The sequence below is a fragment of the Molothrus ater genome, chromosome Z, assembly GCF_012460135.2.
Source record: "Molothrus ater isolate BHLD 08-10-18 breed brown headed cowbird chromosome Z, BPBGC_Mater_1.1, whole genome shotgun sequence".
In the NCBI taxonomy this organism is placed as follows: domain Eukaryota; kingdom Metazoa; phylum Chordata; class Aves; order Passeriformes; family Icteridae; genus Molothrus; species Molothrus ater.
Window position 1 is genome coordinate 1,795,306 of NC_050511.2, and position 128,385 is coordinate 1,923,690.

Here is a 128,385-nt window from a genome sequence, read left to right on the forward strand (position 1 = left end):
TGCTGTGGATCCATCTTTGGCAGTCCTGAACTACACAGACATTTCTCTCAGCGATGCCTGCTTGGGGCTGGGGGTGATCCAGGAGGCTTCTTGAGGGCTCTTTCAGTACTTGGATGTTGCAGACCTTTTGTCTTCCTTGGGGCAGTGTAAGGCATCCCATGCCTAACTCAGCATAGACTGAGGAAACTTTACTCTGGTTTCTTACTCCTCATCTTTTACTGAAGTGGAGAAACAGCAACTGCCTCCATTGCATGAAATGTCTCAAAACATCCAGCATTCCATGTGATTCCATACGGATTTTGTGCTAAGTTTTCCTTATCTTACTTGTGCTGCTGCCCTCAGCCGTGTCCATCTCCTGCCCCTTCTGCCATCAGTTGTTGCTCCAGGTATGCCCTCCCAGTCTGAGGGAGTCTGATTCAAAATTCTTCTTCAAAATTTCTGCTTCAAAAATTCCCCTTGTCAAGGGATCAGCTCAAGGCAGCTAAAAGTACCCAGATTACAACTAAAAGTACTCTAACGGTGCTGCATTGGGGATTAGAAGGCTGTTTGTCTTCACTGGTCAAGAATGGCTCGTTGACAACCTTCTTCCAGAGATTTTAGGGAGAGTAAAGGTGTGAGGATGGAGCTTGGTGTGTTTTTGAGGAGCTCCTCCATGCACTACCTGTCATACTTTTCTTGCTCAGCCCTCTTGGTCCTGGATGTGAAAGGTACAAAGATGGAGGGAGTCAGGGATGGCTCAGAAAGCAGGTGAAGAAGACTAATAATTCAGCTTTTCTGTAAGTGCATAAATTAGCTATTATGGTGGGAACATAAATAATGAGGAGAAAAACTTTGATTTTTAAATTTGAGCTGTGCATGCAGAAGGACAGGATGGTTTCTTCTGAGTCTATTTATTGTGAAACTTAATTCTTACAAGGACCATTGTCAGGGTTTGGTTGGTTTTTTTTTTTTTTTGCATTTGTTTTATATTGACTGGTGCTACATTTAATCTGCCACCACTCTGCTCAGACCCTTTGCCTGCTGCTTCGCTTTCTTGAGTCCTGCTGGAGTGTCTGATGGGTTTTTGTGGCCTCGAAGCCTTATTCCACTCCATGCTAAGACAGCAGCTCTAGGAATGAAAAACGAGTTCAAAAATGCTATTAAAGAAAAGCTGTTGGTGTAACATGATTTTTGCTCAGTCCCATATGGCTTGGGGGTCCTAGCCTCATTAAAAAAACCCACTTAAAGTGTGCTCTGCCTCACAAATGTCCCACAAATATCCCCTTGATGTTAGCATGTCCCACAGCTACACCTGGGTGCTTTCCATGAAGTCCCAGGTCTGCACTTGGGTGGAAAGCTAAAAATCTAAGGAAAACTGTCATGACAAAATCCAGGCTTGTTTAGCCCATTTGGTTGTGGAAAGAAAAGTTGCAAACTGGACCTCTGAGCAATCCCAAAGGAAAAGAAAAACAATATGTTAGAAGGAGGAAAAAAAAAACAAAAAGAGCTGTAAGTGTTGAGGGCAGTCTCATGGACTTGGGATGGCGTGAGCACTCAGCTCTGGCCACGGCTGGCAGTAAAGCTGAAGCTGTGGTCGAGGAGAGAACTCGCCCTTGGGCTCTTCCTTGGAGTCAAGGAAGGTGGATTGTTTTCCAGCGATGAAATTTCCTATTGAAAAATTGAATGTTTCCTTCTCTCCCTTGTGAATGGGATGCCTGGGAAGCGAAGCACGCTGGTTCCATTTACCAGCACAGCCAGCCCAGGTGCTGCAGTCAGTCAGGAATTTATACCTTTTCATACGTTCTAGAAAAGATAAAAACTTTTTTTATGATTATTAATTTTTTTATTCTTTTTACTTTTCAATGTATGTAATGAATTCAGAGCGGGAGCACAGCCAGACTGCTTTTGATTTGCTCCCATGTTAATGTTTTATGTCTGAATATGTGCCTGGTCACTCAAATTAGTCAAACATGCTACTGCAGTTGAGCCCAAAAATATGATCCCAATCAGTGCAGGCTCATTGAGAGGGCTGGAGCAGCTCTCCTGTGCAGACAGTCTGGGAGAGGTGGGATTGTTCAGCCTGGAGAAGAGAAGGCTCCAAGGTCTCTCCAGAGGACTGATTGTGGCCTTTCAATACCTAAAGGAGGCATACAAGAAAAAAAAAAAAAAAGAGTTTTTAGTAGGTAGGAACAAAGGGTGATGGTTTTAAACTGAAGAAGGGGATGACTAGAATCTAGGAATTCAGACTAGATGTCAGGAAGAAACTTTTTGCTGTGAGGATGGTGAGGCCCTGGCACAGGCTGCCCAGAGAAGTGGTGGATGCCCCAACCCTGGAAGTGTCCAGGGTGAGTCTGGACAGGGCTTGGAGCAACCTGGGATAGTGCAAGGTGTCCAAAATCCCTTCTCCCCAGGCCTTTCCCTGCCTGCCTGGGCAGGGTGGATGGCCTGATTTACAGGCAGTGCTGGCTGGAGCTGGTGTGAGCTGTGACTGCAGATGGGCCCGCAGGCTCCAGCTTTGCATGATGCCTTCTGCAGATACCTGGCAGAGCACAAAGGCCTCGTTAAGGCAGCCAGTTTGACTGCAAGTGCACACCCCTTCCAGAGCACAATTGGCTATGTGGTGCTCCAGGACCAGGCTGCTGCACCCCCACGTTCCAGTTGATATTTAAAACAAGAGCATACATCTCTGGCATTGTTTCCATCCAGGATTGCCTGCAGCTCTTCAGGCAGGATCCCTACTTTCCTACAGGGTTACACAAAGTCTCCACAGTGGCAAAACTTGCCCTGCAGTCTGAGACAAGGGGCAGCAGGCAGATCATGGAATCAGAATCCTTTACAATGGGAAAAAGATCTTCGAGTCCTGCCATTCCCCCAGCTCTGCCAAGGCCATCCCTAACCAGTGTCTCGACACAGCTTTTAAATCCCTCCAGGGATGGGGACTCCACCAGTGCCATGAGCAGCCTGTGTCAGGGCTGGACAACGCTTTTCACCAAGAAATTTCCCCCAGTATCCCATCTAAATCTGCCCTGGTGCAATTGGAGGCCTTTCCCTCTCATCCTGACCCTTGTTCTCTGGGAGCAGAGCCCATTCCCAGCCTGGCTGCACCCTCCTGCCAGGGAGCTGTGGGGGAAGAGAAGATCTGTTCCCTCTCAGACTTCTTTTCTCCAGGAGTAACTGGCTGGAGGAGAATGAAAGAATACACAAAGCAGCTTACAATGTATGGAAATGTTGCATATAGATGTGTGTGATTGCAGGAGATTCCCGTTGTACGGTTGTGTTACTGGGAGTACACGGTCATTAGGAGTGAGCTGGAGTGGGAACACCTGCAGGGCCAGAGTTAAGGGTGATTATGCAGCCCAGCCCTGGCTTTTCTTCACTTTGGAGAGCTGCAAAGCATAATTTCATCATGGATTTATATACAGCTAATTGGCATATAGTTTGATATGCAAATAAAACCATATAAATATCAAGAGAAGGACTTAAAGCTGTGCTTTCCACTGTCATGCTACAATCCTTGCTTTTCTGGTCAGTCTAATCTACTCGATTGCTCCTTTCATCATCTTGTGTTTTGAAGGCATGATATCTCTTTCAAAGAACATCTGTCAGACGTATATTAATTAGTTAATTTTTCTGCATGGAATGTAAACACGAGGGTGGAGAACCCAAAGCCCTGAGGATCCAATGAGGTGTGTGGCCAAGTAATTATTTTGGGGTAATGCAGAGATGTGGTCTGTGCTCAAGCTGTAAAGGCTAGAAACAGGTTTCCTACCAGATATATCAGTTTATGCTAAAGACTGAAGTGAAATTTTCTTGATGTGGGCACTGGAGCCTGTGCCATAGACACACCGTAGAGATGGCATTTCCAAACTGAGCTTTCTAAGCCAAAGATGCTACTGGCAGTGGTGCTGAAGTATGTTTAAATTCAGTTTTTAATTAAGAATATTAAGTTTCAGTAGTTCAAGAATGGAAGACAGCATGGGGAAAGCCAATATTTTTATGTTGAAGGAAAATTTAAGGTGTAAATTTGTTAGCTGGTAGCACCAAGTTTCACTCCTGACTTGGGGCTGCCTGGATGTTTCTCACGTGGCTCACACTGAGAGCCAGATTTACTGGGATTTTTGTGTTTTGATCTTGGGTGAATGTCTTTTGCTGTGAGTCTTCAATCAGATACATCTTGTGTGATAACAAGAAATAGGTTTTTGTGTGAGGGGACTGTGACGTGGTGTACAAGCACAGCAGTTGGGCTGTAGAGGAGCTTGGTGTGCAGTTCTGGGGCCAAATCCAGTGCTGGCAGTAGGGCAGAGGGGTGAATTGAGGCAGGGCCATGCACAGGTAGGTGCAGTGCAGGAATTCCCAGAGGATTCCCCAATCCCAGAGCACATCACTGGCACTGCAGCATGTCTTGCCATTGGGGACATTCAGAAATCCTGCTAAGGCAGGGTCCTGTCTGTCAAATCCCTCCTTGGCCCCTCTGGCTCTCTTGGCAGAGGTGTTCCCAGGCTCACTGGTGGTCACTGAGCTGGGTTCCCATTTCTGACCCTGTGTGGGGCAGCTGCCCCTCTATTCTTGACAGCAAGGCTCTTCCCTTTGGCACGAAACAGAATGCAGTGTCCTTTCAGCAGAATGAATTTTGGATTTCTCCAGGTTGCAGCAAAACAGTGTTTAACTTCTACCATCTGTCTTTACCACTTCTGCCTTTCCTTGTGTGTCTTTTTAAATTTTTTTTCTTTTTTTATTTGCTTCCTGGCTTCCAGTCCTCTTGGTAATGTGTTCAGTGTGGACTATTAATATATCCCAACAGGAGCAACCCTACTTATGTTTTCCTTTTGGAGTAAGGATTAGGGAATATCCCTTAGCCCTCCTTTTTTTTTTCCCCATACTTTTTTTATTGTTTTCTTTTTTCCATCCTTCTCCTTCAGAGCTGAACTCCAGAGGAGGCCACGGAGCTGCTGCCAGGGCTGGAGCCCCTCTGCTCTGGAGCCAGCCTGGCACAGCTGGGGCTGTTGAGCTGCACAAGAGAAGCTCCAGGGACACCTCAGAGCCCCTGCCAGGGCCTCCAGGGGCTCCAGCAGAGCTGCCCAGGGACTGGGGACAAGGCCTGCAGGGACAGCACCCAGGCAATGGCTCCCACTGCCAGAGGGCAGGCACAGATTTTGGGCTCTTGGCAATTAGGAATTGCTGGCTGGGAGGGTGGGCAGGCCCTGGCCCAGGGTGCCCAGAGCAGCTGTGGCTGCCCCTGGATCCCTGGCAGTGTCCCAGGCCAGGCTGGATGGGGCTTGGAGCAGCCTGGGACAGTGGAAGGGGTCCCTGCCTGTGGCCCTTCCATTCTGTGTTTCTGTGAGCTGTGTAATTATGCAGTAGAGTGCAGATCGGTGCTAAGGGCTATTTTTTTTTTTTTAAATAAGCATTGTTTTGTCATACCTGTCCAGCCAGATAATCACAAAAATGCCTCAAGGAGAAAGAGAGGTGGCATTCACCATCAGCTGGGGATCTAAAATGCCGTGTATCACGAGATTGTCGTGAAGCCACGACACTGGCAAAGCTAGGCAGAGGATTTTTTCTGGGTCTCATGGTTTCCTTGCCTTGCTGGATAAAATAAAACCTGCCAAAGCAGCGGCAGTGAGCTCCCATCTATCTGTTCTCATACTCCCAGCCGCTTCTGCCTGAATTATTCATGCTCCGTAAGTGATCTGCAAACAGCTCCTGTGATCTCCCTGTGATCTGTGGGTATGCCAGACTCACCCCTGCTTAGGTCAGGGCATTTTCTTGTTTCCTTCCCCGCGGCAGGGAGTCTGTGGGAATCTCCAGATTCCTCACCGCCTCTTTCTGATTAGCCCCGACGTGTATTTTATTATTTACGTGGCAGGATTTGTTCAGCTGTCCCAGGCACACGGTATTATCAGCAGATAAGCAGGAAGACTCACTGCAAACATCTGTAGTTGTTGCTTGACAAATCCTGTTTGTATAAATAATATTAAGGAGCTGCAGAGGCTGTTGTGGAGTAAATACCCTCGTGACTGAAGGCAGCACTGCCAGCTTTTCACCTGCGTGTGCATCTCAATAGAGATTTACTGGGCTGTTTTACACACACATACATATACATAAAAAAATACTTCAGTTTATTTTTTTTTAGTGTAAAGGCCCCTTCCAACCCAAATTATTCTGCTGTTCCAATATATATGTGTATATGTTTTATGTATTTACCTTTTTTTCACAAACTCTTTCCCTGTATTTATTTCATCTTTTAGGGTTTTTTTCTAGTGATTTGATCATGGAAATAGGTTGGCAAAGCCAGGGAGAAGGGCAGTTTATGGGCAGGTTATTGGCAGGTATTTCGTGTGCTCTGCTATCCATATCATTAATGAAATGGGCTGTAGGCCCACCTCTTCCACCACCAGGTACCACTTGGATCTGCCTCTCCAGTGTCATCTACTTCAGCCACTCTTTATTTTGGGATGAGGACTGGGATGCTTCAGGAACCCTTTGCCAGTGCAGCTGCAGCTAATGCTCTGAGCAAGGCACGAGGGGCCCCCTGGTCCCCTTGTCCAGCTGAGGGAGTAATTTGGGGTGAAAAAAACTCCATTTAGGCTACCTGCTTTTTTATGCTAACCCATAGGAGGACCTGTGCCTCGTTCAGGATATCACTCACCTACGACATAACCGGGATACAGTGAGTTTGTTAAAATGTCCTGTCTCTCTGCGTTCTGGAAAGAGGATTTTCTATTAAACCTTAGGGAAATTACTGGCCTTGTTAACTAGCGTGGAAGTAATGAACCACAGCAGGGTGACTCGGGAGATTTGGGCCCTCGCTTCGTAAGACTGCATTGTTTCTTCAAATGAGAGAAATAATTTAAGCAAACAAACGAACAAAGAATTTCTGGAAATTAAAGTACGGTACAAATGGGATGATTTGCTCATCCTCTGTCTAATAGGAGCGGTGCAGTGAACAATTGTGTGGTCGACCTCAGAAATCTATCCATGGTAACTAGTCACAGGAGAGAAAAATAGACAGCCTGCCACCAACTTGGTATTAAAGTTCTATTTTCCCTTTTTTCCACGGTTGCGGGCCAGTCAGGGACTTTCCATGAGCAATCAGCACAGCAGAAATCCCCTTCTGCTCCCTAGCAGCCACCTCTGCTCAGCAATCAAAGGTGCTTTTTGTACTGGTTTTGGCTTAAGTGGGGTTTGGTCCCGGTTTTCAGTGGGATCAGGCTGGGGCAGACCCTTCCTGCCAAATGCATCCTGCTGAAACAGGGCTGTCATAGAGCCACAGAATGGTTTGGGCTGAAAGGCACCTCTCAACCATCCAATTCCACCTCCTGCCATGGGCCAGGGGCACCTTCCACCTGACTGGGTTGTTCCAACCTGGCCTTGCCCCTTCTACCCCATGGCTGAGGTGTGTCTGCTCTGAAGGAACCTTTGCTTTTGTCACCTCTACCAGGTGCTGGGTGTTGAATTCCTGATGGGATTTGAGGTCTGTGCAAGCCCTGCATGACCCCAGAGGCTTTGGGCAGGTCCTGCAAAGAGCTCAGAGGAAGGGCAGAAAGACACAGCGAGGCTGAAGTTCAAAAATAAATACAGCAGAAATACTGGGCCTTCAGGCTCGATGGTCTGTTCCTCAAAAGACAATTTTGGAAGGCATCGCTGTGCTTTTGTTCTTCCATTAGGCAGCTGAGGAGAGAGCATTGTTTTCCTCCCCTCATCTGTTCCCCTTGTAGGGGAAGAAGGAGGACTTGGCCACCCTGAGCTGAGCATCCCAAGGGAGCTCCCAAAACAAAGGGCTGCGTGGAGGAGGATTCCGTCATCCTGTCCCCGCCGTCCCCATCCCTCCCTTCACCCTGCCCTTGGCACGGCCGGGGAGCACGGGGAGGGGAATGTTCCTCATCCTCCTCCCTGGAAACACAGCTAACTTCTCTTACCTCCAGGTTTGCTGCTGCCTGTAGGCTTGGCGAGGCAGCCCTGGGTTTGTCTCCTGCCAGGAAGGTGTGTGAGCCCTGGGATGGCGTGGCAATGTGACGTGTCCAGGTGTGCTTGGGTAGCGCAGCACTCCTGAGGAATGTGGTGTGGGTGCTCCTGGATGTGGGTTGAGGCTCTGTGGACACATCCCGCTGTAATTTCTCTCCTGTGTGCTGCGGGCATCCATCCTGATCTGCAGAGAAGGCCTGTGGGTTGGGGAGGATCTCCTCAGCCATGCTCTGTGTGACCCTTGAGTTAATTCCCCGTGCAGGAAAATGTGGCTGGCTTGTGGAGCTGGAATGGTTTGGGGTTGGGTTTTTTTTTTTAGGTTGTGTAGATTTATTTACAAGTAGCTGGACTAACACCAACCTATCTTGTTTTGCCCAGGCTCCAAGACTGACCCTGCTGAGAGCCCCTGAGATACTGAACTCTATGAGTGGAGACCACTTGACTGCACTCAGCACCTTTCAGGATCAGGCTCTAGGTAATTGTTCTGATTCTTTGCCTGGATGATGGGGGAAATTTGCTGTTCTGGGCTACACAGACCATGTGAAATGACATTTCTAGTTGTTTGTCCCATGAACCTGTGGATTTTTTTTTCCCTGCTGAAGGTTGTCACTCTAGATCAGTGGCTGGGCACTACAATAAAACCTCTGATCCCTCAAACATCAAGCAAAATACCAGCCTTGCTTCCAGAGGGGAAATCATAGAATGATTTGTGTTGAAGGAGCCCTAAAGACCATCTAATCCAAGCCACTTGTATTGGGACATATTCATCTAGACCAGGTTCCTCAGAGTCACATCCATCTTGAATATTTCCAAGGGAGAGGCATCCTGGAATTGCTGGATCACCATTCTGGTAATGGTCACCAGCTGTGGTGCTTGGGAAGTTCTCCTGAAGTTAACTTGCAGAGAACTGTAAAAGCAAGGAATCAATACCAAAAAAAGGTGTTTGCTACCATCAAAAGCAGTCAAAGGCTTAAAATACCAATATTTTTTGGCAAGGATGCTTGTTCAGATCAGGCTTTTAAGAATTGCTCAAAACCTACAGCTGGAGGAGCCTTCTTTTTAAAATAAACTCAGCATCTTATTTGTCTGGGTTTACAGTAGCTTCATTCTCCTCCAGACCTGACCTCACTGTTGTGCCTCTGAGGATCTTTAAATCCTTCCTCCAAGGTGGATAGATGGAAATGGAAGAGCCTGGGGCCTGGCATTGTCCTGCTCTGCATCTTCATGGAGATGAAGATGGTGCTTTGCCTGTGGGGGGTATGGGCAGGATTAGACCCAAGATTTGTGCTTTTATCCCAGCAAGGCCAGCTCAAACACAGAGCACCAGCTGGAGAGGTGAGGATCTCAGGGGTGTGTTTTAACGGGAGCAAGAAGGAAGCAGGATGCTGTGGATGTTACTCCAAAGCACTAAGGATGAAAGATTTCCTGTAGGATTGACTTCCTGAGTGAGATGACATTCCATACAAAATTCTCCACGCTGATAGAAGTAGCAGTCAATAGAGGGTTATAATTTTTAACCTGATTTGCTGAGTTTTTCCCCGAGTCAATAAGAACCAGCTCCACACTGATTTCAGCAGAGGCTCAAGCCCAGCTCTCAGATCAGAGGGGCATGAGGGTCTTGCTGCCCCCTGTCCCAGGGCATCCTCTGTCCATGCAGGAGCAGAGGGCTTTTCTCCATCCCTTGCAGCTCTGTGTGGTGACACTTTCAGGTCTCAGGCAGGAGGACATTGACTGGGTTGTTTCCTGTTTTGACAGTCTCCATTTCAAATCCTCTGTGCAGGGAATTAGAACACCACATCCCATGTCCTCCTCCCTTGAATATTGCATTGGGGAGCTAAGCTCATGTTTCCAGTGGGGAGGGAGAATACACAGGTCATGAAACAGGCTCAGAAAGTGAAAGAGAGGAAAATGAAGAATGAGAAAGAAGGAATACATTCAGCATCAGGGCTGCAGTGGGATATTTTACCGTATCCACACAGAATTTGTGGGAATGGGGTGCTCCCTTGGTGCCAAAAGTCACGTACTTTGTGTTTAAACTGCTGCTGTCAAAGCTTGGAGAATAACTAAAAGAAAATCATCACAGGTCAAGTGGATGTTTTCCAATTAACCAGAACTCAGTATAAATCCTGGGGAAGGAAATAACCCCACAAACATCCACCAGCCCTGTGCCTGTGTCCCCTGCTCAGGTGCTGGCTGCTGGTGGCAGCAGGTCCTACTGGGACATGCCACAGGCAGGCAGCTGCCTCAGCATCCTGAAACAGTCCTCAGGCAGCATCCCCTGCCCAGTAAATTTTTGTGCAAGAATTGGTTTCAGATTTGATCTAGGTCAGCAATCAGGAGGGTCAAGAGGTTGCTTCAGGTGAGCGTGGAAGGTGAAACAACACCAGTCTGTGGGCTGGAGGCTCATCCTAAGCCCCTGCAACACATCTTCAGCTGAGGGCTGGTGTTTGCTGCTCTAAATTCAGCAGTTTTGGATAGGCAATACTTCAGGGGAGCATCAAGGCAAATGTGTCTCTGCCACCGCTGCGCATCACCCCTTGCAAAGTCCCCCCCCTGAGGTTTTGGTGTGGCCAATTGCTCTTCCCTGAGTTGTAGCCTGAAAATAGGGATAGATGAAGGCAAAGTGTTCTGGGAGCCATGCCAAGCCAAGGCACCGAGTTGTTAAGAGATCTGTATCTCAATAACAGATTTTTTTTGGTCTTTATCAGCTTTTAAGAGAAAACACAGTGTTTGCAGGAGCAGATTGGGATCATCCTAAGGAATGGAGCTCTCCTTTTAAAATTGTATTGCTTTTATTACTATTATTTTAATATAATAATAATAATAATAATAATAATAATAATAATAATAATAATAATAATAATAATAATAATAATAATAGTATTTCTGCGGTGAAGCCATATATGAGAATGTTATTTGTGTAGGAGCTGGAAATGAACCTGAAATGATCAGCGTTTTTTTTTAAAGGCACTTTACAAGTCATTTGGCATTGGAAAAGGTACAACTATCCATCAAAGCAGGGCTTGGGGATAAAATAATTAGAAATCACACAACCATAGCAAAGGAAGATTAGTGCTAAAATTAGAAGCCAGAGAGTTGTTTTTAGATTAGGCTGGAATCTGGGCAGGCTGCTTTATTGTAGACTGTTACTTTAAAAATGTAAGGTGAGAGGTGTGAATTGTCTGCATTTGGTCGTGTCCCAGTGGAAATGCTGTTGTGAGTGCTGGGTGGGATGATCTATGAGGTGAATTTCAGGGAAATCCTGAGGGGATGGAAGTGCAGTCCCATGTGAAAGCTGACCAGCTGCTAAAGGAGCTGGGTTCAGTGCTGAGCTCTTCTCCACCAGCGTGTCTCCGTAAGTTTGGTTTGCTCCTAGTTTTGTTTCTGGGTTGTAGTGGCCAAACACCCACACTGCATCCAGAAAAGGTGGTGGGGTGGCTGGAATTTGGAATTTAGGTTGGAATTTCCACCCACAAGTGGGGGTGGGTGTGAGTTGGAGCTGCTCTGGTCCCCAGACGTGAGCTGTGCCCTTGGGTCCAGACAGTGACATCAGGTGGGCACAGCCCATGGAGCTTCATCACTTTGTTTTTCTGCTGGACCTCCTCAGGCATGAATAGGAACGAATCCTCTATCAGAAACAAATCCAAAATTCATCAGAGGACAGACCAGGAGAGCTTGGGGTGTTCATCCTGCACAAGAGAAGGCTCCAGGGACACCTCAGAGCCCCTGCCAGGGCCTCCAGGGGCTCCAGGAGAGCTGCAAAGGGACCGGGGACAAGGCATGGAGGGACAGGACAAAAGGGAATAGTTTTACAGCAGAAGGAGAGATCCAGACTAGATAGAAGGAAGACATTTTTTGTGATAAAGGGGGTGAGGCCCTGGCACAGATTTCCCAGAGAGGTGGATGCTCTATATATAAATTCCTTCAGGAGAAAGGGCCTTGGTACTAAAGCCCTTCTGGTATAGCTGGAAGGGTGTAACACGAGCAAGAGATTGGAGGACGAGGTCAGGCACATCCAGGTGTTTTCACTGAGGAAGATGTCTCTATCTCAAGTAGAGATCCCTTCATCCAGAGAAACATGACTTCTTCAGGGCTGATGCCTTTAGATTTGGAGTGGGGGATTTCTGGGATAGAAACCCGAACTTTGTGGGATGTGCTGCCTAAATATGGACACAATTAGGTCTACCTCTTCCCCTGGTCCCAGCAGAGGTACCAAATGGAAAGGGTCTCAGGTTCCCTGCTGTGTGGGAAGCACCAGCCCTGTTGTGACCACCCACAGCATCTTCCCTGCACGTGCATTTCCCGGTGCCTGCAGGGGAAAAGTGGAGTTGAGCAGACTGCCTGCTCCCCCCAGCACACTCCCCGCTGTGCCTCCAGCTCAGTGAAAGCAGGACAACTCCTCATCGACTCTTTGTAGCCCGAGAACAGAGCCTTGGAAAAGTCCAGCAGCGGGAACTTTACTAATTCCAGCTAATGACTCCGAAATACTGACTGAGGGGAACAATTGCGCATCATCAAAAGTCGCAGACAAAAGAAATGCAGTGCATTGTGATAGCAAACGAAGCTGAATCTGATCTGATGGAGCACCTTTCATATTCCAAGCATTTCAAAGCCCTTGGCCAAGTAATGAGCTGCATGCTGACAGCAGGGCCACTGGACTGGGCTTTATGTGGCCAACAATAGCTAGCACAGTTGTTGGCAGAGGACTGCTCATAGTGGGAGAGGGGATGGATGGTGGCTGGCATGTTGGGGCTGTCCTGTGCTTTCCAGGGTTTTTAGTGCTGTTGGATCTCTGGCTAGTGTTTGGATGAGTGCTGCAGGTGACCAGGCAAGATATTTCTTAAAGGGGGCATAGAAGAAAGATGTAGACAGAGTTTTTAGTAGGGTCTGTAGTGAGAGGGCAAGTGTTGATGGTTTTAAATTAAAAGCAGGGAGATTCAGACTTTGTGTGATAGAGAAAGTATGATGATGGTGGTGAGCCCCTGGCACAGGGAGCCCAGAGCAGCTGTGGCTGCCCCTGGGTCCCTGGAAGTGTCCAGAGCCAGTTTGGACAGGGCTTGGAGCAACCCGGGATAGTGCAAAGTCTCCCTGGCCCTGGCAAGGGGTTGGAACTGGATATTAAGGTCCCCTCAATGCAAACCATTTCAGGATTCTTATTTAAGAGGGGTGGAGAGACACATTCTGACACACATGAGGATCCCTTGGTGCAGCTGAGAATAGCCCTCGGCCTCCCAGGTCACCATCTGGCCCTCTAATCTTGTGGTCCCCATGACAGTTTCATGAAGGCCCACGTACAACTCCAGCTCTTTAATTTTAGCTAAGCCAGAATAGCATTGGTGCAGCTGTGGGAACAGATATCTTAGTCCTCAAACTATTCCTGTGGCAGGGAAGTTTCTTGCCAGTTGCGAGGAGAGGAAAAGGTTAATTGCATATTTTTTTTTCCTTTTTTCTTTCCTTTTTTTTTTTCCAAAGAGGAAATAAATGTACCTACCCCACCCTAAGGAGACAGCACAAATCTGTCAGCCCTTGTTGGGTGGGGGCAGTCAGCTGGGCTGTGTTAAGGAAGTCACCCTGGGGAGGGAAGGGGTTTGGGGCATGGGTGGGGGGCCTTGGCTGCCTGCCCCGAGCTGCAGGCAGAGAGGGGGCTGTGGTCCTGGGCTGCATTAGACAAGGCTCTAATGCTGTCTGCAGAGCCCTAGAATCACAGAATGGTTTGTGTTGAAGGGCCCTTAAAGCTCATCCAGTCCCACCCTCTCCATGGGCAGGGACACCTTCCACTGTCCCAGGCTGCTCCAAGCCCCATCCAGCCTGGCCTGGGACACTGCCAGGGATCCAGGGGCAGCCACAGCTGCTCTGGGCACCCTGGGCCGGGGCCTGCCCACCCTCCCAGCCAGCAATTCCTAATTGCCAAGAGCCCAAAATCTGTGCCTGCCCTCTGGCAGTGGGAGCCATTGCCTGGGTGCTGTCCCTGCAGGCCTTGTCCCCAGTCCCTGTGCAGCTCTGCTGGAGCCCCTGGAGGCCCTGGCAGGGGCTCTGAGGTGTCCCTGGAGCCATGGGACTTCTAACAAGTTAATCTCACCCAGGGTTGCAATAGAAAATCTGTAGATAAGCCTGGTTTGGAGTTAGGAAATATGCTGAGGGGTGAACGAGATCTCAGACCTTGTCCCGTGTGACCCAGGTCCTTCAGTAACTCCTTCCTTCAGCTCCCTGCTAGCCAAGACCACCAGATTCCAGCAGCTTCACAGCTTTCCTGGAGGAGCACATGGGTTGGTGTTTGCTGCATCACCCCCATCCCAGCAGTCAAGGGAGGGTGGGAAGCTGAGCTGCTTTGGAAGCCTGGATCCTCCTCACTCCATCTGTGTTTCTGTGCACTCCAACTGGGTCGGGCTGATGCCATGGCAAGGCTTCCTCATGCAGACAGCAGTCTTGCAGGCTGTCATCCTGCAGCAGGGGCTTGATGGTGTGCAGATGGATTTGCTTTCCTGTTTCCCTTCCTGTTAGCCTCGTGCTGAGGCTGGCCAGCCCTGCTTCCCAGGCAGGAATATCTCAAGAGGCCAGCTCACCATCTCCATCATGACCCAGCCTCGTGTAGGTGTTCTGTTTCCACCTCTGAATCAATGCCCAAAGGAATATAAAAGGAACCAACATTTTTAGTTTCTCAGGGAGCTGATTGCAATTAAAAAAAAAAAAATACACAGCGCCCATCCAAATATTTCTTTTTGTGGTTTTATATCAGCAGGGCTGGTGTAAGCAACCTGTGCTCATCATCTTCTGAGTGTAATCAGAGGCAGATCAGCTCTGGGGGCTCAGGAGAGACTGTGCTCAGAGAAGGAGCAGGGGAAGGTGGAGTTGATGCTGGTCTTGGTGGTGCGTTTGAGGTGGATTTACATCCTTACACTTCTCCAGAGGGATGCTTTGCCCATGGTTCTCATTTCAGCTGAATGTTGTGGTAAGGACAGGAGGGAAGATGTTAGGAAGGGGAATGTTGGATTTTTAATTCCAAGCTGTCACTGTTTGGTCCAGGAGAGATCAGTGGAGCCTGGGTGCTGTTTCCCAGAGGAGGGGTGGATCTAGTGAGCCTGTGCCTCCCTATGGGGCTGTGGGACAGTGCTGTGCCCAAAGCTGAGCCACAGCCCTGGGGCAGAGGGGGCTCTCACTGCCCCCTCTGGCACAGCTCCAGGGCAAGGGGCTCATATGGATTCTGCCAGATAGATTTCCTTGCCTCCTGTCTGGGATTCACCATGTGTCTGAGCTTTTAATATCACTTCACTCTGCCTCCCTACCTCCCATGCCCCCGTCCCAGATGTATTTGTTTAAGTGGCTTTAATTAACTTACATTTTCCTGTGCGTGACAGCTCCTTGAGGCTTTGGTAGCTGTTTTCTGTCCTTCCACAGTTGTCACTGACATGTAGCACTTTCCCTGCAGACCAGCTTTCAAGCCTACCGTGTTCTTCCCTTCCTCTGCAGAATTATTTTAACATACTGAAAGGAATTGTTTCCGTGTGAGCATAGTTGCACACTCTCAATTGATTATTAGGTGTGATTTTCCTGATCCCTGCTGGTATCTACGAGGATTTTGAGCAAGGAAGCCAGAGTGGCGTGGGATGATGGCTCAGGTCAGATAGATTTATCTTCACCAGTGACAAGACTGATAACTCTGGAGTGGCATGGCTACAGGTGTTATCATTTGGGTGTCTCCTCAAGAATGAAGGTTAATGTCTTGCCACTACGGATCCATCACAGTGTTGTCTGCAGGATTTACAGGTCTTCTCAAGTCTTTCCAGCAGCAGCAGGTCCAGTTTCCTGGAGCTCTGAGCTGGGTACCTGCTCCGTGCTTGCAGCAGCCATAGGGATCACGTTGGCAAGCCCTTGCTCTCATGGATTTGTTTGGAATCAAAGCCAGAGGAAATTCCTGCTTGTCACTGCATAGTTTTGTGGATGGACTGGGGCAAGCCCAGGGGTTCAGTGCTCTGCCAAGGGAAGGCATCACAGGACGGGGTGGGTTGGAAGGGACCTCAGAGCTGATCTCTTCCACCCCCTGCCATGGGCAGAGAAACCTTCCACCATCCCAGGCTGCTCCAAGGCATCAGGCAGGTGAGGCAAGACAAGCCTTGATCCTGCCTTCCTGAGGATCACCCAAGAAATCTGACCAGGAGGATGGAAAAGAGCAAGGAGGGACTCAGATCTGAAGTAAAATCTCCCAGGGAAAAGAAAAAAAAAAAAAGAAAAGAGCAATAAATCCAGCAAATTAAAATGAAAAGGCAGCTAACATGAGTGACAATTGTACAGCATCAGATAACGCTGCATCCTGAATTCCAGCGGGATAGGAAATATGAAGCAAAAATCACTCAGGTGCTTCTAGATAGCGATAAGGAAAGCAATTCCCATTTACTGGTAGAAATAAAATAAGAGGTCGTGATAAACCCTCCATGACTAGACTGGATTAGGGCTCTGGCTGTGAAAATTCATTACAGGCATGCAAAAGAATGCGTATTGTGCCAGCTAAACTGACTACAAACACCATTTATTTGGAGAAGAGACGATTCAGTCAGAATAAATAGATTTCTTTCAAAGGGAAGGGAGGGCGATCTGACACAAATCTATATTCCTGCCTTGTCATTTATTATGCAAATAAGTCTCACACCTCTCTAAGACATGAAGGATGAGTTTATGTTGGAGTTTTATGTTGGAAGAATAATCTTAAACTGCTCCAAGGATTCCAGGGCCAGGCTGGGGTTTCTTGCACACGGTGGCAGGAGATGCTGATTTCAGGAGGGGTTTTGGTGGCAATGAGGGTCATGCAGCTTGGTCAGATGTTTTTTCAGATTTCCCATAAACAAACCCATCCCTTCACATTTCTTCTTACTGTTTGTGGTGTTTTGCTTAGGATTTTTTAATATTTTGCATTTTTTAATATTTTATTTTATTTTTAAAATTTTTAATATTTTATTTTATTATTTTATTATTTTATTTTTGCTTTGTTCTATTCTATACTAGAGACATAGAATCACAGAATGGTTTGGGATGGGAAAGACCTTAAAGATCTTCTACTTCCACCCCCCTGCCATGGGCAGGACACCTACTATCCCAGGTTGCTCCAAACCCCACCCAGCCTGGCCTTGGACATTTCCAGGGATGGGGCAGTCAAAGCTTATGTGGGAAATACCTTTTCTTGTATTTTCTAGTATTTAATTTTACTTTATTTGCTCATTCTCTGTAGCAATGACTATATATGGGGGTCATGTGCAGATGGGAGCCTGTGGTGTGTTATCTATCCTTGTCTTCAGTTCTCTTTTTTTTTTGGCATCAGCACTCATTAAAGCTGCATCACTCTGCTGGGCTCAGTGGAGCAGGACACGTTTGAGGTTCAGACTCTGAGGTGGTTGTAGGTGGCAGCAGAAGCACTTAGCCTGATGTGCAGGGACCGAAAAGTGACCTAACACCTCCTGTTCTGGCAATTACATCTCTCAGGATGCTAATTTTAGAAAGAGAATTGAGCTGACAGGGGCCACAAACAGTGGATGAAATCCTGATATTCCGTTCGGCGGAGAGAAGGCTGAGCCAGTGTTAAAAGAACAAAAAACAACAACAAAAATGAAACAGAAAAGTATCTCTAGAAGGTTTTTTTTCCTGACAAGAACATTGTAATTTTTGTAGCCGTGTTTTGGAAAAACTCCTGATGAATTGTGTGGTCCTGAATTATGTATGTGTGAACAAAGCTCCGGGGGGGGAATCCTGACTCACAAATCCACCAAGCTCCCATCTCTGAGATGGACTCTGAGCGTGACTCGGGACATGTGGGTCTTCTCTGTAATGGAGCATGGAAGCCAGGGGGATGCTTGGGGAGTAGAGGGATCCAGGTGAGACACTGTGCAGTTGTAGGACACCCAGACAACCTGGTTGTAGCAAACACACACTCGAGGGACTTCCCTAAATGCTTGATCCCAGATCCTTCTCCATCACGGCCAGTCAAGGTATTTGCGTGGATTTCTGTTTCTGGCGAAATTAGGAGAAGATAGATGGGCAATAGATGGCTTGTGATGGGAGTGAAGGACAGGGGGACAGGTCTTGGATGAGCAGGAAGCACCCAGCTTCTGCTGCAGCCAAGGAGGAGGACAGTGCACCACACTGATGTCTTACTTCTCCAGGGGTATTTTACACTTGTGTTGTGCCCTCAGCATTTCTCTGCTGCTGGGCTGGCCAGGCTCTTGCAGCGCTCTGGAGAGATTCTGCTAATGGGATCTGACCTGATGGCTTTGCATGTTTTAAGTAAATTAAACACAGCTGCTAGGAAAATCCAGTAACCTTAACAGCACCACGGCTCCGTTGTCTGCATTGTAATTACAGCGGCAACCGCTGGGAAGTTCTACTTTCTGGTTTATTTTAAAATAACTTCTGAGCCACCCTTTGATCAACTACTTCATCCCCAAGTCCTGCCTGTCCTCTCCCAAGGTTTAACCCTTGCTGTATCTTTAAGCATCTGTCTGATCACACTTTGTCAGTCAAAGGCAAGCAGCTGATTGCAAAAATTACTTTTCCCCCCAAATATATCCCGTAATTTTTGAGCTGAGGGAGAATTTTAAGCCAGAGCTTACAGGGTACATGCAAACTGCAGACACTGAGCAGGGTTTTATGGCTCCTGGGGAAGGGCAACTTGAAATATGCATCTTTTTCTTATGCTTCATCCAAAATCCTTTGTGCCCTGCAGAGAAATGGGTTTTCTGTCACAGTGACAACAGCAAAAGGACTTAGATTTATGTAGGAAGCAAAATTAGGAACCTAATTAGTTTTTCCCTTGTCAACCCTTGAGTGCAACCCATGCTGCAGAAGCAAGTGGTCATCTCATGGCATGGCATAGCTGTGTGCTCCTTCCCTGCGTTAAAAACTCACACCAGCTTCTCTGTAGGAGCTGCATGAGCTTGAATTTCTGAAGGGCACCCAGGATTAGGGAAATGGCTCAGGGTATTCCGTCAGACCCTGCAAAAGGGCATGAAACAGCTATGTTTTGAGCATGTCCCAGTGTAAGAGGGTTGGCTCAGCATTGTGGGGTGATGGTAGCACCTCGACAGCAGCGGGTTCAGGGCGCCACAGCTGCTGCACCTGAGGACATGTTGTATTTGGTTATATAATCATAGTTTGGTTTGGGTTGGAAGGGACCTATGTGGTTCTATCCCTCTGCCATGGGCAGGGACACCTTCCACTGTCCCAGGCTGCTCCAAGCCCCATCCAGCCTGGCCTGGGACATTCCAGGGATCCAGGGGCAGCCACAGCTGCTCTGGGCACCCTGGGCCAGGGCCTCAGCACCTTCATCATAAATCGTGGTTATGGCTACCCTTCATCCTGCTGGATGTGGGATGAGCTGTCTCACAGAGATCTGAGGGTATGTTTTCCATCTTGTTTTCCAACCTGATTCCTTCTCTTTGCATCCAGGCTACTCAAGACAGGCAGATCCCAGCTGTGGTGCCCTGCTCTGCTCTCCCATCTGCTGTCAGCAGCACGTTGATGTGTGTCTGCCTTGGAGAGCAAGGCGGGGGCCTGTGCGTGTGATTTGGGTGAAAACACTGGCTGAGTGTGATTGAGGTTGTAAAGTTTATGAGATTCTGCATTTTATGGTAAATTTTAAATTGACACTGCAATCAGGAGCATTAGGGTCTGTAAAGGAAAGTCGGTGTGATGTGTTGCAGAGCACGAGGTGGTAATTTCCTCTCTTATATTGATCCTATCAACAGCAAAGAATGAAGCAGCTGCTTCTTGGAGGATTGGTTTTTTAATGTGTTAATTTTATGTAATTTGTAGAGTATTATTTATTACGTGGGGTTTTTCCCCCCTCTGCTGCCTTTCCCTCTCCCCCCATTTCTAGAAGGGTGCAGCGCTGTCTTACCTACACTTCTCACCTGTGGATTTCAAAAGCCCTTTCCAGCCACAGCTGATGCTGCTGTTTCCATTTTCACAGAGGAAGGGGAAAACTGAGCATTGGAGATTGGAAAGGATGTCAGCCCAAAGATGCAGCCAGGTCACTCCTTATGAGCACAATCCACACACTCAGTTCTTTCCGAGCTGGGAGCAATGATCTGTTTCAGGGCAGGTTTTTTTTTTTTTTTTTTTTGCTGGAAGAAACAGTCCTTGGCAATAAAAAAACCCCAGCAGTAATCATCTCAAACACTCTCCCAGGCAATGAAATGTCCATGTGTGCCAGGGCATGGTAGAAATGCCTTTTCAGAGTATGTTTTCCATGTGGGATTTTCTGCAGGGGTGTGGGTGACTTGGCTCCTGTGATTCTAGAGGGCATCTCCAGGGCACTGCCCTGTTTGAGGCAACAAAGGCTTTCAGTGAAGCTCAGGAAGAGTTTGAGGAAGTCAAAAACTCTTTAGAGCATATGAAGGGAATGACATCTTTGGGAGGAATTAGGGATCACCTGGGTATGAAAGATGTGAGATGAGCTCTTCCCCAGGCTTAGACCCATTGCAGATGAATCATAGCAAAGGGGTTTTTTTTATGATGTTTGGTTTTCAGATATGCCAAGAAGATTTAAAAAGAACTGATTGCAAAAGTCATGGGCATTTTAAAGTAACATTTGATGGGGATTTCTTGAAGATGCTGTAATACAGCCTACTGTAGAAGCAACTGCTTCCCAAATTAACAGAGGGTTTGCAAACAGCACTTGGGAAGCACCCTCTAAGACTATTTCAAAAGTGCAGAACAGATTTGGTGAATGATTTATGACATGGATTTGCATATCAGTTGCTCTTTCTCCTTTCTTTGTCAAATTTACTTGTTTCAGACCTATTATGCACAAGCACTGGAACCATCCTGGAAGTGTGGATGTGCCAGGATTGGTGCTGCTCATCACAGCAGGGGCCTGAGGGTGCAGAGCATCCACATCACATGCAGATGGGTTTTATTTAGGAGCTGTTGAAACTTAGACCAGGAGCTGGAGGTAGGCTGCAGTGGCAGATAAAAATACTAACTTGGTGCTCAATCTGGAGTCTGGAGGGTGTTTCACACCCCAAGAGAGATACTGAAGTTTGGGCAACCAAATGGCTCCCCAAACACCCAAAATGGTGCCAACTGCATCCCCATGGGCTGCAGTAAGAGCTGGGGCAGCCACCACATGTGTAGCCACAATCTGCTGGCAGTAGTGTCCATTTTTACCCTAGGACACATTGCTTAGTCTCCATCTGTCAGTCAGGAGGGATGCAGGCCCAGAGTTTTGCCCAACAAAGCCAGGCATGGGGTCTGGGTTTGCTCAGGGAGTCCAGTGTAGCAATGAGAACCTGCATTAAGGCAACTAAAGCCAGGATCTGTGTGGGCACCCCCTGAGATGCCTTAGTTGGAGCTGAGCCCTACCTGGTGTGCCAGGGACTGGTGTGGGTTTATCAGGCTGTCCCTGGGAGTCACCTCCTGTCCTGGACACTGGGGAGGGCATGCCCATGGTCTGTGCTGGCTGTCAGTCCAGGGCAGTCCTGTGCTCCAGGTGACCTAAATTCCAGCTGCTGGCTGCTCAGGGCTAGAGCATGGATGGCAGCCTTGGAAGGCCACTGGAAATACGTGAGTGCTTGTTCTGTTGAGGACAGGGCTGTTCCCTGGAGAAACCTCTGGTGTCCTCAGCATGGACATGGACCTCTTGGAATGTCCAGAGGTGCTCCAGGGGCCAGAGCCCCTCTGCTCTGGAGCCAGCCTGGCACAGCTGGGGCTGTTGAGCTGCACAAGAGAAGGCTTCAGGGACACCTCAGAGCCCCTGCCAGGGCCTAAAGAAGACTCAGAACAAAGATGGAGACAAACTTAACAGGGTGTGTTACAATAGGACAAGGGGTGATGGTTTTAAACTGAAGGGGAATCAATTTAGATCAGCTGTCAGGAAGAAGGTTTTTACAGTGAGTGTGGTAAAACTGGCACAGGCTGCCCAGATGCCCCAGTCCTGGAAACATTCAAGGTCAGGCTGGACAGGGTTCTGAGTCACCTGGTCTAGCTGAAGATGTCCTTGTTCATGGTAAGAGGCTTGAACCAGATGGCTGTGAAGGTCCCTTCCAACCCAAACTGCCCTGTGATTCTGTGATAGAGGCTGTTTCTTCACGTTTCTTCCTGGCTTTTTCTGTTTCTTCCTGGCTCGAGGCCAGGACAAGCATTCCACATCACTACTTTATTTGGGAATGATCTCTCCCAGCCCAGCAGCTCAGCCCAGCCAGGTGATGGGGAGGGAGGTCAGTGTGCTGAAGGGGGGCAGAAGCTCCACTGCTGGGGACACGTGGTGAGAGGAGCAGCCCCGCGAGTGAGCTGATGTGGCACGTCAGTGATGTACCCAGGGAGGGTAATTAGAAATCTGAATGTCATCTGCAGGAGGGCGTGTTCAAGTCTTTCTGCAAACCACCCCAAGAAGCTAAAAGGGGCCTTGTGGCTGAGGGGGAAGCCACAGGCAAGCCTGGCTGATTTGTAGCCTCTCATTGCACGTGTGTTTTGGGAACGGGAGAATGAAGCCTGGGCTGCCCTCAGCAATGCCCGTCCTATTTTGGAAACTGCTACAAGAGCATCAGGGCATCTTCTGGTGCGGAGGGTGGATCATGGGTGTGTTTATTCTCAGCCACTCTTCTTGGGTTGATGAAACTGAAACCCTCTTGGAGGATTGATGAAAATGTGATTCAGGTGCAGCCTTTTCTTAGCCCAGGAACTCACATTTATTGACCCATGAGAATTCTTCTGTGCCTCAAACAGGGCTTTGAACTGTTTTAGGTGGAAACATAGAGTCCCAGAACCATTTAGGTTGGAAAAGTCCTCCAAGACCATCGAGTCCAGCCACATCCCCAGCTCTGCCAAGGCCACCACCAACCCCTATCCCCAGGTGCCACGTGCACGTGGGTTTTAAATCCCTCTAGGGATGAGGACACCACCGCTGTCCTGGGCAGCCTGTGCTATGGCTGGACAGCCCGTTCTTTGAAGGAATCTCTCCTCATATCCAGTCTCAACCTGCCCTGGCTCACCTTGAGGCTGTTCCCTCTTGTCCTGTTGCTTGTGAGAAGGCACCTACCCCACCTGCCCACAACAGGGTGTTGAATTGGAAGCTGAGCTCCTCTTGCTCTGGGGAATGAGGCAGTGAAGGACCTGCGGGGAGAAGGAGGCTTTGGGCAGAAGTTAGAGCTGAAGCCCAACACTTCTCAAGGGAAACGTGGTGCCAGCCCCTGCCCTGGTGCCAGGGGGAGGTTTTGTGCTGACCCAAGCAGAGCTCATGAGCTCTGCCATGAAGCCAGGGTCCACTGCAGGGTTTTTGCAGCCTCCCCTGTGGTTTTTGCCCCAAACAAAGATAATGGTGCTGGCCCAATGTGGGTGTGTTGACAGTGGCCTGCATTAAGCTCTTTGCCTGTTGTCGATCGCTTTTGGCTGTTGAGTGGCAAACAAGCCATTAGTCCAGGACAGTGGTGGCTCCTTGTGAGTTAATGAACTGAAGTAAGGAAGGAGGCTAATGAACTGGCTTAGGAAGGAGGTCCTGCTGGAGGGTCACAGCAGCTGGATGCTCTTGAGAGCATGTGGACTCACTGGCTGCAGGGAAGTCCCATTCTTGAGGCTGATCGTGGCCCTGGGGCTGGTCTGCAGCCACTCCATGCTGTACCACTCACATGTGCTCCATGAATATCCTCAGACTGCCTAAATGTCCTCAGGCCAGTGCGAAGGAGAATTAGGGGCCATCACAAGGGTTATCCTTCATGGTTTTGCTGTGTTCCTTGAGTGTATGTGCAGAGCAGTAATTTAACACTGTCATAGATTGGGTAGGGTGATCAGAGCCTGTTGGTTTCTCCATCTTGGCATCCAGGTGTCAGCCTGGCTTGGAAAATGTTGTTGACACTTCCCCATGAAAATAATGAGAATCTCATAAAGGCTAAACCAAGATCGTTGGCTCATTCTAAAAGCTGGGAGAGGAATCCCATTTGCTTCCTTCTGTCATGAGTAATGGGAAATAGTGCTGGTGGATCCTGCACTAGTAAACCCATCAGGGGCTGCCTGGAGAAGAAAAAGAGATGCTTGGGTGATTGATTCAGTCAGGAACCTCTTGGGGAACTGGGGAAGAGAAGGCAGTGTCTCCACCTCCAGCTGCCCCATGATAACAAATGTCTCCTTGTCCATGGATGTGGCACTCGGTGCCATGGTTTAGTTGAGCTGTCAGGGAACTGGCTGGACTTGATGATCTTGAAGGTCTCTTCCAACTTTGTGTGATTCTGTGATTCTGTAATAGAGAGACTGCACACAATGAGTGGCTCTTCCTTGCTTTGCACACCACTAAGCCTTGGCAGAGAGATTCTGTTTCATTTGCAGCTTCCTTGAGTAGGAGGGAGCCTCTTCACCCTGTCCAGGACTCAGGTACAAACCCAGGTCCAAGGACAGATGTGAGCTGGTGGTGCCATTTTAGGGAAAATAGCCCAGATTATGGCTTCTTTGGCATGCAGACAGTGCTTTTCTATCTGACTGCTGAGCCACAGGAGCATTTTCCAGCTGAGCACTACTGCATCATATGTTCCCAGTGTTGTGATAGCCACAATGGTCTTCCTCCCTGTCCTCACCCAGGAGAAGGCCTGGGCCAGCCCCCCAAATTGTCCTAGGGGATCCTGTTGATATGTTGGCTACCTGCTGGTGGGGTTCTCACACCTTGAGGCTGTTCTGAAGTGGAGTAAAGCACCCCAAAACATCCTTCTGCCAATCTCCTTCATCAGCCCTGAGTCCAGCCAAGCTGCTGGGCCTCCCACATGGAGCTGTCAGCTTCTGGAAATGCAAGCCCCCATCTCCATCATTTGAAGTGCCAGTGGTGGCCAGGAGCTTCTGTAGAGCTCCATTTCTCCGAAAGGTTTTCCCAAGCTAAGAGGGGCAGGGAACTTTTATGGGCAGAGCTGGGAGGATGCTGGTCATACACGTGTTGGTCATACATCTCTGCACCCCTGCAGTGCAGAATGTGGATTTGTTGTGGATTTGCACTGCAGGTACACCTGAGCTGCCACTGGTGACTGAACTGTGGATGTGGGAATAAGCTGACAATCCTGAGGGGCCAAAGTGTAATGTTGATCTGGGGGAGGGATGGGTGAAGCAGCCCAGAGCTTCCCTGGTGTGATCCGTTCCTGGGGCCTTCATCTCCCAGCTGTCACTGGAGATGTGATACAGGGGGAGGATGGGTGGGCTTGCCCTCCATGGCACAGTGTTGCTAGGTGATTTTGAGGTACAGGGAAGGAGGGAAGGGTGATGAGCAGAGGAACTGACCCTGGGAACATGTGTGGTGGGAGAGCAGGAACGGGCCTGGCTCTGTTTTCTCATCATCCCAGCAGAGGCTTCTCCAGAGCTGGCCCTTCTTAACCACATAATCAGTCCTGGATCTGATGAGGGGTTTTGTTTTGTTTTTTTTTCCTCTCTGTTTTTCCCTAGGAAATGGTCAGAGGAGCGAAAGGAGCATTACCATTTTGAAACAAAACCAAGGGTACTGGTGAGTACACACTGGGGTGAGCCTTGTGGGGAGAGCTGGCAAGCAGGATGCAGACTGGGGAGAGCTGTGTGGTTGTCCTGATACCTTTCTGGGGTCTTGGGGTTCTGATCTCCCCTTCAGTTATTGAGATTTCCTGTGGGAGAGGAGGTAGTTTGCTGTGTTAATGGATCAGCACAAATCATCTTTACCACCACCACCACGATTCTCTGCTGTCGTCAACGACCAAACCTCTAATTGCTCTTCCTGTAAATCCGTGGAAGATGCTCTCATCAATATCTGTGTTCTGAGTGCTGAGTGCTGGAAGGAGCAGGCAGCAGATATGCTGGCAGCTGCACAGGAGTGCACCAAGCAACAATATTTGTTAATGCTTGGAGTGCTTTTGGCTGTTGTTGTGCTTGGCCCCGTCCAGACCCAGTCACGGGGCTGCGATCTGGGTGGCATTTCAAGGTTCTCTCCAGACCTGTTTTCTGCAGCTGTCACACAGGAGGCTGGGACTTGGATGTTTGCCTAGAGGTCTTGAACAGGAAGAAAGGAGAATCCTTTTTTTATCATCTGAGCTAGCTCAGATATGCCAGAGCCAGACCCTGAGCTGATGTTTTTGAACTGAGATATTTTGCATTGTGTCAGGTGGGAGGCTGGGGTTTTTTTCACCATCTTCTCCTGAGAACTTCCTGGTTTACACTGGCCAAACCCTCAGCAGAGCCATGCTGTGAGCCCCCGCAGGTTCCCATCCCTCAGGGACCAAATTCCCACGTCTTTCCTCTGTGCATGTGTGATGTATGCTGAGGAGCATCTTGGTGCTGGGCTATCACAGAATTGTAGGACCGTGGTTTGGGTCGGAAGGGGTTTTAAAGCTCATTTCATTCCAACTTCTGCCATGGGCAGGGACACCTTCCACTGTCCCAGGTTGCTCCAAGCCCTGTTCAGCCTAGCTTTGGGCACTTCCACAGATGCAAGGGCAGCCACAGCTGCTCTGGGCAACCTGTGCCAGGACCTCACCATCCCCATCATAAAAAATTTGTTTCTTACACCTACTCTTGTATCTCTGCTGTCCCCTGGACTACTGGAGCGATGCCAGTGGAGGTTGGATCATGGAGAAATGCAGATTTTTAAGACACCCCTCAGCTGCTGTAGTACAGTTTGAGTGCAGATGAAAGGAGAAACTTACACAATGTGTTTTCAGGAAGCAATCTTCAGACATTTAAAAATGTAGGGCCCCTTTATAGTTAGTGGAGGTGTTTTTATCCCATGTTCCATCTGATCTAGTTTGGGCAGCATGCGAGGATGAGCAGAAGTCTGTCCCTCTTCTCTGGCTGCAACAGCAGCCCAGGTGAGGGGATGGTGTGTCTGCAGGGTCACCTCCTGGCAAGGCAGAGAGGATGCTGAGACCCCATTTTCCCCCAACATTTCTTCCAGCAGAAGAGCTTGAGAAGGGGTGCTTTGTTCACATCCCTGACTCCAAAACAAGTTCTAATCAGTGCCTGGAGCACAGACTAAACTCCTTTCTGTCTCCCACACCTCCTACAGCTTCCCTGCTGCCTCTCTGGAATCAACTAGAAGAAAAACCCAGACTGTTCCTGAGAACAGCAAGCCCTTCTGTAAACAGGGCAGCCAGCAAGGCTGCTGCAGAGCTGAGTGCTGTCAGCCTGGGGTGGTGAATGTGCACCCATCTGCTCCCAAATTCCAGCTGTTTCCCCTCCATGCCCCCCAGTCTCCTGGCAGAGGTGGTGATGACTGGCAGGGCCAGTGTGTATCTGAAGCATTGGGTATTTCATTGTGCTGGCTTTCCAGAATTACACCAGTGGGGATTTGGCCCCTTGAGCTCCAGCAATCCTGAAGTGATGCAGCTTATTAAGCATCCATTTGCGCTGTCTTTAGCATTAAATAATTGGTTCCTCAGCATATTTGAGTTGGAGGGTATCTGATAATCCTCTGAACTATCCATCAGGCTCCATTATCATCTCTGCACTCCCGTGCCAGCTGCCTTGTGTCAACTCTGCCTGGGGTTTACAAATAGATTTTGTTTCTCCTGCAGTTTTGCCTCTTTTCTTCAGTCTCCCTCTCTCAAAGGAGCTGTTTCAGGCTCCTTAAAAATTTGTGCAGACACCCTTGTCAGCATCTTTCTGCTGCTGGTGAGTGATGGGTCCCATCCTTGTGCTGCCTTCTGCTCCTGATGGGGTCCCCAAGCAAAAACTCTTCGTTTACCTCAAAAGGAATAGAATTGTTGTCTCGACTGAAAGGATTGATAAATCTTCACATTGTTTGAGTTTTCTTACTGGCTCAGAGGATTTGTAGCATGCACAGTGATGACTTGTCAGCTGTCCTCTGGCAGACCAGCACTGTACATGCATGTGGGGCACAAACCATGTATGTCCTCATGGTATTTTAGTAAGGATGCTTCAGAGGGCTCCTAAAAAGCCCCTAGCCAGGTGGGTAATGTGAGAGTAGAATAATTAGGATAGAATGAATAGAATAGAATAGAATAGAATAGAATAGAATAGAATAGAATAGAATAGAATAGAATAGAATAGTTTGGGTCAGAGGAGACCTTTAAAAGACATCTTGTCCAACTCCCCTGCAATAAGCAACATATACCATATTTAACTATACGAGGTAGCTCAAAGCTCTGTCCAGTCTTTATCATATTATTTTTGTTACCTGTTGCTGCTACTGCCATGCCAGCTGTGAGAGGGATGCTCAGCATCCTTCAAAAATCAGGCTTGTGCTCTCCAGTTCTGCAGCATCCTGGAGGAGGTGGATGGGTTGGGAGATTATATCCTTGTGGATCTGATTTGCTTTTAGAGCTAATCCTAAAATCACACACACCAGGGCCAGGGCCTGCAGATGCATATATTCCCATTTTACAGGAGGTGCTGCTGGATGTTTTGCCAGTATCAGGAAAGACATAGCTGGGTTTTACTCATGCAAGATGAACTTCTTCCTTTTTATATGGTTTAAGAAATGTTTTTCCCAGTGAAATGTTTGGGGTTATCAAGGCTGGTCTCAGGCTGACAGGGTGGGATTGCAGATCATACCAGGGTGTAGCACTGGGGCAGGCAAGAGGAGTCAGAAAAACAGGGCCTGTCTCTTTTACAGACATCTTCCCATGTAGTCTGAACCCTTGATTTCTGACTTGTTCTAGAGGCATCTTTTGCTCCTAGGGTATAAAACATGCAAGGCAAATTTCAGCATCTTCAGCCCATTTAGGAACTCTCCAGCTTGTACATTGAATTTTACCCCTGCATTTCCATATTGCCTTTAAAAATTTTTTTCTTAGTTCTAATCTGTCAAGAGGAGATTGATAAGAGGAGATTAATATCCTAAAATAGCCACTTGGTACTTCTGTAAAAACACATTGGTGCGACTGTCTAAAGGACAAAACCATGGCATTTTGTACCAAAATGTATTTGCTTTTGCAATAGTAAGTTTAACTTTGCATCCCCGCCCTGGGTGCAGTGTATTGTTGGACAGGAGCCATCTCTTAAGTGAGCTTGCAGTATGAAGAAGGAAAAACAGGGTGAACAAAACCTATAAGCAGGGTAAATTATTGTGGAACAAGAGGTATTAATTCTGCTTAACACATGGAGCAGAATGATGCTGGATGGATGTAAAGTGACCCAGCAGAGTCCACATGCCTTCAGCAGAGGCAGAGACCTGCTTTTCTAAGGCATTTGCAGCGTTTCAAAGCCTGCAAATTCTGCTTGTCCTGAAGACGTGACAGCGCCCCGGTGTCACTGTGAGACAAAAACCTCCCCGATTCCTGCGCCTGTGCCCTAATGCCATTACTCCCCTTCTCTTGCAGATCCGCATAATGACATTCATGGTCACACATGCACACAAAAATACTTTATATAAAGAAAATGAATCTGGCTTCAGCCGGCTCTCGCCTTCTGCCGCGCTTACCTCCAGACCCCGGCTCGCCCAGGGTGAAATGAGAAGGGGAGTTAATGTGGCGGGGTCATTTCTCACTGCTGAATTGGTCAGCCGTCTACCGAGCCAATTTCTGCAGCTTTTCAGTGGTGTGGCAGACCCCTGGGTAATATTTGCCTGAATAGAGCCCTAAGTGTTTAAGCTGTATTGCTAGGAATGGCTGTTTTATCCTATGCATCTGAGATTTCAACTCATCAGACATGAAGCAGGTCAAGACTCTCATGCCATTGTGTGCATTATAGCGAACAGAACAGAATATGCTTGATAAAAGGGAGGACTTAAAAGAAATGCTTCTTTAGACCTGAAACTTTCAAGTCCCACAATGCATCAAAGACCCCTCGTATAGACTTTGAAAGGGGTGAAAGGCATTGCCTAATATTTGGAGGAAATGAATAATAAAGCATCCCAAGTGCCTGGAAACTAATTTAGGAGTGCACGCTGCACTGTATTGCCTCTGCTGGATTTGCTCCCCAGAAGAGTTGCTAACAAAGGGTTTAAAAAATAAAATAAAATGACGTTTGGCGACCAACTTTTCTGCCTTGAAATGCCCCCTTTTTTGTAATGTTTCCTGGTAAGACTTACTTATGAAAAGATGAAATACAGCCTGTGCTGCAAACACCAGGTCTCAAATGAATCTCGGGAGCCTGCAAGGTTTCTCACCATTCTCCTCCCCACCACAGCCTTTTGTTCCTTCATGTTGAAAGCACTGCTTGCAGGATGCTTGCAGGATGCCCAGGCACTACCTGCTCCTGGAGTTTAGTCATATCTCAGGAAAAAGAGGAAAAAAAAAATCAACCTATTTCTGTGGCCTTTGCTTTTGTTCCAGCACAACCACCTTTGTCTAAAGCCGGGGCTGCTCTGTTGGTGACCTGTGGCTCCTTGCAGCTGGAACTGGGAGCTGGGTACCCTGCTGAAGGCACCAGTTGTGTTTCTGGCATCCCCACGGATGCTGGAGGTGCTGTTTGGAGCCTGAGATATTTATTGTAGAGTCACAAAATGGTTTAGGTTGGAAAGGACCTTAAAGCTTGTCTAGTTCCAAACCCTCTGCCATGGGCAGAGACGGCTTCCACCAGAGCAGATTGCTCCAAGTCTCCATCCAGCCTGGCCCTTCCAGAGGTTTCTTTCCATTGCTGGTTCTGAGATGCACTGACTCCTAACACAGTGTTCTCCAAGGCTCCCATGGGATTTGGGAGCTGCAGATCTTGTGTGGGCTCCAACCTCTGCCTTGTGTCATGAGATGGGAGTGTCTGGTGGGACATCCACCCCCTTGGGATTGGTGGGAGAGGCCTGATGGCTCTGGGATTCAGCAGAGGGGAGGTGGTGCTGGCAAAGATAACCTCCTTCAGTGCAGAGAACCAAACCTTGTGCCATACAAACTTTCCTCAAATCTCATGAGGTGTTGGGAGATGAGGACAGCTGGGCAAGGATGTTTGGGCCTGAGGGGCTCTGCTGTCCTGCTTGCCCTGCCCTTGCCCATCCCCTCTGCCCGTGCTTGTCTCACTGAGCTCTGCTTTCACCATCTGTGGAGATCAGTTAAATCTGAGTGCTTTCTTACCTTCTTCTCCCCCAGGCCATGGTTAATTGAGGGCAGGAGGGCAGGCAGGAGTGCTCAGGCAATATTTACAAGAAGAAGGGGATGTTAATGGGCCAGCAGGGCTGGAGCAGTGGGGTATGGAGATGATGGGCGGTGGTTGTGGGGCAGTGAGTTTCCCACTTTTTTTTTCCCAGTTAGAAGAGGTGATTAAAACCTCAGCTTTGTGTCCAAAGGAGTTAAATCTGGACTTCTATCCCCATAAAATTTCCAGTGCTGGGGCTGCTGTTTCAGTGGGACCTTCTGTAGTGGGAAAACAATGGGATATTGGGATGGGGGAGGATGCCTGTGAGTTACCAGTCATTGCAAGATTGGGGGAAGGAGAACTTTTAGCAAAATAGTGGGTTTTTCTAATCAGAGTTCAACCCAGCAGCCTTGTTAGGCTGGGGCCAGTTATTCTAGTTACCAGTTATCAGAGGGGCACTGGATGCCCCATCTGTGGCCATGTTGGACAGGACCTGGAGCACTCTGTTCTAGTGGAAGGTGACCCTGCCCGTGGGCAGGGGGCTGGACTAGATGGCCTTTAAAAGTTTCTTTTCAGCCCAAAGCATTCCATGGTTCTGTGGATCTGTTTAGTGTATCTCCATGGCATCCTTCCTGACCAGGGTGTGTGCAGCTGCTGGTTCAAGGCACTGATGGTCTCAGCCACAAATCCCAGTGGGGTGGGTGAGGCACAAGAAGTGGTGTACAGGGTGACAAACAAGTCCCAAGCTTTTCCACCACCTTTTTTCCTTAACACTGGAGAGCCAGCTGACAAAGCCTGACCCATCTTTGACAAAACAATAATCAGAAACCAGGATAATTTCTCACAGAAAGGAAACCTCACGGTGCTGCGAGGGGAGTTTCATGCCCTGTCTTAATAATACATCAGTGTCCGGGGACTTTTTAGTCTTGTGCTTGCGTTTTATGATCCATATTACGTCTCCTTTAATTTTTATTGCTTGGCTTTAGTTTCTGATACAGTGCTGGAAGCACCTTGGTGGGCAGGGATGGCTCCCTAAGCACTGGCTGTCACCTTGTGGCTTGACCCACATTTCAGGGAGGAGCAGAAGGCCCGGATGTGGGCTCGACAGCCCTTTATGTGGTGACACCCCTGCCTGTGTCAGCCCCTGCCTGCCAGCACTGTGAGCTGAGAGGGTGGCCTTGCTGATCACCCCCCCAGGCTCTGCTGCTTTCTCCTGGGCTTCAAGCAGAGCGTGGCAGGAGACAATCTTCTCCCCTGCACAGCATCTCCTTCGGGGGGTCTGTGACCCATGATCATTTTCCTAGGACGTGTCTGAGCCAGGAAAACCAGGTAAGGAATTGGTGCTGGCTGGTCCTGGTTTCTTCCTCCAAGCAGATCAGGTGAGGTTTGCCTCTCTTTTGTGTGGGCCATCCTTGCTGTAGTTTTGCTTCTGGTTTGCTACCCACTGCAAAGAGAAATAAAATCTTCTCTAAGATCATTCTGATAGGTAAAGGTAGTGAAATGTGGAAAACTCTGAGGTTCATCTGGGAAACTTTAACACTTCAGGAGCACAGGGGATCAGCCGTGCTCTCCTGAGCTGGACCCTCAAACACAATTCTGCCAGGTCTGCTGGTGTCTCAGAATAGCTCTGGATAAGATGTGCTGTCAGAGGAAGCAAAAAGGGATTTATTTAGCCTGACTGGGAAGCTGGCATTGCCCAAGCTTTGTGGTGATGGGGTGACTTGTGTAAAGGAGATATTTGGGCTGCACTCAGGTGGGCACCTGAGTGTGAAGGGACACCTGCCCTGGCTGGGGCTTCCTCTGTGCCAGCTGATAACCCATGCCATTTAGGAGAGCTTTCACTCCTTGCTGCTTGGCATTTCTGCTCGCTGCTCCAGGACAGATCCAAACCCCACTGGCACCAGGGAAGATTTCCTCTGACTTCAGCTGGTTCCGTCCTCCCGGAGAGAAGACGTGACACAACTTGTGCATCGCGGTTTATTCCTGGTGACAAGTGCACCTTCCCCAGTGCCCTTTCACACCCCTGAATGCAGGGGTTGGGATGCTGGTCCCCTCCCAGGCAGCCCAAGAGCAGGGCTGTCAGAGCCAGGGAGCTTGCATGCTGTTGAGAGAAACCCTCCCCTCAGTACCCAAGGGACCTGAGTGCTGGTTCAAAAGGTTGCCAAGCACTGTCAGCTCCTGTTTGGGGCTGCTGTGCTGAAGGGAGATCCTGCCAAGGAGGTCACAGGCTGAATTTGAAGTGATTGTGGTTTGAAATTATCTTCCAGGTTTGTCAGCCCCATCAGAATTCAGCTCATGTAAGAGTGGCCAGAGGTTTGGGGTGCATGGGGCTGGGAACCACCCCAAGGAGGGGTGTCCTTGCAGGTGGCACAGCTGGGCCCTGGGCCTTCCCCAGCAAGGCAGTGCCCCAGTTCACCTGCAGCAGGTGATAAAATGCAGGTGGCCACAGGAAAGGAAGGAGTAATGATATCAACCTCAGCATCAAGTCTGCCATGGTGCTGAAGTCCTTCTGATGGCAGCAGTATGGTCAGGATCCATCCCTCCATCCATCCATCCATCCATCCATCCATCCATCCATCCATCCATCCATCCATCCATCATCCATCCCTCCATCCATCCATCCATCCATCCATCCATCCATCCATCCATCCATCCATCCATCATCCATCCCTCCATCCATCCATCCCTCCATCCATCCATCATCCATCATCCATCCATCCATCCATCCATCCATCCATCCATCCATCCATCCATCATCCATTCATCCATCCATCCATCATCCATCCATCCATCCATCCATCCATCCATCCATCATCCATCCATCCATCATCCATCCATCCCTCCATCCATCCATCCCTCCATCCATCATCCATCCATCCATCCATCCATCCATCCATCCATCCATCCATCCATCCATCCATCATCCATCCATCCATCCATCCATCCATCCATCCATCCATCCATCCATCCATCCATCCCTCCATCCCTCCATCCCTCCATCCATCCATCCATCCATCCATCCATCCATCCATCCATCCATCCATCCATCCATCCATCCATCCATCCCTCCATCCCTCCATCCATCCATCCATCCATCCCTCCATCCATCCATCCATCCATCCATCCATCCATCCATCCATCCATCCATCCATCCATCCATCCATCCCTCCATCATCCATCCACATAGTTCCCAGACTATGGGTATCCTTCCCCATGCATGTGGCTACATCTCTTTCCCTCTTCCCCCAATCAGATGTGACATTTGCTCATGCCCACAGTGGAAACTCCACTGATTTATGCAGCTCAGGGTGAAGCTTTCTGTGCATGTCTTCCACCAGCATTTCATTTGAAATCCAGCCTGCTCATGAATCCTCTTGCTCCACGTTTCTTTATTGAAACACTTCGTAAATAAAATTAGAATACCAAAGCAGTAGAGCCTGGCAAAATGTAAGGAGGAATGTTTCTTGGCATGGAAAAATATCCTCAACCAAGAAAAAGCCTAATTTATTCTGGTGAAGCAGAGAGAATCCAGCAACCTCCCTTTTATTGTGCAGTTCACATGTATTGCTGTACTCACACCTGAAATCTTCTGCTGAAAGTTTGGCATCATTTCTTCCCCTTTTGCTCAGAGAACTGCTAGATTCGAAGTGGCTTCATCCTTTCTGGCTCTGTAAGAGCTGATTCCCACCGAACCCACAGCTGCCACAGAGGAAAGGACTCGTTGGGCTGGGAGCTGCAGCCTGCATTTCATCACCTACCAGGAGTCCCATCTGTCAGTGGGAGCTGCACAGTTCTCCCCTGCTAACAAAATTATTTATTTTTGTCCCATCATTAAGGATATTCATGCAGCAGAAATGGGAATGATCTCTGCTTTGTGAGTTTTAGAAGCCCATTTTGTATTTGTCTTGGTGGTAGAGGAGCAGTAAAGAGCTCTGTGATCTCGCCTGTTAGGATAAGTGAGTTTTGGAAGAGGTTTTCTGTCTGATACTCTGTCTAAAAGCGTGGGGAAATGCCATTCTAAAGGCTGTTAAAACACAATTGCTCACTGATTTACACCATCAAGGAGTGCCTCTTTACTGGGAGATGTACACTGAATAAAAGCAGTTCAAGTGGTGCTTTTAATAAATAGATAATGGAACAGCATTTTATCTTCTGCTTTAATCCGTTATGTTAGCATAGGGTACTGTATCCCTCTGATAGATTTTGAGATAGCAGAAACTGCCAGTCAAACCACTTTCCTTCTGAGTCTATGAAGAGGAATTGCACAATGGTGAAAGGTACTGGGCTCTCAGTGGACTGGGATCTTTCTCCCCTGGATGGGTTCAGTTGGGTCCCAGTGCGTTGGGGTTCAGGGCACTGATCTTAGAATCATGAATATCATAGAATAACTTGTGTGTCCAGGGCAGGGAACGGAGCTGGGGAAGGGGCTGGAGCATCAGGAGCAGCTGAGGGAGCTGGGCAGGGGCTGAGCCTGGAGAAAAGGAGGCTCAGGGGGGACCTTGTGGCTCTGCACAGCTCCTGACAGGAGGGGACAGACTGAGGGGGTTTAGATTGCATTAGGGAAAATTCCTTCATGGAAAGGGTTGTCCAGCTCTGGCACAGCTGCCCAGGGCAGTGGTGGAGGGGTTTAAAAGCCATGTGGATGTGGCACTTGGGGACATGGGTCAGTGGTGGTCTTGGCAGTGCTGGGGGAATGGTTGGACTCGATGGTCTTAAAGGGCTTTTCCAATATGAACAATTCTGTGATTCTAAATTGGAAGGAACCCATAAGGACCATTAAATTCAACTTCCCCACCACTTGCAGGACTGTCTAAACATAAGAGCATCACCCAAATGTTCCTTGAATTCTGTCAGGCTTGGGGCCATGACCTGGGGAGCCTGTTTTGGTGCCTGACCACCCTCTGGGTGAAGAGCCTTTCCTGATTTCAGCCTGAAACTTCTGTGATGTAGCTTCATTCCATGATGCCTTGGCTTTTGCCATGGGGCTGTTGCCTTGCTTGGTGGCATCACCCGTGCTTCCCATCCCAAATGCCATGTGGAGTCCTCTGTAGCCCCCAGCTCCCATGGTTTTGAGTGGAAAGGGTGTGGAGCCACAGGGGAGGAGGTTCCTCTGTGGAAAGCTCCTCTCTAAGCCCTTGGACTTCTCTAGAGGCACCAGGTTGCTGGGGCTGAGTGCCTTGAAGCTAAATGAGCTGTTGGCTGCTCAGTTAGGAAAGAAACAGGACACTTTGGGAGGCAGGAAAAAGGTCATTTATCCTGTTGCTGCTCATCCTTGTTAATTCATTGTTTCCGTTGAAAACCCTGCACTTAGCTGCTTCATGAATGAGCCCAGTGTCTGTGCCTCCAAAAACAACTTGGCTTGGTGAAAAATAAGACCTCCTTTCACCTCCTTTCTGCTCTGCCGTGTTTTTTCCCCCCTTGTTTTCTTCCACTCACATCCATCCTGCCAGGGTGGCAGTCCCAGTTTGTCCCTGTGGAGCGGGGCTGGAGCCCAGGGCTGGGTTTACAGAATGGTTTGGTTTGGAAGGGACCTTAAAGATCATCTCATTCCACCCCCTGCCATGGGCATGGACACCTTCCACTGTCCCAGGTGGCTCCAAGCCCCATCCAGCCTGGCCTTGGGCACTGCCAGGGATCCAGTGGCAGCCACAGCTGCTCTGGGCACCCTGTGCTGGTGTTTTGTTACCCTCAGCATGAAGGATTTCATCCCAGGGGCTGCTCCCCTGTGTGGGAGAGGTTTGCTGTGACCCTGCAGGGGTGCTCCCAAGCCAAAGGGGATGGGAAAGCTGGAAGGAAAGGTCTGGAGAAGGGGAAGTGACTCAGATGCATGGCAGGAGGAACTGTCAAGGAGGAAGGGTGGGTAGGGAGATGGAGATATAGAATGGGGAGTCTTAGGGTGGAGAGCAGAGGGGTTGGAGGGTGATCTGGGTGCTGGAATGGGGCTGAGACATGGCCCAGCTGTGGTGAGCAAAGCCTTTTGCAGCAACTGCCTGGGTGTGGAAGGGCATATGGAGCAGAGGAGAGGTGTCTGTGCAGTGGTGGCTGGTCTCCTAATGCCCTTCAGCAGCTGGAGTGGAGCAGAGCTGGCACCACATCAGCACTGAGCTCTCTGAGGACCATCTGTGAGCCAAGGGCAATGAGAACAATTACCAGCCAGAGGAAAAAAATCACCAAGAGAGAGGCTGGAAAAAGCTGTGGGGGAGGCTTAGAGCCAAGCAGAGGCAGAGAAAAGGGGATCTCTAAGCTAATGAGTGGCCAGAGAAAGTACACTGTCTGGTCTCCCTATCTCATAACTCAGGGGCAGTTTAAGGAAACAGCTGTGTCCATGAGAAAATGCCTTTCCCCTTGGGCTGAGCCTGTGAAAGTGACTGGCAGGGGATGCCTCCAAAGCTGGGAATTCAACACTCAGATAAGGCTTGGATGTTGTTTGGGAATGGTAACGAAAACAAGAGCTATAAATGAAACCTAGAAGAGTGATTACTCTTTAGTCAGGGGTTCAAAACAATCTTGAACTTGTTGGAGTTGAGAGAGCACCTTCTTGGAAGCACAGCTGGGGTTGGCTGGGGTAGTTTGCAGGTGTATCAGCCTGTGGGTGCTGGGCTATTTAGGGCAATTGATAAAGCCTGGATGGCACCTAAAGCCATAATTCCAAGCTGCTTGGACACAGGGACTTGGGGAGGTCAGCCTGGAGAAGGCTCCAGAGAGACTTTCTACCCCCTGCCAGGCCTCCAGGGGCTCCAGCAGAGCTGCACAGGGACTGGGGACAAGGCCTGCAGGGACAGCACCCAGGCAATGGCTCCCAGGGCCAGAGGGCAGGGTTAGTGTTGAAACTGGGAAGAAATCCTTCCCTGTGAGAGTGGTGGGGCCCTGGCCCAGGGTGCCCAGAGCAGCTGTGGCTGCCCCTGGATCCCTGGCAGTGTCCCAGGGCCAGGCTGGATGGGGCTTGGAGCAGCCTGGGACAGTGGAAGGTGTCCCTGCACATGGCAGGGGGTGGAACTGGATGAGCTTTAAGGTCTGTTCCAACCCAAACCATTCTGTGACTCTGAGATTGCTGGCCTTGTCCACAGAGCTTTTCTTTGAGGAATACTGCCAGCAGGGAGAGCAGCTTTGAAGCTTTTCCCAGGGCAGGGAAGGAACCAAGAAAAGAGTAGATATTTCCTAAGAGTAATCTGGCTGGTCCATCTGGTGCTCCCAAAAAGGCCGGTGAGATGGCACAGCATGGGGGAAGGCTGTGAAAGATTGGAGGCATCAAAGTAGAAGGTGATTAGAACCCAAGCAGAATAGCAGCAAGGATAGTCCCCAGGGAGGGAGGAAGCCTGGCAGGGTTCCATCAGGGAGGGTTAGCAAAGGGAGGCAGGAAATTAAAGCAGGGCAGTAATGAAGGTCAAGCTGCTATCTCCAAGGCTTTGGCAAGTAGGAGTTTCACTGACTCTGAGCTGCAGAGCCTGCTGCTCCTGGGAAGGGGGATGGGAGGGACACATTAATTTGTTAAATGGGTAGAAATAAATTAGTGTATAAACCTGTAACGTTTGTTTCCCCAGTCTGAAGGGGAGAGCTGTGCTGATCCTGGCTAGGCTGATGCTTTAACCAGGTTTGCTGAGGTTTTGCAGGTTTTTAAGCCAAACCTCCCTTTTGGATAGTCTTGATTATAAAATCTTCTCCTTCCTGTCTCCCAGCGTGGATGGAGATGCTGCTTTTCTGACCTCTCTCTTAAGTGTTTGCTGGCTCTTTTCTCCCACAGCCCTAGAGTGCTGGGGAGGGAGCCTGCAAGGGGGTGGACCAGTTGGGTCACCTTGTCCTGGATGTCACCCCAGCCTTAACCTGGCTCAGGCTGCAAGCCCCTCCAGAGCCTGTCACCTTTCCAGGGCTCTTTTCTGGCCTGAAAGGATCAGGATTCTGCATCCCCCACACACATCCCACCCAGCTGCAGAGCTAAGTCCTCCCTGTTAATGAGACTCGTTAGGCTCACACGGGGGAGTGGATGTGTGGGGCCCAGACCATCTCTCATTCTCTCCTCCCGAGTGTGCATCTCTCATTCCCTCCTCCTGACTGTTTCAGCCATCTCTGCTCCATCCTTCAGCTGGGACAGGTCCTGCTCTGGCGCTTGGACTGAGGGGGTGCCACTGTCCCCACCATGAGCAGGAGCCCATGGTGATGGGGTTCAGAGGAGGGCAAGGGAAGATGCTGCCACAGCCTTTGGTCCTATTTTGCAGAGTTTTGCAGAGAGGTTTTCACAGCCACCCACTGCACCTTCTAGCTCTAGGAACCTCCAGGAGTAGGTGGCTTGGTGTTGGGATGGGTCAGAAGTTGTGTTGAGGTAGCCTGAAGTGCCCTCATCCCCAGCTGTATTATGGCTGATGGAGGGCAGTTCTGGCCCACACGGGTTTGCTACAGGATCAGAGCCTCACTGCCCTTCCCCAGGGACCCACCACAGACAGGCAGGACCACCCCCTTGGCCTGGAGCAGCTGGAATTTGAGTGCAAATTACCCCAACTAACCTGGCCTGGCCACCCCACCACCAGCATGGGGGTGCAAGGTCTGGGCTGCCACCACTGCCACCACAAGCTGAGCATGACCCAAATGGAGAAGCCTTCAGCAAGACCAAGCTCTGCAAAACAGCTTTCTCTCAAAATAGCACATCTCTCATGATTGTCCTCCCTGAAGTGACTTCTCATTTACAGGATCATGACCTAAAGACCTGTCCCAGCAGGAGGAGAGCAGGGGGAAATCACAGGGCTCCCTGCTTCTCTGAAGATCCTGATTGCCTTTTTGTTTCTTTGCCGACTTTCTCTGTTCCCATTATCTAAGTTTTTTAAGTGAGTGTCTTTGGGAACAGCAAGGCCATGGAGATAAGAGCTGAGACAACTCCTGTGCTCAGAGATTCATTACCTGCTCCCATGTAAGCCAGGAGGGAAGCAAGCCTGCTTTCCTTTTTCTTTTTGTTAATAAAAATATTGCAGTGGAAATTTTAAAAAATCAAATTAAAGCACAGGAGGACCTGAGAAAGTGTAGGGGCTACAAACTACTGCTGGAGCAAAAGGGCTCATTAGAATACGAATTATTTAGGAGGACAAACTGGAATGCCATTATACAAAGTGTCACTGACTGAGTCCAGCCTAGTGTTTGGCTGCACTTGATAAATGAGTCCATTCTACTCCTCCTCCTCTCTCTCTTTTATATAGGGGAGAAAAATATGCAATTACAAGTTCAACCTGTTGAAAAAGTCACGTCCTGCTGGAGCAGTCAGACCCAAACCCTTTGGGTCATACACACCTCCCTAAACGTGAAATCTTGGGTTTTACCCAGCTGCTAAAATCTGGGTGAGCACTGGGGGTCCCTGCTGCTGAATTTTGGGGGGGGGGGGGGGGGGGGTGGTGCTGCAATGGGGTTCCCAGAGCAACCCCAGCACAGCCCCTGCCCACACAGCATCACCTGAGCACAGTGCCAACCTGCCCAATGTGCTGGCTGAGTGAGGGCTTTGAGACAAGAAGCCTTTGTCTTCTGTGGTTATTTAATTTTACTTTTTTCCCCCCTTCTCTTCTAAGTAATTTACTCTGGCTGCACCCTCCCTCGGGCTTGAGTGGAGCAGGGGTGGGATGTTCTGCCTCGTCAAGCACTGCCTGTGGTGGAGGAAAAACACTCTGTCCCAGGGACCTGAGCTGGAGGCAAGGTGGGAGTGAAGGCAACCCCTTTTTTGGAGAGTTTGGAGCACTTGTGGTTGTGCTCTGCTCCTCAGCCTGGCTGCTCTTGGGCGCAGAGTTGGCGAGGAAGAGAAGGTGGGAGGCAGGCAGGGCAGTGGGGCCTTCCCTGGCAGGGCTCTCACCTGCTGAGGGCTTTGTGCCAGGCACAGGTACTTAAAGGCATGCCCAGGAGTGAGGCTGTGGTGATCCTATCTCCCCCTTAGTGCACAGAAACACAGGATCCCAGAATGGCTTGGGTTGGAAAGGGTCTTAAAGCTCATCTCATTCCAACACCTTGCACTGGAACAGGTTGCTTGAGGCCAAATCAAACCTGACCTTGAGTGTTTCTGGAGATGAGGCAGATACATTCAGGTGAGATAGAAGAGGCCATCAAAATCAGTGACTCTTTGGGGAGATGAAGTTTCTTGTGAGCTCCTGACGGTTTGGGGAGTGGAGGCCACAATGGGGGAAGATGATCCTGTGTCTAAGGTCTTTGATCAGTTACTGCTGCATCTTCCTAGTGGCATTTACAGTGAGACCCCAGGTGATTTTTTTGGGTTTTTTTGGATGGGCACCTGTTTTTTACCTTGCATCTGGACAGCCCAACAAGGTGGCTGCAGTTTTCTTTTTACCTTTGGTTTGGATCACCTCACCAAAACTCTGTTGGTTGGCATTTAGTGATTTTAAGACAAACTGGCTTTTTTTTTTTTTTTTCCCTTTTGGCAAAGGTTGAAATATTTTGTAATGTCTTGCATTGTAAGACTTGTGATTTAATGCCTCATCCCTTCAATTCACCTTCAGCAATAACAATGTATTCTAATCCACTGCTCAGGTGTTGATGGATGAGGCCTGTTTGGGTTAAACAGTTGGGATTTGAATAGTTGACCTCATTCTGTCCCTGGAGCAGGAGCAGTCAGAGGAGCCCTTGAGGAACATTGTGTGCAGCAGGCTCTCCATCACCAGTTAGTGGCAGAGTCAGATGGAAATGTGAGGCCAGCCTGGCCCTCAGCCACATTTCATCTCCAGCTCCCATGGGAAACTGCATGTGTAGAACAGGTGCCATATTAAGAAGCCTTCTGCAAATCCTGAAAAAAATAGGTTGGAAGCTAAATTTTTCCTTGAGTTGGATTCAGGAGGATGGAAAGACATAAGATCAAAAAAATTCATTTTTTTTTCTGTGAGGTTGTTACACCATTGCCCACCTTTGCTCTGTTGGTGCATGTGGCAGTGAGCAGTCTTTGAGCTTGGTTCAGGCTGGGATCAGGGAACAAACATCCCACATCACTCTCCAGGAGAAATGGCACAGTGCCAGTCCAGTTTGAGATCTTGGACCTTGCTGCTCTGGGACCTCCATGAGGTCCAGTGAGGGTGCCTAACCCTGACCCTTGGTGTGGTCATGACACTGGTCGGGGCTTTCTTGGCTCTTGAGATGAAGAGATTTCCTCTCACCTTTGGCATGACCGAGCCAGTCTGGTCCTTTCCAAGGAAACTGCAGAAGCAGCAGGAGGAAGGGGAAGTACAGACTGTCCATCCAGACCCAGAGGAAGACACAAAGGAAGGCTGGGCAAGAAACTGCTCCTGTGACCTGGCTTGGTGAGTCCAAATCACCCCCTTGCTCCTGTGATGCTCTGAAGTCCAAAGACATGAACCTGAAAGTGAGGAGCACACGTGAGCTGGTGGGCATGCACCCTTCTCTCTCCCACAGGGCCCTCTTCTGCTCTGAACCCAGGGAAATGCACTCTCACTTGAATTTTCTGAGCCTCACATCTCTCCAAAACCCACCCAAGCAAGGGATAGATGTTGGCTGGCCACGGCCAGGATGAGTGAACAGCTTTTCCTAAACTCGATGTGCCCCGTGTGAATATGAGTAACCTTTGGTTTTTGAAGATCAAAGCATAGAAGTAAACCAAAATAAAATTGAATTGAATTGATGATGCTTTAGGAAAAAAAAAAAAAGAGATGTTGCTGAAGGGAGTGGTAAGGGTAGTTTAACTGATTCTGATGCAGAAAAGCTGCTTCACATAGGGTTGTTTGAGCATTTAGACTTGCTAAAGGCTTTTCAGAACCTTTTATTTCTTGTCTGGAGCAGCAGACAAGGCTGTCCATGTGTTCAGGCTGCCCACAGGGATGTCAATCCATGCCTGGTACCCCTGCACTTCCCTTCGGGGTGTCACTGAGGTGTCCACCCATGTGTTGAGTGTTTTCCCAAGGAATGGATAAAGTTCAGGGATGGGAAAGGCCAAATGGGATATTCCTGTTAGATGAAGCTGGCTCAAGCTTTAGTTGATGTCCTCAGGGTCACTAGGGTCAGTGTCAGAATAGTGTGGAAAGGGCTGGTGGTCTGGGTCATGCATCCTTTCCCAGGCAATATCCAGCCCCAGATGCAAAGTCCTGCAGCAGACCTCTCTCATCCCAGGCTCTGATTTACTTCCTAAAACCCACTCCAGGAAGTTTTCCCTGGGGATGTGTGACATCCAACCTTCTGCCCTCCTGCTAGCCTGGGGTCTGCATCTCCCCACCACCACCTGCTACAGCATCACTGCCCTGGTTCTGAGCATCCTCTCTCTGCTTTTCCTTGACTGTCCCCTTCTCTTACCTTCTGAGGTGCAGTGATGACCCCAGCCAGATGCTGAGCTGTCCTTATCTCAGCTCTGCTCAAATGGCCTGGCCTCTCCTGTTTGTCTAGTACATAGCTGATTAATCACCAAGGATGTTGTATTTGCTTCCAGATAAGAAAATGCTGAATCTTAGAGCTGGGATTGAGCCTCATGAAATTCCCCTAGAAGCAGCCTGATTCCCCTCTGACAGCTGTTTGTTGGGATCCCCTCTGAATCCCCTGCAGATGTGCTTTATTCTTGTAATGCAGTGCTCATTTTATAATCAACCTGCCGTGCCCTGGTAAATCGAATGCTGTACAAAAGCATATGTATATTACCTGTAAGCAATTAACTTTATTAACCACACTTGTAATCTAGTCAGAGGACGAAATCAGCTTTGTTTGACATGGTGTGTTGACTGCAGAACCTCTCTGACAAACATGAGCTGTATTTCCATCCTTTAATTCCTCCTCTGGGTGACTCTTGGGAGGATTCCCATTATTTTACCCATGACTGATGGCAGGCAAGCCAACCTGTTCCTCAGGCCATCCTGCTTGCCCCTTTAGCAGATCAGTGCAGTATTTTCATGCTTCCATCCATCTGGATCTTCCCTGGTACTCCAAGATTTATTAAAAATTAACATCAGCAGGCCAGAGAGCTTCTCAGCCAGCTGTTGGAGGGCCCTTGGGAGCAAGTTATCCAGGCCTGCTGATTCAAAATTGTTTATCACTGGTAGATGGTGTTTAACAACCTCCTTGGTTACTAATGGACTGGAAAGTACTTCATCCTCCTCGTATGATACAAGCACCTCATCCTGCCTTTTTCCAGATGTGGAGCAGAGATATTGATTGAGCACTTCTTGCCTTTTCTGCATCATTGCTCTTCTCCCCATCTGAGGCTGCGCTGCTGATTTATGCAAAGGCATTACAATATGGCCTGGATTGTTGGCTATCCCTTCCATATGCAGCTGAACACGTTGGGTGCTTTGCTCTGTGACTCTGCACAGAGCAGAAATCTCTGTTTTGACCCCATTTCTGGGAGGGCCATTCCTTGGTTTGACACTGTGTAGGACTCTGTCCTGAGGACCAGAAAATTCCTCTCTCTGCCCCCCATCGCTTTTCACTCATTAAGGAGGAGTTATGAATTTTCAGAGCCACCTCCAAGAGTTCCTAAACCATCAGCCCTGCCAGAATGGATGAGATTTGCCCCCAAAATTTTTTAAATTCTGTTAAGTGGTGACCATTCTACATGTCAACCCATCAATCCCCATCTCCATGCTGCCATGCTAATTTTGGATTAATAAACCCTGGATGTACAAGCCCTCATCTCTCCTAGCAACTTGTGTCAGCTTTCTCTCTCCCCTGACCTAAGACAGAACTGCTGTTGTTTTCTCCCATCTTACCTTTGCCATTTTCCTTTCCTCCTGTTTCCCCAGTGTGGGTTGTTGCAATAATCAATCCCACATCTTGTGGCGGGGGGACAGAGATCTTCCAGGGTCTTCTTCTACTTCCCTCTGGTAGTAGGGAGAGGGAGTAGTTAACCTGGAGTCCTGAATCCAGCTCTGGGACCTCTGACATGAGGAGGATGTGGAATGAACCTGGAGGAGGCCATGAAGCATCCAAGGGCTGGAGCCCCTCTGCTCTGGAGCCAGCCTGGCACAGCTGGGGCTGTTGAGCTGCACAAGAGAAGGCTCCAGGGACACCTCAGAGCCCCTGCCAGGGCCTCCAGGGGCTCCAGCAGAGCTGCCCAGGGACTGGGGACAAGGCCTGCAGGGACAGCACCCAGGCAATGGCTCCCACTGCCAGAGGGCAGGCACAGATTTTGGGCTCTTGGCAATTAGGAATTGCTGGCTGGGAGGGTGGGCAGGCCCTGGCCCAGGGTGCCCAGAGCAGCTGTGGCTGCCCCTGGATCCCTGGCAGTGTCCCAGGCCAGGCTGGATGGGGCTTGGAGCAGCCTGGGACAGTGGGAGGTGTCCCTGCCCATGGCAGGAGGATGTAATGGGATGAGCTTTAAGGTCCCTTCCAATCCAAACCATTCTGGGATTGTCTTGTGAGATACTGTGGGAGATGCTCACAGCTCTCATACTTACTCACAGGATTGTAGCATTCAACTCTCCACTTTGGGAAGAGATTCAAAATGTTTTAGCAGAAAAATGGTGTGATGAGATGTTCAGAAACAAGAGCTAAACGTGGGAAACAAAATAAGTGCAATTTTTTTTTTTTAATAATGAGACTAATAAACTTCTAGAAACAGTTTTCAAAGGATCAGGGCAAGTCCCCTTGATTTGAAATCTTCCAGCCAAGATTGCCTCTGCTTCTAAATACTGGAGGGCAGGCAGGAATGAGAGCCTTGCTGCAGAAATTGCTGGGTGAAGTATTTTATTTTGTATTAAGCTGGAGGGCAAAATGCATGATCATAATGGTCCCTGTTGCTTGAAAATACTGATATGAAATAAACCTTCGTTTTGTAGCCTGAACTTCCTATGAAGTGTGGTCTGAAATCCAGGAGTAGGTTTAACATGGATGTCAAAAGCTTGAGTAATGGAGTTAAAATCTTGAATAATGGAAAAAAAACCCCACAAGTTCTGCTGTAAAGTTTGGGATGATGAGGGATGAGGATGCTTGGGAAGCAAAGATAGGAGCTGTGCAGGAATATCCTCCTGCACCCACTGAGGGGGGATTGAGCAGCCGTGTTCAATATTGTGTGCAGCTCAGGTCCTCCCTCCCGAGTATGGAGTGAAAGCAGTGGAAATAAAAGCTTGGCTTTTGCTAAGGAAAAGAATGACCCACAATGTCAATTTTTTTTTTTTTTTTTTTTAATGTGGGAAGAAGGGCTGAATTCAGTGTTTTCCTTTCTCGCTCCATCCTGCTGCAGCGCTTCGCTGTGCGGCCGGGCAGGCTGGCGAGCAGATAATGAATCTGCCGAAATGTGGTTATTGATACAGCTGAGATCATTATACCTGAGGGTCTTGTGAGCTTTCCCATCTAAAGGGGCATTTTTCAGAAGGTTGTGGTCATGACATAAACAGTCTCATTCCGTCTGAAATCTCAGCTGGCAAAGCCCTGGGCCCGGGAACGTTTTTTTTAAATACATTATCAGGAAGGTAAATCAGGTCAGCCGCATTTTTATTTTTTTCTTTTGGCTGGGAGAAGTAAAATGGTTCATTTGCCTCTCACTATTAATGTGATGCTCTGCAAGGAGCTGTGGCCTGATCCACAGCTTTTGAAAGCAAAAGAGATTTGTTTCCACCTACACCAGGGACCTTCTGTGGAATTTCCTATTCCCGGGTATGGATAACTTTCCAATTTGGGAAGGAAAGCAAGAGATCTGTGCAGAGGGTTACCAGCACTTGGAGGCTGAAATGCTGGCTATAATGGGCCATTGTCTTGGTTGTCCTTAGCCCATCCAGGTGTGGGATGGTGTGAGTGAACCTAGTAAGGAGCTGTGGTTCATTTTGTGTGAGAGCAAAGGAAAAATAACCCGCCGAGAAATTACGAGGCAGAGAAAGCATTTCAAAATTGCAGCTGGGACTGTGAATTGCACAGGGAAGTTTAAAGTGATTGCAGTGGAGGTCAGGCTGGTCTCTGCAGCCTCAGTAGCATCTGATGCTCTCTCCCTTCCATCCTGCAGCAGACTATATTTGGGGTTTTGCCACCTGTCTCAAATTTGGCCTGAGGTGCTGGGGAAGTTTTTTGGCGTTGGGGATGGTGACAGATGTAAAGTGAATGTTCAGAAGCTCTTTGTGATCTGAACCTCTTTGGGGGCTTTCATCTCACCCAGCTTCAGCTGCCCTGGGTCATGAGAGGTATCCTTGATAAAATTATGCATCAGGCCATCAAACCCTGAAGAGAGGGTCTTTGATCCATGCCATGCCTTTTATTGTTAACATCCATTTGTGTTTAAATTTCATTTATTGCCATTTATTCTTAGTTGTCCTCACCCAGTCCCAGTCCTGCACCAACACAAACTGAAGCAAACTCAAAAGTCTTTCTCAGTGAAGAGAAAGGCAAGACTGAAACATTAAAAGGAAGTAAAGTGACCTATTCTAGTGGAAGGTGTCCCTCCCAATGACAGGGGGGTTGGAAAGACATGGTCTTGCAAGTCCCTCCCAAACCAAGCCATTCTGAGATTTTTTTGACCAGGATGTTGCCTTCAGGCATGTGCTGTCTAGACAAATACAGGTTTAATGGAAAGTTTGTGCAGAAGTTTTGCCGTGTTCTTGCTAACATGAGATGTTCCTCATACCCTGAAGCTGCACGGGCCCAAGAAAGGCTGGGAACTGTGGATCACAAAAGATTTGGGAGCTCTGGGGGAGCAGAGTTGGCTGCATTTCCAGGTCAGGGATGTTCAGGGGGACAGCTCTTTCAAGAGTTTCTCAATGAAGCCATATGATGCAGGGAAATCCTTCCGTGTAGTTGCACATATATTGTGTGTGTGTGTGTGTGTATACACATATATATATATACACACACACATATATATATATATATATATGTATGTATGTATGTATTCATACACCTGTTCAATATCACCTTGGCTCCTTCCAGCTCCTTCCAACTGTGCTTCCATTCTTGGAGAAAACTGGGTAGAATAATTGACTGTCCTTCTGCTGGAGACATTGGAGCCTTGTTGACTCCTGCTTTCCATAACAGAACACTGGGGATCCCTCAGGATCAATCTGTATTGCATCCACTGAGGTTTCAAATATGAAATCACTGAGGCTGTTTAGGGAAAGCACTTCATCAGCATTGGTTTTCACTGATTTCCTGTAGAGCTTTTGGGGTTTTTTTTGGATAAGGGTATTGTGGCAGCAGTAGCTTTGTGTATGGACACATCCTGGACCAGTGAATCTGCCCGGTCTGTGGCATGGAGTAACTGGTAATTCAGCCTCTTGCTGGAAACTGCTCCTCATCTGCAGGGTGTGGGACTACTAGATAGGAAATCTCTACCCATTCATGCTTCCCTGAGGTCCACAGGTCTCTTTAGAGTTGGAAAACCAGCAGCTTATCTCTGCACCAGGGGGACAGAGACCTCAAACAAGTTGTGTGGTGTCCCCATCCTCCTCCCTTCTGCCCTGCACCAGTGATGGTGCCCCAGTGAGGAAGGTGTTTGTCAGGATTGTGGGCACACATCTCTTCCTTCCCCATACACTTTAAAATAAGGCCAGCATTTGGAAGCATTTAGGCCAGGTTTAACTTTATTGCCACGTTGGAGTTAATGGGGACATGCACCTCTGCAAATGGAAACCGAGTGTGTGAGTGTGTGGGATGGACACCTTGGAGGAAACCTCCCCAGGCTTTTCCAAATTTCCCATTCCAACCATCTTCAGTGAGATTTGTGGCGGGGGAAATATTTTTATGGGTTCCATTTCTTAGCAAAATCAACCTGTAAAAAAAAAAAAAAAGGTGTTTTTTTTACCACCACAGATTGGCAATGAAATAGGGATGTTTGAGGAGGAAAATTATTTTCCTTTGAAAAATGTGACTGATGCAGCAAATCTTGTTGCAAAAAATATCTTCCTCTAGCTCTGAGAGAGCTGTATTCACTGAAGCTGATTATTGGGCTCCAACTAGAAAGTTTAAAATCAGCCTGGAAAACTGAAGTACAAAAGGAGAATATTGTATAAATTCACAAACCAAAAAGAAACCCCAAAACTCTGTGAAAATTTATTTTGCCCATGAAAATCTTTACGTTTGATGATTGCTTATTTTTTTTTCTGATTAGACAAGCTTCCTTAAAGTACTCTTCTGTAAAGTTTTCAATATACTTGAAATTAGAGTTTTCCTTATCTATGGTAAGCAATCATTGTAACCTTTTCTATTATATTTTTAGGTGTTTCCTTTTGTCCTTGTAAATCAAGGTGGGGTCTGGCACAACCTTTTCTTCTTTTTCTCCTGCTGTTCTTATTTCACACCTTCTTAGAAGTACTTTATTTTCTCCTCATTTATAGTGTAGGAGACCTGTTCAACCTTCCATTAATGCTGATCAAAAAAAAAAAAAAAAAAGTGTGCTAATTTCATATGGAAAAGGGCAAATAATTTCCAGGGTTCAGTGGGGAGTTAATTGGTCTGCAGTGGTTTTCGAGTCAAAGTTGTCACTGAGATGTTTCAATTGTCACAGTCCATATCCAGGTATTTTTCTATATTAAAGTACTGGTTTGGCTTGCAAGAATTTGGAGTTGGAATAGTTCAGGCTAAAAAAAAGCCCTCAAGTCCAACCATTCCCTCAGCACTGCACTGTCCCATGTCCCTATGTGCCACATCCCCACAACTTTGAAACCCCTCCAGGGATGGGGACTCCACCACTGCCCTGAGCAGCCTGTGCCAGCTTCGGACAATGCTTCCAATGAAGAAATTTTCCCCAGTATCCAATTTAAACCTCTCCTGGTACAACGGGAAGACGTTTCCTCTCCTCCTGTCCCTGTTCCCTGAGAGCACAGCCCGACCCCCCCGGCTGTCCCCTCCTGTCAGGGAGCTGTGCAGAGCCACAAGGGCCCCCCTGAGCCTCCTTTGCTCCAGGCTTGGCCCCTTCCCAGCTCCCTCAGCCTCTCCTGGGGCTCCAGCCCCTTCCCAGCTCCGTTCCCTGCCCTGGACATGCTCTGACACCTCTGTGGTGCTGAGGACATTTTTGTACACCCTGATTATAAACCATCTTGAGAAGCAGCACCATGAGCAATGTGCTTTGCTAGCATGGCAGAGATGCAATTTTTTCTTCAACACCTTGGCTTTGGCGAAATGATGAAGGCAAATCCTTTCGATGGGGGAGGGAAAAAGGAGTTGTGTTTTGTGGGAAGTGAAGAGTTGCATGGTTTTGTGCTTGAGGAGCTTGGGTGGGTGGTTGCAACGGGTGCTCCCATCCCACAGGGGATGCCAGCTACAGGAATACCAGGAAAAGCAGTGGGTGGCAATTGGTGTTCCTCTTCATGCCGACTTTGACAGTCACTGGATGCTGCCCAAGTTTTGCTCTGCCCTTATCTGGGGCCAGACACATTGTTCACTCCGACTTCATGTACTGATTTACCCAGACACTCCTTAGAAACCCAGTAGTCAGAGGAGCTGCAGATAGTGCTTTGGGTGTGGGGATGGAAACAGCATTAATGTTTTTTTCCCTACAGACTGAGAAAGCGTGTAATAAAAGTTTCAAAAGTAACCATGCGCTGAGCACGGAGCTCTTCCAAGCCCTGTCTGGGAGTGCCAGGTTGCCCCAGGCTATCTTACACTTGATTTTGCCTTGTGCTTCAGAAAGATTTCCCTTGTATAAACAATTTTGGTTGTGATTTGGGTTTTTTTTTTTAGTGTGCCCCTTTAGAGGAAAACCATCAGAAAAGCCTGTAAAATGGAATTCGGTGTCCAGCTGCTCTCATTGACTTTATTGTATTAACAAAAAACATCTATTTCCTTGTTGTTACTATACCTGTGCCAGAAAGTAACTAGCATTTTATGAAATGCAGTGTTTTATTCAGTGTGACTGCTTAATTTGGGGCAGAACCTCAAGAACAAGCTGCTCCCTGGGGCACCCAGCAAGGAGAAGAGGAGGGAGCCCAGTTCTTTATCACTCAACACGATGGCCAACCCTTTGGGGTTGTGTGCACACCAGCGAGCTGGGCTTAGCCAGGTGAGGCTGCTCAGGCTGCTGGGATGGGCTCCCGAGGGGTGAATCCTCCTCTGGGAACATCCCCGTGGCCAGGGGTTGAATCCTCCTCTGGGAACATCCCTGTGCAGGATGAGGTTGTTGGCCGTCTGGTGCAGCTGAGGTGGCCAGGAGTTGGCTTCCAAACCTCAGTGTGCTGCGGGTGGGGCTTGGAAGCCTCACACTGGGCACTTGGGAAGGTTTTTCAGTCACTTATTCCTTGGATTGGACACTTGGGTTGGGGCCTTGTCACCAGGACAGCTCAGTGGCTCGGGTAACCAGCCTCCCTGTCTGAAGATATTTTGCCTCCATCTTCTTGCTTGTTTGGGTCATTCATGTGCAAACGCGATTTTTTAACTGAATTACAGCCAGTTATTTTTTCAAAGGAGGTGGTTTTTCACCCCCCTCCCCACATTTACCTGACTCAGATGGGTGCAGTTTGCAGGGGAAGTGGAGCAGATCATAGCAGAGTCAACCACAGAGTGACCTCTGTGGGGGCAAACCGGGGGTCACCAGTTAGACCAGGGAGGGGATTGTCTCACTGAGCAGAGAACAAAAAGAACAAGATAAATCTGCTTTAAGAAAAATGAGACACAAAAAAAAAATCTTACAAAAAATAAAAAAAAAAAAAAATCAAAACCACAGCACCCCCCCTCAAGTTTTTCTTTCTGAAGAACTCTTTGTGCTGGTTTAAAAAAGGAAACTTGAACAGATCCGGTAAATATCAGCCCGCGTCCCGCGTGTTGTTTAGACCTTAATAGTACAGGTGGACGAGGAGGGCTTGGTGCCAAATACTTTTGGTTTAGAGGGAGTGGTGGGAGTGAATTCTCCCAACCGCTCCTAGAAAGGCTTAACTTTCTGCACACAAATCAATGACAACCTCCGCTTGGCTGCAGACACCCGGGGAGCGACGCTGCCGGATTCCCCGCGCAGCCACGGCAGCCGAGGGTCGGCACCTGGAGAGGGAAGGTGGGTCAGATGCTGTCTTTTTGCCTTCTGAAAAACGTGATTTTTTTTTGTTTTTAAATCCTCCTCCCTCTCCCCCCAAAGCTTTTAGAGGTTTTTCAGGATATTGACGGGAGGGAAAGGCACTTGAATTTATTGCTTGGAGGCTAATCGTGCTCGTGTTGGAAATCTTTGGCGCGTCGTAGCGATCCTCTGTACTAATCTATCTCCATTTACTTGCGTTCTTAATTGCTGTTTGAACTCAAACCCGTGAATCTCTGTCTGATTTCCTTCCTTGTATCTTGAATCTTTTACCAAGCTTGGAGATTTTGGCTGTACATCAACACCTGTATGATACTACCTCTCAATTCGCGGGGCTTGGGCTCTTTTTTTCTTTTTGAAGTCTAGCTTAGTTATATGTTTATTTGCTTTAGATAGGAAATACCAGTGCAAAAACAGATCTGCCAGTATGTCCAGCTGTGTAGGCAAAAGAGATCTCAGGAGGCAGTGGATTAATATTTAAAATTAGAATAGAATAGAATAGAATAGAATAGAATAGAATAGAATAGAATAATAGAATAGAATAGAGTAGAACAGGAATATATATTAATATAAATGTTTCAGTACTTGGAAACATGTAACAGATGAAATATACATCTATAATTATACAAGATAATATTCCGCTATATATTTTTAATACTTGTTTGTTAGTATTTGTGTTGAAGGAGTTTCTGTTTCAGTTGTTCTTTGCGAAAAACTTGCGAGAAAAAAAAATCCCATTCATGTCTTGAATAGTTAAAATGTCTTGGAAGATTTAATGCTGGCAGAAAAATTGTGATTAAAGACATGCTGGGAAGCATGGTCGGGAGGAGGCTGATGCTTGGTGCAGGGTTAAGCCCAGCTCAAGCTGACCTGCTCCACACTGCCCATGCTGCAAGCGGGGCTGGCATGGGGAAGCCACAGCTCCTTTATCTGGAGACCCCATATCTGGAGCTTGGGTGTAAATCTCAGCTTTTTGCTTCTTCACTGGCAAACGGGATGCAGTAGGGCAGCCTGATACACCTAGCTAAGCGCTTACATTTTTAATAGCTCCTTCTGGAGATGAAACTCAGTTTCAGCAGCACAAATCCCCTCTCCAGCTCCGCTGACCCCATGCAGGCAATTCCCAGATCCGCACCGCGGATAAAAACAACAGCGGTGGTTTTGTTTAAGGTTGGGCTGAATGAAAGCAGGAGGGGAGGAATGTGCCCAGCAGAGGAGGAACCGGCGCTCGGCCATCCCGGCGCTGCTGGGTGGACGGGAACGCTCAGCGCGGCCGAGCCGGGACCCGCAGCCTCTTCTGCCCCCAGAAAGGGGATGTGATGTGAACCCCCCTCCAGTTCACTCAGGTGCAATATTTGGGGGAATGAAGCTAGGCAGGACTTTTTCCTTCCCTCTGCTTGGTGGGAGTGGAATCAGAGAGGGGTTTCTCCTCCTGGAAGGATTTTGACGTTGCTGGGTCTGTCCAAGAGCTGTTTGCAGGGAGTGGTACCATGGGCATGGCCAAGCCTTTGTGCCTTCAGCATGTCTAGCACCCCACATCAACCTTTCATAGGCTTCTCAGCACATATCCTGATGTATCCACACCTGGACAGCCCAGCAAGACTCCTGGGCAGGTAAAGGAGATGCTCTGTATTCTCTCCCTGGTCCTTCAGTTCTTTCCATCACTCTCACCACTGCAGCAAGGACTTTCCAAACCCCTGATCCAGAACAGGCAGCGTTTAACGCTCACTTTTTGCCTGTGCTTGACACTGTTTACTTCAGGTGCCAGGCAGTGAGGAGTCAGACCCAGCGTGTTTGAGCACTGAGCAAGCATTAGCTGGAGAAACCTGGGATTTTCCAGCAAGCCCGGGGCTGTCCAGCACCTAACTCCCATAGCCTCCTTTGAAATTCCTCCTCTAATTAATAAATAAGTAGCAAGTTTCACTGACATAATTTCAGAGCTATTGCTCTTAATTAAATAACAAGTTATTAAAATAGTTTCAAAACTGCAGTCTTCCCTGCCCAGTTCATAGTCCTGGTCTTTTTCCCATTAAGTGTCCTTGGCGGAATGCTTTTGTACGCTTGGAAGAAATTAGAAAAGGTGAAGGATCTCAGACCGCAGAGAAATATGATATTATTTAGTGTGTGGACAATAAATTGAGTGTGTGGATGATCTTGGAAAAGCAGGCAGTGATGAGAAGACTCATCCCTGCTCCTGCCACTGTCCCTGCCTTCCTGGCAGGATGGAGATGGGAATACGGAATCCCGATGGGTCTCATCTGCGTGTCATTATTACCCTTAATATTTGAATTATTTTATATATATATATATAAATATTTTCTATAAACACAATATATAATATATTTATAAATATATACACCTGTATAATGTATCTTTTTGTGTATAATACCTATTATGAATTTACACACAATGTAAAAATTAACATAACGTGCATGTATGGTGTTACATTGTCGTTTAATGTTGGAGAAGGGGCAGCCAGCACCCAGCTGCACCCTGCTGCAGGTCAGGTCAGTGAGGTAGCTGCACGGTTTATTTTCCTTTGCCTGAGAAAGCTTTAGTGATGAATAGAGGGAGGGGATCTGAGGCTGGGATGCTTCTGCCAAGAATGATTTGGAGGCCTCTTTCTATTAGTCAGAGCTTTTTTATTCCTTACTGGAAGCCTGAGAGGAGCTGCGTGCCTGATGGCAACTTTGCTCACAAGTCTGCATAAGTCTCAAGTATTGCTCGTGTGAGCAGCTTGCCTTAATTATAGATTTATTTCTCGCTGCTCTTGGATTGCCTTCTTCCCTGTTCCTCAAAAAGATGCCTTTGCACCTGAGGAATGGGTGTGTGGTGGTCCTGAGTGGGTTTTTTTGAGGTGGGTGAAGGCCACCATATCCCAGCTGTTGGTTTTTGCAAGGGACTTGATGTTCTTGGCAGCTGCAGAAGAGGAGGAGGAGGGAATGTCCACACCATGAAATCTCTGCGCTGTCTCCATGTGGGTTCAGGCAGATGTTGGGACCATCAAATGACTTCCACCTCCCGGGCAGAGGCAGCAGCCCAGCACTGCTGTCCCCCACCCTGCCCTGCCTAGCAGGAAACCAGTTTGGGAAGTGCCTCTGTGTTGCCTGAGGATGAGCCAGCCCAGGAGGAGGAAGGAGACCACTTTGGATTGAGGTCCTGGCACTGCTGGGAGGAGGCAGGGTGGAGGGATGGAGACCAGCCAGCTTCCTAACTATGCAAACAACCCACACCCATGTTCAGTGTTTATCCCTGCCGAGCCCGTCACCATGGTATCTGGGCACCTTTTGCCAAGGTGAGTTGAAGCTGATGGAGCAGATCCTCAGCCAAACCCCAGGCTCTCTAGGCATGTGCCTGGGAGGTCTCCTAGATCAGCTGGATCTTCCACAGCTACTGCTGCAGGGATAACCCCAATCATTTTGCTGTTCCTTTGGACCCCCTGCTGCTGCCTGCCCAGGCCCTGGCTGACTCCCGTTGCCATGAGCTCCTCCAAGCAGGTGCATCCTCACCTCTGCCATGGAATTTCTTTATGTGTCACACCAGAGTGTGGAGAGGTAGATCCACAGGACCCTGTGCTGGCACTGCTGGCTTCATGCAAAATTTGGGCCCTTTCTCCACCATGTGGCTCTGGGAGGGAAGAGGGAGAGGGAGAGGGAGAGGGAGAGGGAGAGGGAGAGGGAGAGGGAGAGGGAGAGGGAGAGGAGAGGAGAGGAGAGGAGAGGAGAGGAGAGGAGAGGAGAGGAGAGGAGAGGAGAGGAGAGGAGAGGAGAGGAGAGGAGAGGAGAGGAGAGGAGAGGAGAGGAGAGGAGAGGAGAGGAGAGGAGAGGAGAGGAGAGGAGAGGAGAGGAGAGGAGAGGAGAGGAGAGGAGAGGAGAGGAGAGGAGAGGAGAGGAGAGGAGAGGAAAGAAAAAAGAAAAGAAAAGAAAAAAGAAAAGAAAAGAAAAGAAAAGAAAAGAAAAGAAAAGAAAAGAAAAGAAAAGAAAAGAAAAGAAAAGAAAAGAAAAGAAAAGAAAAGAAAAGAAAAGAAAAGAAAAGAAAAGAAAAGAAAAGAGAAAAGGAGAGAAAAAGAAACAGCAAAGAGGGAGGAAAAGCAAGAGCAAATGTTTTTCTGCAAGTCTGTTTAGCTTTAAAAAACCCAAGAGATTTTTGTTAGGGATGTTGGGCAATTTCAAAATGGGAGATGTCCCCTCCTGCCTTAGCAGCAAGTCACTGTCCTGGCCCCTCACTGAGGGGTGTCAGAGGGGATGAGCCACATCAGCTCATCCCAGGCTCCAGTGTCCCTCCAGATCTTCCCCCAGCCTTGCAGGGATGCAGACTCCTGGTGCAGCTGCTTTCCTCCACAGAAATAATCATTCAGGGGATGAGACTCAAGGCAGCTGTGGGTGGATTTGGTGGCTTCTCATTTCCAAGTGGCTGCCCAGCAATTACATGATGGGCTGCTGTTGCAGTCTGTGCTGAGGGACAGAGTGCCAGCTGGGAGGGGACTCTGGATGCCCACCTCAGCTGGGATTAGTACCTCTGTGCACAGCTGGATGCTGAAGAGGAATGGACTGTGAGAGAAATGGATCAGAATTGCTTTCCTTTGTTGCAGTATGATTTGGGTGGGAAGTGGCTTTAAAGATCATCTATTCCACACACCTGAAGTGGGCAGGGACACCTTCCACTACCCCAGGTTGCTCCAAGCCCTGTCCAGTGTGGCCTTGGACACTTCCAGGGATGGGACATCATCACTTCCAACTCTCACTGCTGTCTGTCTTTAGGGAGATCTTTTGCTTCATGTTGAATTCATGGATGAGGCAACCTCTTCCAGGGACAGGAGGCAGATCCCAGCCTCTTCAAGGTGCTGGGTGGCTTTGGGAGCTGCAAGGGAACATGAGAACCTCTGAGTGTTGCAGGGCTGTGATTTACTTCCTGGACAGGGCCTGGTTTACTTTGGGCAATTTATACCCTCTTAGTCACGTCTGAAGAGAAATTAAAGAGATTAACTCCTCTGAGCCTTGATTTCCGTGGATGTAAAGTGAGCCAGTAGTTGCATTCCATGAGTCTTGGTCTGGCTTTGAGAGGTCTTGGAGATCCTCTGGTGGTAAAGTGAACTTTCTCGAAGTTTTGTGTGGAAAGAGGATGACAGATTTTATGCTTGTGGCTGCAACAGAGGAGTCAGGTTGCAATATTCCAGCCTTTCCACTGTGCACATGCACTTTCCAAACAGTTTTGTTGCAATTAATTACAGTGCAATTAAAGCAGAACGACAGTGCTAACTAAGGGCAAAATCTTGTGAAACAAATGGTGTTTGGGCTGATTTTGTAATTGCTCCAGGTTCCCCAGATACAAATTACAGTGTCAGGGCTCCTGATTTATGGCAGAGCAGTACACACGCAGATAACTCAGGGCAAGAGCTGCCTGTGTGGGCTGCAGAGGCAGAGGTCCACGTCCCATCAGTTGTCCTTGTTGCTGACCCGTGAAGGGTGGGTTCTCTTTGAACTGTCCCTTGGCCAGCAGGACACAGGTGGCACCAGCTGTCCCTCTCTGCCTCATCCCCAGGGCCTCTCGCGAGGTGTGGGTGCAGCTCCATTCTGGGCAGAGGGGTACAGCCACGAATGGGGGTCTGGTGGGCAGAGGGATCCCCTTCATCCGTGGTCCAGCTATGGGGAACATGGCTGATGATGCAGGACCATGTCCTAGGAAGGGCAGTGGGGATCAGGAGCACAAGTCTGATGAGGAGCAGCTGAGGGAGCTGGGAAGGGGCTGGAGCCCCAGGAGAGGCTGAGGGAGCTGGGAAGGGGCTGAGCCTGGAGCAAAGGAGGCTCAGGGGGGCCTTGTGGCTCTGCACAGCTCCTGACAGGAGGGGACAGCCGGGGGGGTCGGGCTGTGCTCCAGGGAACAGGGACAGGAGCAGAGGGAACGGCCTCAGGCTGGGCCAGGGCAGCCTCAGGTTGGATATTGGGAAATTTTCTTCCCAGAATGGGTGGTCAGGGATTGGCACAGCTGCCCAGGGCAGTGGTGGCACCCCCGTCCCTGGAGAGGATTGAAAAGCTGTGTGGCTGTGGCACCTGAGGACATGGGTCAGTGTTGGGCTGGGCAGTGCTGGGGGAATGAATGGTTGGACTCAGCAGGGTTTTCCAGCCTGAATGATTCTGTGATTCTACTGAGTGGTTTAGCCCTTGGGTCCCTACCTTTAGGTGCTTGCAGAAGGCCCCTGTGAGGGTGAGCAGGTGAGGCTTGGCACTGCTGAATCACAGACCAGCCCTGCTGCTCAATCCCTGTCCGTCTGTCTGCTGGGGCGGTAGTAAACCCCGGTGGGTCACAGTGGCTCAGCTGGGGAAGGTCACCAGCAGAGGGATACAAAGAGGTTGTTCCCTCATCTGCTTGTCCAAGGGGTACCAGGCATTTTGTTCCGTGGGTTGGTTCCCTCTCCTCCTGTTTCCAGCCCTGCTGGGAATATCATGCTTTGTTTTCATGTGGGAAGTCCCTCTCCAGATTAAAGAGCTGGAGTGGGTGTTTTCTCACCTGCAGTTAAAAGGAGCAAGCCTGTGACTTTTTAGCGAAGAAATCCTGTGTTGTGAGTGTTTGGAGATTGTTAGAATTAAAGAATTTCAAGAAATCCAAACAAAAACCCCCAGATAATTCAGATATCACTATCTGGAATTTAAAAATAAGTGATACAAATTTCTGAAAACATCACGAGATCAAGCAAAAAATGAGATGAGCTTAAAGCAATTTCTTGTAATTAAGCCCTTCTGTGTTCATTTTCTACTCATGGACAATAGGGTTTGGGCTGTGAGTTGATGTTCCAGTGCTGCCATGAACCTATTTGGACACACTAAGGAGCTCCCCACAGGGCCATAAAATGAAATCATACACACACAGAAGAGTTGTTTGGAAAGGACTTTAAAAATTACCTAGTTCCAACCTCCCCTAGGACAGGGGCACAGACACCTTCCACTGTCCCAGGCTGCTCCAAGCCCCATCCAGCCTGGCCTGGGACACTGCCAGGGATCCAGGGGCAGCCACAGCTGCTCTGGGCACCCTGGGCCAGGGCCTGCCCATCCTCCCAGCCAGCAATTCCTAATTGCCAAGAGCCCAAAATCTGTGCCTGCCCTCTGGCAGTGGGAGCCATTGCCTGGGTGCTGTCCCTGCAGGCCTTGTCCCCAGTCCCTGGGCAGCTCTGCTGGAGCCCCTGGAGGCCCTGGCAGGGGCTCTGAGGTGTCCCTGGAGCCTCCTCTTGTCCAGGCTGAACATTCCCAGTTCTGCCAGCCTATCCTCTTAGAAGAATTTTCAGCCAGGACTGCTAATCTGTCCTGTGGTGCTCACGAACATCCTTTGCTGTGGGTCTCAGGTGTCCCTGGAAAACCAAGGTGGGTTCTCAGCACCACCCCAGCTGCAGACTGGAGTTGAGCATCTTCCCCGAGCAGGCTCTGGTGTTGGCTACCAATGCTCCCTGCTCACATCCCACCATCAGCTGGGCTCCTGCTCTGAATACTAAATCCTGAGACAGAGAGAAGAAGCCTGAACACTGATTAATTTGAGCCTGCGCTGCTCTTATCCCGGTTTCAAAGTAATTGTCTCTCTTGTCCACAATTTTCTCTCCTTACATTTCACTGCATATTTATTAGGTTTTTGTGAGGCTATCTGCAGCCACATTAAACCAATTTACTTCTTGAAATGTCTGACCTTTGATCTTCCAGCCACTGCCTTTCGGAGCCAGAAAAAGAGCCTTTAATAACGTGTCACATGAAAGGCTGGCTGCAGAGCCTGTCACTTGCACACCCCAACTTCAGTTAATAAACTATCGGATGAATCAATTATTGCCTCATAATTGTTACCTATATTTTTGTGCTAAACAGGAAGAATATTTCCCCCCTCTTCTCCCAGCCGCTTTGTAAGGCCAATGCGTGCAAACAGCTACAGCTAATATTTCTCAAAAAGCATCCTCAATCTTTTCAGCCTGTTCTGGTCTTGGCAGACGTGTGTTGAGGGCAGGGGGGGTTTGCAGAGACATTATACTATCTGTGTGCACCTTATTTTAGAAGTGCCTGCAGCATCCCTCTGTGCTGTGTCTCCTGAGCCCCTCCAGCTGCCCTCTGCAGCAGGCACAGGAGAGGAGAGGGGAGTTAGTGGGTGGCAGAGTGCTTTGCTGGAGGTATTGTGGCTTCTTCCAGGCAGCAGCAGTGAGGCAGGGGTGTGCCTGGGCTTCTCCATCACAGCAAGGTTGGCAGCTGCCACCCCAATGACTGCACTCCTCAGCATCACCTGCCAGCACCTCCTGGTGTCCTTGTGCCTCAGGGCTGGATGCTTCTGTGTCATTGCTGAGGGACAGGCATCCTGCTCCAGGGGTGGAGCCTCACCTCCCAACCCATGGAAAGGACAGGCTGGGGACAGGGCCCCTTTCAGTGGGCTGCTGGCACTATTGGGACAGCCAGCTCTCCGTGTTATGAGCCAGGGCACCTCACATCATGGTCTTGGCTGCATCCAGCCACACCACGGACCTTTTATTTTGCATTCCAGTTATGGCGTGTCAAATATGTTATCTCTTACTCCTACAGAGCCGTAGACCTCTTGCTGTGAAAAATAGAAGCAGATGTGGCCAAGCTGCTGTTGAAGTAAGGACTTGGGGATGGGGCTGGTGGGATGCAGCGTAGCTCCCTTGGGGTCTCTGCTGCCTCTGCATGCAAGACACTGCTGCCCTGAACCCCAAGAACACACTGGGTCTAAGATCCCTTTTTTTTTCAGGCTGCTAGCTCTCTGCACCTGGTTTGGGCTGCTGTTGGGGAGGATGGAGAATGCTGCTCGGGTCCTCATGGAAACCAGAACATCCACGAGGCCCCAGGGGTACAAGGAGCCCTCTGCTCAGGCTTTGGGGAGAGGGATCCCTACCAGCTGCCCCTGGTAGGGGCACATCCTTCCCTCTTCCTCTGAAATCAGCAGCAAAGCTGGGTTTCACAGGGGTGGAACGGGCCAGTGAAGTTTAAGCACAGCAATTACTGTTTCTGTCACCCGCAAGGTTTTCTGACGCATCACTCTGGAACAGTGTCTTGCCCAGGAGCTCCATTTCACTCCCAGTGACATCTCTCCAGGGCAGGAGCAGGCAGCTGTCCAGAGGGTACAGATCCATCCTGGAGGTGGCCTTGGCAACACACTTCAACATCTATGTATTATTTATTTCCCCTGACTCTTCACTTCTCTTACTTAGTTGCTTAACAGCACCAGCCTTTCACAAAGGGATGGAGAAGGGCTGAAAAATGCAGAGGGCAACCCAGGTCTTCTCTCTCTGCTTTAATCTTCCCAGGGTGACTTCTAGCTTGCCAAATGGGGAAGGCTCCTGACATCCCCAGTCTGCAGAGCACCACAGCACTGAGCAGAAGCAGTCCTGAGTTTCAGGGGAAGGAAAAAGCCACTGTATTGCTCTCTGGCACATCTGTGCTGATTTGGCTCTGTGTTGACATGATTTCAAGCTTGTAGGATTCAGCCTCTTCAGAAAGGCTGGGATTAATTGCTGAAATGAGAAATGCTAAAAAGCTGGGTGAAGACGAGGTGGAGGGAAAGGGAAGCATGGAAATACTCTGAGTTGATAATTCCTTGTGTCAGTCTTGAGTTTATTGGCATTCATGGTTAAGATAGTTCTGTAGGATATCATCTGCTGGGCTTTGCCTGCTGTGGAAGCTGGGGGAGGCAGAAGTGAGCCTCACTGGGGAATCATAGAAACATGGAGTTGTTCAAGTTGGAAAAGCCCTCCAAGACCATCAAGTCCAACCATTCCCCCAGCACTGCCAAGGCCACCACTGACCCACGTCCCCAAGTGCCACATCCACAGGGCTTTTCAATCCCTGCAGGGATGGAGACTCCATCACTGCCCTGGGCAGTCCATGTAATGACTGGACAGTACTTTCCATGAAGAAATTCTCCCTAATTTCCAACCTAAACCACCCCCTGGCCCAGCCTGAGGCCGTTCCCCTCCTCCTGTCCCTGTTCCCTGGAGCACAGCCCGACCCCCCCGGCTGTCCCCTCCTGTCAGGAGCTGTGCAGAGCCACAAGGGCCCCCCTGAGCCTCCTTTGCTCCAGGCTCAGCCCCTTCCCAGCTCCCTCAGCTGCTCCTCATCACTTGCTCCAGACCTCCACTATAAGTTTTAAAGTAAATCTCAAATTTGAGATAAGATTCAGGTGGCTCTGAAGACCTTAATAAACTTCAATGAAAAAAATAAATGTGCCAAACCTTACTCTATTCATTATTGATTGCATTTTGGATAGACACACTTAATCTACTTTCCAGCTTTCATCCTGACTCACACCTTGCTTCCTGCTTTCTGGGCAGGGAAAATGTCATGATTGGGCACGCATTTGATTCAGGACTGTTTCCAAGTTGAGCTTCATAGAGGAAGTTAGCCTGGAGTAATAAGACAGGGAGAAATACCTGTGTTAGTTTTCGCCGTGGAAAGCCACGTGATCACATTGACATGGAAGTCCAGGAACCCCCTGCAGAGACTTCCACCTTGTCCTTGGGTGTCCCAGAAATCAGCACTTTGCTTCCAGGTATTCCAGCAAAGAGAGTCCTGGCACTGTGGGTTGATTCTCCTTTAAATGATGCTATCACTTCTGCCTCTTTTACATTTAACATCCTGAGGTACCCTGGCAGGGCCATCCCAGCTGAGGTGCTGGGCATTATTTTCCAGCCCTAAATCCATGAATGTTCTGCCTGTGGCCCCCACCATACCCCATCCAGGTGGGCAAGGAGAAATTCAAGCCTTTTTGACCTTCAGCTTTCCTCCATGGGCGATGAAATTAATACTCCCTGCCATACCTTGGAGGGATGCTGCTGGGATTAATTAGTTAATAGAACAAATCTCACTCACCTGCCTCTGTGAGGGCAACCGTCATGTGCCTGAGTCTAACCTTTCCAATGACCACAGGGGACCTTGGGTCTCTGTGGCTGGGATTTTGCCACGACTTGGGCGGGAGCATCCTGTGGATCCTGCCAGGACCCACCCCTTGGGTGGCAAAGGGCTGAGGCTGTTGCAGAGATGCCGCGGGTGCCTCCCTGCAGCCCCACACCGCATAATTCCAGGCTCGCAGTGCTGCCTCTGCAAAGGTAGATTTGGTTTCTATTAATAAGGGGATAATAGCACGGGAAACCTGGCTGCAGGATGGCCCATGCCCAATTACTGTGGTCGCTGGGCTACAGCAGCAGCTTCCCTGCAATTATCCCACCGCACGCCAGCACAGCGCAGCCCTCTGTGTTTTATTCTTAGCAACAGAGCCCCAGGCAAGGTCAGGGGGGTCCCTGCAGCGAAAGTCTCTGGCTGGGGGGTGCTGGAGTTGAGATGGGGGATGGCAGAGCCACCTCAGTGTCACCTGCTGGAGATGGGGCCGGCGGGGATGACAGTGCTGCACCCCGTGCCCTGGAATTTGCAGTCATGAGGCTGGCAGCAAAGCAGTGCCCTGCTTTGTCCTTGTGCCCAGCCAGGCAGTCCTGGTAACTCCCAAGAGGCATATGGGCTACTGTGGGGTCATAGCAATCAGCCTCATTTTTGGGGAGGCACAGAAATCCCAATCCAGGCAAAATGCAGGGGTAGCCTTGGCCACGCTGGGTTAGCACTTAGACTTGATGATCTCAAAGGGCTTTTCCAACCTAAACGATTCTGCAATTCTGTGATTTAAGGCTGGATGTGATGCTTGGTCTTGGTCCCAGTGTAAAATGGGTTGTATGGAAGCTCTGCTGGTTTGCACCCACTTAGCAAGCCCATGGTGGAATTAGGGGTAGGAGTGGCAGGGGATAGTCTGGAGATTGAGATTTGGGAAACCCAAGGTGAATTTCTTTTCCAGCACGTTCCCTGTGCATCTCTGGGAAGTCACTTTCCTTCTTCATCCATCAGGTGGGTATCCATAAACATGGTTAATGGCCTGGCAAGAGGGATACAGGGAGAGGAGGTGCAGTCTGGACAGGGAGAAAGCCAAGCCACCCAAATCACTCTGAAAATGCAGAAAGCCCTTCTTAAGCTTGTGCTGGCTATGGGAAAAAGATGAATGAAAAATATGTGCCAAGGATACAAAGTGATGCTTAAAGGGCAGGAGTAAAGCCTTTCTGTGAGAAAAGTCCAGCTTGAGCCTGTGCTGTTTCAAATTAAGTTTTTGGTTTCCTAGAGGCAGCAGACAATGGTTCACTCAATTCTCTCCCCACTGTCATTAAAACTCGAGTGTGTTGTCTGGATATAGTATTTTGCCCTACCTTAAGAGCTCTAATCTTTTTAGGACCATTTCTTGCCACTATCTGCAGACACTCGAAAGCCTTCTCAACCGCGGAGTGAAATACAATCCCTGTCTTGGGGAGCTTTCCCTCCCCTTTGTCTTCTGCACAGACAGAGGGAAAATTACCACTTAACAAATCTGCCAGGTCTGAAATTTTCTCCCCCCCCTCCTTCACCCCTTTTGCAGCTATCATTTGTCGGGGGTTGCTTTCTCCCAGTACCATCTGCCTTTTGCAGGGAGATGGCGAGGAGCGTTTTATTGTTTGCCGAACAATTCCCTGCAATTTGCTGTTCACTATTTCTTCTGGGCTCCTTTAATCCCTTTTTTCACTTTCTGCTGCTTATTTTTAGCTTGCACACCATTTGTGTTTGTTCCCCAAAACTGTTTATATTTTTTAAAGCCTCACTTTGTTGGTAATTCTTTTTTGAGTATCCCTGCTTGCATGCAAAAGCCTCCCTGTCCTGCCCTTTCCCCAGCACCCTGCCAGGCTGGGTGGTAGATGGGACAAGCTGTCATTCCCAGCTTCTCTGATTATCTCTGTTTTTCCCTGGAATCTCACTCTTCTTTCATACCCACACCATTTTGGTTTTACTCAGTGAAAATCCCAGCTGAACTGTGGAGGTGCTGAGTGATGCCACCAGCACAAACCTTGCCAATCCCGGCTCCCTTTGGGTGATTTACTCTGTCCTGGTGCACTTGAACATCCTCTGGCTTTGCCAGGTGCCAAAACACTGCCAGTGATGGGCTGAGCCACCTGCCTGCTGGGCTGGTGCCACCAAGCATGGGGTGTGGGCTTGAGGTCCAGCACATGGCAACCACCTGGCACATGGGATTCATTCAATGGCTTGGGTTGGGAGGCCCTGCCATGGGCAGGGACACCTTTCACTATCCCAAGTTGCTCCAAGTCCCATCCAGTCTGGCCTTGGACACTTCCAGGGATCCAGGGATAGCCACAGCTGCTCTGGGAAATCTGTGCCAGGGTGTCACCATCCTTGTTATGAAAAACTCTCTCATACCTAATCCAAATCTCCTCTTCTTTAGTTAATCCCTTGTCCTATCACGGCGCCCCTGCTAAGAAAACTTTGTCCCCATCAAAACCCATGGGATCACCCTGACCTGAAGCCCTCTGAGCTTTAGGCTGCCTCTATCCTTGAATAAAGCTGAGCCTTAGATGAGAGCTAGTTCAGGCTGATAGTCTAGACAGAGGTCTGAGTTGGGATTTGTAAAAGCTAACATCAAATTTTGGCTCTGCCAAGGGCTTCATCCATGGCCTTTGCAAATCATCAAGTCTTTCTGTTCCTCTTCTGCACAAAATAGGCAATCTCTTTTTTTCTCCCACTGTTTCTTTAGACCACAAGCATTTAGGAATGTATTAATTCCTTCCTTGGTCTCACTCACACAGTGCCTTTCAGGGAATGAGCATCCAGCCTGTAGCTATAAGACAATGGTGCAGTTTAAATGGTCACTGCAATTAATAGCAAGAATAATAATAACAGTAATTTCATAGTAGTAGTAATAGTAATAATAATAATAATAATGATAATAAAACCTTGCCCAGTAGAAACTTAGTCAGATCTGAACATGCTCCGAGCCACCATCAGTAAACAATAATATTCGATATTTTTATTTCTTTGCTTGTATGTGCACCGGTAGGGCTATGCCTCACTCCTGTTATTCAGTGCTGCAGCTAGAGAATTAAAATTCATCTTTTCTCCAGCCCCCTCCCAGGATTCAGAAATTGGAGCAGGAGTTTTATTATCTGTACAAACCTCTCCTGATCTGCCCCAGTTGGCTGCCCTGAGGGCAAGTAGCCACGTCCAGCATGACCCCCTTGTTCCTGAGCTACCCAAACTCTGTGTGCTGTGCCAGACAGGAATATATATTTCATTTGTCCCTGGTGGTCCCATCTTCTCCCTCCTTAATATTGCAACAACCATTCCTCCCTGGGAGCACCACCTGGCCCCCAGGAAGGCTTTGAGCCTCCCTTTTTTAGGCAGGTACACAGTAACTCTACTAGCTCCATCCTTCCTGCAGACTCAAAGCCACTGCCTTTTTCCTGGGATCACTCAGAAAGTACATTTATTGCAGTCATCATCTCTTTTTTTTTTTCTTTTTTTTTTTAATAATCAGGTGGGTTTATGTTGGAAAACATAAATTATGTTGGAAAAACAGCTTGAATTTCCTGACTTCAGAAATTATTAGGCATAGGTCTGGAGACACTTTCATTTTGCTGCTTTTTTTGCTTTTCCTGGAGGTGCAACCCCAGAGCTGCATCTTTAATTGCTGTTTTTGTGAGCATCACAGCAAATGCACTGGGGTTTAGAGGGAAAAAAAAAGTGGGATCTCTGTTAATAACCAACACATCTCGCTGCCGATATTTCAGACCAACAGAACAGTGTTATTTCTCCTGTCTCCTAAGAACAAACTGATTTTCTCTGTTGTCTTTCAGCATCTGATGAGTTCTTGCTCCCATTTCCCTTTAATAAGTGCTATTTTGTTTCCATTATTACTCAATAGTAAAATCTTTTCCCGGCAACTTTACCAGAAGTAGATTTACAGCTGTGAAAATAAGCTTGGGTGTGATGAGATCTTGTCGTTTTATTATCTATTAAGTGCCTCACATGACTTTGTTGTTATCAAAATGTAATTATGCATTTACATAGGTCCATCACCTCTGTTGGTTTGTTTGTTATTTGGGTTTTTTTTTCTCTTTGGGAGGGAAATGATGAAAAACTCCAAAATTGATGCTTAATGTAACTCAAAATATGAATGCCACTGACTTTGCTGGCCCGTTCTAGGGGAAGGGCCTAAAATACTGCGTGCAACAGCGGTGCGGATCTGCCTGGGGTGGCGTTCATGTTAAGACACATCTTTGGTTTGGCTTTTTTTCCTCCGTGCACATGGAAAAAGCCGTCGTTTCCTGGTTGGAGATTCGGTATTTACTGATCCGTGCGCGGCGCTGGATGTGAATTGTCGTCGGAGGCTCTGGGCGTGGGCGAATCATTGTATAATGCCCACACCCTTGGGGTGGCTGAGGGTGTGGCGCTGTCTTTGCCTCACCGTGCAGCTCTAAGATGTATTATTACCCAAAAGGAACACGCCCTTCCGTGCCTCTTTTGTTTTTATTAGGGATCGCTCTGAGCCAGCGCTCCCAGCACCTGGCAAAGCTGCCGCTGGATGGAACTGAGGCTTGCCCGGGCTTCCCGCTGGGATTCCCTGTGGAGCAGCTCTCACTGCCAGTGCTTTGGGGTGGGAGTGAGCCAACTGGGGCACCTCCATGGGCTTGATGGCTTCTAACCAAAGGTGTCTGGTGTGGCTGAAGACCACCAGGAATTTATATTGGGCTGGTCTTGCCTAGGATGAGCTCGCAGATGGCGCTTACCTAGGCAAAGCTTTCCGTGATGAGGAGGGGTAGGAGATGGAGAGGTGGGAAACTATTTCTGTCAGAAGTGGATGGGGCAGGAGAGGATTACCCCTTTGCAGTGGGCTTGCAGCCTGATCCCTGTTTTGGGCTGGAGATGCCCTGTGTGAGGGCTTTTGAATCAGTGAGTTGCTCCACCTGAGTTTGCCAACCTCCTGGCAGCTGCCCAGCTGCTTCTTCCACATGGTGCAGGTCCTGTGGGTGGCCAACGCAACCCATTCCTTCTTCAAATGGAGCCATTTCTTTCAAACTGTTTAGGAAAGAAGTGTCACAGTTAAGAGCCCACTGGATACATCCCCATATTGACTTTTGTAGAAGAACACCCCACAAATGTCACACCTTCTCCACCCTGGCACAGCCACTGTGGTGACTCTTCCACCTGGACAGCTCTCAGGAGCATCCCGGTGTCAGTGGTGACGCCCATCAGTGCTGACTTCTTTGCTCACATTTAGGTTGCTGCCACTTCTCCAGCCACCCAGCTTTCCTTCTGTGAAGAGTTTTATTACTTTTTCTTGCCTGAAGCAGGAGGCCGTATTTAAATGAAACACATCCAAGGCAAACTTGCGGAGAAGTCTCACCTTTCCTGTGCTGCATGATTGAATAGGGGGGCAAAGATGCAACCCCCTTATTAGAGTAATATAATTTTCCATCTCAAATAGGAACCAGAGATGTTTTAATGATTGGGCTCATTAGGTGGACTTTCCACTTAAAGTGTCTGTCTGGCAATTAAGTCTGGAAAAAGCATGACTGATGACCACACCTTCTGTGACTTAATGGGGAGTCTGAAGGCTGATCTTATTATCACACTGATACAGTCTGTGATAAAAAAGAATTTAAGATACTCTCCAGAGATTTATTTGCCCATTAGGAAACTGCCAGGAGAAGGTTAAGGGAACTCGTAAGGTCAAAACTGAACAGAGGAAAGTACTAAACACTTGGGATACAGGTGGGCAAAAACAGGACGACAAGATTTCCACTCTTGGCTCCTCTACTGACTTGCCTCATGGCCTTCATCAAGTCACTTTCTTCCTGTGTTTTTTCCAGTGTGAGTGGTTGCCACCTTTTTGGGCCTTGTGGTGGCCCTGCAAATACTTGGTGTAGCAGCACCACGTCTTTGCCTTAGAGACACAAGTCCCTGCTGCCATCCACCACTGGATGAGCACATGGAAAAACTGGTGTGGAGTGGAAGGAAGCACAGGCAGTCAGTCTGAAAGCAGTGGTGATTAGGGCAGGGAGATGAAAAAGGCAAAATTTCTGTTCTCCTCCAAGAGGATCCTCATGGGTCCTCAGTGATTTCCTCACCTATTCTGTCTGCTTTAAAACATGACCTGATGTAATATTTTACTTAAACGTGGTGTTTAAAGGACTGGAACTTATTGTAGAGCTCACTGTGCTGGCTTCAAACCTCCTGTTGGGTACCATTTTACTGACATTAGCTTGCCATAGCTTGTCAGTGATTTTAACTCTGCCGATGGGTTGAACGCCCCAGGATAGAGGAGCCGACTCTTCTGGCTTTGTACTTCACTTCAGCTTCCTTAAGTACAGTGGGGAGAGATAATTCAGCTAAATACGTTTCAGTACAAAGTGAAGGTTTTGATGACAAAAGAACTGCTCTGCGTCTGGGTCAGTTTTGTCAGATTAATGGTGGAATTGTGAAAAAATGGAAGCGTTTCATTTCAGCATCTACAAAGTGAAAGTCTTGACTCTCACAGGCAGCATGATTTGTTTAACTCAACATTTGCTGTGTTTTTGATTAAACAGATGCCTGGAATTTAGGAAAACATTTTGTTTTCAGGCTGAGCAAGTAAATTTTTAGCATTTTTCAGTTCCAGAAAGAATAAGTTGTGCTCACTCCCATCGTTCCTCTCCTGAAAAGCCTCCTCCGCCTCACTCTGTATCCTTTGCAAGGGGGTCCTGCCAACTCCAGCCCTTTCTCGTCCATTAGAAAAACAAAGAGTCCCAGACTTCTCTTATCATCCTTCCACTTTGTCTTCCCTCTGTGCCAACTAGAATGTTGGGAGGCAATCCCCCCACCCCTCCCCCCCATATACTATTTAGATTTGTGTGAAAATGAAATAATTTAATATAAAGGCATTTGCTCTATGTCTTTAAGGAATCCTTTTGAAGTTGACTCTTTTGACCTTCAAGGCCCTGCATAATTTTTTCCTTCTCCATTTCCCTCCTCTTTGTTGTTCCCTGCGCTCCTGTAATCTTCTCTCCTGCCTGCTTCCTTCACCTCCTCCCACCCTGCTCCATGAATCCATGTGTTATCTGCTCCCCGTGTTTGAAGCGCGCAGTGGCTGGTGCAGCCAGCATCCTCCTCTGCCCCACAAGCTTCATCTCACCCCTCTCTGTGAGGAGCCTCTCCTGCCCACCCCATTCTCTCCAGATGATGTTTTACCTGCTCTCTTTCCACCCCTCAAATTGCTTTTTTTTGTCTCCCTCCCATTGGGAAATGTTCAATTAGGGGACCTGCCTTAATCTCCTGGCTGGCCAAGTGCAATATGTCCACCCACAGCTTTCAGCAGGGGACGGGCTCCCTTCCCTCTCTCTGGACAGAAGCAGGGCTCCACCCTCCCGTGCTTATGGCCTTGTAGCTGTGTGAGCTTCCTGAGCTGAATCCACATCTTGTCCATCCCCACTGGCTTCTCTGCTGACCCCGTGGTCTCCCTGCAGGGGGCTGTAGGGTTGTACATTCTCACACTGCCCCACACGCAGTGGGGTCCTGCATCCCCTGACCAGACTCTGCCATTCACAGAGTTAGGAGTGATTCAATTAAAGAGGTTTCAGACAGTGAAAAAAAAAAACAAAAAACCCAGATGTTTAGGTAACGTGTAAGAATTGATGGAGAGTCTCAGTTTTACAACTTCAGGGAATGTTTTTCTCTGTTTTGCCAGGAGTTGCAGCATTTGTGGGGTGAACAGGAGGACTCGGCTGACCTATCACAGGGTCATAGATTGGTTTGAAAGAGACTTTTAAAGCTCATCTAGTCCAACCCCCTGCCATGGTCAGGGGCATCTTCCCCTATCCCAGGTTGCTTCAAGCCCTGTCCAACCTGGCCTTGAACTTTTTCAGGGATCCAGGGGCAGCCACAGCTGCTCTGGGGAAGCCTGTGCCAGGGCCTCACCACCCTCAGTGTAAAGAATTTCTTCCTTCTTTCTGGCTTCAATGGGACAAGCAGTCTTCTTTCTAAAGAGTAAATACACCTCTGAACAAAGGATGTGTACACATGTACACACACAGAGATTTCATGGAGATATTTAGGCATGGGAGTGCTGGTTCTGGAGGGGAAGCCAAGCTCTCACCCTGCATTTATCTGGGCAAGGTCTTCCTGCTTATTCACCGGGAGGGAGGAATATGGATTTGCTCCTGGTGGAGGTAAATATTCGCAGTGATTTCACGAGGACTTGCACTCCTCCTGCAGCAAATGTGTGAGCTGAGAAAGGGCAGCAGTGGTGAGCTTCATGAGGAGCTGCTCCCCCTCCTCGCCAGGGTGCAGAGTTCATTTTTCCACTGACGCATCCCTGACAAACGCCCAAGGAGAACTGGCATGGGAAGCCAAGTGATTGTGTTGTCACAGCAAAGACTAGTGAAAGAAGAGCAAGATTTATATCCTGGCTGCTCAGAGGGCTGGAGAGAAATAGCCCAGTGCCAGGAGTCATGCAGGCATGGCTGATACTGTCTTCAGTCTTCTGCCAAGTGTGGGCTGGATGGTGGCTAATGTGAAATGGGCTGCACAGTCCTGGTCCAAGTCTTGGTGGGCATGGTTCCACATCACAGGAACCAGCCATGCAGTTGACACTTTCACTGACAGTCTTAGCAGAAAGATGAGTTGCTGAATTGGCCCCGAAGTTAAAAAAAAAATTAAAAATCCAAAGAACTTTGCAGCAGGAGAAGCTCAGCCTTCTACCAGGGAAGCAGATGACCCCAGAAAGCCCAGCACACACAGACATGACTGTGATGATGGGTTTAATATGTTCAAAAGCAGTGAGGGTAGGGCTTTAGGTTGCTCTGTGGAGATGTGGCCTCAGGTGCAGGTTGCCTGCATACCTGTGGTTGTGTTATTTCATCTGCTCTGTGCCTTGGCTCCCTGTCTGCACAACTGGAGCACAGAGTCAGGGAATGGTTTTGGTGGAAAGAGCCTTTGAAGACTTCTGATCCAACTTCCACCTCTCAGTCAGGCTCGTGCCTTTGTGTGGTTGAGTTTTGAGCATCTCCAGGGATACAAATCCCAGCATTTCTCTGGCTGCATGGTTCAAGGTTTGACCAGCCTCTTACTAAGAAATGTTTTTCTTATGTCTGATATAAACTTGCTTTGCTGAAACTTCTTCCCCTGGCTTCTTGTGCTCCGAGACCAGTCTGACTCCTTCTTCTCTATAGTTTTACACTAGGTAGGTAGATGAAAAAAATTAGATTCCCCCTTCATGCTCTCTTCTCTGGGCTGAACAAAACTCTCTTCTCACCTCGCGTGCTCCTGCTCCCTGACCATCTTGGTTGCCTCCACAATGGCAGGGTCTCTCTGGAGACTCCAGAGTGGACACAGCCCTTCAGCTGTGGTCTCACAAGTGATGGATGGAACAGAAGGTTCACTTCCCTTGACCTCTGGGCACCACTTCTGTTCATTCAGCTGAGTGTGTGCCTGGCCGTCTTCAGTGCAAGGGCATGCTGCTGAGTTCTGGGCACCTTCTTGGCCACCAGGTCTTTGTCTACAAGGTGCCTCTCCAGACAAACATGGGTTTCTCTGGACAAATTGCTTCCTTTGAGGTGGGATGGATGGGAATTGCCAGGGTCTTGGCAGAGTTTGGCAGGTTGTCCATAAAAGTGCAGGATCTGGAGGATCAGATGGGGCAAGAGCTTGGCCATGTCATCTTCCCATCTATGTCAAGAACCAAGCAAGGCTCAAATTTCTTCTTTGAAAGACTGAAGCCCTGCTAACTGCAGAGAGGTGAGATAGCTGTAGGAGCTGGAAAGCACTGTAGAAAGGATGAGGACACACAGAAACACTTGTTTTTTTTGTCTCAGGCTTGTTCAGAGGAGGTGCAGCTCATGTAGCCAGTGTGGCTGCTGATTCAGTACCTGCCCTGTGAATATAATAGGAAGATTTCTGTCTCCACCACTGCCCATCTATCACCTTTCACAAGCCTAGGAGCAAAAGGAAGAATAAGAGGAGTAACAAGAAAATAAAGAAACACTGCAGCCAGACAGCTATCCTCTGTGTTTCACAATTCTATAAATTATGCCCTTTCCTTCCTCTTTAATCGCCAGGCATATAAAATATGCTTGCAGCAGAATCATATCCTTCCATTAAAGTTTCAGAAGAGAAATACAGGTCCCATCTGCCTGTTTAGCAAAGCAGGGCAGTGCACAACCATTTCTTTCCTTTCACCACCCCCCCTCAAAATCTACTTTATGGCAGGAGTTTTGTCTTTTAGGACTGGCTGTTTATTTAATTTTCTAATTTCAGCATGGTTTTCCAGAAGCAGTCTCCTCTTTGTTCTTACATGGGTCTTCCTCCAATGCCTTCACACTCAAATGCACCTAAAGAGCAGAGGTCCAGTCTGCCCTTGGTGAAGGTCAAAGGAGAAAGAAGCCTTTTAGGTCTTGAGCAGGGTTCTTGGGGGTGTGTTTCTGCTCTGCAGACAGGGCAGACACTGTCTGAACAGCAGGAGTTGGCAGTAGTGAGAATTATTAAACTGGACTGTGGAGGCACCCATGAGCTTCACTGCCCATCCCTGTTTGCTCTCGAGGATATTCATGGATTTTTTGTGTTGTTCTGGAGTCAGGATGGGCGTAAGATCTTAGGGCTATGTTGCCTGCATGGCAGATGAGTGAGTGTGGCATTGTCCCCATTCACACAGGAGCTGCCCCCCCTGTGCAAAGGGCAGGGAGAGGAGGGATCTTTGGGGTGCATCTCCCTCTGTGTGTGGGGTGGGCACATCCTGGGGGACGTGTGTCACAGCCCGTGCCTGGTTCTGCATGTGGACAGGGCTGGCTTACAGTTTTGGGAGGCAGTGATGGATGAGAGGGCACAACAGCCTCCACTTCTGGTTCAACCCACAAAGTCCCTGTGGAATCAAACAATGATTTGGGTTGGAAGGGGCTTTTAAAGCTCGTCCAGTGCCACCCCCTGCCATGTGCAGGGACACCTTCCACTGTCCCAGGCTGCTCCAAGCCCCATCCAGCCTGGCCCTGGACACTGCCAGGGATCCAGGGGCAGCCACAGCTGCTCTGGGCACCCTGGGCCAGGGTCTGCCCACCCTCCCAGCCAGCAATTCCTAATTGCCAAGAGCCCAAAATCTGTGCCTGCCCTCTGGCAGTGGGAGCCATTGCCTGGGTGCTGTCCCTGCAGGCCTTGTCCCCAGTCCCTGGGCAGCTCTGCTGGAGCCCCTGGAGGCCCTGGCAGGGGCTCTGAGGTGTCCCTGGAGCTTCTCTTGTGCAGCTCAACAGCCCCAGCTGTGCCAGGCTGGCTCCAGAGCAGAGGGGCTTCATCCTCCTGGTCATTTTTGTGGTGTTCTCAATACCTGTTCAGTGTCTCATCCTGGGCTGCAGAAGACATTTGCAAACTGGCTTGAATCATTATTTATAGCACTGCACCCTTAGAAATCTCTCCTACCCAGCAGAAGGACATGTACCTCTTTTTTTGCCATAAAGCCTCATTTTTATTCAGTGGCATTCGGAGCAGAGTGGATCCAAGGGCTGGGGCTGTGTGTCGGATTTTTCCGTGCCTGGAGATTTACACCCGCACTCCTGCTGCCATTAAAGGTGCCCTGCTCCAAGTATAAATCAGACTGTGCTCTGGTGGATGCTTTATGTGTTTCCCAGAAGTCATGTGCAGAGGTAGGAAGGACCCACTGCAAATTTTGCACTGGCTTTTGGGGGCTTTTTTGAGTGCTGCTGGGGGAACACAACCACAGGGGGATTTATATTCCCTTTTCCTGAAGGGTTCACCATTGCTTTTTTTTTTTTTTTTTTTTTTTTTACCACCTTGGGCAAGAAGCTGTTTGGTTTGATTTAGGTTCAAATTTTATTTTTAAGCAAAATATGAGAAACACAGGAGAGGAAACCGCACTCTGTTCCTTAAAATTAGTGGCAGAAAAGACAGGGCTACAAAAATATTCTCTGATGCATGCATTTGATGAGCATGTACCTTGGCTAACACAGCATTGAGGAGCTCTGGGTGTCCAACAGGATTGCAGCTTTCCATCTAAAGGTGTTGTTTGTTTTTTTTTAACAAGGATTCAGCTCCTGGGCTTACCATGTCCTGTAGTCCATCTCTGTGTGTAAAATGTCAGCAGCTCACATTGGGCTCTGATTCTGCAATACCATTTGAAAGAGGGAGTTGAAACCAAACCCATCTCAGACCTCAGCCTTCCACTACTTACAAGGAGATGGTAAAAAAGGACAGAAGGAAACTTTTCACATGGGCAGATAGTGATAGGACAAAGGGGAATGGCTTAAAACTGGCAGGGAGCAGGATTAGATTGGACTTTGGGAAGAAATTTTTTCCTGTGAGGGTGGTGAAGCCCTGGCCCAGGGTGCCCAGAGCAGCTGTGGCTGCCCCTGGATCCCTGGAAGTGCCCAAGGCCATGTTGGACAGGGCTTGGAGCAATCTGGGACAGTGGAAGATGTCCCTGCCATGTCATGAGGTGTCACTGTGTGATCTTTAAAGTCCCTTCCATCCCAATCCACTCTGTGAGTCTCATGACCTACCTGAGGGAGCCTGTGTTCAAGGCCATGACTTGAGGAAAAACAAAAGAGAAAAGTTGTGGGTAATTTTGTCATCCACCTCCTTCTTTAATCCCCTTCCTGTTGCTCCTGACCCGGTGAGACAAGAATCTTTTTAATTCTCCATGCTTCGCCTACCCTGATTCATTCCTCAGCCTTCAACAACCACGGAGGAAGACTCCAAATCCCCCTTTTTCCCTTTTTTTACCCTCCACAAAAGCTGGACCCACCAGCAGCCACCTGGGCAGGGGGAGCAGCCCGGCTCTTGGCCGCGCTCGCGCACACGCCCACGGCACCGTTCCCTTGTAATTAAATCTCTTTTTTTCCCCGACTGGAAGGATCCTGCTATAAACAAGCGTTTTCTCTAACCATAATTGCGCCCGGCGGAGGGCACAGCTCTGCAATCACTCGGGGCTTTGTTCAGAGCCAGCGCCTCTGCCTCTCCTCAGGTATGCCAGCAATGCCAGCGGAACTCCCCGCGACCTGACATGAGTCCCAGGGCAGGGCTTGCAAACACAGGCAGTGGTCAAAACGGGGCTTAAGTGCCTTTATAAATATTTTGAAGAGCTGGCTTGGAAAAGGAAAGTCCCCGGCGTGCGGCGGTGCCGGTGTTTCATCCAGCGCTGGTGCGCGGCTTTGAAGTGTGGTGTGAGCAAGCTGCTGGGCTCCTGCCCATCCCTGGGAAGGACTGGGTGAACAAAAATATACGTATCTGTACGTTTAGAACTATGCAAGAGATTGTATCCACACCCCTTCTGGCTGTGTGTCTTTGTGGACAAACAGAGGAGGGTAGAAATTAACGTGCTGCAGAGGGGTGTTCTGTTCATGTGGTGGATGTATGGAACTACATCAGGTTGGTTAGGGAGATCCACAGGTGGGAGGTGAGGTTGGGGGAATGGATAGGTAGATGCTTCCAAGTGTCTGGTTTTATTGTAGCCCCTTACCTGACGAGTTTTTCTGTCCTAGAGAATCATCACTGCAATATATTTAACCAGAGGCTGTCGTATTTGTGCTGTGGAGGGAGATGCAAAGCACGGACAGTGAGATGGCAGGCCAAGTGGGGTGAAACGCTGATATTTTCCCACCCAGGACAAAAAGTAGGTCCTAGGATAGTGTGAGTGGTTCCACATGTGCGCTGTTGCTCTTCAGAACATTGCCCAACAATAAACACACACCCAGAGCATCCTCCATTCCTTTGCTCAGGAGGTGAATCAAACCTGCACCCTGGGAAGAGTACAAAGAAGCAGCCATGTGCTCCCCATGCACGTGCAGTGCCCTTTTCCACCCCACAAGCCCTTGGTGTGTTGCTGTTGTGTTAAACATCTGCTTTTTTTTTTTTCCCTCTTTTTTCTCTTTTTTTGGTGTAAGAGAGCAAGGCAGCTGCTCCATAAAATAATCTGTGTAAGAGCTGAGAGCCAAAACATCCAGAGGTGTGGATATCACTGAAGAATTTGGGTGGGAAATGCCATTAAAGGTGATCTGATTCCACCCCCTGCCATGAGCAGGGACACCTTCCACTGTCCCAGGCTGCTCCAAGCCCTGTCCAGCCCGGCCTTGGGCACTGCCAGGGATCCAGGGGCAGCCACAGCTGCTCTGGGCACCCTGGGCCAGGGCCTGCCCACCCTCCCAGCCAGCAATTCCTAATTGCCAAGAGCCCAAAATCTGTGCCTGCCCTCTGGCAGTGGGAGCCATTGCCTGGGTGCTGTCCCTGCAGGCCTTGTCCCCAGTCCCTGTGCAGCTCTGCTGGAGCCCCTGGAGGCCCTGGCAGGGGCTCTGAGGTGTCCCTGGAGCCTCCTCTTGTCCAGGCCAAAGATCCCCAGCTCTCTCAGTCTGTCTCAGTATGTCACAATGCACTGCAAGTTTGATCTCTAACATTTTCTCTGGAAGTTTAGCACTTTAACTGGACCAGCCTAGTCAGACTTGTACCATTTCCCCCTGAGCAGATGCAGTCAGAGCTGTACAGATGTTGCCTTATGCACCCAGCTGTGCCACTGGAAGATAAGCCTCTCTTCTGGAGTTTGCTGCTGGATCCATACTCCAGGAGCACCGGCCAAGTTCTCTTCACCCAGCTGCCCATAGCAGGTTGGAAGAAATCTGATTGCTGCTTTTTCCTTAGCAGAAATTTGGATTTTCTTAACACCTTAAAGGCTGAGCCTTGTGGAGCAGTTACCTCTGGCCTAGAAGTGGATGAGAAGCTGGGGTTCCTTTCTCATGGCTCTAGCACATCCTGGATCAGAAGAGAGCATCTCCCCTCAGTCTTGAAGTGCTCTGTAGGGGCAAATGTGTGAAAGGGGATCATGTGCCTTGATAAAAGATGGTTTTTCAGTGGTGTAGCTATCTTCATTCTGCACTCCCATATCCCTTCCCTGGAAGAGTTCCAGATCATGTTGGATGGGGCCTGGAGCAGCCTGGTCTAGGGGAAGGTGTCCCTGCCCATGGCAGGGGCTTGGAACTGGATGAGCTTTAAGGTTCCTCCAAACCATTCTAGGATTTGTGACCTCCATGGTGGCTCCAGCACAGAATCCCAATGAAATTCAGATCACTCTACTCCATCTGTCCTGCAGACCACTGTAATGTCCTGATCCTCTTTGTGCTGGTGCACATCCAGAACAACATCAGTTAAATCCTGGGAGTCAATCCAAAATTACCCCAGGATAAATAAGAATACATTTTACCCAGAAAAGCCCCTCAAAAATGTAATTCAGTTCCAGCAAGGCCAAGTTGAGGCTGTAGGCAGTGCCCTGTAATTCAATGACTCCTTTGGACATCCCCTTTGAGCTGAGGCATGTGAGCAGCTTCCCTCTTCCCTTGAAGCTGTTTCCTTGTAAAGCCTCTGTGAACTTGTGCATGTGTCAATGTTATGGTTATCACACATGTAATTTCATCTGACATTGTAATGACAGCATGGGGAGTTCAAAATGTAACAGTAAATATAGTTGTTAGGGGAAAAAAAAATACCAACATCCTAGCCCATCATCCTGAATGCCTCTTCACGTCATGGGAGGGATGCAGACAGACTCCAAACACCATCAGCATTTCTGGGTTCCAGTTGGAAACTGCCTGGAGTTCAGCATAGGCCAACACAAACAGGCGAGACTGTCTCTCTCTACATGTCAGGGCTGCCTTTTCTCCTCCTTTTCCCTGTTTTGTTTTTTGTTTTGTTGTTGTTTTGGAAGAGGCACCCCTCTAAAGAGGGGAGAGGCTGGGAGTTCTCCCTGCTTGCTTGGGGTGTTTGGTAGCCTGTGGCACGATGCATCCCAGATCTTGCACTCACCCTTGGCCGAGAGCTGAGTCCTGACTCGACCCCTGATTATTTTTGAGTGCTGTTGGTTTGTGATGCTGTATTGAAGGGTCATTTGCCAATTCCATTATAAGCCTCATTTACAACTCAGCTGGTTTAAATCAGATCAGACTGTGAGCTGGCATGTGCAAAGAGTCAGCTGGGACACAGGACTTGCCTGCTGAGGGACCTGATCCCACAGACCCCCTTCTTGCTTGCAGAAGCGTCGGTTAAAAAAGTTAATCCCACTGATTTTCAGTATTATTTTTTTTCCATGTGTTTGAGAGAAACATCTAAGCAGTGGATATTTTTCTTTTCCTTCTTCCAGGGAGAGTTCAAATGTGTTTTTTTTCTGTTGGTTCTCCACCAGCTTTGACTATATTTACCAAGCTGGGCATGGGTGGGCCCGGCCGGATCGCACGGATTGCTCAGGCGGGTGAGGCTTTGCAGAAGCTGAGGGCTGAGCTGAGGACTCAGCTGCTGTTTAGCTTGCAACCAGCTTGGCAGAGAAACCAGGGACTTGGCACACAGATGGAGCTAAGATACAAATGAAATCTGAATCTGACCCCAGATCTTCAGTTAAATTGCTCTGTAACTCTGAGAGCTGGATTAAATCATCCCTGGAAGACAGGGAGTTACCTCTGGATATTTGGTGCTTGGGCCATGCTATAAGGTTATGCCCATATATTACCTGTGGTCTTCAGAGAGCTCATTAGATGGCTGGTTTACATATAAAAAGTCCGGATGAAAGTCTCATCCCCTTTCCCTGACCATCCTGTGCTGAAACCTGGCAGTATTTCAACCAGAAATGCCCAGCTTAAGAGTTAGGGATGTGATGCATCTCACTGGGGCTTCAGTGTGGTCAGGACAATGTTGGCTTGCAGAAAAAATGGTCATGGGACCACAGAATCATCAGATGGCTTGGGCTAGAAGTGACTTTTGAAGGTCATCCCATTCCAGCCCCCTGCTCTGGGCAAGGACAGCTTCCACTAAACTGAGTCGCTCCAAGTCCCGTCCAGTCTGGACTTGAATGTTTCCAGGGATGGGGCAGCCACAGCTTCTCTGGGCAACCTGTGCCCATTTTTTACACCCCTCATCATAAGAGTTTCTTCCTCCTAGCCAGTCTGAATCTCCACTCTTTCTGTTTAAAGCCATCACCTCTTGTTTCCATGGATGGAGCATCTTGTGAAGCTGCTCTTTGGGGCAGCAAAGGATGGAGAGATGCAATATTCACCCACTCTAACTCCCCTCTCTGATGGGATAGGGCCTGTAGGTGACTCAGGGGAGACACTCACAGGTAACATCTGTGTCTGTTTGGTCTCTTCTCTGAGCCAGGGTCCTGAATTTTCATCCTGTGTTGGGTTTGACTGTGACACCACCACACAAGCCCAGGACTATCATTCTGCCCATGGTTCAGGTGATGGGGTGGTGGTGCTGGAGGGGCTGTGTCTTTGCAAGATGGATTGCCATTGCAGGATGAGATGCTCTGCACAGGCACCTTCCATGAACACACCTGTCCAAAATCCACCTCATGTCTATGTGGGAACTCTTCCAGCCTAGCCATAGCACGGGAGCTCGTGTGTTTAGAGCTCCAGGACTGAAATGGCAATTACAAACCAATGAGGCTGCAAGGGCTCTCATGAGAGCCGAGCAGGAATAGAATATTTTGAGTTATGCCAGAGTTAAATAGACCAATTTGAGATACCTTTCTCCTAAATACCTGTGGGATTTATGAGCCTAATGAACGGCAACACGGTGTCAGCAGCGCAGGGCACAGTGGGAGTTGAAAGGAGAAGCTGAGCTCGTGTTACAGGGCTTAGCCCAAACCAGGCAGGGCTTTAGAGAGGTGCTGAGCTGCTGAGGTTGTCCTCCTGAGAGAGAGGACAAAGCTCCTGCCTCTGCCTTGCTGTGAGTCTGGAGATACCTCAGGCTTGGCAGCATCTTGGCCAGCACATGGGGATGATTGGGTGCTCCTCCTGGAGGTTGATGCTGGGGGACTGAATTCAGATCAGCAAGAAACCCCCCCAGAAAGGGGTGTGTGCCACTGGGGATGCCCAGTGATGCTGCCAGGGAGCCTGGGCAGGGTCTGGAGGAGCAATCCTGCCCGGGCAGGGGATGGGGCGCAGCTGCTGCCAATGCCACTGCCGAGCTGAGCTTCCCACCCCTCCGCTGCTGGAGCCTGCCTGTACCTGCTCCCAAGCCGATATTAAGCCTGCTCAAACACTGCACCGCCTTCTCCTCACATTGTTTTCTGTACCCCACACCCAGCACCAAAATAGCGATAACCCCCCCTTCCCCACCCTCCCGCGGTGACTCAGGCTGGCGAGCAGGCACACATCTGCTTCTGATTTAATGTGCGAGCGCTCTGACCCTTTTATTTTTGTTCCCAAAGTCCTCCCATCATCGGTGGCTTTCTCTCTGGGGGCGAGGTGGGTGGGGGGAGAAGAGGAGGGGAAGCTGGATCCCCATCCTTCGTGCTCTGCTTTTTCAGAGCCCTCAAAAAATGTATTTATTTTGGAGCTGTGTTTTCATGAGCAGGCTGGTGACAGCCTCACCCGGATCCGAGTCCAAGTCCCTTGCAATCCTGTCCACTCCGGAGGGACGCCAGCCAAGCCAGTTTTCCATGGTTAAGCTGGGCACATTTTTCCGCTGTGGTTGGTTGGTTGGTTTTTCTTTTTTTTTTTTTTTTCTTTCTTTTTTTTGTTGGTTTTTTTTTTTTAATTTTTCTTTTTGTTTTTTTGTCAGGAAGCAAACCCACCCAGTGTGTGCGGGCCGTTTAATAGGAGCCCTTTTTTTATTACAATTTCTTTTCCTTTTTCTGGCTCTGAAGAAGAACAGGACGAGAGAGAGTGAAGGGGCTGGCGTGTTTTCTCAGGAGAGTTCAGAATGGGAGGAAATGGCTTTTTTGGCTATTTTTAAGGCCATGCTGGAAGGAGGTACCTACCACTGATGTGCTCATTGGATTGCAATGCTGTGTGTTAATAGGGATGTATCCTATATATGTCTCCTATGTCACTCCCTGTAGCAGGGTCTGGGCACAATGGGAAGGTGTTAGAGGAGAGTGGGTGCACACACATGGGCAGAAATGCCACCCACAATGTCACATACCTCATGGACCTTCATCTGTCTCATGTCAGAGCTGCTGGGGAGACCAGCAGCCAGATGTTCAGCCGTACCCTGCATGGGCATATCTCTGGTGGGGATTTTCCTCTTGCTTTCTCTTTCTTTTCCTCATTTTGGTGGTGTGGGAGGGGTAGCGTGTCACTTGAGGTGTGAATGAGTTTCCATGAGAGTGGGGTGGTTGCAGAGGATGTCTGGAAACCCTCTTGTTTCACTTAACATATTCCCCCTTCCCACACGTGTTTTGAGTGTGTGCATATAGATTTGGGTGGGGGGGAGACACTCACCCAGCATCATTGCCTGTATCAGCAACGTCGTATTAAACATGGACAGGAGACCATCAAGGCCACACAGAGCTGTGTAGACAGGGTTTCCAGGGTTTCAAGAAAATGGGTTTCAAGGAAAAAAAAAAAGGATCTTGAGCATCTTCAGCCGTGCAGCACCTTCTGGAGCCTCAGCAGAGAGGAGCAGTAGGAAGCTGATGCCCAGAGCACCATCCCCCCAAGCTCCAGACCTCCAAAGAAATGCTTGAATGGGGGGACAAGAAAAGACTGTGGTCACTGTGTGACCACTCTGTAAAGTCTTCTCTCTGGTACCTGCCTAGATGCTGTGGTTAATTAATTTGCCCCTGCTCTGTGTGTGGATGAAGCCCTCAAAACACCATCTGGAGCCAGGTGGTGCCTTTGATGTAGCTCCACTAATTATTTATATTTATTTGACCATTTATCACCAGGATGCCCCTTTGCCAAGGCCTGCTCAGCAGATCAGATGGCATTTGTCATGCAGCATGCAGACTTCATCAAGCTGCCACCCAGAAGTGACCTGGAGCTCCTGATTTTGGAGCTTTATATAAATTCTGAAACTGGGCAGTGTGGGCAATTTAAGGAAGCTGGGAAAAGGAAACCAAAGTGAAAACATGGCCCTTCAATTACAGCAGGCACTGAATTCTATTCTGGCCCTGACAGGGCTGGTGTTGGTGTTTATCTGGGCCTGAGAACTGGTTCCAAGGAAATGGGAGGGGCATGGGACTTGGTGATGTGATCACCAAGTTGGTTTTGGGTTGGGAAGGATCTTAAAGATCAAGTAGTTCCAACACCCTGCCATGAGCTCAACCTGTTCATCACCCTGTGCCACCCAAGAGCTCAACGTCAGCCACAGGTTCCTCCCCAGAGAGAAACTGAGGACAGAAGGTCGAGTTTTATATGGACCAGGGTCAGGTCCTGGTGGTCATGGAGCAGCAGCACCCAACTGTTCAGCAGGCTGAGGGGTGATTTGATTCATAATTTGCAATTTTGCCAGATCATATCTGTATGCAAACAAATGATGAAGTGCAGAGTACTTCATTTGTAGGCTCTGGGTCGCTGGAGTCAGCCTGCAGGGATGGATTTGTTCAAAGGTGCACATTTGCTGAGGTGTGTAAAGAGGGTTTAAAAATTCCCTGGGATGGATTCACAAAGGATGGATTCACACAGGAGCTGCTTTGGCCTCCACATCCTGGTGAGCAAATGAGTGGCACCTTCCTAAGCAAATAATCCCCGTGGAGCTTCCCAAGTGATGTTGTACCAGAGATTCCAGCAGATCTCCAGTACTGATGTGCCCCAGATCTGCTTGGCTGGATAAACTCCTGCATGGATTTTGGAAACTGGGAAGATAAAGGGTTGTTGCTGGGATCACTGGAAACTCTGAAGGTATTTCTAAAGCACCTTTTGTTTTGGACTCCCTGATGGGACTTCAGTGAATATGGTTTTTTTTGTGGCCTGCTTATAGGAAACTGGTAGTTCCAGCTGGAAAAAAGGTCAGTTTTATATAGTATGTGCAAATATAAATAGTTCACATAGGCTCAACTTGCCAGCCAGATGTTGGTAAGGATGAATCCTTGTATGCCCAAGGATTTTGTTCAGAGATTAGTATGAATTCTGACAAGTCCAGTAAGTAATGAAGAAATAGCAGGGTGAAGGTCACCCCTGTGATTTCACTCCCTGAAGCCTAACCACTTTAATTATGTGATCAGACCACGCTCGACTTCTGGGTCTTTTCCATCTCACACATCCTGTGGAGCGCTGGGCTCCTTGGCCACCCCTCTCCTCTGGCACCAGAGGGAGGTCTCCATCTGTGTCAGCATCCCAGGGACTCTGCTTGCCCTTTCCCCTGGTGTCCCACAGAGCATCCCTTCAGACTGTGCTGAGCTGTTCCCTTTGCACAGCTGTTCCCTTGCCAGGAGACCTGCGGGGTGATGCCACCTCTGCACCCACCCCCGGGGCTGCCTCCCCATCCGTGCTGCCAGCGAGGAGAATGCCACCTTCTGTGCATCCTTCCTCGCCAAAGCGTCGCTTTGGAACCATCTTCCCTCTTCTGCTCTGTCCAGATCCTAGCAAAATCCATGGGGTTTTGGCGTTATCCTCATTTCTGTGTGGATGAGCTCAATTGAAAGCTGAACACCCCAAATGTTCCCAGCTCAACCCCGTGTCTCCCAGACTGGTCGCAGTTCCTGGAGCGGTAAAACCCTGCTGGTGTTGCTGTGAGGTGGTTCCCTCACACAGAGCCACCTTTGGGTCTGCAGAGGGGTGGTGTCCCTCAGAACAATCTTTGGGTCTGCAGAGGGCTGGTATCCCTCAGGACTGTGATGATTTCCCTTGCACAGAACCACCTTTGGGTCTGTAGAGGGGTGGTGTCCCTCAGAACCCTGGTGATTTCCCTCCCCCAGAACCATCTTTGGATCGGCAGAAGGCTGGTATCCTCCAGAACTGTAGTGATTTCCCTCACACAGAACCAATTTGGGTCTGCAGAGGGGTGGTGTGTCTAGGAACCATGGTGATTTCCCTCCCCCAGAACCACCCTTGGGTCTGCAGAGGGCTGGTATCCCTCAGAACTGTGGTGATTTCCCTCACACAGAACCAATTTGGGTCTGCAGAGGGGTGGTGTCCCTCAGAACCACCTCTGGGTCTGCAGAGGGGTGGTGTCCCTCAGAATTCCAGCGATTTCCCTGCGAGGGAGGCAGCGGTCCGATGTCGCCACATTTTCCTCGTCGTTCCAGGCATCCCAGGGAAGTGATTGAAGGGCAGGGAGCTCTCTGCCCCACCTTCCTGCTGGAGGGCAGAAACGCTTGCTGCTGGGGTGGGTGGTTTAATAACATGTTCTTCTGGAGACAAGATGTTCAGAGGGGAGGTGTGCCCCCATAGTAAGGAATAAATATAAAGGCAACATTCACCTTTTTTAGGTTTTACACCTTCCTTCTTTTTCAAATAAAAAGGTAATCCCACCTCTCTGCTTGCCTTCAAATAGGCATTTGGGGATCCCAAGTCTTTCTTGGTGTTCCCAGTTGGAGTGAAGTGCTTGGCCAAGGCAGTGGTGTTGTCCCTGTGGGGCTGGCTGTGCATGGGGTGTCAGTGTGGGTGGCTTTGCTCAGGGACATTTGCACAAGGGACTTGCTCAAGGTTGTGGATGCAGGAACAGAGCCTCAGCATCCCTATTCCACCAAAATAGAATCAGAGTTTGGTTTGGGTTTGAAGTGACTGCTGTGTCCAAGCCCCATGCCATGGGCAAGAACACCTTCCAGTATCTCAGGTTGCTCCAAGCCCTGTCCAGCCTTGTCCTGGGCACTTCCAGGGATCCAGGGGCAGCCACAGCCTCTCTGGGCAACCTGCGCCAGTGTTTTTCCACCAAGTAACAGGAGCAGGAGTGATCAATCACTGGCCAGCATACCCCAGTGAAAGAAGCTGTAATATTTTGACAGATTACGGTGATCTCACATGCACATCTTAATTGCCTCATTATGAAGAGACACAAATAAAACTTGGGGGGAAAGAAAAAAATAACCCACATACATTTATGGGCTGATGGATGTAGCAGGCAGGTCTGCACATCCATGGGTGGATGCAGAGGGAGAGCAGCCAGCCCACCCTGGCTGCTGCCTCCGCTCCTGCAGCCTGGAGCAGGGATTGGGAAAGAGGTGCAGGTAGCAGAGCAGCAGAGCCAAAGCATCTGAGCCTCAGGGTGCTGAGTGCCCTGGGCTGGGGAGGTGGTGCTAGAAAATAAATCAGAGTGAGGAAAGGTGTTGAGATCTCCTCCTGACTCTCCCGTCCTTGGAAGTGTCCCAGGTCAGGCTGGACAGGGCTTGGAGCAGCCTGGGACAGTGGAAGATGTCCTTGACCATGGCAGGGGGTGGAAAGAGATGAGCTTTAAGTCCCTTTCCAACCCAAACCATTCTGAGATTCATTCTGTGGGTCTCTGACTCCCTCTCCTGACAGGGTCAGCAGCCTGGGGTGGCCTGGCATGCTCAGCACCCCAAAGCCTGGTTCTGACACCTCTGGGATGCTCTGCTGGGTGGTCTCATGCTTCAGGGGTAAAGCTGGAATTCCTCCAGGGGTTTTGTGTCAGCGAGGACCGAGGGATGCTCAGGTAGCGGGGGCCAGCAGCTGGCTGGGATGGGGGAGCAGTGGTCAGGGATGTTCAACCCCCAGCCTTGACCCTGGCCTTGCACCCTGAATCCCTCTACACACACAGGCTGGGTGAAGGGAGGAACTGGAGGCACCTTGTTTTGCCTGGAAAAAGGACATTTTGACACCAGGAGCAGGCAGAGATCAGCCAGAGCCTGAGGCTCCTTCCTCCACTGTGCTGAATGCAGAATGAGCCTGGCATGGGGGGGCAGCTGCTTTGCATCCCCTGCTTGCCCTGGGGCACCCCCATATCTTGGGGGGGCAGTCCCACAGAGATTCACTGGAGGCACAGAAAAAAGAAACACAGTCAGGAGCCAGCACTTACCTGAGGGAAAATCACAGCAAACAGAAGGCCAAGCAATGCGCATTTTAAAGGGAGATGCTCAGAAAATCTCAATGCAAATAACAAAAATATAAAATAAAAACACAAAAAAATATGAACATATACAATATTAATGCAAAATTATAAATATCTAAAATATACAAATAATAAAATATTAATGTACCAGAATATTAATATATTAAAATATTAGAGTATTAAAATATTGAAACGCTGCAATTATGTTGCATGCCAACAAGCAATTAAAAGCCAAAATTGCCATCTCCCAGCCAAGACTCAGAGTGTGAAGCGCTGTCCCCGTGGATGGTATAAGGGGACATCCCCCATCCCTGACACAGCCCTGAACCAGCAGCCACACCTCGCACAAGCCTGGGCTCCCCCTGGCAGCCTTTATCTCCTCCAAGGGCTCGGCTTTCCAGGGCGTTGTCACCGGGGCTGAGGAAGGAGATGGGAAAGGGAAGTGCTGGTGAGGAGCCCTCACAGGTCACAGGTCTCTTGCTCCTGCCATTGAGCAACACTGAGACCCGGGGGCAGGATCCTGTCCCTCCCCAGGGCTGGCACATCTTTCCAGGGCTGCTCCGAGCTGTGCCAGTGCTCCACTTCCACCCCTACAAACAAGCAGAGGCAACACCAGTTTGCTTTATCTGTTTTCTGTGCATATGTCTTTATAATCTATTGAGTGTACTTCTGGTTTTTACTTACCACGGTGCTAAAATCAGCATTTCGCCTCTCTCTGGTATTTCAGTTTTACATTGCAGGTTTGGAGATGCTGAGATCCTTCAGTATTACAGTGAAGGAGGTTGGAGAAAAAAAAGATTATTAAAGAAAAAAAAAAAAAAAGAGGTTTTGAGCAGCAGAGTGTCTGGATGAGCTTTGGGTAACCCAGGGAGTGCACGTTGCAGGTGGTTTATGATAATGTAGTCCCTGGCTTGTATTTGGCGTTTTTCACACAAAAAGAGGACAAATCTTAGCTCCCCGAACCCCTCTTTTTTTTCCTGTTGCAGCTTCAGGTGTCTAAATCTGTTGGCAGAATGTTGGGGGAAGCAGTCCAGTATCCCACCACCATTTTTTTATAAGTGGGGCTTTTCCTGGCAAGAAAGTAATGAATGAGTTTTAAGCATGACCATAAATGCAATGTTTCACAACGTCATCTGCAGAATACATTTATTTTAGGTGCCCTCCACCCTTTCCACCATCTCCCTCCAGTTTATTTTAACAATGCTGTAATTTTCTATTATAAAATGGGATTTTGCTGTTTAACTCTGTGTCGCCTGCTCAGCATTTGTGTGTGTGTGTGTGTGTGTGTGTGTGTGTGTGTGTGTGTGTGCATGCACTGGTGACATTTGTCACCATCAGATGCTATTTTTAAGCCTGTTATTATTGAGGACCCCACCCTTGGCTTGGGGATGGGAAGGGGGGAGTGCAGGAGGAGGGAGAGGAGGGAGGGGAAGGAAGGAAAACGTCAGCCTCAGCACACTTCCAGCCTCTGGCCATCAACCTCCCCGGGGGCATGGGAACCATAAGGTCATTTCTCAAGCTCACTGAGCTCCAGAGCTGTCAAACCACCCCGAGAGTTTAAAAAATGCAAATGCATGCAAATGAATGGGCTGTTTCTCTCCCTCTCCCCCCCTCACCCCCGGTTTAAATGACATGAATCACCTTCAATTTTGCCAGCATCCTGTAAAGTTATCGGCTTGCCTAAATGCTGCAGTTAACAGAACCACATCTCAGGAGGACCAGGGAGGGATAAGAAAGGAAAAATAGCTCGTTTCCACCAAAACCCCGTAATTTTAAAAATATATTTTATACATATAAATCATATGTAACTATGTATATAATCACCCCCTAATCTCCCAATTCTAATTTTTCTTGCTGTCGAGCAAATAACCCACTAATTAGGGAGAATGAAGCTTAATGTCCAGAAAAAACCCTCTATAAAAATGTTTCTCAGGGTAGTCTGATATTCTGCTGTTCTGATTTTTGGCACTTAGGGTGATCTGGCAGTGAAAAATGAAAATAGAAAGACACATTCCTTCATGCAGGAAGCTCCTTTAACACTCAGGCTCCTTCCAAACAAAAATAAACGAGTAGATGATAAAAACAGCAATAGAAATTTAATTGCTCACGCTTATTATTTGGGATACAAAGCCCTAGAAAGGAAGCTGTCTTTTCCTCCCTGGCTCAGAGGTTATTTATTATCTTACACTCCACTTGGAGAAGGTATTAGATTTACTGTCACTTATTGGCGATTTTCAAGGAGGATTTGATACAGAGCTGGTCGGGATCGCAGAGGAGCGTTGCTGGTTAACATGGTTAAGCACAGCACACTGTAATGAATCAATTTGTTTCAGACAACAGACGTAATTAGCGTGGAGGTAATGGGCACACCATGGGATGAGGGGCTGGAGCATCCTCCCTCCGCTGAAAATGGCCGGAGCTGGGTGTGATTCCTGGTTCCTCTGCCCAGCTCCAGGCTAGGGGAGCTGGCTGGAGAGGGCTCCCGTGGCTGGGGCTGCCCTCCAGCCCCTGTGAGGTTCCCTGAGCATGGGCAGCTGGACACTGTCCCCCATCCCTGTGAGGCTTCCCTGAGCATGGGCAGCTGGACACTGTCCCCCATCCCTGTGAGGTTCCCTGAGCATGGACAGCTGGACACTGTCCCCCATCCCTGTGAGGCTTCCCTGAGCATGGGCAGCTGGACACTGTCCCCCATCCCTGTGGCTCCCTGCAGACCTGTGGTCCATCACCTCCCTGCAGGTTGCAACATCCTCCAAGACCTTCACTCTCTGCCTCCCACACACCCGCTTTTGGCAGTGCTGGCTAGGTGTGGGGGAGATACCTACAAGGTCTCCCTGGGGAGGGAGGAAAAGGGAGACAGCGTTCCTTTTCCCACGGGAATGTTTCCTGCTGAGTCTGATCCCCTCTACAGGCCTCCCAGGCTTCCCAAGGGTTGCTGGCCAAGGTGAAGCACAGGTTTTCATGGACAGCCTCCATCAGACCAGACTCTTTCCATCCCCGAGGCAGCTGGGAGGGCAGGAGCCAGCTGAAGAAAACCAGGTCCCCACTGGTGGCTTGGAAGGAGGTTTGGAATCAGCAGAGCCAGAAACTGAGCAGGGAAGGATAGCCAGGACATGGCAGTGGATCCCAGGAGAGCTGCAGATGTGGCATGGTGTGCAATTGGGGAACCTGCCTGATGGTGTCAGCCTTGCAGAAGGGATGGAGTGGGGCTGCAGTTTTGCTTTCACGTGCCCTGAGTTCTCCTGGAGATTAACTGCTCTGTGCCTTGGCTGTGAACCAAGTGTCTACCTGCAGCAGGGCCAGGGCTGGTAGAGGTGACACTGCATGAACACATGCTCTGTGTCCTGGGGGTTTCCAAGGGTTAGTGTATTCAAAGTTATTCTGTCTGTTTGATGTATTCTGTCTGTGAGGGGATTAATGTATTCGTCGCCTGCTGGAGGAAATCGCTTTCCTTTCCTGGGATTTCTCATGTGGAAGGGCTACTGGAGCCATGTGAAAGAGGAAACATCTTACAGATTAAAAAATGGCAAAAAAAAAATAAAAAAAGAATCAGGTTTTCCTCTTGGGTGTGGGCTTTTTACTTCCGAGTTTTCCTTTGAAGCTAAAGCTGCTCTAGCAGGGGAAGCGGTCTGCCAGATGCACAGGGCATTTTGATACCATGCTGACAAGTCCAAGCAGGATTGGGAATGGAGAGAGCTCAGCTCATGGGAAGAGATAGTAAACAACACTCTGTGTCTGGCCAGGTCCTTGCTACCTGGTTGTCTTCCTCTGAATGTTTAGGTACACACTGTGACACAAATCCTTGCTTTCCTCCCCATTCCCAGATCCCTCAGGAGGACATTCCTACGTGGCATGTCCCCATGTGAGGTGACATGTCATAGCTTCCAGGCATGAAGTAGAACTGGAGATCCATGAGGATCACTCTCCTGCTGCAGCAGGAAGCTGTGACCCTCCTCTCTGGGATGTCCAGTTGTACCAGCCCCAGGAACAATCACGTAGATGAGATGGGCACTCCCTGACTCATCTCATTCAAGCAGAGTAGGTGCTGCCTCTTGGCAGTGTGAAGCAATACAGCATCACACTTTCCCCACACAGCTCCTGGCAGGGCAAATCCAACGTGTGCCTGGAACAATGCTGGCTCCAGGAGGACTCAGAAGAAATGTGGTGGGTAGGGAGTCATTGCACAAGGTTCCTGGGGGAGGGGTGTGAGAGAGAAGAGGGAGCTTGTGGTGATTGTGAAAAGGTGAACAGGGTGGGAATTGAGAAGGAGATGAGGAGATGGGGAGGGAAGCAGAGGATCTGGAAGGAGCTGAAGGTGGCCTGGAGATGCACTGAGACATGCAGGCAGGAGGTGACAGCAGGTGAGGTAGAGGAGGGAAGGACTCGGGAGAAGGCAGCATCCTTTTGGCATTATCAGTTGGCAATGCCCTGCTAACGCTCTGCTGTTGGTGCTTTGTCCTAGGGCACTAAATGAGAATATGGCCAATGGCATTGAAGATCTTATCGGGATCCCATTCCCGAACCACAGCAGCGAGGTGCTGTGCGGCCTGAACGAGCAGCGGCACGACGGGCTCCTGTGCGATGTCATCCTCATCGTGCAGGACCAGGAGTACCGCACCCACCGCTCCGTCCTGGCTGCCTGCAGCAAGTACTTCAAAAAACTCTTCACTACCGGCACTTTAACAGACCAGCCCTATGTTTACGAGATTGACTTTGTCAAGCCTGAAGCACTTTCTGCCATCCTCGAGTTCGCCTACACCTCAACCCTCACCATCACCACCTCAAACGTCAAGCACATCCTCAGCGCCGCCAAGATGCTGGAGATCCAGAGCATCATCAACGTCTGCCTTGAAATCATGGAGCCCGACAGGGAGGCCGAGGAGGAAGATGACAAAGAGGATGACGACGACGATGAAGACGAAGATGAAGACGAGGAGGAAGAGGAAGAGGAGGAAGTGGAAGATTTTGTCAACCAGGAGAACCTAGCTGATGTACAAGAAGTAAGCTGCCACCAAAGCCCTTCTGAGTCCGATCTCACCGAAGAAGCTTATACAGAAGCACCTAAAGATTTTCCAAATCACTTCCCAGCCAGTAACTCCTCTGGACACTTGGGCATGATACGAGACTTCTCCATAGAGTCCTTGCTGAGTGAAAACTTGTACCCTAAGGCAAACATCCCAGAACGGAGGCCAGCTCTGTCTCCTTTCGCCCCCAGCTTCTTCCCCCACCTGTGGAATGGTGACTTTAACTCCTTCTCCCAGCTGGAGGAGCCACAGGTAGACAACGGCCCCTTGGATCTGGTGATCAAAAAGAGGAAGATCAAGGAAGAGGAGGAGAAGGAAGACCTGCCTCCGCCTCCTTTCCCTAATGACTTCTTCAAGGACATGTTTGCCAACACCCCAGCAGCTCCCTTAGGGCATATTAAGGCAGAGACTGACTACAGCGCTTATCTCAATTTCTTAAGTGCTACCCAGTTTGGAGGAGTTTTTCCCCCATGGCCTCTGGAGGAAGAGAGGAAAATAAAGCCCAAGGCATCCCAGCAGTGTCCCATCTGTAACAAAGTCATCATGGGGGCTGGCAAGCTGCCCAGGCACATGAGGACCCACACGGGGGAGAAGCCCTATATGTGCAATATCTGTGAGGTTCGCTTTACCAGGTGTGTGTTGGTCACCTCTGACATGTGTGGGGAGTGGGGTGGTGGCTGGAGGGGCCACATCATAACCCATGACTGATTTCTCTGCTGCTCATCAGAGAAAACTCACCAGAGTTTTTGTCCCAGAATAAAAGTAGGGAGGAAAGCAGGGCATGATCTCTGTCCCTTTAGAAAAAAAAAATTAAAGGGGAGGAAGGGAGGGTGGAGGAAGAAAAAGAACCTACTGATTTTTGTGGGTTGTGGATGACATCCACAGCTCACTGGATCCATCCCCTCGCTGGACAAAAGCTTAAATAAGTAACAGGATATTTTCAACCCCACCATAGTTCACCACAGTGGGACCAGAGTGAGCTGGAAAACAGATGGTCAAACAGCCAAGGACGCTTCATCTCTAATGTGCTGAGAGATGCACTGAGTTGGGAGGGCCATTTAGCCACAGGATGTAATTAGTTTGGGTTTGCACTTTTTGGCATCAGTATAGACCACAACCAAGTTGCACACATTTGGACGTGACAGTATCTGGGCTCTCTGGGCTTTCTGGGGCTGGAGTGGCCCTAATTATCATGTCTTAGTAGTGCAGTTGGGGTCTCGGTCTCTTCCCCAAAGTAACAAATGACAGGATAAGGGGAAATGTCCTTAAGAATCACCAGGGGAGGTTTAGATTGGATATTAGGAACAATTTCTTCATGCAAGGCACTGTAACAGCCTGTCCAGGGCAGTGAAGGAGCCCCCATCCCTGAAGGGATTTAAAAGATGTGTAGGTGTGACACCTGGGGACGTGATTTGGTGGACTTGGCAGTGCTGGGGGAACAGCTGGACTCACAGAATCATGGGATGGTTTGGGTTGGAAATGGCTTTAGAGTTCATCCAGTTCCACCCCCTGCCATGGCCGGGGACACCATCCACTATCCCAGGTTGCTCCCATCACTGTCCAACCTAGCCTGGGACACTTCCAGAGATGGGACAGCTGCAACTTCTCTTGCCAAGTTGTATTTAGCTGTGCAAATCAAATGTTCCAGCCTGAAACCGTGCTCTGCAAAGCTGGGCAAATTTAATCGGTGAGCGGAGACAAATAGATTCCTGGACCTGCTCTTGCTGAGTGTAATTAATATCTAATGAGAACAATCTTTACCATAATAATAAAGCTTTCTGACAAGAGCATGGTATTTCAGCTCCTGGCTGCATGTGAGAGAGAGAGAGCCCTATTAAGCTGGGGTGAGAAAACCAGAGGAAAATAATCTGCGCAGTAGGCAGAGGCGAGCTCCTGACAATGGCCGGACACCTGGGGTGCTCCTGCATTCAGCCTGTCTTTTCTTCTCCTGTCCCTATGATAATATTCGAATGGAAGATATGCAGATGATGAGAATTTGACCTGAAAATAAATTTCCATGCTCCCCTCCATTAACACAGCAGACACCATATTATAATGCGGGGAGCATCGTGCCTCGGGCGGGCATGTGCAGCGTGAGCCAGCTCACCCTGGTATTTGCAGGGGAAAGGCCACTGCATGGTGATAATTCTTGCCTGCAGGAATTTGGATCTGGCTCCTGCTGGTGCTGCATCCCCAGGTTAGCACTGTTGTCTCTGTGGGTGTGGTGGCCTCTCGGACTGGAGGGACAGCCTGGCCAGCCCCATCCTGTGGTCCCTGTCGCTCTCTTGTGTGTGCTGCTGCAGGTGCTAATTTTTGGATGAGGGAATAGCCTGCCTAGATCCATCACTGACATCTGCCCTGTAACAGGAATATAGAGCTGAGCCCTCCCAGAGGGCTCCCAAAGTCCTTTACAGGCAAGGGCAGCATTGTTCACTTAGTTTGGGGAAACTGAGGCACGACGCCTAATCCAGATGGGTTATATCAGCATGGTGGAGGTTGAAAACTCCACGCAGAGCTGGCCTAGCATGACTCATTACTAATACAGGACTAAACCTGGTATTTTCAACATCCCCCATGTGCTCAGCAGCTTCTAAACACAGGGCACAGGGGTAGAGGGACTTCATCCAAGGGGAAAAAAATCAAAAAAACTGAGACTTGCCCAACAGTGCAGTCTCCCAACACCACTGATGAAAACTGGTCTTGTGGGTCACTCTGTGCAGAGCTGGGTCCTAGAGGGTCTTTTCCTTCTTTAGCACCCTGAGCAAAGCAGATGTCTTAAAATATTGATTTGTTTTTAAATGTGTTTGGAAGGATTTTGAATAGCGTGCAGCTAATTGGCTTTGTTTGGGGTGGGGTTTTCTTAGCTGTTTTCATCATTACTCTGGTGTGTGAGAGCTCTCTTTGAGGAAAAGGTGTAGTTTTAAGCAAAGTGGAGTGATTGAGATGCAGAAAGATAATTCTACTGGGATTTCCGGAGTGCTGCCACTCGCATTATGTGTTTTGCTCTCGGGGGAGGGGGGGAAAATCCCATGCTTCTGAAAGCATTGGACTTGCACCCACAGTGCCTTCACTGGGGAGATGCAAGCTCAGGTGGTCCCTTCTGGGGTCCCCTGGGAGAGAGGGTGCAAGGAAGCAGAGGTTCCCAAATGGAATTTCAGTATGAATCAGTCCTTTGCATTACTTCTGCATGTAAGGCACTGTGGAGGTGAAAATCTGCTGGGGAAATGAAGATTTATTTTCCTGGGTGAGGAGTGCCCCAGCCTCCCCAGCAGATCCTTCCCCTCCACATCAGTGGGATCTCTTATCCCTCAGCAAGAACCCTACGTGCACCTGGACCTGCCACTCCTGCTGCCCACGGACATCTGATCACAGGAAGCAGGACTTCATTTAATGGCTCATTAATTATTTTTTCCTTAAACAAAGGCTGCTCAGCTTCTAGTCTGCTGTTCCACCCTGCTAGAACTCCAGAGAAAGCTGCAAATATTTCAGCTTTTCCACCAAGACCACCCCAGAGTGCTCAAGGAGATACTGTTCCAGCTGGAAAGGTTAACATTATTTGTTCCTATTATTTGTGTTGTGACAGCTCACAGAGCCCTAATCGCTCTCCTAATGCAATTGCATTAAGGTTATTCACACACAGAGTGCGGATCTCCGTCGGAGCGAGCCTCCAGCCCAGCTCCCAGCTCACAAACCCCGTGTTCCCCATGGCACATCCCCCTGGGGTGCTTCAAAACAGAGCACCTCACCCCCCCCACCCCAGCCTCTGAGCAGCTCCACAAACCTCCCTTGCATTCCCTGGAGATGCTGCCAGGGCAGGGAGGATTGGGTTTCTCCCCGTCTGCTGCCGGAGATGGGTAATAGCCTGAAAAGAGCTTTGCCTGTGTGTACATTATGCAGTCCTGGCACGCAGCGTGTTTATTAGGAAAAGCGATCCTGCTAGGTTAAACATTACCTACAGAGGTTTAAATTAAATTATAGGTGGGGTCGGCAGCTCTGCTTTTTATTAACACTCCCCCCCTCCTTTGCAGCACGAGCCCCCGCGCTCATCCGCGCGCGACTTCGCCATTCGGGGTGAAATTTCCCTGCTGCTGCTTTGTCTGTTGCTGAGCACTGGCTCCAGCCCTTCCAGAGAAAATGCACCTTTGTGAAAACCTCGGGCTAGCACCAGCTTGAAAAGTGCCACAGTGGGAAGTTGCCCTGAGCTTGGCACAGGGACTGAGAGATGCCTTTTTTTCACGTCTCCCTAAAAAATCTGTAGGTGCAGGGCCAGGCTGGGATCAGTGTCCCAAGAGCAATACAGCATCCTCTGGTGAAGAAGTCACTCTCCTGCTAGGGATACTCCTTTGCATCTTTGATCCTGAGGGACTGGTGTGCCGGGATGCCCAGCCCAGAGCTGCATTCCTCATGGTGTGGCCAACACCTCTGTGCTGCTGGGCATGTCACCAAAAACTGTTTCAATATGGGCTGGGTGGCAAAAACTAGTTCAGAGGCAGCACCTTGCAAGTGTTCAGGGCTTGACCTGGCAGAAGAAACAGATTTTTGTCTGGTTTTTATGTTATATAAATTAAATCATCATAATACATATTAACATTATGTAATTTATAATATAATTATATTTTAAAACAATAATGAATTATATATTCTTTACTGTTTATATTAAAATACACCGTATAGTATTTTTGACATATCTGTAATATATAATATATATTTTATATCTAATAATGAAATTACTCCACAGGTTCTACATATTATTAGCCTCAATAGTAGCGTGTTGGAGGGTTCATACTGAAATAATTTTGGAAAGCAATATGAATTTTCCCACTTTGCTCTTTACTTGAACACCACTGGTGCAATCCAGGAAGCAGTGTTCAGCTCAGCTGGGCCATAAGCAGCTTCACTTTTTTATAATCATTCTCTTAAACTGTGATTTTGGGTTTTTTTTGGTTTTTGGCTGCAGAAGGAAACATTTATTTTTTGGGGGGGAAAAAGCAGTGATTGGATTGCCCGTATGGGAAAGCATTCTCGCTTTTAGATGTTCCCCTTAAAAAATACATATATAAATATTTGTAAATAAGTGCTATTGGGGTGGATATTACACTTTTCCATGGCTGGACTTGAAAAACTTCTCCAAACTATGTGGGAGGTTGGATGTGTGCTGGCCTTGGAGACCCTGGCAGGGAAGGGCAGAGTGCCTGGGTGCTGCACCTCTGGCAGCATCACCCCGTGTGCTGCTCCTGCTCTAAAAGAAGGCTCCTGAGACACCATGTGGTCAGTGCAAGAATAAAAGGAGAGGAAAATCGGCTCCAAGAGGGACTGAATTTAAGCAGTATTGTCCTGCATTTCCAGGCTCTCGAATCCCGGCTGATTTCGTTATTTGCAGGCCGGAACAGAGCTGTATTTATGTAATAATCCCAGATATAGTTATATATAGATGTATTCCCGTATTTAGAATCTTGCTCTTTACAAATGTGTGGAAGGAGGATGTAGCCTAGTGGGGGTCAGGCTCTTCTCGCAGGGAACAAGGGACAGAACAAGAGGGAGCGGCCTCAAGTTGTGCCAGAGAAAGCTGAGCTTGGAAAATCAGGAAAAATGTCTTCCTGAAAGGGCTGTCCAGCCCTGGCACAGCTGCCCATGGCAGTAGTGGAATCTCCATCCCTGGAGGCATTTAAAAGCCATCTGGATGTGGCACTTGGGGACATGGGTTAGTGGTGGCCTTCACTGGCGGTGTGGTTGGACTTGATGATCTTAGGTCTTCTCCAGCGTTAATGATTCTGTGTTTTTTGAGTTTATTACAGGGATTTTTTTTTCCCCTCCAATTTAAGCTGTTTTGAACTCTCTGGGATGGGCTGCAAACTCCTGACGTGGAGGGCTCTGTTTGTATGATGTTTTAGTGCCCAGGAAAGAGGAGGCAAACGCAAACATCACCCTGCAAGACCATCCATACATTGGGAGAGGCCCCAGGATGAGCTCCCCACCTTCCCATCACCCTGATCCCAGCCGGGGAGCCAGTCCCAAAAAGAGCAATCCCAACCCTTCCAGCCCACACCGCCTGACCAAGCACCTTTTCTTTTGCAGGCAGGACAAGCTCAAAATCCACATGCGGAAGCACACGGGCGAGCGGCCTTACCTGTGCATCCACTGCAACGCCAAGTTCGTGCACAACTACGACCTGAAGAACCACATGCGCATCCACACGGGCATCCGGCCCTACCAGTGCGAGTTCTGCTACAAGAGCTTCACCCGCTCCGACCACCTGCACCGCCACATCAAGCGCCAGAGCTGCCGCATCGCGCGGCCCCGGCGCGGCCGCAAGCCGGCGGCGTGGCGGGCGGCCGGCCTGCTCTTCGCCCCCGGGGGCCCGCCCGTGGAGAGCGGCTTCGTGATGCCGCCCACGCTGGAGGAGATGAGCAGCCACCTCGGCAGCACGGCCATGTGCCTTCCCGGGCCCAGCCCCAAGCACTTCCTGAGCGGGGCCAAGGCGCCCTTCAGCCTGCAGGAGCTGGAGAGCCAGATTGAAGAAACGCAGATGAAGCTCTTCAGGCGGGCCCAGATGGACATGGAGAGGAACGCGGGCATCTTCGCCTTCGCCCTGGGCCACAATGAAAACCTCGCTGCCCAGCCCTTCTTCCCTCTCCCCGACCCTTGGAGCACAGGCTTCAGTGGCTTGGCGGGGCTTGGCCACGTGGCTCCCATCTCAGAGGCCAGCAACTAAACCCGCGCCCGGTCCCACCATGCAACTGCTCCCATCCCAACAAGGCAGCCCGCTCCCCTGGGCTCCCACCCGCCCTTCTGCATCATCAGGCTCCCGAGAAGCTCTCTGTCCTCTCACTGCCCTGGGGCTTGGGGCACGAGGCCGTCCCTGGGGCGAGCAGGGCATGGGCAGGTGCGGTGCCCCGTGGCCACCGGCACTTTAGACTCCGCACTTGGCTTTGGGGCCGTCAGGCACTCCCTGTCCCATCCCTCCACTCATGGCTCCATCTGGGAAGGCCAGGCCAGGACTGCTGCTCTCTTCAACACCCCCAGAAATGTCACTTGCCTTAGTCCAGGGCTCGGCCATCACCATGAGATGGCTTTTCTGTGGGAAATGTTCCCCATTTTCCCGCGCATGGAGCTCGCTGGATACTGACAAGCCGTCCAGACTTGGGTTTGTTATGTTGCATTCCTTGGCCCTTTTGGTCAAAAGGACTTTTGTGTTTTCTTTCTGGTTTTATTTTCTTTTCTTCTTAATTAATTCCCATGTCTGGCAACAATGTTTATTCTACAAGGGATAAGGGGGAGGTCTAGCAGCCTTACTGGGAGAGGGAGAGAGGGAGGATACTGGCCACTGCCTTTCTCAGCAGTATATCAGATTTACAGGGCTGGTGAAAGCCCTGACCTGCAGCATGAGTTGGGACCTTAAAAACATTAAAAACATAAAAAAAAAAAAAAAAAAAAAAAAAAAAAAAAAAATGGAGATTGAACACCTAGCGCAAAGCTGGGTGGAAAAGGGGGATTTTACTTATTTTGGTTCTTTAGCTATTTCAAAGTTTCAAAAGGAGAACCAAAGCCTATTTTGAGTATTTTAACTTCAGTTGCTTGAAAAGGTGAAGGAAAAGTTTTGGAAGAATCAGTAATATTTCGATACTGAGCTTTTATTAAACCCTTGCTTTGAAAAAATGAACCAGTGGGAATTTTGAAATGAAAAAGTCGTTTCAAACCAAAGAGTCAGAATTCGCTGCCGCTGACCATTCTGAAATGTCTGGGGTTCTGTCCTTAATTCCCTCAAATTCTTATGTGATAGTGATGAGAAAAGTTTACAACACACTCACGTGTCCCCAAATCTGCAGTGTTGGTGGGAAAAATTCGGGTGTCCACATATCCCTGCTGTTTGTCTCAAGGGATCTTTGTGGAAAAGAAGTTCACTACTGGAGTCTTGATGGTGATATCATCTACTTGACAGCAAGTAGAAATGCTGTTTCTTCACTGTAGTTGTTTCAAAAGAGAAGGTGGTGATACATGATAGGGTACTCCAAGTTGAAGGTCACCCATGCGGGCCAACAGGTTTGGGATGACGCCCCAGCATCCCTGCAGACCCCATCTGGTAATTCTTTCAGGGCACAAAAAGTGGCCAGTTGGCTGGAATCACCCTGTCCACCTCCTTCAGCCCCAAATCCATGAGCTGCTCTGAAGGATAAAGGCTTTTGGTGGCCATCCGCGTCTGATGGCTCCTCCTGGACGAGCCGTAGGAGGCAGACATGGTGGGATCCCACTTCCACCCCTGGCTGAGGTGGGTTGCAGTGGTTGTTTTACACAAAACCAGCACTCGGAAATGTAAATGTTACAAACTGGGGCTTTTTATTTCTCTTTTTACTATGACCTTTCAACGTCAGCAAAACCGAAGGGAATGCGAGGAGCGCGGGTTCATGAGGTTTTTGGTTTTTCCATCAGTGACGAGGTGGCTGGATGAGAATCTGCCCACCAGAGGCAAGGAAGGGGACACAGGGAAGTCAAGGGTTCCACAGCCCTCAGGAGGGTTGAGGGACTTCTGCTCTGAGACCACCCATAGCAGAATGGTCCCAAGGAACTGCCCAAAACTTGGCTTCCTCCTCCCAAAAGAAATCCTTAAAGACTCCACATGCAACAAAAGTCAATGGAGAGAAAAAAAAAAAGAAAGTAAGAAGAAAAAGAAATCTTCTTAAAACTGCATCAAAGTTTTTCTTTTTAATCCACATCAACTTCTTAAACAAGCGACGTTTTGCAGATGATTGGTTCCTTCAGGTGTTTTTTTGTCTACGATTTGGAGTCATTGTAAAATATCCAAAGATGCTGAGTACTGTATGATCTGCAAGGACTTGAAGCAAGGTGTTTTTTCTGTCTTGGTTTGTTTGTTAGGTTGGTTGGGTTCTTTTTTTTTTTTCCTATATGTCTAAGTGGGGATAAACCTTTGCAATTTTTCTATTTATAACTATTTTTATGTGATTGCTTTATGTACAAAACAATGGAAAAAAATCAAAACAAAAAAGTAGAGAGGAACACACACATACACAAGCAAATTTGCCTTAGTTACTCATGGGACAATCACCCTTAACTTTGATTGATGCTAAAAAGCTGATGGAAAAAAAAAAGAGACTAGATCATTTTATGTATTTATTAAACTGTATTAATTGATGCTTTTAAATTATTAGCAGGACTTGATTCTCTTGCCTGTGGCCATGGTGAGAAGGCAAAGCCGCTGCGGTTGCTGAGCTGCCAGCGCAGCCACCCGTGTGGCCTCAGCTCTGTGGATGTTTGCCTGACACCTTTTGGAAAGCCAGAATAATCACTTGTTAATTAAAGATTGAGCTGGTATGGCCTCCAGCCCAAGGGGCTGATGCTGATGACAATTATGGAGTTAAGGTTGATTTTCCCACGTTGGCGCTGGGTTGGACAGGGCTGGAGGGAGCTGAGCGCTGGCAGTGATCATCTTTTGGGGTGTAGAGGGATGATTTGAGAAAACTCTTGTTTCTTCCCGTTTTGGTGTTGTGTGGTGAGTCCAGGCCACAGGTATCCACGTGGGAGCCCAGCTGAGTGTGAAGGTGCCTTCCTGGGGATCTGCTCCCGTTTCCCAACCAGGGCGGGTGTAATGAGCACCAAACCTCGGCTGGAGGGACACGAGCTCTGTCCCAGCTCATGGTGTGGTGGCTTCTGGTTCATCCCACCCTGGCTTCTACAGCCTGGCTGCAGCGTGGGCAGCAGGGCAGGGGGGATCCTGCCCCTGTGCCCCTGGGCTCAAGTGAGAGCCCACCTGCAGAGCTGCCCCAGCCCTGGCTCCAGCAGCACAAGGAGCTGGAGCTGCTGCAGCCAGCGCAGAGGAGGCCACGGAGCTGCTGCCAGGGCTGGAGCCCCTCTGCTCTGGAGCCAGCCTGGCACAGCTGGGGCTGTTGAGCTGCACAAGAGAAGGCTCCAGGGACACCTCAGAGCCCCTGCCAGGGCCTCAAGGCATTTTAGAAAAAAGATGGGGCAAAGATTTTAGCAGGGCCTATTGTCATAAAACAAGAGGAGATGTTTTAAACTGAAACAAAGGAGATACAGTCCAGATAGAAGGACAAAGTTTTTTACAATGAGGGTGGCAAAACACTGAAACAAGTTGCCCAAAGAGATGGTGACTGCCCCTGGATTCTTGGCAGTGTCCAAGGCCAGGTTGGACGGGGCTTGAAGCAACCTGGGATAGTGGAAGGTGTCCCGCCCATGGCAGGAGGTGGGACTGGGTAACTCTTAAAGAAAGGTCCCTTCCAACTCAAATCTTCTGATGATTCTATGATTATCTAAACACAACTGACACAAACATGAGCCCTCTAATTCACATGGTCGCACAGAAATTGCAGAGTTCCTTTGCTGTTTTTGAATGAGGTGCAAAAGCCTGGAAGATAAGCTCCCGCTAGGAACAGTGGGACTCATCCCACATTGTTCAGCCATTTGGAGGTGAAGTAAACAGGTGCCCTGAGCCTGTTGAGACACCTACGTGTTGTCCTGCAACCTGCAACATGATTTCCAGCCTGCCTCTGAAGCCATCCTGGCTCTGGAGGGAGGCAGGTTCTGGTAGAGGGTGATTCACCCCACCTACGCTGGACCTCCCAGGGGTGGGATGAATCACCTTTGGGCACTCTCTGCTACCTACCAGCGTGCTGTGCTTTCCCAGAGCTCACTGAGATAAGGTTAACCATGGGAGGGATGTTCCCACCAGCACCGCTCCCTCCTCTCTGCTTAGCTCTCGGGACAGTCCCTGGAAAAACCTTTCCCAAGAGGATGAGATGCTGGTACAGCCCAGGGACCCAGGTCAGGCTGCTTGATTTCTTCCCAGTCTGTTTTAACTGGGAACACTGTGGGAAATAAAGGTCTATGTCAAGCCTCCCAAGCCTGGGCACCACGGATTCAGGCTCATGGACTGTACACCCTGCTGCAATCCCAGTAAAACTTCCCAAGTTCTTCCAGCCACAGGTTATTTTCCTTCCTTTAGACTTCAGAGAAGGACTACACAGCATCAGGTGCTTGGGCAGGGGTCCAGATCTGCAGGCAGAGTCCAGAAATGTGACTTGGGAACAAAGAAATACCAATCCCCCTCCCAGGGCAGGTGGTTGATTGTTGAGCAGCTCCTCTGTGCTTGGAGCCGACAGGACCCTGGCAGGGTCAGCCCATAAACTCTGTGGTTTTGAGCACAAAAAAAAAATCCCCAAATGAAAATTGTGTGAATTACTTTTTAGCTATTTAAATACACCTGTAACTTCTTTTGTTTCAGCTCTTGTGGCTTTTAACCCCATTTGATGCTCACATTCTGGTTTGCTTATAATGCCAGAACAGCAACAACAACAACAACAACAACAAAAAAGAAGAAATAGATTTGCAAGGGGAGGGTGAAAAAAAAAATCTAAAAATCGCTTGGAGGAGCTGTGCATTAATCAGACACTTGGGAATCACGGGAAGAAACCAGCTTCAGTAAATGCTTGTTAGCAACAACATATGGCTACATGCTTGCTCCTGAACAGCTGCTGTTATCTGCTGGAGCATCCAGGCTGTGCAGGGGGAACGGCTCCGGTGATGCTGCGCATGCAGCGTTTGCTTGGACCAGGTGTTGCTGCCAAAGGAGCATCTCCTGGCACGAGTGGCAGGGAGCTGGATGGGCAAACCCTTTCCCTGGGCTTCAAACCCTTTGCTGAGCATTGCAAGAGCCTCTTCCTGCAATTGTGCAGAAGGAAATTACAGAGAGAAAAAAATACTTATGTTTTAAGAAGGGAAGAAAGAGCCTGCAGTTTGGGAAGTGAGAGGCTTTTCCATTTGGCAGTCACCTGCAGGAAAAAAATAAAGGGAATAATTTTGCAAAGTACAGCCTAAAATGTTTTAGACTTGAATGTGTCAGCAGGACTCCTGGCACTACCAGTGAGGCTGCAAATGCTGCCCAGTCTCTGCTCCACTTGTGCTCTGCCTGCAGCCCCCTGGGACCTGCTGTGCCCCCCATCCTTTTCCATCCACTTTGGAGGGGATTAGTGCTTTATTTACAATCTCGGTGCCCTGAAGCTGGAATATTGTGTGGTTGCAGGGAAAACTTTTAAGGTAAGAGAGTACATGAAGCAAGACCCCAACCATCTCGTTTTAAGAAAATTATGTGCTTGGCAGCAGGTCACCCGTGGCTGGGTTTTTAAGATCTGCCATTGCCTTTTGGTACCTCTGACTGTGTGCACCTGTGTTTCTTTCCAAGCCAGAAACAAAAAGGGAAGAACTGAGAAAAATCCCTTCTTGTAGAAGATACACCCTATATAGTCTGAGCCCAAGTGAACTCATCCCCATCCCACCTCCCAGCCCCACCTCTGGGACCTCCAGCAGAGGGAGAGAAAATACCTGTGGCTTGGAAATACCTTTTTTCCCCCCGTGTTTTCCTATGTTGAACCAATGTTTTACATGACTTGCACTATTTGCTGTAGGGCAGGATACTGTTTAGGTTTCTTTGTTCCAGTCTCTTGTTTGGTTGCGACTCCTCTTGGCGGTCCTGTACACATACCTGCTGCACATCTTACACCCCTGGAGAAAATAAACTGTTACCTGAAGCACTGAGCCTCTCGTGTGTCCTTAGCGCTGCTCTGGAGCTGGGGAATTCGGATTTCAGCATCACATTCCTGGTTAGACTCGGTGATCTCGGGGGTCTTTTCCAACATAAATGATTCTGCCATCAAATGATGATGAGCGGGGTGATGGAGCATTTTGTGGTGGCCCTCCAGGGTGACCCTTCATGTGGCACCTGGGCTGTCACCACGAGGGTGCAGGGGCTGAGAAGAATGAAATTTTGTGCGGAGCAAATAAATGCTCTGTGGTGTGCAAGTACAATTGCTGGGGGTTTGTTTCTCGGCGCATCTGCTCGCTCAGCTCCTGCACACTCGAACTTGGGCTGCCCTCGTGTGGTGGCCTGGAGGCAGCTCGGCCACCGGAGCGACACCGGGGACAGCAGAGGGCTGGGACCCACATCTGGAGCTGTTTTGGGGGGGTCTCAGCAGCACCAGGACACACAGGACCCTCCATCACCCCCCGTCTCACCCAGCCACGTCTGCTTGCCAGGAAGAGGAAATGCAAACCTCAGCCACATCCAGAGGCAGTTTAATGCTTGAATTTGATGATTTTAAGGGTCTTTTCTAACCTAAATGATTCAATGATTCCTAAGAAGTTTTTACACCTCACTTAACCACCACCACCAACCAATAAGGCAGTGAGGCTGGGAACATGCCACAATTGTTAGTGGCCTCATAGGAACCCTGATTTTTTAGGGAATTATTCCTGCAGGGTAAGCCAGGACTGGACCCTCTGATGCTCAATGTGGCCTCAGCTGATATTTCCCACTTCCCCTCATGGTACCACTAATAATTTTGCTCAGTTCAGGCAAGCAGGGGTTTCTCATGTAAATCTCACACAATTATATAAAGCTCATTTCCTTAGGAACTGAGACTAAAAACCATAAATGCAAATGCCAAGGAAGAAGCCAAACAGCAGTGCTGAGCTGCAACCCCCAAAGTTTCATTTTATTTCCTTCTTTCTGCAGGGATGACACTGACTGAGATGTCACAAATCCGATCAGGCTTCCTAATAGTTCATGCAGTGCCTCGAGCCCCAAGGGTCATCTGAAATTCAGGCAGCCAATTTGCAGGCAGGAGATGCAAAGCCAGACCAGGCAGGGGCTGAGGTTTTTAAGGACAGACCCTGTCTGTCAGATAAAACCTTCCTCTGCTCTTGGGTAACCTCTGGCAAATCCTTGCAGGGGTGGCTGTAAACCTGCCTGTCTTTAAGGGGGAGCTGTTAACTCAGTTTCCATAGTGAACAGGACAGGGCTGTCTCAGTGGGACCAACTTCTGCAATGTTAGCTGGAGTTCTGCATCATTGGGGAAATATTTAAGGCTTCCCCTCCGAGTTCTCAGAAATGGGCTTCTCATTTAGGCAGCTTTTGCGATGTTTTTCTGGAGGTCTTGATGATATATTCATTGAAAAATCAGTTGGAAATGCAAAGTCCTCACATGCTTTCTGAGACAAGGCCCCTGCATCTGAAGTGAAGGTGAGCAGTGATTTGCTCTGCGTGTTGCTGCAGGGGTGTGAGCCAGTCTGTGAAATTTAGTCATCCGAAATTTAGGATGATTAGGTTTCAAACAGGACCTGGATGAGAAAAATGAAGAGTGAACAGAAGCTCTGTGGGAGGTGGGAGAAAATCTCCCATGGAGAGACAGGCAGGTGACACCTCCAGTGCCGGGGACAGCTCTGGGCCCTCAGGACAAGAGAGACCCTGAGGGGCTGGAGCGTGTCCAGGGCAGGGAACGGAGCTGGGAAGGGGCTGGAGCCCCAGGAGAGGCTGAGGGAGCTGGGCAGGGGCTGAGCCTGGAGCAAAGGAGGCTCAGGGGGGATCTTGTGGCTCTGCACAGCTCCTGACAGGAGGGGACAGCCGGGGGGGTCGGGCTGTGCTCCCAGGGAACAAGAGAAACAGCCAAGACAGATTTAGGTTGGATATTGGGAAAATTCCTTCATGAAAGGTCTGTCCAGCCCTGACACAGCTGCCTAGGGCAGTGGTGGAGTGCCCATCCCTGGGATTTAAAGGAGACTTGAAAGATGTCTACAAATGGCACCAGGGGACATGGGTTTGGTGGACTTGGCAGTGCTGGGGGAATGGTTGGATCTGATGAACTCAGTGGCTCTTCCCAGCTAAATAATTCTGTGATTCTGTGAGCTAGGGGCAATCATCACTGCTGCAGCAGCAGTCCAGATGCAGATGAACTCCTCGTGCAGCTGCCCAGTGCTCTTCATGTTCAATCAGCTCAGCCTATGACAGAGATTTGTAGCTCCAAGCACTTGGGATGCTTTTTCCCTGGAGTGAAAACAGCTAACCTGGATAATACATATATTCACATGTGTGTGTGTGTGTGTACATATATATATAGATACAGACTTTCAGGTGGATTCAACAGCCCTAATATATGTATGAACATGCTAATATTATAATACAATAATATAATATAACCCTATATATGTGTGAATGCATTCACAGACTTGCGCACATCTAATATGCATTTAGCTGTTACCGTCACCAGATTTTAAAGACAACAGAATTTCTCCTTTGGGAGGGGAAACTGAGGCACGGGGAGGCACAGAGATTTATTCACAGTGCCCTTGCAGCACTCAGGTATCTGTGTGTGTGCTGCTGGCCTACCCTTTAAACAGGTGCAGACCATCCCTGGGGAGTGCTGGGCCTTGGCAATGGCTTCATCAGCCTGTTAAATTAAATGTTAGGAAGGAGAATTCCCAGGAACCCCCACCTCCTTGTCTCCAGCATCCCTGTCTGATTCAGCAGGCCACTGCACACATCGCCATCCGGCTGGTGAGGGTGAAATTTGGAGCAAGAGGGAAGAAGAAAGTAACCAAGAGAGGGCGTTTTTTAACCGAGAGGAGCCCACGCCAGGTGAGCGGGGAAGCAGCGGGACCCGCACGGCCGCGGGGGCTCAGCACTGTCGTTTATCTGTGATAAAGGCTTGGCTCCGAGGGTGGACGAGTCTCTGCCAACAGCCCACCCCTGAAAAAGTCCCACCACCAGAGGTAAACGCCCGCGTCCCTGGTGATGCTCTGAAGCACCCGTGCGACAGTGAGGGAAAATGAAAGGCGAGCATCATTCCAAATGGCAGGGAGGAAGGAAGCTCCTTCCCCGACGTCCCTATAAGCAGCATCCGAGCAAATCCAGCAGCAGGGAGGGGCTGCAGACACTGCCACCCACCCCCCGATCAGGCAGGGATGTCCAGAGCAGGGGATGTGGCCATGTCACACACGGGGGCTCCTTGTTTGCAGCGAAATCCTGCACCGGCCTGTGCCAGCTGCTGCATTAACGCCCCATATGCCCGGCCATATGCTCCATCCACGCAGGGGGGTGCTGGGGGGGCCTCCGCGGGAGGAAAAGGGACATCCCAGCACGTGGGAGCAGGTAGGGTTTAGATAGGGACCAGAGGTGTGGGAAGGATGCCCTGCGATTGTGAGATGGGGTGAATGTCTCTGTGCCCAGCAGCAGCACAAGGGGACTGGAGGGTGTTGGGGGGGTGTTGAAGGGCACCACAGGCCTTTTGAAATGGGCCCCTGGCATAAAGCAGCTAAAATCTGGGCAGGAGATGCCAACAGGGTGTAGGAGGGCACCACTGACACTTTGCAATGCGTTTCTCTAAAGCAGTTCGGCAGCAGGTGGCAATTGCAAAATTTATTTTGAAGTGGATTTTCAGGACATGAACAAGCTTGGGAAAGTGTCACGGTGGGAATCAGAGGGTGCTGGGTGCTGCTGCTCTTTGGGAGCACAGCCTGCCCGGGTGGCATGGAGGAAAGGGTGGATGGAGGAAAGGGTTTCAGCTCATCCAGGTCAGAGACTCGCAGAGGTGTTCACTGGTGTTCCAGCTCCTCCTACAGTTAAGGGGAGAGCAGTCCGAGCAATCCAGCTAAACATCTGGAATGGGTCACATAGACACACTTTGGAAATGCTGCTTGCTCTCCAGCGGCAGGAGGGGAATGTGTCCCTTCTCATGCCCTGTCCCCTTTGCCTATCAGTCTCCTGGTCCCCTGAACCCAGCATCCAAAGCTTTCCCCAGTCACCACTGAAGATCCCAGCACATTTAAACACCCAGGATGGGACACAGCGCGGCACTAAAGGACACATTCTCTCTGTGGAACAGCAGATCAGAGAGGCTGTGGGTGCACCCAGAGCTCTCAGGTGCTGGATGAAGGGCTGGTAAGGGACACTACCAGCTGAAGACCCACAGGTGCAGCCCAAATAGCCTGGGGTTGTTTGGCTGTGCTGTTAATCCCACAGCACAGGGAGAGAGGAGGGTGGGCTCTGCACCATCCTCAAGCCATACTGTGGGGTGAATGTGTTTTTTCCTGCATTCTTGGTAGCTCAGACAGGTACTGGTGAGAGAGAGAGAGAGGATACGAGCATCATGCAAGAGGCTGGTGAAAATGCTTGAAAAGACACTTTTTGCTCTGAAAATTCAATTTATCTGGGCAAATTAGGGTGTTGGCTTCAAACAAAACTGGGTACCTAAGCCTCATTACATTTAATAAACTATCATGTGTTCTCTCCCATCAGCCTGCACCAGGCTCTCTATGATTTACAGTCCACAGCTGTAACCTGAGCCATCTCCCTGCTTACAGAGAAACTCATTTAATCTGGGTCCAGGTCTGAGGCTCCTTGAGGGAAGGCAGCTAATCTTTCTGCCTTAGCTCCTCTATTTGTAAAATGGAAATGGTGACTTTATCCATCTTTGTGGATGGCTTATCGCTTAATCTGAGACTCTGCTGTACCTTGATCAGGGAGCCTGGTGTGAGGGGCTGTCTTAGCTGCATTGTTTGGGATGCTGGTTCCTGTTATGGCTCCGAGGATGGGGAAGGATTTGTGAGGGGAGGAGGGGAAGGAGGCATTGGGGAGCTGAGTTCAGTGTCAGGAGAGCAGGTACAGGCTCATGCCTGGGGAAAAGTGAGGAGCTGCTTGCTCAGGAAGACATGGGGAATATTGAGTATAAGGACAAATGAGTCTTGCTGTGGCCCTAAACCCACTGGGGCCAGTGCAGAGGAGGCCACGGAGCTGCTGCCAGGGCTGGAGCCCCTCTGCTCTGGAGCCAGCCTGGCACAGCTGGGGCTGTTGAGCTGCACAAGAGAAGCTCCAGGGACACCTCAGAGCCCCTGCCAGGGCCTCCAGGGGCTCCAGCAGAGCTGCACAGGGACTGGGGACAAGGCCTGCAGGGACAGCACCCAGGCAATGGCTCCCACTGCCAGAGGGCAGGCACAGATTTTGGGCTCTTGGCAATTAGGAATTGCTGGCTGGGAGGGTGGGCAGGCCCTGGCCCAGGGTGCCCAGAGCAGCTGTGGCTGCCCCTGGATCCCTGGGAATGTCCCAGGCCAGGCTGGATGGGGCTTGGAGCAGCTTGGGATGGTGGAAATTGTCCCTCCCTGCCCACGCAAGCCTTGAGCTCAGTCAAGGCAAGAGGGACAGAGCTGTTGTTGTCCCTGCCAGTGCAGGACCAAAGGAGGATCTGCATCTGCATGTTGTCTTCCAGTGTCTTTATAATTCATGATGGTCTGTCTGAAAGAAGATTCTGGCAATGTGTTTTTGTTACTGGTCTTAAAATAGGATGCAGAAGAAAGGTTTCTGGGACATAATTCATTTTATTGGCTCTTCTGCGCCAGAATTAATTACAGCCATGTTTATTGCTCCAGCAAGTAGAGATGAGTTAGATAAGGGAGTTACTTTGTTTAGGACAATGAATAATTTATGTCGCAAATTTGCCAGAACCTTGAAATTTGAAGGCCTGGTTTTGCTTCCTTCCATGTCCAGGGAGCAAGATTGAGCCATAATCCTTGTTTGTGACAAACTTTTTATGATTTTTCCATCATTGTAATCATGTCTTCAAACTCCTGTAGCACAAAACATGGAATTTCTCTGTGTAGGGTGCCTTGGCATCCAGGTTACTTCTGTGTGTGGTGGTGAGAGGTTTGCCCAAGGAATAACCCACTCTGTCCTAGGACAAGCATCTAATGCACAACAAAACACACAACTGGCTGCAGAGGGAGTTTTGATGTCTTTGGTGGCTCATCAAGCCCTTTGCCAAGACACAGGTCCTGTGTCAAACCCACAGCTCCTAGTTGAGCTGGAGGAAAAGGTTTTAGAAAGACACCCTGAGCATCAGGGACTAAAAACCTCCCAAACTTTACCATAAATTTGCAGGTTCTTTCCCAAAGTGACTTTTCCCCAGGCTGTGGGCTTCTGATGAGTATTGGATTCATAGAGTATCCTGAGTTAGAAGAGACTCACAAGGATGGTCAAGAACTGTTGGAATACTATTAGTATTTGTGCCCAAGGGGAAAAAAAATTTCCCAAAGAGGATAGAGCTGTTGTTGAGAGTTTTTCTGTCCCTGGGGTGGGCACAGCTGCCTGCCCACCTCCCTGAGAGCCTGCACAGCCGTGGGCTGTGTCCCAGGATGGGATCTGGGTGGGTTTGACAGCCTTTTCCTTGGAGATGGATGGTGCATATGGGTTTATCAGTCTGGTCTGCCTGTGTTCTGGAGCAGAGCTGGAGGGCTCTCAGTCAGGCACACATTGGTGTCCCTTGGATGATCCCTCACTTCAGAATGAGGAGGGTAGGTAGGAGGGAGAGACAGAGAAAATCAGAAACTGTAACTTCAAAGACGAGCTGGGATGGGAGCCCGTCAGCTTCTGAGAGGAAAAACAGGGATGGTTTTCATTAGTGAGAAGGTAAAACACATGGCTAGGCAAATAGCAATGCCCTTGCATAGCTCTCTTCCAGTCCAAGAAAGGACAGTGGTGGGGGACACTGGCACCCTCAGTGGAAACTGTTATGTCTTAGGAGAAAAATCTATTTATTTTAACCAACTGACAAATAGGCTTCAGCCTTGGAGTGGCTCCCTTTTTGTGGCACCAGGGTTGCTGCTTCTGCAGAGCAGAGGGCTCTGATATTGAACCAAGGCTAAAAGAAGGGACTGAGTGAAGAGAGAAGGACACTGAGGCCTAATCTGCCTCTGCAGAAGCTAACACTGCTCTAAAGAATGCAAGCTGAAGGCTGGTTATCCAGACCTTACAGTCTGCAGGGAGGTCACCAGCACGTCCCAGCTGCCACAGAGTGTCCTCTGTACCATCCAGGATGGGCAGAAATCCTTTCAGAGCACACACAACAGGTGGGTGGGCAGTTGCAGGGAACACATGTATTTTTCAGAGTCACTAAAAGCAAAAAGCAGCAGTGGGATCGTGGTGTGGAGTGAGCAGGCCATGGGATGGCAGAAGAAACCCAAGCCAGATAAAGCCCAAGTGCTGAGTGTGGAGGGGGCAGTGGGGAATGGTGGCACTGCCTGACAGATGATGGCAAACACCAACACTGGCTGAAAATTAACACTTAGGGCTTGGATTTTGGATGTGGGAACCTAAAACAGGATTCAGCTGCCTGATTTGGCAGTGCTCTGGTAGCTCTAAGTCTGGCCCCTGTGTTTGTTGCTGTGTGTTGCTTGTGCTCGGGTCAAGCCTGAGCTGTGTCCTGAAGCCCTCAAAGGTCTTTGCTTCTAACACCCATCCTCACATCCAAGACACAGCTGAAGCAAAACACAAATAACCATGGGGAAAAGGAATCTCACTGTTTCCCAATTTTTTTCTTTTAAAGTACAATTATGCTGGTGTTGCTCTCCTTCTTTGCAGGTGCAAGGAAGGCACAAGCGTGTTGGACCCCCACCATGCACTTTCTCAGATTTGCAGGTCAGGATTCATCCAGCAGCTGAATTTTTGTCTCCTGCAAAGGCAGAGAGGAGGAAAGAAAAGCATGACAGCTAAAAAGCCACCTGTGGATCAGTCACAAGCCGACAGAGCTGGAGGCTGCTGGGGGAGCACTTTTCAGTGGCAGAAGTGAACAAAGTGGGCAGCTCTTTCCCTTGCTTGGTGTTGAGAGCTGTCAGGCAGTTGTGAGATGGTCTCTGTGCTGGAAATTTCTGTGACAGGAGAGGTAATTTAGCAGCTGCTGAAGTGTGTTGGCCCTCAGCTTCTCCTGCCCTCCTGGATATGGCCTTAAAAGCCATCTTCTGTGTGTGGGAAGATTGGAATGCTCCTGGCTCCTCCAGGAGGATTCGCTGCTGTCCTGGTGAAGCAGCTTTGAGGCAAAAGTTTGGCATGTGTCAGGGCTTGAACACCAAACTTTTAACTGTGCTGTCTCCCAAATCTGCTGACCTCATCCATGCTGTTTGTTCCCCTGCCTCAGTTTTTCCTCCAGTATTTTTAATTCCCATTTACTCTAGCCTTCAAAACTTACCTGGAGGGGTCAGGTTGGAGGGTGTGGGGAGAAGTGGATCGTCACAGGGTGATCAGAGGGTGAGCAGGTCTCTTTTATTGTCTGAGCAGGCTGTGGTTTGCACAGAGGCTTCAGGCCGGGGCAAGGGTGAGTGTGCCAGCTTACTACAGGGTTAGATTTTGGTGCAGGGGCACTTTTTGCAAAAGTGTGCAGTGACAGGACAAGGGGGAATTGCTTGCCAACTGACAGAGGGCAGGGTAAGATTAGATATTAGGAAGAAATTCCTGCCTGGGAGGGTGTGAAGCCCTGGCACAGGGTGCCCAGAGAAGCTGTGGCTGCCCCCATTCCTGGAAGGGTTCAAAGCCAGTTTGGATGAGGCCCGGAGTAACCTGGTCTGGTGGAAGGCGTCCCTGCCCATGGCAGGGGGCTGGAACTGGGTCATCTTTAAGGTCCCTTCCAGTCCCAGCCACTCCATGATTCCCCAGCAGCTGTAGGCCATAGGAGGCACCACGCCACAGTCACAACCCTTGAGGGCCCACTCCTTGGGTTATGGGCTCTTTTTGCTTCCCTAACACTGAAATCACTTCTGAGACAAACCACAGCATGAACCAGAATGCAGTGAGCGCTGAGGCAGGCTCTGCCCTCCCTAGCAAGGCTGGGATCAGTGTTCCAATGTATTTGCAAGGGTTAGGCCAGCCTGCTTCTAAGTTAGTTATCAAAGCCTCAGGAATTCATCAAAGCTATTAGAACATAAATTGTGCTAAATTAAGAAAGAAGAAGCTAAGAAATGAAATACAAAAACTAGATAACAGATGACTGTGAAACACCTAGACTATAACCAATCACAGGTGCTAAGAAACGGAAGCAGAAAATGGAAGAGCAAAACCAAAGGACCAGTCGAGAAGTGTGTGCTTAGTAGTTTATAGAATCTATAAATATGTGTGTAGTGTAAACAATAAGTGGCTTCTACTTGATCATATTAGTCAGTTATTCAAAAGTCCTAAGTTTCCCACAATAAATCAGTATTTTTGTGATCTCTGCCTCTCTCTGCTCAGCCACAGGGAAGCTCCACAAGAGCTTCCGCTTGCTCCCATCCATCCAAGGCTCTTCAGGACCATGCAGGGGACAGCAAGAGGGCTGAGCCCACCTGTGCTGTGGGACTGCACTGAGGGAGAGGCAGAGCTGCAGCCCCTGGGCTGACAGGGTGCCTCGTTGTGCTGGTGGGCTGCAACAACATCCCATATGAGCCTTGTGCCCCTCTTGGCAGGCTTACAGCATGGTTGGCTGGAAGGGACCTTGGAGATCATCTCATTCCGTGCTCCTGCCATGGGCAGGGACATGTTCCACTAGATCAGGTTGCTCCAACCTCTCCAACCTGGCCTGGAACACTTCCAGGGAAGAGGCATCTTCGGATAAGCCCCGATTCCCCTTCTTCTGATGACTCCAGAACTAAGTCTGGAGTGTCCAGGCATAAGCAAGCTCAGCCTCATGCTTAGCCACTAGTAAAACATCTTCTACTTCCACTGTGCTGTCTTGGTCCTCAGATGGAATTTCCAAGTGCTGCCGTGTTGAAATGGCTTTAACAGCATCTTTGGACCGTGTAAGATCAGACTTCCAGGTGTCCATCAGAAAGGTGGCTGCTGCAGCCTCTCCCACAAGAGATCTGTGTCCTTTCAAAACCCAATCCCCACCTGGAATTCTCTGAAACAGCCAAGTTGGCAAACTCATAGACAGAGGTCTAGTAAGGGAGCAGCTAGGGTTACATTAGCACCAGGCTGTACAATGCAGTTTCTCCAACACAGTAAACCAAAAACACGGAGAAAGTTTGTTTTCAGCCAACCAAGAGAACAGATTTGAAATTCCATATTTAAAATCACTGCAATGTAAAGTAATGCTCCAATGAAAGCTCATGAAATATATTTATTCTGAATGATATCAAGGAAAAAAGGGAGCAATTACTTAGCCATGGTATAATTTCATTCATTATTATTAGGTGGATTTAGATTACTTGCTTGCTCGAGATTAGAGATTTGAAATACATGGCTGAAATCCTCTTTCTAATCCAGAATTGCTAAATCCTTGGGTATTTCTCCATGATCATCTTTGATTTGCATCTGTGTTGATGTTCAGGACATAATTTCAGTTCTCTGCCAAATATTTGTTCCTTTCTTCTCCCCTAAACACAGTCCCTGGTTTTCCTGATAACAAACACTGTAGACAAACCAACAGCACCAAGGTTCCACAAGGCTCCCAGCATTTCAGATCTCAGCACACTGTTGTACTTATAAGCTAAAAGCAAAAGAGAATGAACTTTATTGAAACAAAAAGTGCCAGCAATATGAAACCACTTGAAAATGTGATTTTCTTTTTTAATTTTAACAGCTCTGTATAATCACAGACTGGGTTGAGTTGTAAGGGACCTAAAAGATCATCTAATTCCAAATGGACAGGAACACCTTCCACCATCCCAGGCTGCTCCAAGCCCCATCCAGCCTGGCCTGGGACACTGCCAGGGATCCAGGGGCAGCCACAGCTGCTCTGGGCACCCTGGGCCAGGGCCTGCCCACCCTCCCAGCCAGCAATTCCTAATTGCCAAGAGCCCAAAATCTGTGCCTGCCCTCTGGCACTGGGAGCCATTGCCTGGGTGCTGTCCCTGCAGGCCTTGTCCCCAGTCCCTGGGCAGCTCTGCTGGAGCCCCTGGAGGCCCTGGCAGGGGCTCTGAGGTGTCCCTGGAGCTTCTCTTGTGCAGCTGAACAGCCCCAGCTGTGCCAGGCTGGCTCCAGAGCAGAGGGGCTCCAGCCCTGGCAGCAGCTCCGTGGCCTCCTCTGCACTGGCTGCAGCAGCTCCAGCTCCTTGTGCTGTTGCAGTACACAGCACACAGCAAGTACACAAATTTGACAAACTTTCTTTCTTGGGCTGCAGCTGCCAGAGATGAATTCTAACCCCTGTCCCCAGCTGCTGGGTCCCTTTCGCTCTGCCTGCCCACGAGCTGTTGCTGTGTGTGGGGATGTGTCAAAGGAAGGAGAATGCAGACAGAGCTGGTGCTCCAAGAAAGAGGAGCTAAACCGCAGCTGGGTAACTGGGGTGGCTCTCACAGTGCTAACAGGGTTATGCCAATTTACAGTAGGGAAGGTTTTTTTGGTCCTTCACCTTTTCGGAAGAGGGTTTCTAAACCCTACTGGTTCTCACTTAGCCATTTCTCTTGGTGTTAATGTACTCCACAAGGATCTCCAAGGTACCTTGCAGCCAAACTATGCTGCCTGTTTGCCCTTGTCTCTGTTAGGAGGAGAGGTGATTATTTCTGGGTGCTTGTGTGATGTGAATCCTCAGTAAGGTGGAGCAGACTGTGATTTCAGGTTGCACAGTCAAAGGGGAAAGGCATCCAGTCCCATGACTCTGCTCACTGCAGTTTCACCCATGGAAATTTCAGCTACAGAAAGTGTCCCAGCTTTTTACTTTGGGGCACCAGGATGTCATTTCATGTTCACTGCCACATCCTAGGAACTGAACCTCACATCAAGAGAGGGAACAAGGAGTGGTGCTCAGGGACCAGCTCAGAAGGACAGTGTTTAGGCAGCTTCTGAATTGTGGCACTCAGCAGCCTGCTCATTAGTATGGCTGGAAAAGGTATCCATGTTTTCTTATGTAAAATAAAATAAAACCAATAATTGTACGAGGAGGGGAAAAAAACCCAACCACATTTTGTAAAAAAAAAAAAAAATCCCAAAATGAAACCAAACCAAAACAAAACAAGAAAATAAAAACCACCAGAAAACCAGTCTGGTGGAGATGCATCTCCAGCCCTTTTGGTTTTTCATCAGCCTAAACAAATGCTCAGGGCGTGAGTTTGGGTGCTGCCCAGAGCTGTAACCACAGTGGTTGGTGTTTCAGTCACGTCTGGTTTCTAGCTGCTACCTGCTCTCACTCAACTGATTTTTAACTCGCTTGGCATTTTCTGTGCATGCAAGATGTTTGATTAGAGCCCTTGTGTTGCGTGTGTGGAAATAAAAGGCCAGCCAGGAACAGACAACTGATTAGGCATTAGGTGAGGTATAATCCTCCCTAATCACATTTCTAAACGTGGTAGTTGGAGGTGGGATTAGAGTTATTAACATGCGGACAATAAAGCATATAATTTATTTAACAATTACTGGCTCTTTGTGAAGGGGGGGTCTACATGAGGTGTAACCACACAGCAGCTCCTTCATCCTGTGCAGGATGGAGCTGCTGTCAGTGACAAAGCTGGCAGATAGGGATGGATGTCCACTGACATGAAGGGCAGGAAAATAATCAGAAATTCCTCCACTGGACCGCTATTGGAGAACGCCTGACATCTAGATATTAAACAGTATAGAAATGGAAAAAAAAAAAGAAACCCAAAAAGTGAAAAAAAAAATTACTGAAGTTTTCTAGTCTTCTCTTCCTGAACACAGTGAAATGCAAATGTACAATAATCTAAAAAGCTGATTAAAAACTTGTAGGATGAAGAACAGGAGGCAAAGGCAACAGCTGGCAAGCAGTGATGTTGTGCAAGTTCAGCAAGGAAGGGAATTCCAGAGCTCCCAGACCAATCCCTGTCCTGACCCTGTCATACAGCTATGCTGGGCTCTGTGGTGTTACACCAGAGATTTGCATACCAGGTAGATATTCTGGTAGTCAACAGATTTGTAGTTTTATTCTTGAGTTTATCATGCCTACCTTTGGAGAACTGAGGCTTCATCTTATGATTGTGCTGAGGATGCTTGGGACAGCAAGGGTTTTTTCCTCAGTACATTAAAAAAATCGAAACAAAACAAAAATCCCAAACCTGACAAGCAGACCCAAGGTTAAAACCTTTAGAAACACCAAACCCCCCAACTCTGCACCCCAGCCTGTTGCCTAGGGTAGGTATTACCCTACTGAAGGGTAATTCCAAGTGGCTCCAAGAAGGATGTCAGGTCTGCTGTGCAGCAGGACAGAATGCCAAAGCCTGGGGGCATCTCAGCCTGATCCCAGCACCAAGCAGATGCAGATGAGAAAGCCCAACACACAGAGCTCTGCTGTCCATGCTCTCTGATTGCTGCAGTCCAGGAAAAGGTGGGGCCCTGGGCCAGATGCTCTTTGCAGACAAGTTTTGGGCATGGTTTGGGATGTAGGTCAGGCCAGGGACCATTTGCAGCAACGTTTTCCACATGCCTGCCCTGTTTGGAAAGAGGAAAGTCTGGCTCTGTCTGGGTGTTGCTGGTTCCATGCCGGCTGCGTCTCTGGCTGTGGCACCTGCACCATGCTCCGCTGATCTGCTCACACTGCTGCAGGAGGGGGGAAATGAGACTGCTGTGGCCAGCCTCAGACCTGGCGCCAGGTTTAGGCCTTGCAGGTTCAGACCCTTCATGCTCTGCTGTGTGTCCGGAGCCAGGCTTGCAGACTGGAAGCAGCCTGAGGAATCTAAAAGTTGAGAGGCTACATTTATAGTCAGGGCAGAAAAATAGAGGGAATTCCTATCATTATTCATCTCACCCTAAAACAACCTCTGAAACAGGCCAGATGAACTGTCCTCTAGAAACTTTAGGATGAGTAACTTAGACTTTGATGTCTAACTCCTAACATTTGGTGAAGTGCATCCAACCATCTGTCTGCTAGGATTTGGTGTTGGAGATAGCCTCAAGGCACTCTCAAAAGCCAGCGCAGGCCTGGCCTGTAAATCCCACAAATGCCTTTTTTTTTTTTTTTTGGTATATATTATAGAGCAAAACCATGTTACAAATATTATTCAATGGGAATGAGGTTGGCCCTGCTCCCCTGATCTTCCTCCTCAAGGCTTTGTTCTTGCCACAGACAGCAGCCATGCACCATGGCCCCTGGCTCAGAGCACTGGGATCTTCCACGTAAAGCACTCTGTGAGAAACCTGGCAGCCTCACCAACAGCTGAGGCTGTAGTTGGGTCGTGTCACGGACTTGAGCCATATCAGACGCCAGAAAGTCTTTGTGCTCAGAAAAGGGCAAAAAGACAGGAGAGGAGAATGGCAGGATTCGTTCATGGGGACAATCCTATCTATCTGGATCATAAATGGTGCTGGGATAATTCTCTCACTCTTCTCTGCTCCTCACCCTTTTGCTGGGAAGCAAGCTAAGAAGACATACTGATGTTCTGTTTAAAAAATATTTTTTTCCAAGCCACTAGCCTTAATTTTTAAATGTACTCCGAGTGTAAATTGTCACGGATTTTCTTCTGGCTTTATCTAGCAGCAGGAGACCACTATCTACTGACATTAGCTGTTAAATAAGCGCAAACTACCTGTAACTGTAGCATTGCATGTGCCTGGGGAATTTGTGTAAGCCTGAGCTGATGACAGGGATGGACTTCTGGAAAAAAAAACCAAACCCTGGAACATCTTAAAGAGGCAGAGTTGATTCATTGAATTATGTCTTCATCTGAAAGTGTTGTACTTGCCACTGACACAAATAACCTGTGAGATCATGACTGAAAGAGGATTCATGGGGAAAATATTCTCCCCTATCATTTTGTTAACTTTGTGCATTTGACAGCACATCAGTGTGTCTAGACAGTTCCACGGGTAGGCTGACAATCAGCTGTCTGGCACTGACACGTGGCAGGTGAGACACTGCAGGTGCCTCTCCTCCGGATCAGCTACAGGAGAAACAGCAGGAACATTAGCTGAAGGATGAGAAGATAGCATCCAGGGAAGGAGGATGAGAAAGAAGGCCGAGTGGCTGGCTGTCACTTCTCTAAGCGTTCTCAGGACAGAGCAGTTCTCACACAGAGCATTGTGGCTGTCAGTGCCCGTCAGCAGAGTCATTAGGGCTTGTGCTGGGCACTTTCCTTGGGCAGAGTGACTGCTGGACTCAAACCTGCTCCAGGCATGTCTTCATGGTGTTTCTTAAGAATGGACAGAGTTCAGACTGACATTCCCTGACTCTCTTCCTCCCCAAACAGTGTAATCACCTGCCAAGTTTGGTGCATTGCAAAATCCACCCAGGGCCTGGGTAGCCAGCCAGCCCTGAACTCCACATTGTGCTGGTTACAGCACTCGCAAACCCTGAGATACTGAGCTCCATCGAGAGGTTTTCAGCTCTCATTAAACTATAGATGAATCCTGGAAACAGCTTTCCAGATTATTCTTCTGTTTTCTTTAACTTCTAAGGGACTTTTTTCTCTCTGGTGGGCCAGAGTTCAGCTGAACTTCATACACGAAACTGAACAATTGCACCCAATTCAAGGTTCTCCAAAGCATTGTACTGTGATAAAATCACCCACCGAGTGCTTGGGCCAAAATTCTTAGCCTCTGCCCTGCAAACCACAAACATCTATCCCCTTTCTTATCTAAGGAGAAGTCTGTGGTTACACTGAGCACGGTTAATGTCAAAACTACACACAGAGGACAATGTGGGTCCTTGAGTCCAAAATAAAAAACTTGCTTTAAATCTTTACCTAAATCTTAAATTTAGCTTTTAAGTTTGTAAAAGACACTTGCATTCTTTCTGCAAAGAAGACATAATGTCCTTGGAACATTTCTCATATAATGTCTTTATATGTGCTTGAGGTGCAAACTGTTTTTTTGTTTTGGTTTGTTGGTTGGATTTTTTTGCTTTAATCTTCAAGCCAGTGGATGAGAGCAAGATGCTCCTTCTGAAGGTTGTTACTGTTTTTCTTCTGTTGCTGTAGACTCCAAACTGCTGCAGATTGCTCTTTGTGCAGGCTTGGAAAGCAATGTATCTTGGAATGAACACATAAAGCAGGATCATTGAATGTTAGCCTCTTCCTTTGTTTCTTGCCCTTTGCAGACCACTGCCTCTATTTCAGATGCTGCTCCTTTTTACTGTCCGTGGTGTCATCTCCCATGTTTTCCAAGGTTTTCATCTTTTGCAGCTCATTTTTGCCGTGCTCCCTGCCATGACACATATCAACATGCTGATTAATTCTGAATCTGACTTTTGCAGCCTGTGTGTGGTGATTTCCTTATCTCTGCTTCATAAAACTGTATGATCTGTAATCTGCTTGCCTGCAGCCCTGTCAAACTTGCATGAAGGAGCTGACTCTGCCAGACTGCAGTTTCAGGTTTGGTTTGGTCACATCTACCAGAAGACATACCTCTCCATTTCCATTTCCACCAGCAATACCACTCTAAAGCATTTAAGTTCTCATTTTTGTCCGACCTTTCCTCACCTGTAAGCGTGGAGATCTGAAAAATCAAAAGCTGTCCTTGCCTCTGGCTGGAGGCTGGGAGTCTTTTCTTACTGCCATGTTTCATAAATATTGACAAATTACCTTTACAGACCAATTTTCACAGTGCAGTAAGTGTAGTCACTCAGAATTGGTGTTTTTAAGACAGTTGTCTGAAGGAATCAGGGGTGCACATCTCAACTTGAAGAGCAGGGACTGCGCTCGGGAAAGCAGCAGCTTTAAAAAGAATTTACTGGTCACTGTATCTATTCCTAGTTTTACATAGTAGCCCAGAGTGGAAAGGGGGCCTTTAAATGTGTAAACAGATGACAACTGAACAAAGGCAGAGAACTGTTGTACCACTGTAAATGAATCAAAGGGCTGTTCACAGTTTCAGTGTTCATACTTTAAAAAGAAAACTGAAGAGGTAAAGAAGGTTTGGGATAAACCTGGAAGTTTGGAAATCCTCCTAGCAGGGAAAGACCAAAGAAACTTGGTTTAGAGTGTTTACTTAAGAAAAAAACCCGCTGAGGTGTCTCACTCCCAGTAGCCAAATATTTACATAGGATAAAGATTTGTATGTGAAGACATCAGTGTGACAAAACAAAACCAACAAAAAGGCAAAACGAGATTTGATGGCATGAAGATAAAAGAGAGAGGCCCCCATTTTCACCACACCAACCCACCAGGCAGATAGGGGATCCTTCTGAACCCAGATTTGTCATCAGAGCTGAGCTGCCTTTCCTGCAACAGCTCACAGCTGCAAAGGTTGTGGACCCAAAAAGGGATCCTTTGGGGAAATTATTTGGTCTTTGAAGTGAACAACACACCATAATGGGTGTAATGCTCCGTCTTAGTCATAAATTTGTAGACTCTGGTAAAATGTTAATTTTTGACCTTTCGGTCTCTTGCAGGCAGAACACGGCGTGAGGAGAACAACTGCCCACATATTGCTGAGATGTGGTCTGTGTGGCCAGCAAGGCACCTCCTACATATAACACAGGGCAAAACTTACTGCCGCAGAGTGGAGTTTGCTGTGCTGAGAGGGGACAGGTGCCCACCCCCGGCTTGATCCTAAACTGGGGGAGGACACAGCCAGCTGACTCTAACACCACCCGGCAGTGGCAGGGATCTCTCCTCGTGTTCTCCCCAGCTCCTCGCAAACACAGCGGCTGTCACAGCATCGCTCCAGGGCTGTCCAGAGCAAGGAGCTCCTTCTCCCGTCACCCCAGACAAGGAAACCAGCCCCTGGTAATGCAGGTTACCAGGGATGGAGGCTCTGGCACAGGCTGCCCTGGGGACTACATAGAAAAACTATCAGTTGACTGCAAGCACTGTGAGAAGGGTAGACATTTTTTCTTTTTTTTTTGCATCAGTTATTCATCATGATACATGCCAAGAGCTAAAATAAACAACATGACAGCTTTGTAGTGATAAAGCCCCCACTATATTTTTAAGGCCTAATTTTTTTTATGGCAACAGTTTTATTTTGTGTTATCTTCACCTGCTCAACAGTAAAATATGTTTTATATCTATAAATGAATCTAGGCAAGAAAGGATTTGTCAAGTCCTTTAAATTCTTGCTTGATTTATTTAGTCCATCAGAATAAATCTTTTAAGATGATAACTTTTAATCAAAACTTTAAAACTGATAATGTAATACATCACTAGTTTTTAAAAACACAAGGAGAATGGCCAAAATCCGTAAATAAATATTTAGACCAATAAAACAAAAAGAAAACTTCTACCTCAAAGTGTTCTAAACACTTCTTCAACTAGTATAGACAATATACACAGAGATCACTCCCAACTCAGCTACCAATCTTGCACAGATGGCGTAGAAAACTGGGGTAAATCTCATTGAGACTAATCTATACAAACATATGCTTAATTAGCATAGTGCATCTTACACAGTGTAAAACAGAAACAGACTGTATTGCAATAACTGATCACGGCATAAATTGGTTTATTTTGATCCTTCCTACAGAGCCACAAATTATTTGTTCTTGATTATTTTGCAGATTTCAGTGTAATGAATTAATGTTAGTTTCCTGGAAAAAGCAAACTAAAAAAGAAATAAAGATGATAAAAAAATTAATCATACCAGGTTTGCGTTTATACTGAATTTTGTTTCTATGACTGGTCCCACTGGCTTATTCACTGCATAGATTTAAACACGTACTCAGATCCTTCCTGGACCAAGGCCTACCATTAATTAAGAAACAAAGCTATTGTCCCCCAGGCCTGCTCAGAAATTACACTTGTTTATTTAAGTCAATAGAGATAAACTTGTGTAAATCTCTTTGTAAACAAGGCTATTTCACTTTAATGATTGCTTATTTGGGGTTACTATAAATGTGTTTCTAATCAACTAATCCAAAATAGAGGATGTAGGCAGATGAATGGTGCAGTATTTGGAAGAATAAAAAAGGACAAAGGAATAATTTGAGGAAAAACAGAAATGCTGGCAACATGAAAAGTTTCTACACAATGAAAAACAGAACTGGGGAAGGAAAAGCCAGTTTCAGTGCATGAAAGTTTCCTGTCAATTTCAGCACAAAATCAATCAGGTAATGCAGCAGAGGAATTAAAAATTTGAGTGTCTGATTGTGCCCAAGTTGTCTGTCAATTCATTACACTTTTGGTTACTGAGGGCAACTGGGTTTATGTGCACAAAGGCACTAGGAATTAAGGTAAGTTAAGGCAGTTAAATCATTTATTCATCAAAATCATACAGAGTAAATTAAGAACAGATATATAGGTCTTCTCATTGTGCTTTGAATGTCTCAAGGGAGATGTCACTTCTAAGGATTATGTCTAACTCCATTCCATCTGATGAAAGCACTGTGCTTTATACCACAAACACCAACCAGTTTGTGCAATGATGGGTCAAGAAAGGCAGAACTTTGCTTTTAGCTTATTATTTTGAATAGTGGTTATTTCTTAAGTCTGCTTTGCCAAGGGGATAAGACAGACACAGCAGGCTTACATCAAGAGCTGTCAAGTTTTATTTTTTGTCAATATTTTTTTCACTGTGGAACTGATTCCTCTTTATTTTTTTTTGGCTTTGTTTTGAAATCTTCCAACAGCCCAGTCTGAAATGACAGTGATTTGTGTAATATTGGAAACATACTTCTGCATTTCAGAAGAGGTAGTGAACAGATTTGTGTTTCAAAGTTTCAGAGGTTATTCATTGCATTACTGAAATAATTAATAATTTCAATATTGGAAAGATAAGAATAACAGAAATATGCAATGCCTTTTTTATGTATTTTGCTGTTATTTCCAGCCATAGGTTGCAGCATATTTTATTAAGTTTGAGAAGTTTTGTGAGTATTTAATTTATGCTGGTGTGACTGAGTAAAGTTGCTGTTTATTTTGGAGATTTTTATGCCTCATGCAATGGCTTTATTTAAATTTATGACATTAAATCTCTTCTCTAGTCACTTTAATGCAATGCCCATTTTGACGTTACGCCAGACATTACTTGTCTTGAAAATCAACTGACATGTTCCTCATGATGTGACAGGGAAAGCAGAGTGTGGTTTTCTCTTTAACCCTCTTTGCGCAGCCAGAAGAACTGGTACAGCGTGAAGCTGTGTGCAAGCTTGACGAGATATAAGGAAAAGGGGCTTAATCCATATTTAACCCTCAGAGGGAGACACAATCTCAGTCCTCCAGGAGGTTTTTCATGCTGGTACCAACAATAGGGGTGGTTTTTGTTGTACTGCTTCCCCCGCGGCAGGCAGTCCTGCAATGCCATGGACAGGCTGTTTCCATGTTTGGCCATGAAGTAATGCAGAGTGAAAGGGGATCTGTGCCTTTCACAGCTTCCAGACTCAGTGCCATTCCCTCTTTCATAATGTTTTGCAGATTTGTGCAAGGGGAAAGTTACTTCCATGTAAGTTTGGAGAGAAAATAATGTGCTCAAATGGCATTAAGAGAAAGCAGGGAAGCAACACTGCAGCCAGTGATGCAAGAGAAAAAGCACCTATTGAAGTACAGAATAGTTCTCCAACAGAATGAGCTAAGAAATCTAGGAACATTTAACAGTGGTTTTCCATGGATTTGTGGTTGTTTTTATACACAGAAGTAAACACTATACCCTGACTTGGATGGGAACCACAAGGACCACGAGTCCAATCTCTGGCCCTGCACAGACACCTCAGCAATCCCACCCTGTCCCTGAGGGTTCTGTCCAAATGCTCCTGGAGCTCTGGCAGAGCCCAGCTCCTGCCCTGCCCAGACCCCCAGCAATCCCACCCTGTGCATCCCTGGCAGTGCTGTCCAAAGGCTCCTGGAGCTCTGGTGGCCTCGGGGCTGTGCCCATTCCCTGGGGAGCCTGGGCAGTGCCAGCACCCTCTGGGGAAGAGCCTTTCCCTGATATCCAAACTAAACCCCCCTGGAACAGCTCCAGCTGTGCCCTGGTTCCTGTTAGCGGTCACCAGAGAGAAAAGATCAGTGCCTGACCCTTCAGCTCCCTTCATGAGGAACCTGCAGACCAGGGTGAGGATTTCCCCAGTCATACATTGTCACCTGGTCTTGAACGGATCTTTTTGTATCACACCTCTGCTCAAAGCTCTTCCATTTTTTTTCAGTTTAACACATCATTTTGACATGTTGGTAATAATGACTTAAACACAAAAACTATCTACTCTGCCTCCAAGACCTGTCCTCCTGGCATTGCACTTTGCACTTGTCTCTACCTCCACACAGGGATACCTGTTGAGTCATTCAGAAATCCTAGGTGTCTTTGAAGGTACCTGATATTGCTGTTGTATTTCCTTTGGTCATAGGCTTTGAGAAGTCAACACGTATCCTCTATAGCACACCATAGCCAGCTACTGCTTCATCATATTTTTCTAGGTCTAGGGTTATTTCATACAATCACAGAGTGGTTTGGGTTTGAAGGGACCTTGCAGATCATCTTGTTCCACAGGCAGGACACCTTCCACTAGACCAAGTTGCTCAACCTCTTTTGTTCTTTTTAGCAGACAGATGAGAGATACCACTGAGCTGTTGCTGTCTCTGCACATGACATCCTTTGTGAGGATGTTGAACTGCTCACACACACTCAGAGACCTTAAGGGAGATGCTCATGTTCTCGCACTGCAGCCTCAAATCCTAATGGGACTGACAGCCATTTGTAGCTAATGTCCAAAATGTGCTGCTGAGCTATGTGGTTTGAGAAACGTGGACCTGGAGTGAGTCCGGAGGAGGCCACGGAGCTGCTGCCAGGGCTGGAGCCCCTCTGCTCTGGAGCCAGCCTGGCACAGCTGGGGCTGTTGAGCTGCACAAGAGAAGGCTCCAAGAAGACGTCACTGAGCACTTTCAGTACCTAAGGGGATCCCATAAAAAAGATGGAGAGCAACTTTTACAGAGCAGATAATGAAAGGACAAGGGGAAATAGTTTTAAATAAAAAAGGAAAACTTAGATTTTATTTTAGGAAGAAATTCTTGCCCTCAGGGTGGTGAGGCTCCGGCCCAGGGTGCCCAGAGCAGCTGTGGCTGCCCCTGGATCCCTGGAAATGTCCAAGGGCAGGTTGGACAGGGATTGGAGTAACCTGGGATAGTGGAAGCTGTCCCTGCCCATGGCAGGGGGTGGAATGAGATGAACTTCCAGCCTTCCAACCCAAACTACTCTAGGATTCTGTGACTAATTAAAAGGACATAGCAATATCCAGCTTTGGTGTCAGGGATCAAGTTTTGCAGTTTGTTTTACTAAATCAAGTATTATTTCACAGAATTATAAAATAGTTTGGATTTGGATTTGCATGAGACCTTTAAAGGTCATCCAGTCTTACTCCTCTGCCAAAGGCAGGGATAACTTCAGTGAGATCAGGTGTCTGAAAGCCCTGTCAAACCTGACCTTGAATGTTTCCAGGGATGTGGCATCCACCAGCTCTCTGGCCAGCCTATGCCAGTGCTTCATCACCCTCATCAAAAAAAACTTCTTCCCAATGCCCAATCTAAATCAATGCTCTTTCTGGAGGTACAGGCGTACAGCTGGGAGCTCTTTCTAGAGGAGGTGCACATCCTGCCTGCCTGCCTGCCCTTCTCCACAGCCCCCCTGCTTCTGAGGTAACTTCTGGGCTCTGGGATTTGCAGCCATGATGCTGCCTTCCTCCATCGACTTTCTTCCTCCTGCTGCTTGCAATTTCCTTTCCTAGAAAAAGGTTTATGCAAATGTTGGATTTGTGTGCATGCATAAGGGTCCCCCAGCATCAGCTGGCCAACCTTTTGACTGATTTCAACCACACCTAAAAGAGAAGTAGAGCTTCTGGAAACACAAAGTCTGTCGAGCTTCATGGCAAGCAGCAGCCATGTCAGGGAAGACACGTGTTGTTAAGTGCTCTGCCGGGGAGAAAGGCAGGCAGAGCTCAGCCTTATCAGCACTCCTTGGCTTCCTTGGCAGCAGATAAGGGGCAGGCAGCTGGCCAGCCAGAGCACACACATCCCTGAACCAAGCACAGCATGTGCTGCTCCAGACAGAAGGCCACACAAGTAGGTTGGGGACATAAAAGGGAGATTTGGCTGTATCAGGAATCAGCCTTGGAGATAGGAGGAGAGGGAGCCATGAATCTGTTGCAGAGGAGAGGTGAAGGGAATGTCTGATGCAAATCCATAGGAGAACTGAGCTTAATTAAACTACTCTTCATAGTAAAAATAATCTCTCTGAATGCAGTGAAACCTCCATAAAGCAAGTGCAGTGTTGCCTGAATAGTCTGTATGTGTTTCCAGGCACAACATGACTGGAACACCTTATCTTTCAAAAACATGATGGCAATCTCTCAGATGCTCTGCTTTGTCTGCAGAGGAGATCTTCTCCATTTCACTTCGCTGTTAATTTCATGACCAGCTTGAATCTCAAACGTTTGGAACTGGCTGAAAATGCTACCAAAAAAATTAGACCACATGTCTGCTTCAAGCTGGGAAAATCCAGGCACAGACGAGGCAAGAGGGGGATTTCTGTGAGTCCACATTCTGTAGAAGGGCTAAATATTGTGAGGTGTCTCACCTTGCTCCTGGGAATACCAACCCTGTTGAGATGGGAGCTGTGCCCAAGACACTGAATCATAACACCTACTTCAGAGAGTGCAGAAACCCTCTCAGTCTAGAAAATGAGCATGACTCTGGAGAGACAACTGCTATGTTAGGGAGAGGTGACCTCAGGTGTGAAGGAAGTGGCTTGAAGTGGAGATATATGATATATACTAAAGTATCGAAAAGGCAAAAGCAAAAAAAAAAAAAACAAAAAACCAGAGGATCTCCAACAGACCTACAGCAAATCTGGAACTGACCTTCTCACCTCAACAAACGCCATTAAATTCCCACCTTATGGCTTCCCACCTGTAGAATCATAGAATGTTAAGAGGTTGGAAGTAACCTTAAGAGTTCATCTGACCCCCACTGCCATGTGCAGGGACACCTTCCACAATACAGGTTGGCCCAAGCCCCATCCAACCTGGCTTTGAGCACTTCCAGGGTTGGGGAATCCACAACCTCCTTGGGCAACCTGTCCCAGTGTCTCTCGACCCTCATAGCAAAGAATTTCTTTCTAAGATCTAGCCTAAACATCCCTTCTTTCAATTTCTACCCATTCCCCCTTGTCCTGTCACTGCAGTTCCTGACAGAGAATCCCTCTCTGGCTTCCGTGTGGGCCCTTTTGGATACTGGAAGGTGCTGCGAGGTCTCCACAGAAAATTTCTCTTTTCCAGGCTGAATAGCCCCAGAGAACCTGCTGGGTATCCTTGCAAAGGTCTCTACAGACACAACAGCCATGGGTTTCACAGTGGGTCCCCAAATATGCACTGTCACAACAGGCTCTGATTCCCTTATGGTGACCCTGGGCTGAATAGCCCCAGAGAACCTGCTGGGTATCCTTGCAAAGGTCTCTACAGACACAACAGCCATGGGTTTCACAGTGGGTCCCCAAATATGCACTGTCACAACAGGCTCTGATTCCCTTATGGTGACCCTGGGCCCCTGCTGGGGCACAGGAATTTGGTTACCTTTCACCATTACCTCAACACAAGTGGTTAAAGCTTTG

The 128,385-nt window shown here is 48.7% G+C and overlaps 1 protein-coding gene across 1 annotated transcript; it reads left to right on the forward strand.

Annotated features, from left to right (window-relative positions):
• The first annotated feature begins 8,351 nt into the window (after positions 1-8,351).
• ZBTB7C (zinc finger and BTB domain containing 7C) lies at positions 8,352-98,419 on the forward strand. The gene is made up of 4 exons (XM_036403310.1): positions 8,352-8,419; positions 25,342-25,399; positions 90,818-92,011; positions 97,455-98,419. The coding sequence occupies exons 1-4, from the start codon at positions 8,368-8,370 to the stop codon at positions 98,089-98,091; spliced, it is 1,941 nt and encodes a 646-aa protein (XP_036259203.1). The 5' UTR covers positions 8,352-8,367; the 3' UTR covers positions 98,092-98,419.
• The last annotated feature ends 29,966 nt before the right edge of the window (positions 98,420-128,385 follow it).

What these genes read in the sequence shown, in the direction of transcription:
- ZBTB7C (XM_036403310.1), top strand. Translation starts at nt 8,368, where the DNA reads ATGAGTGGAGACCACTTGACTGCACTCAGCACCTTTCAGGATCAGGCT. An exon ending in CTTTCAGGATCAGGCTCTAG is followed by an intron (nt 8,420 to 25,341) that starts GTAATTGTTCTG and finishes GTTTTTCCCTAG; the next exon opens with GAAATGGTCAGAGGAGCGAA. An exon ending in AAACAAAACCAAGGGTACTG is followed by an intron (nt 25,400 to 90,817) that starts GTGAGTACACAC and finishes GCTTTGTCCTAG; the next exon opens with GGCACTAAATGAGAATATGG.